The sequence below is a fragment of the Podarcis bocagei genome, assembly GCF_964188305.1.
Source record: "Podarcis bocagei genome assembly, chromosome: 8".
Lineage (NCBI taxonomy): Eukaryota > Metazoa > Chordata > Lepidosauria > Squamata > Lacertidae > Podarcis > Podarcis bocagei.
Window position 1 is genome coordinate 59,017,442 of NC_138133.1, and position 144,179 is coordinate 59,161,620.

The following is a 144,179-nucleotide window of genomic DNA, read 5'->3' on the forward strand; positions in this document are numbered from 1 at the left end:
ATCCTGGCATGAAATTAGGTAAAATGAATTCATGCAGTTCAGTGAAAAGTGATATGCTGCAGTAGTGTATAAAATTACTAGTGATAATCATTTTCATATTATCTGTACTTTAGCTTTGCTGTGATACATTTGCTGTCTGTTCTGGCACAGATACAACAATGTTCTGTGGGCAAGCACATGCCTGACATTCCAGCATTTGTAATTATGGTTACATGCACATTCCATAGCGGGTAAGTGCCTGGATACACGGGACAAGTGCTGGTGAATTTCTATCATCTGTGGGTCCTGAGTACTCAAAACACTTTGGATATTAATGAAACACTTGCAAGGCAGATAAAGAAAGGAAAACTCAGAACCAGCGTAAGAAAATGGTGTAGCAAACAGATATCACTATATGCACAGTTTCTCATTCATGTGGGTGGGTGTGCATTTTTTTTATTTTTTGCATTTCCTTCTTTACTCCATGCCCTATTTCTAAAAATATTTATAACAAACAATCCCCAAGTCAAATGTTATGCTTGTAAATCAATTCTAAACAATTTACATCAGGTAGGTGTCCTCTACTCTCTGTCTTAACAGATTGCTCCTCCCTAACAGGAGTTCTTATAAGCAACTCAGGTTCTTCAGCATACATCTGAAAAGCATTTAAATCAATGGAAATGAAGTGTAGGTGAACATGTTTCCATTAGTAAAACAATTTACACTTTCTGGGTCGGATTCAATGAAACAGTTGTGCTAGTGGAAGGTGGTGCGATAAGTCTTGCTAGTGCAATGGGACTTTCTCCCTCTCTTCCCCTGAACCCCGCAGTCAGCTTGGGGGTGTCAGGAGAACCCCCAGAACTGCCCCACTGGGTGCCGTGGGGGCAAGAGGGGAGATCTTGCCATCAGGCAAGTAAGAAATGCGTACGCTGATAGAGGACTCTCCTGAGCATCACTTTGGATTCCACTCTCTAATATCATGCTCCCATCTTTGCATGTTCTACATTCATAAACACACACTTAAATTTAGTACACCTACCATTGGTTGATGAATGGAGAACATGCAACAGAGACTGACATCACTCCATGCAGCTGGCTGAGGCTGTTCTAAATTACATGTTGCTCCTTTTGTCCATATGGGGTCTATCCTGGCAGAGGACAGCAGTAGCATTTTTGCTAGCTGTGGATCCTACACATAGAAATGGTGCATGAGTGTGTTCCTACACACAGCGGTCTTTGTGGTTTTTTCGCTGTTTGCGGCTTCAGCTTTTCATCCCTCCTGGCCATTTGACTGAAACAAAGCAGCTGCTTCATTTGCAAAACTTCACTTTCCTTCACCATTATACTGTTGTAAGAACTCCTACGGGAACCACCTGACATGCATAACTCCAGGAAGACCTTGCTCCTCTAGCTGTGGAATAATCAGGGGGCCATTCAGATTTCAATGTGTATGAGATGGACAGAGGGATTTTGGGGGGTAGGAGAGGACGAGATTTAACAAGATAATATATTAAATATTTTCATAGGAGCATAAGCTACTGCCTTATCATCAGTCACTTGGTATTGCCCACACTGTCTGGCAGTGGAGTCTTTCCTAGACCTATGTCAGGAGCAGGTGTCAGGAACAGGTCAACAATAACTCTCATGGCATCAGTGAAGTTAGAATCATAGAATCATAGAATCATAGAGTTGGAAGAGACCACAAGGGCCATCAAGTCCAACCCCCTGCCAAGCAGGAAACACCATCAGAGCACTCCTGACATATGGTTGTCAAGCCTCTGCTTAAAGACCTCCAAAGAAGGAGACTCCACCACACTCCTTGGCAGCAAATTCCACTGTTAACTCTTCCTTCAAAGGAACCAAAACAGTGTAGGCCTAGGGAGCACAGCACCTCTTCCTGGTAGATCTTGCCCCAGCAAGGCAGTTGTGAGGACTGATTGTCCCCACCTTCCCTAAGTCTCCTCTTTCCCTGGGTCCTTCCCAAGCAATCTGAGACTCTGTTGCCTTGTCTGTATTTTCTCCAACCACTTCATACCTCTTCTGGTTTTGGAGACATGCTGGGGGCTGGGGGTGGGGACACAACTGTTCTCAGCAGCCTGTCTCATCTTTGCCTCCTGCCCCCCACTCTTCAGCCTCCGCTTCTCTCTCTGATCTCTGCCCTAGACTCTTCCTGATCAAGAAACCCTGTTACCTCTTCTGCTTCTGTCACCTCCTTCTCTCAGTCTGCTCCCTCTTCTCCCTCTAACCATTCATCATCGTCCCACCACCAATCACCTGGCTCTGGGCCTTCTTTCCCTGGGGGTCCCCAGCTGGTGTGTCCCACCATTCCTCTAGTTGGAGACACCAGGGATTGATTCTGGGACCTTCTGCAAGCAAGGCAGATGTTCTACTAACACCCTCTCTCAAGCTTAAATTGTGAGGAGTGGATTTTGAGAAAGTTTGTTGTTGTTGTTGGTTGTTGTTGTTGCTTTAGCTTTGTATGCCTCATAATAACTAGCACAGGACAAGCAAGCAGTGGCAGGTTCCTCCACCCCTTTTTAAGAAAATGTATTTATATCCTGTATCACATACCATTCTGGCTCGGCTATGATTTATAGCAAATGCCATTACGCACGTAAAACCTGTGAGCTGCTAACTTAAGTAGGCTTTTCCTGTAACGACTATTATTTGATTTCTTACATTTATATCTTACCTTTCTTCTACCATGGAACACAAGGCAGCATTATGTGTAGACCTCAGAGGGTCTTCCATCCAGACACTGACAAGATCCAGACTCACTTGGTTTCAGCAAGTGCCATCAACCTATTCCTTGGGAATAAATTAATAAATCTCAAACAAGGAGGCTTACAACTACTCAGGTTAAATAGAATGCATTTTTAACAGCAACAGCAACTAAAAGTAAAAAAAAAATATCAAAGCACAGAAAACAAAACAAAACTACAGGAAAACAAAGTATGTCTGGTCAAATATGCCTTATCGTTTAAAGAGCTGGTCTTAACTTGGCGCCTAAAAGTCAAAGCATTGGATCCTAGCAAGCCTCCAAAGGGAGGATATTCCATAGAACTGGCACCACAACTGAATAGGCCCTGTTGTTTGTGGATACCCACCAAGCTTCATTAAATAGGAGCACATGGAGCAAAGTCTCAGATGTTGAACAGCGCACAGAAGTTTTGGAATAAGTTTTGGAAACTTCAGTTGTTCCAAAATGCAACAGCCAAATAACTAGCTAGGGTTCCATTTCCAACTCTCATAACCTCTGTTTTAAAACAGCTGCACTGGTTGCCATTTTGTTTCTGGGTTCAATTCAAGGCGCTCACATGAGTGTTTATAGTCCAAAATGGCATAGGTTCCAAGTATATGAAAGATGCCCTTCATTCCTATAGACCCTTGTGGGTGTTTTAATCTGGGTAGTTCCACCACCCTCAGAAGTTAATAGGATCACAGCCTCTAAGAGGTGTAATTCCCTCCCCATAGAGATCTGTTTGGCACCTTCATTGTATAGCTTTCATCATATACTGCAGACACACTTCTTTGACACTTGAAAGATATAATTTTAGGGCCCACTCTATGTTCCTGATTGCAAATTGTTTTCAAAGATTTTAATATTGAATTTTTATGTTGTTGTAGCCTGCCTGTATGGTGACCAGGGCCAGATTTAGGTTTGATGAGGCCCTAAGCTACTGAAGGTAATGTCAACATCAAATTGTCACTGTTTTTTGTGTTGAGTATATGCTATATGGTAATTTATGGACCTAATAGGTATCTAAAGCCATTTGCACATGCAGAATGTAGGCACCCTATATATAGAAATGAGCAAACCAGTGATATTTTAGGAAGCAGGTGGGGCCCATTACTTACATCATAGGAGCCTACACAACACAAAACACTGTTGCTGTATGTAGGTTTTATTTTATTTGTTTTTTATCTTATCTTTTGGAAATGCACATCCAGGTTTTTTTTCCTTTAAATTTTTTTGGGGCCCCCAAGAGAGTGGGGCCCTAAGCTATAGCTCGTTTAGCTTATACGTAAATCCACCACTGATGGTGACTGTGAGATTTTGACCAGCTTCGGCCCATCTGAAGCTGATACAGGCTCGTCTTATCTTGAGCCCAAGCAGAGTAGTCCACACAGCAGAAGGATAAGCAGTATGTGCCACATTCTTAACTTTATTTCCACTCTATGCTGAGAGAATACAAATATGCATCTTGCCTCTGTGAGAGCAGAGAAGCAACTGTCTCTCTAACAAAGAAACCGAGAGAACAGTGAAAAACAGGAAACCAGTGTACGTCACATCCAGTCTCCCATTCCCGTGGGAATCCAACAGTAACTTGGATTGTGGAATGCAAAACAATGTCTTGTGACTACAGTTGCTGCTCAGTGAGGGAAATAGAAACCAACAGTGACATATGGGCAAGAAATCAAAATAATGATGATGATGATGATGATGACGACATGTATGTGTCTCTCTCTGTGTGTTCCTGCAGGACAATTAATATGGTTGGAAATATTAGGGGAAGGAGAAAGCTTCCCTGCCTTTCCTAAATGGTATATATTCATATTTATGTGAAAGGTTGCAAGGCTCAGTATTAATACAATAATCTAAGATAGTATTTATTTAGCACTTTCTCAAAGTCCTTCACTTACATTATCTCTTAAGCTGGAATACTCATTCTAAGCCAGCTTGGTCCCATGAATGATGTGGGCACACAGATCCTCCACTTATCTCAACTTTGCATTTGGGCTTGCTTTGCTTTCCCTTTTTTTCCTTCAGTCATCTGTAATCATTAGACCACAGGCACATTCATGTAATGCACCTGTTCTGCTATCTATTTTTGACACAGTGCCGTCTCTTGTATGGGCTGAGCTGTGGATTAGCGGACAGTGAGGCAGTCATATGATTTTGAGGCTGAACTGAACAGCGATCAAGTGGGAGAAAGAACCAGGTGGCTCTTAGAGAGTGTCACGAGGTGACAACAGAGGCCTGGGAGCTGCTAATTCAGCGTTTGGGACTTTTTAGTTTGGAGGAAAGGCAAGTAAGAGTTGGCTTGATAGAAGTTTATAAAATGACTCATGTCACAGAGAAAGTGGCGAGAGAAAGGTCTTTCTTCCTCTCTTGAACTTGTGGACACCCAAGGAAGCTGAAGATAAAAGAAAGCACCAATTCACAAAGCACATGGAACTCATTCCCACACTCCCAAATTGGGTGGCTTTAAAAAGAGGGCAGGAATTTATCCTAGAGGATAAAGTTATCCGTGGCTACTAGCCATGAAGGCTATGCTCTGCCTCCGCAGTCAGAAGGAATATCCTTCTTAATACCAGTTGCTGGAAACCACAGAGATGGAGAGTGCTGTTGTGCTCAGGTTCTCCTCATGGGTTTCCCATGGGTTTATGGGTAGTGTGGGAATGTTAAGGATAGTAGGAGAGGATATATTGATTAAATATTATCCTTCCTCACTCACGCTAGTGGCGCGTGGGTGTCGCTGTGGGTTAAACCACAGAGCCTAGGACTTGCCGATCAGAAGGTTGGCGGTTCGAATCCCCGTGACGGAGTGAGCTCCCATTGCTCGGTCCCTGCTCCTGCCAACCTAGCAGTTCAAAAGCATGTCAGAATGCAAGTAGATAAATAGGTACCGCTCAGGCGGGAAGGTAAACGGCATTTCTGTGCACTGCTCTGGTTCGCCAGAAGCAGCTTAGTCATGTACGCTGGCTCCCTCGGCCAATAAAGCGAGATGAGCGCCGCAACCCGAGTCGGCCACGACTGGACCTAATGGTAAGGGGTCCCTTTACCTTTACCTATATATAGCAGAGCTAATTCCCCTTTACACAGCAAGAAGCTAGTTGCAGATTTGTTTGAATCTCTTTAGTTAAGTAATCCAATCTGGCATGCCCAGATTGGAGTATATTCCTAGTAAGACCCCTTCGATTCCCTCTTAAAATAATAAAGACACAAGAGTCTTTCTTATAAGTAATGAAAAGTTTACTCACAATCAGTTCATAGTATCATCCCTGAAGGCAGGCTTTAGCTTGTAGTTATAGATACAGTGTGGCTTACATCCTTGTAAGGATGGGTCCATGTGCCACTGGCAGAGCGCCAGCATTGCAGTCCAAGAGAAGAAAAGGCATCAGAAGAGGAAGGTGGCTGCATGACTGGACCTTTTGTGGGGTCTGCAGGGGTCACGCCCGCCTACCTGGTCACATGCAAGGGGAGGATGCTCCAGACCAGGTGCAACAGGAAGTTCAACTAGCTGGTTCAACATCCCCCTGTTTGTGTCCACTCTAGGCAAACAGGAAGTGTTGTACTTGACTGTGAGAGCAGGCCACTGTGAGAACAGGATGCTGGACTAGATGGACCATCGGCCTGATTCAGCAGGCTCTTTTTACGTTATGTTCTTACTGCCTTGGCACATGGCTGCTATATAACCAGCAGCACCCAGCACTAGGGGGCAACAGTTTGCGTATTTTTAAAAACTCAGTTTGGTTCACATTTGCTTGACTTATGACTACTGGTGCAGAGAAATACTCAATGGCTGGGAAGTGGGAACACACTTGAGCTTAGAAAGAAGGACTTGTTAGGGTTCAAATATTGCTCAATATTGGGTACGTCCTTTTCACAAAGGCATGATTGGTGGACTGAGGACTAAGGAGCCTTAAATCAATGCTGCCTGTCTGTGGGCACAGAGTTAGAGCAGTGCTGTGGAGAATCTGGTTTCAGATAACCTGATATGGTCAAACCAAACAGCTGCTTAACTTACCGTAGCGCATATTTTAGTGCACCAAAATTTGAAGGTTGGGACTTCCATATTAAACTGAAGGCCTGCAGCCAAAGACTGAGCTCAAATTAATATGTAAACTTCAGTCTTTTCCACCTCTGCTTTTTCTGCCCCTCATAAGAGCATAAGAAGATCCTCTGTTGAAACAGGCAAAAAACTCGTCTCCTGCAGCATTCTGGTCTCACAGTGGCCAACCAGAGTTCTTTTGGGAAGCCAGCAGGCAGAATCTGAGCAGAAGAGCACGCTCTCCACTTGCAATTCACATCACTGGGTATTCAGCCATTACGACTAGTAGCCACTGGTAGCCTTATCCTTCATGAATTTGTCTAATCCTCTTTTTAAGCCATCCATGTTGGTGACCATGACCGTCTCCTGTGGGAGAAAAATCCATAGTTTATTTATGCACTGTGCCTTTTCTCCATCCTGAGTTTTCTAACGTTCAGCATTCATTGGATGGCCTCGGATTCTAGTGTTATGATAAAAAGAGAACACTTCTCTCTATCCACTTTCTTCACACCATGCACACCTCTGTCATGTTCCCTCACATTTGCTCTAAGCAAAAAATCTTCAACTGTTGTGAACTTTCCTTCTAGAGGAGTTGCGCCAACCTCTTGGTCATGGCGATTGCGCTTTCCTACAAGCTCTTGCAGGAGAAACTTTCCCACAGACCACAGTGACTTACTGGGTGTATAAGGTACCCCAACTCTGGTATAAAGTGACCATAATGGCATTTTTCCACCACAAAAATATAGTCCTGTAAAGGATTTGGACTTCTCCGGTACTTGGAAAACAAGAAAGTCTGGGTTTTCTTTTGAAAAGACCAGTTTAGAAAAATATTCTCTCTCTAAAATCTCCCATAGTCTAAACAAATGATATTCACCAAAAAGTACCAACTCTGACAATGAGCGTATCTGATAGTATAAACAAAATGCAAACATCTGCCAGTCATTTGTAAAAATGGTTTTGATTTGACTATATCAAAATAAGAAGGCTTTATTTATGTTTTTATTTTCCAGCCCAACTCATGTGGTTTTTACATATGTAGCTTTAGAAATCAAGCACCATTAGTAAAATGCAAAAGGCATGTTGACAAGGTTGCTATAATGGAAGAATAGCAACAGAGCATGTGGATTTTTTAAAAAGAAAACCAAATGCATTGTGTTATCATGATTCACGGCTAGAGCAAAATCTGGGCTCTTTGAAAGCCAATGGGGATTCTGCTCAATAATATGGAATGAGGCATGGCACTAACTCTGTATGCATCTATTACTAGTCAACAATGCTTTTCCTATATGAGAAATAAATGTAATCCTAAAATGTTATGGCAACAATGAAACTCAATTTCATAGTGCGGTCATGCTTGGATTAGAGGAAACTCAGAGAGAAACTCACCACAGAGACACAATTCCCAGCACCCTTAACAAACTACACTTCCCAGGGTTCTTTGGGGGACGTCCTGTGCTTTAAATGTTTGTTGGATGCACTTTAAATGTATTGTGTTGATCTGCTGTGTAATCCGCTATGTTGCAATTTCCCCCCATTAGTTCAAGCAACAGAAAGCAAGTCTGCTTCATTCTCTGCCGGACAGCCCTTCATGTATATTGTGAATGAGTCTGAGGTAGTTCTAATATTTATGGGGCAACCTTTTTAATGAAATTGTCAACAAACGAAACCCACTCTTGCTTCAGGCACCTCAGGGACTAGTTAATCCACAGTTGTGTTTGCCTGTAGTAAATCTTCACCTGCTTCAACACCTCAAAGTGATTTGCTGTCTCTAGGTGTACTAACAACATTCTTTATGTGAGAACTTTATGGCTTAGGAACTGAAAAGGGGCAGCTGGCGCAGCAGAGTGATCAATCGGTACTCCAAACTCTTGGTCAGAATTTAAATATGCAGAAAAACCAACTGCACTTCTCTTTTTGTCATTTGATATAAAGTAGATGGTTCTCTCCATGTTCCCTGATTACTTAGGAGATTTGTCTTATACCATCAGTTGCTTTGGAAATCCCCTTTTAATAATACAACATGCTGAATTGGGACCATGTTGAGCACACTGGAATGTTGAGAATGTTTTGTTTTGTTTTGTTTTGATTTAATCCAGCTATAAATCTGAAGGATGTGACTCTGGCCTGCATCCTGCTTTTGAAAGTGCCAACACCAAAGAAAATTAAAACGTGCTGAGCCAGCTGAGATGTTAGCATTGGCAACTTGAGGTTCCAGGCCACCAGGCATGGCAAGATGCAAGTCCTGTGCAGATATTCAAATCATGTGCAGTGATCATCTACATATAGTTGTTTGGGCCACAAGCCTCCCACATTCAACGTCTGCTTTATCACAATCAATTCATGTACTGTATAACAAATCATCAGCTCAATTTCTCATGCCATGACTGTGAAAATGAATTAGAACCTGTTCGCAAATTGTATCTCAAAATGCAGTTACCCCAAGGTAGATTATTTTACAAGGTAGAATCATAGAATCATTAAGTTGGAAGGAACAATAAGGATCATTTAGTCCACCCCCTGGAATCTTTCACCCAACGTAGATTATGTTACTTCAGCTTGTTTTTGACACTTTCCTTTACATATCTGTCATTTATTCTTCCGTTCACCTTTCTTCTTCCCCATTCTTCTTCCTCTTATTGTTGAATATTCCAGGAGGTATAGTTCCACTAGTTACATTCCCACTACTTATCGCTAGACATAGTTAATTATTATTATTATTATTATTATTATTATTATTATTATTATTATTATTATTATTTATACCCCACACATCTGGCTGGGTTTCCCCAGCCACTCTGGGTGGCTCCCAACAGAACACCAATAACAACAACAACAATAATAAAAAGCATCAACATCAAACATTAAAAACTTCCCTAAACAGGGCTGCCTTCAGATGTCTTCTGAAAGTCAGATAGTTGTTTATTTCCTTGACATCTGACAATTCTCATCATACTGTGTGGATGAAGTGTTAGGCTGGCTTATTCAAACTTGAGGGAAAGCTGGGTTTACTCCATCCTTCTAGAAATGTTTGGTAGCATTTGCATAATATCATATATACTGTTGAATAAAACTGCTAAATAAGAAAACTGTCCATTAACTGCCCTACTAATATGTGTTAATTGCCCCACTTATGTGAGCAAATATGTGATACCTAATCCATTGTCAATGACAATGCTCCGTTAAATAACAAAATGTGTTTAAGGCATAAAAATGACAATCAGCATTGCAGAGTATCTGGGATATCGGTTGATGAAACACAAGTTTTGCTACTAGAAAATTTGACTAAAGGAGTCTATTAGTGGCGATGCAAAACACAGTCCCTTCTCCTGATACGTTGTTTGTTTTGAACAGCACCCATAAAATTGCTGTTCGCAGGGTGGTGTGATGCCTTCTCTGTGATTTACTGTTCTTGAAACCAAGAGACTACCTTGTGATTTACACAAAGAATGGGGCATCTGACATTAGAGGGACTAATTGCTTTCATTTATCATGATTCCCAGAACTCTTTCAGGAACATTGCCTCAAGTCGTGTACCTTCACAAACCAACAAAGCCCAGGCTAAAAGGATCAGTGTGTGTTTGTGTGTGTGCTCTCACAGCACAGTAAACTTATAGTCTAACCAGAAGCGGAAAAAGCTCAAATGCAGGCCTAGGAGGTACAAATGAGACCTGCAACAAATGTTGTTATCTAACATATTTGCCTATAACAGGAATGCTCCTGTTCACGGTTCCAGGCAGCCACTAACACCTATCATCTTCTAGTAAAAAGCCATTCAGTAAGCAAATCAGCTAGCTCTGGAAAGAGAAGACGAACATCATTTCATATCAGCAAGCAATCAGGTTATAAATTTCTTTTCTGGATACACAAATGTCCATTAAAATATTCTTGAAAGTAAGGAAAAGAGTGGAAGAGCTTGGAAAGAAGAAGAAGAAGAGTTTAGACTTGATATCCCACCTTTCATTCCCCTTAAGGAGTCTCAAAGTGGCCAACAATCTCCTTTCCCTTCCTCCCCAACAACAAACACTCTGTGAGGTGAGTGGGGCTGAGAGACTTCAGAGAAGTGTGACTGCCCAAGGTCACCCAACAGCTGCATGTGGAGGAGCGTGGAAGCGAACCCGGTTCCCCAGATTATGAACCCACCACTCTTAACCACTACACCACGTTGGCTCCCAGAAGAGGGGTGTGGCAATTTCAAAGTAAAAAAATAAATGGAAGGGCAGAGTGTGGACATGGAGGACTATCGATGGTTGGCAGCAGTGCTTCTGACCATGAGCTGCAGGAAACCACGTAAGGAGAGAGTGCTCTTGTTCTCAAATCCCACTTGGAAGTTTCCCATGGGCATCTGGTCAGCCACTGTGAGGACAGGGTATTGGACTAAATGGACCATCCATCAAGTGCTTCTTATGGTCTTATAACAGAAGTGGGGAGAATACCAAGGCTCTGGGAACAGGAAGCAAGTCTGAATAAAGATAAGCATCACTGTTCATTTGGGTACCTTTACCAAAGAGATGTGTACAGATGATGTGGATTTTTCTCCCAGAATTCCTGTCCATAGACCATGCTGGCTGAGATTTTAACATCTAGAGGGCCTTCTCAGTAGTGGTGCCCGCCCTGTGGAACGCCCTCCCATGAGATGTCAAAGCGATAAACAACTACCTGACATTCAGAAGACATCTTAAGGCAGCCCTGTTCAGGGAAGTTTTTAACGTGTGATATTTTAGTGTATTTTTGGTTTCTATGGAAGCCGCCCAGAGTGCCTGGGGAGGCCCAGCCAGATGGGCGGGGCATAAATAAATTATTATTATTATTATTATTATTATTATTATTATTATTATTATTATTATTATTATAGAATTGGCTACCACTGTGTGTGTGTGTGTGTGTGTGTGTGTGTGTGTGTGTGTGTAAAAGTGAGACAGGAACCGGGGATGGAAACATTTCAAGCAGTCTTCACATCTGTCATGGAACACGGCCTCTCCCAGTCTGTGTGAAATGGTGAATGGGACCAAATAGTATTCTGATCAGGCAGAATTTTAAAATGCTCATTCTCCTATGATCCTACTAGACATGATGTTAATTACAGCTTTGCATTTATTGAGCACCTTTAAAAAATGCAGCTAACAGTTGTAGGTGGGGCTGATAAGGACTTTCCTCTCATTGCAGATATCAACGTCAAAGGCGCGATTTTCATCAGAATTGAAGCAGAGGAGGAAAGGGTCTTTGCCTACTGTGGTGCTGATCATCCCCAGTGCTTCCCCCAAAGAATCAAGGGAATTGTAGTTTGTGCTGGAAATTGTAGCTCTGTGAGGCGGTAAACTTCAGTTCTTAGTATTCTTTGGGGAAAGCCACATGCTTTAAATGTATGGTGTGGATGCGAACTTTATCTACACGCCATGAAAAGCTTCACCAATGCAATTTCCACCAGTCATGCTGCTTTTTATTTTAGTTAATACTGTGGAGGGAGGAAAGCAGCAATCACACACTCCGCAGTGCCCGATTTCCAGAGCAAAAGAATTTAAGATTGTCTGGAAGTTATACAATCTGACCTGACAGGCTTTGCTGTAACCCCAGATGGGATTTAGTTACACATGTAGGAGGAAAGACGCCCTGGCGCATGCTCAGAGAGCCTCTCTGCTTTGCAGATTTCAGAGCTGAGCATTTGCGTGGAATGTGGGTGGACAGGAGTAAGCTCTGGTGGATCCTGGCTCCAATCAAGACCCACTATCCCATGCAGATGTGGGTGGTGACAAGAGGCCAAGCCTGTGCTGGGAAAAAACTGATTTAAATTATTAGGTTGCTTAATCCTTAAACAAATTTTGGCAATGAAGCAACAGAAGATTACCCCCTCCACCTCTGTACAAAGCCACTTAATCATGCTGGAAATTAAAAAGGAATAATGAGTCAGACTATTGGGCTGAGGTCAAGTTTCAAAAGAGCATTATGTGCTAGTAGCAATTAATGTGCCACCTCCATTCACAATAAACACAAAGCTCTGCTGGATCAGACCAAAGGCCCATCTAGCACTACCTCCTGTTCCCGCAGTGGCCTACCAGATGCCTGTGGAAACCCGCAAACTGGTTATATAATTCACTCACCCCATTTGTGACTCCTAGCAACAGCTATTCGGAGACAGCCCTATCCTCAGTAAATCTGTCTAATCCTAAAGCTGTCACCACTAGAATAACTAGGGCCATTTTGTTTGCCTATTTATGCGCATGGGGTTTGGAGATCTTCACAAAAGGGTAGAGATGAACAAGTCCCTTCACTGCATGGATGGGGAACCCAGAAGGTCAGAAGGTGTTGGACTCCACCTCCATTAGCCCTAGCCAGGACAGCCAACGCTCAGGGGTGACAGGAACTGTAGGCTGACAACATCTACAAGGCCCCAGGTTCCCCAACCCTGGTATGATCGCTTCCAGTCATAGTTACAAAAAAAACCAGCCAGAACTATGGAAGAGATTCATCTCAAATTACCAGCTTAGGCTGTACCACCTTCTTCCCATGCATGGTGTCACAACAAGTTAAATTCATTTCAGCTGGTGTGGTACTGTCTTCGTTCATTCGATTCTGTGGTTTTATGTCGATAATGTTTTATACACCAGCAGGTTACAATAGTGCAAGATACGCCCTGATCCTGTGTTCCCTGTCCAATATACAAGGAAAGACCTCCAAAGTGGTGGAGTCTCCTACTTTGGAGGTCTTTAAGCAGAGGCTTGACAACCATATGTCAGGAGTGCTCTGATGGTGTTTCCTGCTTGGCAGGGGGTTGGACTCGATGGCCCTTGTGGTCTCTTCCAACTCTAGGATTCTATGATTCTATGATTCTATGAAAGATGGAGCCCAAGTCCCTGAAATGTCATCTCCCCCCCCTTCTCTAGTTCTTTGTTTGCTCCATTTATAAACAACTCACTGTTATTTAACTTTTGGCACAGATCTGTGTCACATAGCTCCTCCTATGTGTGAGTTCTGTTGCTTCTGGCACAAAAGAAGATAGTTGCACACTTGCAGAAATACAGCCCCGCCTAAAAACTGCTTTTCAGCTTGTCTTTTGAAGGAAAACTGTTAGCCAAGGAAAGTGCAGGAGATATTTGCAGGTACTGAAGAAGGTACCAAGTCATGAGTTAATGATGTTCTCATTTGGGTTAAATAATAGAGGGACATAGCTGGGACAGGGTCAGAGCGTCAGGCCTAAAAGTGAATGTGCACAAAGTAATTTCAAGGGGTGGGTGGGTGAAAGAGATGTACAGCTATATAAACTGAAGTATTTATTTAATTAATAGGACAGGGCACAGGTTTCCAGCCTGTGCAGACAAGCCTTTTGTAGTACTGGCATACAAATGGATAAACTTCTGTTGTACCATGAACCCTTTGGGCTCAGAAGATTATGAAGAACGATTCTATGTTTAAATCTGTTTAAACTTTTATTGGATATATTAAAAATTCATCTCCTGGACACTTACTAAACCTGTTGCTTCGGGCATTCAGCTGAAACTCGGCTATTATAGTACAGGCCTGGGGAGCGTCTTGTAAAAGTTTTAATTATCACATTAAATAAAACATCAGCTGTCTCTTTATGGGATACATCAGTTCATGCAGCCTTTCTCTTGGGTTTTAATAGCTTCATAAAAGTAGCCATTAATAGAGCGCTAGATTCTTTGTATGATTGTTTAGAGTGGGTTGGAGATGCGCCGCTGCCTTTACTAAGTAGGGGAAAGATCTATGCTTGGTAGGGAATATCTGAGCATCACCAGTTGTTTCACTGCTCCTGCCTGAGTAGACAGAACTCACAGGGTGATGTTGCTGGTACAGGGTTTCAGTGGCAAATTCCACCCCAACCTACACCTGTTTGTATACACTTTGAATACATATGCGTTTGTCAGTGTGGTGGAGAATGCCATTTTCAGCTAATAGATTACACCAGGGGTGGGGAACCTGTGGCCCTCCAGTTGTTGCCGGACTACAATTCCCATCATCCCTGACCATAAGCATTGTTAGCTGGGACTGATGGGAATCATAGTCCACTCTTAAGCTCAAATTGGAATGGGCCTGAGTCTATGAAACTCTGGAACAAAGGTCATCCTGTTTTCCTCTTAGGCAGGACACAGTTTCCCTACCAAAGTTACCAAACACTGATATACAGATCACATTTATTTTACTTGAGATATGAAGACCCTAGAAAACTTGGTGCCCAATGCTGAGTGAGTTTATGGTTGCTGGGGAAGACATCTTTAAAGCAACAAAACATGCTACTATGTCACTACTTAGGTGTCATGTTATTCACTTCCTTAGCTTTTGCAGAATCCCACTCATCCCTTCCAAGTTCATGTGTATAACATAATGCATGTATATAGCACTCAAAAGAAAGCAGTGCTCTCTTTTTCTGACAGGTTTTTTCTTAATTAGGCTATAACAGATAACAATTGCAGTAAGAGGAAAAAAGACCCATTGAAGCTAATGGTATTCGTTCTGAGTAAACCTCCATAGGATTTTGCTCATTAGAATGTTAATTACAACTAGGATGGAGGGAAATTTGTGGTTTGTTTTGCATTTTACTGCGAACCTGCCTAATTTGTACTTTTAAAAAAAACCAAAACCAAAATGCACCTATCTTTGAATTTTTCACTTCTCTGAATTTTGTAATGCAGGTTTCCAACCAAAATGTGTGTACAAAATGATTATATTAGGGGAAAGTAGGATTTAAATGCACACAATAGTGAAAAATTACCAACAATATCATGGAAATTTGCTTGCAAATGTGTGTATTGGGAGAAATATGCAATGAAATACTGACAGATATTTGTGAATTTCTGCAAAATTGATGAAGAAACATGGGAAACTGAACTTTAGATTGGAAAAAATGAGGCAGCAGCTACATTTCATCATGCTTTCAGATTGGAACACCTGAAGCAGCATTAGGTACTGAACATTAATTGTATTATATTTTAATTGCTGTGAGCTTTGTTGTGTGGATGGATTCAGAGTTGAACAGAAAAGGGGGCACTCTCAGATCTCAGCTTGCCATTGAAGCTCCCTTGCATTTGGCAAATGCTCTGCTGGATCCAAGTCTCTTCCACTGTGCACCTTGGGATCCAATCCTCAGTAACTCAATAACAGAAATATATATAAACCAGCTTATATAACAATGCCGAACCAGATAACATATTTTCTGTATACCATCATGTAAAATTCAAAACATCAACTAACACCAACATTTTCTGCTGCCCATGTCATACAAGAGAGCTTTCCATTTATGCTCTCAATATGAGATTTCTCAACTTGCTGCAAAAAACAAGAAGGGTCAGTGCTGAAGGAAATAATTTGTTGAGGTGAGTGGGTGTACCTGCATTGCAAAAAGCTAGGGATGCTTTTTGCATCTTGGAGGGCCTCAAAAGAAAGTATATGTCAGTAATGTGGCACACGGACACATGGTATTTGAGTGCAACCCTCCGTAAATAAACAATAGGTCTAGATATCAACCAATCTATATGACAGTATCAAATTATACATGTGTGTGGTGTGTGGTTTACATATGTATATTCATACGCACCTTTTATTCTTGCCAACAAAGAGTAGAAACAAAGTGTGATCTGGTTGTTGTATCAGAGCATGGTTTTCCTGTGTTAAAACATATCTTTACCTCTGCTACTGGCTTAGAAATGCCTAAGAAATATACATGTTTTTAAAGGGCACTGTGCCCTAGGGAGTACCGCTAGTTTAGGTAACACATGAAAAGTATTTATGAGTCTTTTTTATGAGGTGGTCAAAGCAAAGACCATCTAGTATGTAACATAAGACTGGCTAAAGAAGAAAGGTTTTTCAAAACCACATTGGAGAGTTAAGCATGAATGGAATTTTATTTCAATCTCTATTTAAATTAATGATGTTTTCAGATGGGGACTTGAATGATAACACAGATCAAGGTAATCATTCCAAAGGCACAATGCACAGGTCTACTATTGAAACAGGAGTCCCTAAAACAGGAGAGAAATACATAATGTTTTTAAGTGAGGAAGGTAGTTTTTCCAACAGCGAGAAAGGTTTTTTAGCTACTCTATGTGTTCAAGCTTGACACAGAGACTCCAATCTTTCCGACAAAGCTATAATTTTTCCAAGTAATTTATATACAGAAAAATTAAAAGCTTTATTGTTTGCTGTCTCAGCACCCCTCTAAAGTAGGGTGCCATTATTCCCATTTTACAGATGGTGACTGAATGATCGCAGTGGGTTGTCTCCAACATTAGTCAGAGTAGACCAATTGAAATTAAGGGATATGACTAACATAGGACCATTAATTTTAATGGGCCTCCTTTATTAGTTTGGATGCAACCCAGAAAGTCACCCTGGGCTACAAAATAAGTCTGCTGAGAGATGAATTCATATAAATCAGTCTGCTCTCTTCCAAATTACTCTTGCTTGGAGGGAATCAAGTATATAGTTAATGCTACTAAAACCTGGTTCCTGTGAACATGAGGGTAGGGTGAAACAACAGCGGAGGGAAAGAAAGATGAAGGCAGTTATACACATCAGTGACAGCTCTCCTAGAGCCTTTGATGGAAGAGCACAGTTTTTATAGGCTCTTTTGGCAGGTGTGGCTACTTATCCTGTAGTTACTTCCTCTGGTCAGAGTCAGGTTGTGATGCCTAACCAAATGCTTCTCTGACACCCCTCATCAGTTCAACACCCACTACAGGCACATGTACCAGGATGATAGTTGTTCAATATCCTTAGTCATTTGAGGGTCTTTGTACACTTTGCCTCACTGAAGAACTGTGTATCATATCTACAGGAGTCCCGGAGAAAGCAGGCTGTCATATAATGAGCATGTTTAACATAAAGGTCCATGTTTAAGTCTGAGTTCAAATATTTTCATTAGATGCTACAACATGATTAGACTAAACCATCAAATCAATTGTTGCTTTATTCAGTTTCAGATGTTTTGCAAACTGTTTTACTGGAGAATTGTGTTTCATTTTGTCTTTTCTCCTGTGCAACAGCACAAGTGCTTACCTGAACAAGAGGAATCTTGACTGTAAAATGGCTTCACACTGTAAAATTCGCCTTTGGTGTTTCAAACACATACCCTCCTACATTTCCCCGATGAAAATAGGGACGTCCCATTCCATAATGATAATTTTACTATTTATACCCCACATATCTCACTGGGTTGCCCTGGCCACTCTGGGCAGCTTCCAACATATATAAAAACATAATAAAACATTAAACAAAACTTCCCTATACAGGGTTGCCTTAAGACAGCCTGGGGATCAGATAACTCCATACCCTCCAACATTTCTCTAATGAAAATAGGGACATGCTAAGGAAAAGCTGGACATTCTGGGATCAAATCAGAAACCGAGACGGCTTCTCTAAATCAGGGATGTCCCTGGAAAATAGGAACACTTGGAGGGTCTGCAAACATAGCCTCTCACTTTAAGCTCTTAATGAATTCAAATGTTCCAATGTCACAGCACTTGTATTTGATACAATAGGAATTTAATACTTCAATCACACAATAATATCTTTTGTTCCATTCTAGATGCAGTTGAATGAAGTACCTGAAATGTATAGGAAAATTTTTAACTCTGGATCTTTTCCAAAGCTGCTTAAACACCCTTTCATCTGTCTCAGTATGGAGTCTAAGCTTTAAAACTTGTGTATCTGGCATGATTTTGAGCTCTAAAATTGTCTCTGCTCAGGCTTTTCTTTAACTATACGAGTAATGCTCAAAACATGCTGGCAAAAAAGAGACCATTCAACATGACACACAGCCTTAATTCTTAGACTGTGGCTTTCCATTGCATGCTTGTGGTATTCTTTCTAAAGAGTACAAGGACATGGAATTTGTAAGCCTCCAGCTTCCTGGTGATAATCCTCCTGAGCACATGGTTTTTAAATCCAGATGACAAACTGATTAGTGAGACCTTTATAGAAATGTAAGTTTTATTTGAAATAATGCCTTAACATTGTGTTAACAAGACTTCTTTTTTAAAAGCTCATTGTGTAGCCTAGTAGTCTACTGTGAATGACTGTGCTAGGATGGGACCCAACTTACCAAAGCAGTGACACAAATGTGGCACCATGAGTTGACCCAAAGCACTCTAGCCGTCCAGTGCTGTGAGTTGGTGCTGCTTTGTAGCTATTGAAAACACACGTAAACGTAATAGGCCGTATATGTTGCCTTAGTCAGTGGTCCCCTCTTATATAATACTCAGACTTACTGGTTCACCACGACTGAGAATTCACTACAAATAAGCTTCATGTAGCTGTTACATATAGTACCGGCATGTACATTCTTGTTGTTACATTGTTACATACATCCTTGTATGTTACATTGGAATTTATATAGCTATCATACCACAAAGTGTCTATGTTTATATGATTTAGAACTATGCACAGCTGATGAAGCCCCTTCAGGCGAAACAGGGGAATATCCAGGAATCTTGGCTGCCTGTGCCAGCATCCATCAGTGCCAGTTTCTTTTGTCTGCCAACCCAATCATCTTTATTGGACACTTAGAAGATTATTTCATGCCACTCTTCTAAGGAATACCTCAGACAGAAAAATACAAGAGAGTTGAAGAAATTAGAAAAGAATGTACTACGGCACTGACTATATAGGACTTGTATTTTGTACATACTGGACTTGGTGGTCAACCGAAAAGTTACATTTTTATTATATTATGTCACAAGGTTGATTGTGACATTATGAGAAGTAGTATCTCATTTTTGAGAAGTAGTTCTAGTAAATAACTTTGCAGTTTATGTTCATGTGTGTTTTCAATTGGATTTGCGTAATATAGGCATTCTGGTGGGTTATGGCTTTGTAGCTATTGCCAACTGCAGCATAGCACCATGGTGCAATACTAAGTGAAAGGAAAACAGCTATTGGGGACCATAAGTGCTCCAGAGTGGAGGTGGCACATCTTGGCATTCATTGTAAAGGCATTTTGGTCAACATGGAAATAAAAACTATTATTATTAATATTATTATTTCTTAATCCCCCTTCATCTAACCTTTGTTGAGTTGCATTCACTATTGGGTTTGCGCCACATGTGCCTCTAACCTGTTTCATAGTTTGAACTCCTCAGTGTACCAAGAACTTGCACCAGATCAGAGACCGGGGGTAGATGAGCCCTCCTTATCTTGACATACCACAACAAGACTAAGGGATCAACAGGCGTGCCAACCAAATCATTTGAAGCTCACCAAGAGCAATTAGGAATACCTCCTGGGCTGGACCATATTAATAGGCCCCCCATCCCACTGGCAGGGGGGAGAGAGGGATCAGCCACAGCCAACCCAAGCCTTACCAGGGAATTGTCCATGGCAATGGCATAACCATCCTCCCCAAAACTGGATGCTTCCCAACCCAATACGTTGTGAAGACCAGTTCAATGACAGTGAAATTTGTCCGCAATTCCAGGAGGTTGGTACCAGTGCAGGTTGATCCACTGGGGTTAATGGGGCACAGGCCTCATGCTGAAAACTTCAAGCAATTTAGTAATAATAGTAATAATAATTTTATTATTTATGCCCCTCCCATCTGGCTGGGTTGTCAGATTTAAAAAATCCCCTCCTCATAAAATTCCCTCCTCAAAATCTAAAAGCCACACTCTCTTTCCTGTCCCCTACATATTTTATATTGGACCTCATGGAGGTATTTCTTCCATTTTCCTGTTCTCTACATCACTCAGCAACAAGGCCTCTCCCATGAGTTGCTATGGAGAAAAACCATATGACTTATTGGACTGGTTGAAATTCAGCCCTACTAGAAAGGCTTCCAGTCCATCTGTTGTTAGGAGGCCTATCCCATAGAGCCACTGTAGCATATATGGGAGGACTACTTCAAGAACAGGTTCATGTGGTAGCCTTGGACTATGAGAATCCTACATGGCAATTTATTACCCTTTACTATTTTGGTCACAACCATTACCTATTACACCTAAACCAGAAGAGATGGAGGATATAAGCATATCTGTCTCCTGTTCAATTTCCAAAAACTTTCATAAATGACCAATCCCTGGTTGTATGAATAAACAATTAATTTGATGTATGCATGCTTCTTATGAGAATGCTGCATTTGCTTCTTTGAATTTCATGGTGCTGTGTACTGAAAATATTTTATGGGCTAAAATAAAATATTTATCTCATTTTGAGACACCTGAGCCAAATCACATCACTTTTAATTTCCTGTTCTGTACACACATACTTCTATCTTGGTCAAACTGCCCTGACATGAGCAAAGTATTTGCTCTGAATCAGTGTGACATTTATACTTAATGCTTGCAGCTAACAAAAATATACAGATGGTTGGAATATGCAGATCATGCCTGGACTGGATGCTAAAAAGTTGGGACCAGAGCCATGCAGAGCTGGCAGGATTTGGAAGGTAACAAAGATGTAGTACTGTGTATACAAGGGAAGGGTCAAGAAAACAATGAGGTAATATTCAAGCTCAATGGTGAGGGGCATTAGAAAAATAGGTTAAAGATCATGCCTTTGGATCTTAAGGGAACTTCTTACACCTAGACACTTTGTGTAAGCACAGATACGTTTTGTGTGGGTATATCTCACTGTATAGGCATCAGCTAAAAAAAACCCCTGCAAGCGTCCTGTGAGGTCATCAGTCAATTTTTGCAAGGACAGGGAATGGAAAATTCTAGCATAAGGGGAGGAGGGTGGTAAAAGGGGGGGGTGAGAAGGTCAGCGAATGTGAACACCTGACACAATTTGGTCCAGTTGTGTCAACTGAAGGTACAGCTTCAAAGAAGAACTCTCTGGACAACAGAGAGCAGGATGATCTGCCTGTTCCACTGATGAAGTCTTGCCTTGGGCTGATGTCATGCTATCTCCTGTTGTGGTTGAAACTTTGTGGGCATTTGTTTTGAATTGGTGTATGTAGTCTTGTAGGCATTTGCATTGCTTTCTGATTTGTGGTCTGGGGTTCCGTTTCTGATTACTTGGTACGTATAACATCGGCTAAACTCTCAAACCAACCTGTCAGTCCTTACATTGTCATTTTGTTTCATATATTCCCAATACGGATCCAGCAATGATCTTTATTCTTTGTAAACAAACAGAAGTGAAGCTAGCTTTTTACAATGAGCAAAAAAATGTGTGTGTGTGGCCTTTCAAAATGAACTACTACCAGCCCTCCTCCCCACAATTTGGGTTATATACTCTGCTATCACTACAGAAAGTTACTACCTGCTTTGAGCATCTGCACTGACAGTTTTCAGGATCAATTCAAAATGCCGTCTTTTTCATTTAAAGTCCTAAATGACTTGGGTCCTGATTATCTCAGGGAACACCTTCTCTCATGAGTCCTGCCGCCCACCACTTAAGTTCTTTTGCTGAGGCCCTGATCAAATCTCGTACTCTAGCTTACCCCTCGACAGGCCCTTTTCTATATGGATATTGTGCAACTCTGCCAAGAGTTGTGCAACTCTGCCAAGAGACTCACAGCAAATGCTTGGGTTGGCCTTTGTAACTCCAAGGGAAGTTGAAATAAAATAATTTTGAAGCACACAATTCTTTTGGGGACTGAATGATGAGAACGTATTTTTTCTTTGTTAATATTGTAACCTAAATTTCAGCCAGGGAACTCAAGAGCAGCATATTTTTCCTTACAAGAACCCGTGAGGTAGGTTATGCCGATAGTGTGTAGCTTAACTTCAAAAATAAGTGGATGTTTGAACTTGAATTTTCTTTCCTACACCCAGGTGCAAATCTCTGGCAACTGTAAGCAGTAGTCTGAGCAAATATGTATTAAGGGATGGGAGAAATCAAATATATCCAAGATAAAACTCTTTAATATGTCACAAATCAATTTTATTAATTTAAACACAAAATGAAGGAAGGAAAATTTCTGTACACAGTTGTGGACACAACACACTTTTTGTACAATAAGGCCCAGACAAACTTTTTTTTAGTCAGCATGTTGACTACAAAAAATTGAAACAAAGGGGGGAAAGTTCATCTCTATTTTGCTTAAAGCAAAAAAAAAAAAGGGGGGGGGACTAATTACAGCCCCTGTCATTAAAAGATTTGTGTATATGTGCTAAACTTAACAGACTGTGAGTAGTCCCTGAATTGGATTGTTCTTGGTACATAAAGTTATTGAAGGCTGGGGGCGGGCATATTTAAAATCAAACAATTTGAAACAATCCATAACATAATTATAAAGTGTAGCAGCAGTATGCATCTTCCACAAAAATAGGGTGTTTACCTCACAGTTACTATGTTTGCTTGTAACTGGCTTAAAAGCTGGTTTATGTTGCAAAAAACAACAAGAACTTTAAGAAAGGACTAAAATAACTGCTGCTGAAGTATAACAAAGACACCAATGAAAAAAAAGTACCAAGGTTTAGGGGGGGAAAGGGGGGGAGCCATATAAACCACATGCAGCTGTATCAAAGGCCTTCCCTTAACCACATTTACAAGATTAGGGGCAGGTTGCAGGATCAGGTACCGGTACTCCCTTCTCCCAACCCTCTGATCTGCAAATCTCACATTTCCACCTTAATAGAATCCTGTGCATGTACTCAGAAATAAATCCCACTGGGTTCAATTGGGCTTACTCTCTGGTAAGAGTGTAGGATTGCAGCCCAGTAAACCCAACTGAGGAAACTGGTTACCCCTAACCATAATGACAGGTTGTTAACCATGGTTAAGAGAATCACATTGATAATATTTAAATAAACTGACTAGATTGTTCATGATCTTCATATGTTACAGAAGATGGGAACAGTTCAAATGTAATAGAAGCTAGTTACAAACAGTCTTAACAAAATTGGCAATGACTATTTTTACTATGCCCATTGCCGGCAATGGACCAATAGAAAAATCTGGTTCCTGGTTAAAATTAAGGATGCACCAGACATTTGCCAGTTTCTAATTTCATACTGTGGGGCTAAAGGTAAAAGAATTGTGTGCCAAAATTCTCACACTCAAAGTTTGAAGGTTTTACAAAATCAGTGTTTGTTTATTTTTGAGCTGCATAATAATTTCAATACTTACTGTAAGCCACATTTTTTTTTGAGGGGGGGGGTTACTCTCACAATAAAGGTAGGGGAGGCTGGAGGCATGAACTGTTTCAACAGCTAATGCAAACCAACACTCACAGCCATGCTTTGCCCCATCCACCTGATATTTTACTAGGTTATCACAGTGTTACATCAGTTTGCTTGACAGCTGCTCATTGTGAAACTAGAACTGTCGTTACATTCTGCCTGTTTTTCAACAGATCTGTGTGAGGTTTAAAGCATTTTAAATATTCAAGCAAAAAAATTATTACTTTTTTGAGAAGAAAGGGACCGAGACGGCAATAAGTTTCTGATGAGCCATAGTTAATTTAGTATGTACTCACTAGATCTCAGAAAGACCTCTCCCTTTGCACTTGAAAATAAAGTGGTTGCATTCAGTTTTAGTTTTTCAGTGCATGAACACTTTGTTCCGATTTTTCTATAAGTCAAGATATGACATACGTTTAAAAACCCCAGTCATCTACCTTTTTTGGGGGGGGGGGATCAACAGATGAAATATTTACTTCTCCCACATTCAGTGTTTAGCAGTAAAGCCAATTAGACGAAAGAGATCACTTCAAGACTATAGCATTTGTACTCAGGTATAATCTGAGCAAAAAATGACATCAGTTGAAAGTACACATGTGTATTTAAATTGCTGCTTCTTTTGGCAAAACACACTGAAACAGAGCCAGATCAAGCCTTCATCAAACATAGGTATTTTGTCAAGAAAACTGACAATTTAAACACGTAAACCATTCTAACCTGATGTGAGGCCCATATATTTTGCACTTATAGGCAAGTACAAAATGTAAACAAGAAGCCCATGGTGGGCATGGTGCAAGTATGGGAGGTATGTTTAGATATTATAGATTTGCCAATGAAAAAACCAGAAGAAAGAACAGAAAGAATAAAAAGTGATTCCTTATTGACACTTGACATCCATGCTTTTGGTCTTGACAAATTGATCTAAAAAATAATAATCAATTATCTACATATTTATACACAATACTTTCATAAGGGACAGCACAATAGTTTGTGCATACACTGCCTCATATTTCACCAAAAAGCCATTACTACCTTTCAATAGTATTTGCCTAAACAATATGTAAAACGTCATCCATTCATTACAAATTTACACCAAAACATTCTTCCTGTACACGATTGTCTCAGTGATGTACCTATTTGCTTAAATTAGACATACTTTAAACTACTTTGCAATGTGCTAAAATTCAAAATCAATTTGTTATCAGAAGGCAAATACTCATTACAGCCTTTCATTTATCATACATTTCCACATTTAGGTGATGGTGCCAAAACAGAGTCTGTTCATAAATAAGTAAAGATTTACAGAGTACCCTGGGTCTGAGAAACTAAAAGAGGGAGAGAGAAAGAGAGGGGTGGGGGAAAGTAAACCTTTTCAAGAAATGTATGCATGGGGTTCTTAAAAAGAAAAGAAAAAGCTCAGTCTTCGTTGTGCAATCAAGTTTGTTGTATTTAAGAAGGTGTATGTGCGCCACAATGAAGATTCTAGAAACCACAAAGCACTTCCCAGTCTCTTCACAGGTACGAACGTTTCAATGTGGTGAATGTGATAAGGACACACTGTTAAACATTCTCATCATGGCTTGTTTTCATTAGATTCACAGTACTAGAATCAACAGCTGTTTCTGAAGACGAGAGACATGCTCCTCCATTTACTGCTAGGGCAAAGGTTGAGACCAGTTGCAGCTGTACATCAACATGATGAAATCACAAATTTCTGTAGCCCAGCAATGACACAAGTTGCAGGCACACTGTCCATGGGCGCAAGGGAAGTTCTGGGGTTACAAAGTGCTACTATAAGTACTCCAGTTCCAAGGCATGATGAAGGGCCATAAGATCAGAGTGACTTGTGATCCTCCAGAATGGCATGGCATGCTGTGAAAAATAAAAACACAATGTAAGGATGCAAAGCTATATGTTATTTCGCGAGTACAGGTGTGCTTGGCCCATTTCGCATTGGAAAGCAGGCAGATGAAAATGCGAGAATGGCTGCAAAAATGTATCGATTCAACATTAAAAATACTTCATAAGATTCAGAAGCAAAACATTAGGATGTTTACAGAGGCAGGACATATTGAAACAGACCATATAAAGCGAATGCAAAAAACCACAGTGCTTAGCTGCCCTTTCTTTTTTGCTACACAGTGTTTACTACAAATGCAGATCCAAATTCTCTATTAAGAATTCTAGGTGTTGAGCTAGAAGTCTACAGCTGGAGCCAGGTGCCCCCTGTGGCCAGAAGGTAAAAGCTGTAGTACAAGACAAGTCATAGGTCCAAAGTCTGCAGCATCAGCACCTCCACACAGGTAGCCTCTTTCTGCCAATATCCAAGGAAAGAATGGGATGACTTAACAGTGTGGTGAGAAATGTACTTATGAGGTCATATTGGGAAGAAGTGTGATAAAATATTCCTCAGTTTCAAAGACACACTAAGCTGCATTATGTATTCCTGCTCCATACTAATGTTCTCTGAGACTAATTTGATAGCTGGCAGTGGCTTTGTGGTCAGACATCATAGTTTTTTCTCTGAAAGAATGCAACAAACATTGGGTAGATTAAATCAGGGCTGTTGATGGTTACTTGGCAAAGGAAACTAAGTTTACTGGGTTGTATCCAATGGTGTCCCTCCACGAATGGAAGATTCTTTAATTCAGTAGAATGAGGAGGAAGCTATTTTCGCTGATTCACCCTCTCACTGCAGTCATGTGCATCACCTGCCAAATTGTTCATAACATCCTCCAAGGGAACCGATGGTGACCATGATGGGGCTACATGGGAGGGGGGAATCAATATGCAAAAGTCACCTTCCTTCCCTCCCTGTTCCACTCAGAAATTCTACACTGGATTAAAGAGGTTTTTGTCAACAGAGACATACAACCTAGTTTGTTTTGGTGCACCTACATATGATATGGTGTTTAAAGACCTACAGAAGGGGAGCTTCACAAAACACAACATATTAATAGCCAACATAGTGTCGTCCAGATGTTTTCAGACTCCAACTCCCATCATCACTGACCATTGGCTTTGCTGGCTGGAGATGTTGGGATTTGGACCCCAGCAACTTCTGGTGGCCCCCATGTTGGCTACCCAACATAAAAAAGTAATAGCAGGAATCCAAACAGCACTGCAAAAGCATGAAGTGCTGTGACTCAAGGGTGTGGTGAATTAGTGGCACAATGCCAGTTTTCATATCAAATTGTACTCCTTTGCATCATGCTGGAATTCCATTTCAGAGGGTTCTCCTAACCACCAAGAACAGATTTTCAGAGGTTAAGATAGGTATGTAGTAGAAAGGTGGACTGGAAAGACCCCACTGTTCATATGGAAATCCATAAGCTGTCATTGAAACCCATTCCTGCATTCCTAACCATGTCTACTTAGAAGTAAGTCCTATGAAATTCAATAGTGCTTACTCCCTGTTAAGTGTAGTTATGACTTCAGAGGTTTCCTAAGTATGTAATTCTTCCTGTTTCATAATTAATATTTCTTTAGCACAGCAATCCTTTAAAATCTGTACTAAAATACATAGCTGAACAGCCTCATTAAAGAAGCAAATCTGAACTGCTTTTTCTTAGAAGGAAAGAAAGAAAGCTAGTTTCTTAAACTGGAAACCTACGGAGATAGAGAAAATATTTTCTTTGTCCACAAGACACATATCCCAAAATGATGCAGCATTTGGTGACAACACATTTAATAGTGTATTGTTTGCTGCCAAAACATGCTTGTTTAAAACTTTCTGGCAGGTGAATTAAACAGGTTATTAAAGCAAAGAATCAAAATGTATCACTGTGTTGCCCAAATCATTTCCTGGCTAACCTTCTCCCAGTGATTCGTATTATACTAGCATTGTTCATGTTGACATTGTAACAAATTTCCCAAATGAAATATCTTAAAGATGAATGTTTACGTTTCGTTCTACTAGCTAAATAAAAGGAAAATTTGAATCTGGACTTACAAGTGTGTTTGCAAGACACCTGAATAAACCAAAGATATGAACAACTGGGGTAGAGGAAGGGAAATACACAAATATCATTCACAAGGGGTGAAAATGTGATTGTAAAACCATACTACCCTAAAGCTATAAAAGCAGGACTTTTGAAGTCAGTGAAATATTTTATACAAATAATAAGAAAAGATAGCCATAACCTTTCAGAAAGAAAACATTCAAGCTATTCCATGGGAAAATATTTGACATTTAAAATGTAAAGGAAGTGAAGTATGTTTTGGATTCTATTATTTTAGATGTGCACAGTTCATTTTAGAGTATGCAACAAATAGCTGAATCCTTTTTTTAAATCTTAAGCTGCTATAATGTGAGAGCCTGGTTTGCATGCCACATTGCGGCAAACCATGACTTAAGTGCAAATGCGTGTGCTCCTGGAGAGAAAGCTGTGGCAACTTTGCTTCTCCATGGTCATTCTGCTGCTGTGTTGAACCAAGTAAAACCCTGGCTTGGCTTAGTGTGTCATCCACACCTAAGTTTATGGGTTAGCTTTCTCCAGACTAGCCACAATCTGTAAACCAAGAACGAATCTTTATTACAGCATGTAGTTAGAGCTAAATCACAAGCCTGTGTTTGGATGACACACTGAGCAAGGTTATGGCATGCCTCAGCAGGGTTTAGCAGCAAAGCAATTGGGGAGGGGTGAAGCAGGCTTAATCTCATTGCATGTTCATGCTAAGGCATGGTTTGGCTTGTGAGCAAGACCAGAGAAAGAGGCAATCTATATGGCACAAATGGGGCAAAGCTGTACCCTGATTTTATCTACTAGGCATTCCTGCAAGCTCTTGTATCAATAGTAGGAAGTCGGAGTCTGTCTAAGAGAGACATGGAGATTTCTGGCAAAGAAGGGAATGGACTGGTTAGGGCTGTGTTTTCCTCCTCCCAACGCCTTTTTGCTGTCCTTTGGCTCACCCAGGGCTTGGGCTCAAGCTACTCTACTTAGGAACCTAGGTTGTGGTCAGAAAGGGAAAGATGAAGCAGCCCAGCATAAGCCCTGAGTGACAGCAAGAGGGGGGAAATTGCCCAAGTTAATCCACTTCATTCTCCAGCCATATTTGTCAGTACTCCAAGGCTGGCTCCTGTTTAAGAGTCTAAGGACAAAACAAGGCTTTGCTGGGTACATCTAGTCAACAACTGCGGCTAGCCAGATGCCTCTGGGAAGTTTGCAATCAGGGCATGAAGGTAACAGCTGTTGCAGTATCTTCTATCCCACCTACCTGGTTATGAGAGACACAGCATTCTTGGACAGCATCCATTTAGCTATCATGGCTGATAGTGGATATGTAAATCCACAGCTATGAATTTTGTCTAGCTGATTTAGAAGCTGCCTTATGGTCTAGCTACACATTGCACAGAAACACATGTAACAAAACTGTGGTATCAAGAAGGGGGGATTTATCAGCAGAGAAGCAGCAGTGGGGTGCATTTGAGTTTGGGTGCTTTACCCCTGTCTCTTATCTGCCACTTTGTTAATGCAACCTCTCTTGTAGAAAGCACAGTCTGTGCTGATTTCAAACCAGTGCATGTCAGTACCTTGTGTAGCAACATTAGCTGAATTCACTACAGTGAACAAATGTAAAATCAACATATTCTAGTGTGGACAAAGCACAAAAGTGGCCCCAGCTGTGCCCCAACACATCTCTGTTTCAAGTCCTAAGCAAAAACTCAGAGCTAACCAACAGACAACAATGTAACAACAGCCACAGAACGTGGCATAAACTTACTGATTCACTGATTGTTAGTAGTTTACACAGTGATCCTATTTCCTTACAGTTCTACATAGAACAAAACTTAATACTTTTTGCACACTTTGCTATTTGAAAAGTAAACATGCTCCAAGTTGTCCCATACCCCCCCGTGACGATTACTAATTTTATATTACTGCAAACTCATAAAAAGAACCTGAGCCCAAATGTATTTGAATCTGTTTGCAAATGAAGAAGCTGAAGACTGCAATTTGGGAATAGTTAGGTTAATAACCAAATATTCCAGTAAACATCTACTGCTAGGTTCTATATGTAATTTTAATAGCATTTATGTATAGGGATTTCCTAGCACAACAATCTCTCTCCTAGGAGGCAAATAGAAAGACAGTGAACTCTATGCATCGTATCCCGAACTCCTCATAATTCCACCTGCATCAGCTGTTCTATGAACTAGTCCAGATACGTTTTCCCCATTTTATATTACTGCTTAGTCTGAATATTTTAATTGTCTTATAAAATGAGTCTGCAGGAAATAACAGCTTATGGAAAGGTGACAATGCCATGACTTATTCACTACAACTGAAATATAAGAGTGTGTTGCATCCTGAGTGAAACATATTTCTTTTAATCAATCAAAAGGGATACCTTTAAAATGGTGCATTTGAAAGGATGCGCATTCTCTTTTTCTGACAAGTTTGGTTTAAGACTGCAAAAAATTGGGCTCTCTGTTATGCACATCTAGTTTTTTCAACACACTACAAAATGTATAATAATTTTTGTTATACATGGTAATATATGAAAAAACATCAGTTCCTCAAGCAACTGATTTTATAGTTTTGTCCACCTAAAAGTTCTCTGGTCCAGCCCATATTTTACCAGCTTCCTTGCAAAAATACTTTGTCAAAAGCCTTACTGAAATCAAGAAACACTACGCCCACAGCATTCCCCCGATAGATGTACACATCCTTTACATATAATGCTCCTCCTCCACCCTTCCCATTTGTTCTATTCCTATGAACAGGTTACACCTCTCAATTTCTACATTCCAGTCATGAGCCTTATCTCACCCTGTTTCAGTAACACATATCAGTAATGCCTATTATTTAGGTAAAGGTAAAGGTACCCCTGCCCGTACGGGCCAGTCGTGTCCGACTCTAGGGTTGTACGCCCATCTCACTTAAAAGGCCGAGGGCCAGCGCTGTCCGGAGACACTTCCGGGTCACATGGCCAGCATGATGAAGCTGCTCTGGCGAGCCAGCACCAGCGCAGCACATGGAAACGCTGTTTACCTTCCCGCTATAAAGCGGTACCAATTTATCTACTTGCACTTAGGGGTGCTTTCGAACTGCTAGGTGGGCAGGAGCTGGGACCGAAAGATGGGAGCTCACCCTTCCGTGGGGATTCGAACCACCGACCATACGATCGGCAAGTCCTAGGCGCTGAGGTTTTACCCACAGCACCACCTGCGTCCCTGTCTATTATTTACCATCCCGTATTACCTCAAATTTGTATTGCTTGTTTCCCATGCTCTGTGCATTAGTACAGAGACAACTGAAACCACAAGTCATTCCCTCTAGCAGCTTCCTTCTGGTAGTTTTCTGCCCTTCAGGTTGTTTCTGTAGAACCACATCAGTTTCCAGTCCATCAGTGCTGCTATTATCCCTTGTGCAAGTTGTTCCCCTGTTGTCTGTAATAGCCGTAAGTTTTTAGATGGTTAACTGTTTTCTGACACCATCATAATAAACTGCACAGACAAGCCACTGTCATCAGAAACAAATCTGGAATAGAGTATTTGATTGGTTGGCCAGGCAGCAACTCACACAGGGAAAATGTGTTTTCTGGTGTTACACATTAAACTCTCTAAATAATTATTTTTTTAAAAATGTACAATGCCATTTGTCAGTCTTATATACTGACAATTTTGAATGCTTGAGAATAACTGTGTGTCATACCATCACCACTTTTGAATGCTTGAGAATAACTATGTGTCATACCATCACCACTTTTCCAGTTCACTTACTCCCTCACGAAGGAATATCTAAAGGCGCACTGAGTGTTTTCAGCATCAAATCTGAGCTGGCATTAGGCAATGGATGAGACATAGCCAGCGAAGGAACTAGACATAGCGAGTGGAGGAGGAGCTGGCTTTTGGGAGATAGCTGCTTCGTTTACTTGACTGACAGCTGGTGGTTGGGATGGGAAACTGGTTTGACCACTTGAACCAAGGAACAACTGGGACTGTGTGAAATTAGTTTGCATAGTATGGAAAAGCAGCTCACTTCAAAAGTCAATTTCTCTTTTTTATTTTAGTTTCGGCTATTTAACTATTCAGACTGAAAGCTCGGTCTACGTTAGAAAGAAAGCATGAAGTTCTTTGGTTATATAACTGCAGTGGTGTGCCATAGATGTGTTAAAAAGGGTGCAGCACTGGCTCCAGCTCGCCTCTCCCTGCAACTCTGTGCCAGCTTAGGTCAACAAAACAGAGAAAGTGCATTTGCTGTGGTGGGCAGAGAGCCAGCACAGTTTGTTCTCTCCCCAAAAGAACAGGAAAAATTGGAGGAAAATCTCCCTGCTGGCAGATATGGGAGCAACAGAACCACAGGGTGTCCTTTATTATTCTGGGCTTGGGGCAAAGCCACAATTGAGACCTTTAAGTTAAAGGCATATAAATATAGCCACGGGGAGCTTGAAAAGTAGTATTTTTGAGGTGAGATAAGAATCTGAATGGTTGTAGACACAGGAAGATGTTTTTCTTAGGCACAAATGCATATAGTTACAAAATTCCTTGTTAATATAATCCCATTGAATTCACTGTTGCTTTGCCAGGAGAAAATCTAGATGCTTCCTTCTATCCTAAACTGGAAATTCCTTCCGGCAACAAAGAACACATGAAAGGAATGCCTCCGGAGGATGTTTTGTACTATCTGTCCATTTCACAAATGTAAAAGTTTTGTGAAGGAAACTTCCAGAAACTGCTTATTTAGATTAGGCACTGATATAAGTGCACAATTCTTTTGGCAAAGGACTTTTTAATCACCAGCACATTCATTCAGCGCTATTCATAAAAAATAAGGGTGGGGGGCCTTTGGCCCTCTGGATGCTACTGAACTACAACTCCCACCATCCCTAACAATTGGCCGTGCTGGCTTGCACTGGTGTGAGTCAGAGTCTACCAACATTTGGAAAACCAAAGCTTCCCCACCCCTGATACAGGATATAAAAATGAATCAAAATGTAGATATTTCTCTTACTTTTAGATATTAGTTTAAAAATGTAATTCATTTAGGCAAGAAGGCTTAATAAATGTAAGTAATTTATATGGCCCAAATGCACATGGTGTTCAGATAACACTCCCCTCCTTTCCCTGACATGTTCTTATCTGTTAATCTTCAGGATTTATTTGATCTTTCACACAATGTAAAAGGCACTACTGGAAATCCAGAGGAATCTAAGTGCTCATTTCCATGTTAATTGCTTCCAGGAAAAAAACAGATTGCAATCCTGCTAACCCAGAAAATCATGAGAGTTTTGTACAGTAATTTCCCCATGATTTTCATGGATCACACCACCACTGCTCATGTGATGAAATTTAGGGCGGTATTCCAGAATACAGTTCTTACCCAGTTTTCATGGGTGAACTGAAGCTCACATGCTAAAAAAAGGGTGGCAAAATGTCTATAACATCAGCTGTTGTGTCACATCATGCCCATTGGTATGAATGAAATTTGGGGTGACATGGCGGTATATCAACCTAAAAACCACAGTTCCGTATAACACAGGAAAACTAATGCAATAATCCTTAGTCCAGCTCTAGGCTCAAGGCATGAAATCCAGAGCTACAGCCACCCCAACAGATGGCTGCCCAGTCTCTACATGATTACCTCCAGCAGCAAAGATCATGTATTAATGAGATGCTTAGAACCTGCAGTTCCAAGGAACATTGCTGTAGAAATGCAAACCTTGACTTATTACCTTCTTTGATCCTTGTTCTTCTTCCACACCATCTCCTATAACAACATATACTACTTTTCTTCCAAATCTTTGAATTATGCGCTCAAAGCAGCTTTCTTTTCCTAAAAACGAAAAAGCATAAACCACCAGAGGTGGTGTAACCGAAACCATGTTGCATTTTACTTTAAGAAACCAACTAGTGCAGCTAAAAACATTTTATATTATACCAATAACCCTATCCTGGCATTAGCTTATTTTTTTGCATGAATGGTCACTGAAAATACCACAAGGCTCTGATGTAGCCGACACTTCAACTTATCTCCCTTCCCCGGCTTCTTACTTTTCTGGTATTCTAAGCCAATGCTGGTCAAATCCACCAATTCACCATGGATATTCACTAAGGTCCCTATTTCTCACGTTGCCAATTTCTTCCAGGGAAGGGATTCAGTGGCATGGCAAGGCTACTATCTCTGCATACACTATCAAAGTTACTGGTGTGCCCCCATGTAAATATTCGGAATTATTGAATAAAAAAAACTAGAGCTCATGGTTTTGAGAAGAGAAGTTGTGTATGTATGTGAATATCAGATGGCTAGTATAGGTGCAAGAGGGGCAAAATGAAGTGAAATGAAAGAGTCAGGAGAGCATGAGAATCTTATTCTGAGGGTCATGGGTTCGAGCCCCACTTTGGGCAAAAAGATCCTTACATTGCAGGGCGTTGAACTAGATGACTCTCATGGTCCCTTCCAACTCTTCAATTCTATGACTCTATGAATGGAATAAGGAAGGGTAATTGCACACATAGCTTTGAAGATAATTAGTTGGAACCAGAGTGCTCCTTCATCAGACAGAAAGGCTCCTTCTATTCACAGAAAGGACTGAGATCTAGTGAAGGCTATCTCTGAAGGAAGGGATGTGAAGGCAGTTTTTGCCAATTCCCACTGGACCCTCTGTGCCACCTCTCATACTGATCTAGAGGAACTCCCAACCTTACAAAACAGTTTTTCAGGAGACACATGACACTACAGGGGAAGGAGAACTTGGTGATAAATCACCTCACCCCCTTCCTTCAGCAGGAGCATCCTGTGAGCAGAACTCATTCAGAGGAACTCTGGATCCAAGCTTATGTTTCTAGGTAGAAACTGAGCAGTGACTGGATATAAGTGCATCTCTGTCAACCTAACTTTCTTCACAGGATTGTTGTAGAGATAGTTCAGTGGCAGAGCATCTGTTTTGCACGCAGAAGGTTCCAGGTACAATCCCTGGCACCTCCAAGAAGGGCTCATAATATCCCCTGTCTGAAACCCCTGCCAGTGCCTGCCATCTCTGTCTATACACAATGATTAGTATCAAAAGAACTACATGATATTTCAGAATTATGTTCCTTTAATAGTAGCTCCCAAAGCCACAGGGGAAAGTTCCATTTTTTAAAAAGAGGATTCACAGGGCAGTTTCTGGTATGGCAAATCAGCTTTCAAAGGAAACAAAAAATCAACAATCTCAGTGGGTGTAAACAAATTATTGGGCACACCTAAGGTAGCTCTTTGGATCCTGGCCTATATATAAAAATAGCTCATGGGAAGCAGTTCCGGAGTCTACTTTTGACTTAGTATTTTAGTGGAGTAATGTACAGTTAAATAAACAAGTAGAATGTGGAATTGTTTATAAGGATCTCCTTAAGCATTGAACTATGAGCAGAGATAGATTAGAAGCACACATCACAAAATGAGTGGCAAATGGAATAATAGGACAGACTAAATGAGATTTTCAGAATTAACTTAATCAATGTTTCTTGTTATTAAGACTTAGTTTAATAATTACAGCCCCAGGAAATTCTGAAAGATGCACAAGTCTGTTGCATGTGTAAACAAAGCATGTGTTTCTGTATTAGTAAAGAGACACTTCTATCTCAATCACTGTGCCATCTCATTTGAAATTATAGCTTCAAGCAAATAGGCTTTGTTTGTTGTAAAAATAACTCACCTATTTTAGTTGCACTGTAAATATTTTCTATTGGAAATACTACACCTAAGCCATATAGCAAGACTTTTGCAAGAGCTGGAATAAGCTGAGTAGTCGTCACTAGAATATTCACACAATTTGTCCTAGAAGAAAGGGAAAGTATCTTTCATAAACCAAACAAAGACTGCCATTTTACAAGCATTTTACTATCCTCGCTTAAAACCGGGAAAGGGAAAGGTAGGAGAGACAGACTGAACCATAGTTAGAAAACGTCCACAGACAGAGGAACAGCATTTATATAGTACACCTGTTGTTGTTGAAGCTGTTGCTCTTCTGATGAAGCATGTCAGCGCTGGGACGCTGCACTGGCAGAGCAGCATAGACAGGTGCTGCTATATTAACAAGACTAAGGGCACAATCCTACACTGAAAATCTGCTGGCTAAAGGATTCAGTGGAAGCTGTGCTATGCCAGCAGAAATCCAGATCCTCCTCCGCCGTATGTACCACCTCCACCTGCAGGACATTTCCACTGGCAAAGATATGCCAAGGAATGGTTTGTGAAATCATACTTATATAGAGTCAGAGGTGCAATTTTGTTGTCTTCTTGCCTGGGGCAAGCAGTAATTGTTCCCAATTTAGCAGCCAAATAACAAACTGCTCTGCTCTCTCCCTTGCTGCAGACACTCCTGCTATGCCTCGAGTGGGGAATCTTTGGCCTAAATGTTGCTGAACTATGTCTTGCATCAGCTTCAACCTACACGGCCAATAGCAGGGGTCAGCAACCTTTTTCAGCTGTGGGCCAGTCCACCATCCCTCAGACCATGTGGTGGGCCGGACTATATTTTTTTGGGGGGGAAATGAACAAATTCCTATGCCCCACAAATAACCCAGAGATGCATTTTAAATAAAAGCACACATTCTACTCATGTAAAAACACCAGACAGGCCCCACAAATAACCCAGAAATGCATCTTAAATAAAAGGGCACATTCTACTCATGTAAAAATACGCCGATTCCCAGATCATCCAGGGGCTGGATTGAGAAGGCGACTGGGCCACATCCAACCCGCGGGCCTTAGGTTGCCTGCCCCTGGCCAATAGTCAAGAGTGATGGGAGCTGTATTCCAAACACTTCCAGAAAGCCAAAGGTTCCCCATCCCTCTGCTGCACTACAATCACCTCCCTATTGCACAACAAATACTATGTTGTTGGAAGGCAAAAGTGAAACTCTGAATATGCACTTTTAGGACAACATCACTATACAAAGATAGAAACCCACCAGATCATTCCAATTTAATTTCCATATTCCAGGGAGCTACAATTGGGATTAAAACAGCAGCTTCCTGCTAATTACAAGCACAAGCTTTATGGGGGGTGGGGAAGAATGTATATTAGTGGTAAAGATACATGGTGTCATTAGCGGAAATGCCCTAATTTATATTTCATGTTACTATGTGTTGCTGCCCCAGCTTGAACCCACTTACCTAGAGTGAATTAGTGTGAGTGCTTTTAGTGCAAGTGTTAACCAAGAATCTGTAAGAGCTTCAATTTCTGCTCTAAGTTGCAACCATGCTTCTCTCTTTGCTGGACCCAGAAGACCTGCAGGGAGGAAAGGAGCAAGCACTGTAGTGTTTGCATTTCAGCTAAGATCACTTACCACATCTTACAGATCTATAAAGTGTGCAGCTCTAAGTAGCTGAGTAAACACAGCCATGTTGAAAAAGGTTCAGAAAGCAATGAGACTATTAAGCAGCATGCAGTATGACGGGCACTTGCCTCCAACATTATTTTTGTAGGTGTTGTAGATTTCTTTTACTCGTCTGTATCGAAAGGCTAGTTTTCTCATCCAGTCCACTCCTCCACGCACACCCGTTGCTAAGCATAAATTAGCGCTGGTAGCTGCTGCAGGGAAGCCATCTGTTCCGAAGTTATAGGTGCTGATTTAGTTGCAAGAAATTAAAAAAAAAAATAATAATCAGACTATTCCAGACCAAGAACAACTGAACATTACATGGGCAATTTAGCTGAGTTGCAAAAAGATCCAAAGGAACAACTGTACTAAAATTATTATTATTTATTTCAGTATTTCCTTTTCAGTCGCCTTCTTATATAAATCAGTATGGATTTACCTTAAATCCTGGCCATTGTCATCTGATGAAACATCATCGATATGAACTTGGTCACATTCCTACAATGAAAGAAGGTTGCCACTATGTTTACTTTTATTTGACAATTACAATACAAAAAAATATTTGTGCCAGAGCATTTTTTAAAAAAACAAGCAAACCTGCAAAACCAACAAATTAATTTATTTTTTATGTTGCTGTAAAGTAACAAGCATGCTCTATTTTTAGATGTTATTCTTCAGTGGAATTGGTGGGAAATATTTGCATATTTAAAAAGGAGGGTAGTTGAAACAATTACCATGTTTAGTTCTGTACATGTTCTTATAGCCTTTCAGGTACCTTCAGACTTCAATCTACTCAAAGCTGTTTCAGGCAATGTATGTGCATAACTAAAACCAGACATTTTGGTAAATGTAACATATTAGAAAAATTAAACCTGATGCTAACCACCAATGAAATTATGACCTCTGATTGCTGTTGAGCCACACACCAACACAGCCTGAGGCCAATGTTTCAGAATACTGCAGACCAAAAAAAAATCTGTTACTTGTTTTCCATTCACTTGAGAATTGTGAGCTTCTTTCTCCTGGCTACCCAATCTCTTCTTAAAACACGGAATTAGCAAATCCAGAGTGCTGCAGGAACACTTTAAAAATCTACAAAGTAACTCTTTCCTTCCTTGAAACCTCTGCACAAATTAAGCCCCACACCTTTATATGTAGGTTTATCCGCCTGAAAATTGCCACATGAGTGCATTCCATTTGCTTCAACATTGGGCAGGAAAACATCAATTGCTACGTAACATTTGGCACTTGATGAGTAAATAAAACACCTTCCAAAATAGCACTTTCATCTGAATCTAAGCTCTGTTTCTCAGATATTTAAACAATTGTCTGTGACCTCTCTTAAAGAAGTGAAGGCCAATAGCAAAGTTGGTCCATTTTTAAAAAGAACGAATACATTGGAGCCACATATTTTTGTGTTGCTGGTTCCCTCTGAACAAATTTCTCTCTCTGTCTGGACTTGGGAGGGAGGGAGGGGAGATAGAAGTGGAAAGAAATTCAAAACAGCTGTTCCCTAACAGAATTAAAATCATGACCCTTAACCCCTGTTCTAAAACATCTATTTTCCAGCCAACCCTCTCCCAGCAAGCAGTGAGCTCCAAGGAGGAAAAGACTTTGACCTCATAACCTTCTTCTCCTCTCCTGAGGTCAACAACCTCAGATAAGAAAAAAAGGGGGGGGGAGTCTATGTGGCCTCACATGATGGCTATGAGTCTGAGTATTTGAACACAGATTGCCTTTTGAGAATATAGCACAGAACAGTGGAACACAGCACTGGCACCAATGTGTGTGTGTGTGTTAGGGGGAGCATGCAGAAAAGCTGGTGTGATAGGAATTTTATGGTTTTAGATATATAGTAATGTTCATAACTGCACATACATAGATCAGCACAGGAACCATTTTGATTCCTAAACTGACCAAATCCTTTCTCTGCAAGGTTAAAAATGGAAAAGCCTCCCCATTGTCTCTTCCTTTAATCTGTGTTTGAATAAGGTGTGAGCCTGTGACCTGGCCCAGGAAATAAGTATTTTAGCACTACAAAAGAATGGCCAGGCTCCCCAGAAAATCCAATCAAGTAACCTGCTAGACAGGAGATAAACAAGGACAAGAGAAAAACAACATTTAAATTTCTGTGATGTAGGTGGGATGTATCTGAGGGGTGGTCTTAGGTTACACCCCTTCTGTGATGTATGCATAATGTTTCTGGGGGTGGTCCTGATCTAGAGAAGGGAAATTTCAAAAGTCTTTATAAGGCCTTGCAGGCCATTGTTCTGGGTCCTCTTCCTCTCCTGCGTGTGAGGGGGGTACCCTGTTGCAACAGATCAATAAAGATCAAGCTTACTAGCTGCTTTGCTTCTCAATATTCTCTGGTTGGCCTCTGTTATTTTCTCCTACCAATAGGGAACCTATGTAAGGACTCTATATGGGCTCTTGGATACCCCATAAGGGAAAAGGGCATATTTTTATTTACAACAGATGGCGACCACCCACGAAGGGACTTTTGGTTACCCGAATTCTGGAAGCGAGGAAGGACTGGTTATCCAGCGCGCACCAGGCAGTTTGCCAGGAGGAATAACCAGTCTTCCATCGGTCCCAGGGTCTGGCAATAACTTGGAGTTCAGCGGGGCTAACCAGAGGAAGCAAATCTTGATCAGGCCGGCCTTAAACAATCAGTCAAGACATCGTGGGATCACCAGGAACAGAGCATGCGGAAGTGAGTATTAAGTAGGAAACACGGGTAGTGGGTTGGGGTCTCTAAACCACAGCAACCAAAATTCTTTAATTCTTCCTTTTCCCTTCAAATCTAAAATTTCTACTTTTTTCCTCATCTAAAAATTGCCTCCTTCTCTCTGTCCCCTCAATCTCAACACCAGCCCTAGCCCTTCGGAGTATGCCCAGGCAAAGGTTGTGTGTGATTTCTTCCACTTAATTCTGTATGCCAACCTATTCCTTCGGAGTTTTGCCCAGAAAGGTTGTGCAATTTCTTCTGCACTGAAAACTATAATTCCCAAAACTATAACTCCCAGGTGCAGCCGCACCTCTGCCATGGCGATCTTTGTTAGAGATGACCTGTGAGCAGAGAAAGCAAGGGCACCTGATTCCTTTCCTTCTTTGTCATTTCTGAGTCCCAATCTGGCACTGCGCTACGCAAGCGTCCAGTAGGGAACTCTCAGGTTAGATTGTAAGAGGCAGGAGGTTGCTGTGGGCTCCCTGGCTGAGTAATGACCAAAGGGGGGTTTTGAGATCGCTGACCGCACTGTTAGCTTAGTAGCCAGGAAAGGCCAACAGCTGTACCAGCCTAGTAAGTCAGGCCAGACGAACGGCGGTGTGTCACAGTACTAATTCTCGGAGTTGTCCAAATTGAGTGTACTGTGGGTTATTTATTGTGTTTCCTGAAAAGTGGGGATAAAACCCTGACTGCAGTATAAAAGTAAAAGCTAGCGCTATTAAAATTCTTAAAATGGGTGCACCTCAATCAAAAGAAATGAACCCACAGACTCCTGATGGGAAAGAAGCCCAGTTGGTGCTTACTTCCCGCCTGGACTCTGACAGTCCCCTTCAATTTGTGTTTAAGAAACGTTTTTCCAGTGTTTAAATTGTGCTTAGGCAACATCCAGCAGCTGCTTATTTTAAATGTGCCATCTAAAATAAAAATGCAAGCTTGCTCCAAATTCTAAATCTAAGGAAGCCATGTTGAACCTTATCAGTCTTAAAAACAAGACAAAATGGAGAATGAAGTGTGCAAATGTTTGTTATTTGAGAGAGGCTCTAAAAGAGAGTTTTTCTCCCAAGTGGTAAAATCCTGTATACGTGCTACTTGTGTTCTGAAAGGAGGATTACCCCACCTCCTTCCTCTAGTTTCAGTGGGGAGGGTAACCTAATGTTTCTGCTGCAAAAGCCTAGTTGAGCCAACTGCTCTCTCAAGCTAAAATGCAGTGTATGTATTTCATTAAGCATATGCCTATGAAAGTATGGTGTTCCTTCTAAGAAAAATATCTGAGTCCAGTTTTAACTTTGATCTGGTTGGACAGAAGAGTTATTGTAAGGCTCCTGGTATCAGTCTCTATAAGACGTCCTGGCCTCTTTTCTTAGAAAATGCCCCCCCTTGTTTCATTCTGTCTCTTTCAGGGTTTTTTCCCCTTCTCCTTCTTATTCTGTGCCAGGTAAATTTACTCCCGAGTAAGCTTCCTTTAAAGGAAACTGCAAAGGGGGGGGGCATAAATTAGGCTTACTATTCCTCTGCAAGTTCAGGAAAAATTGTTCACTCTTGTATTCCTTTTAAATCAAATCTATGGCTGTTTAAACTTTGCTTTATAAAAGATCCTCTCCCTATCTTAGGAAAAATGTTAACTTCAATCTTCTTTTAAAGATAATTTCTATAGGAATTTGCACTCTTTAGTCTAAGGAAGTAAACTCTCACTCAAACTAGCTTCAAGATCTGCTAAAAGGGTTGGGTACTTTTATTTTCCTTTTCCTTAGTACATGATAGGCGCATGGTTTGTGATAGGCGCATGGCTTGTGATCTCTTCCCCAGTTGTGTCTGTGTACATAAGTATGTGTGTGTCTCTGGTAGTACAAATCTTGCTATGAACCCTGTATTTTAGGGTTGGACTAGATGACCCCAGGTCCCTTTCAACTTTCCCAATTTGTGGCTGATGAGTTGAAATCCAGCCCAGATTGCTCTTTGTTTTTAAAGGTGAGAGGTGAATGTGTGTGTTTCTGGTAGTACAAATCTTGCTATGAACCCTGTATTTTAGGGTTGGACTAGATGACCCCAGGGTCCCTTTCAACTCTCCCAATTTGTGGCTGTGTGGAAGACCATGTGTCTGCAAGCATTGGAGGGTAATTCTTAAATTCTGGTGTGGTAATGGAGTTGAAATTCAGCCTAGCTTTGCTTTTTAGTTTTAAAGGTGAGAGGTAAAAGCCATGATGTTTTGAAGCACAACTGGTAATATCAAGCATTTGAGTGATTACAGTATTTATCATTTTGTCTACTATTTTTTTTTAATCAAACTTAAAAGTCAATTCAAAGTTTAAGCACATACAAATGAATAATCAAGTACAATTAGCCTTGGCCATTCCTGTAAATTAAGGCGCAGAAAATAATATTAATAATAATAATAATTGTTTGTCTGCAAATGGTAAGGCTGAAATGACTGAGAATGTTAAAAAAATCCTATGAATTCTAACGCTCTGGCCATTTTTACTCATAAATAAGAGAGCGGTTGATTGTTCCGTGAATGGCCAGAGGGATATTAGCCCTTTCCTGTACATAAAGGAAGCTTGGGCTGAATGGTGAATACTTGAATTGCTGAGTTTCTCTTTTTTGTTTTAAAATCTAACCCTATTTTAAAAAAAACCACTCCTTACCTGGCCATTTTTACTCATAAATAAGAGAGCGGTTGATTGTTCCGCGAATGGCCAGAGGGATATTAGCCCTTTCCTGTACATAAAGGAAGCTTGGGCTGAATGGTGAATACTTGAATTGCTGAGTTTCTCTTTTTTGTTTTAAAATCTAACCCTATTTTTAAAATCTACTCCTTACCTTTCCCTTCCTTATTCTAATTGAGCCAAAAGATGCAACATTTTCAGTGGTATAAAAGGTTTGCTGAGGCATGAACTCTGCACATGCACAGAGGCTAGATCAGCTTACAAAAGAGAGAGAGAGAGAAAGGAGGGGGGAGAGAGAAGGTTTGGAGAGCCTGAAACCTATACAAATTTCCTTATGTAAAACTTGGGAGCCATTGAGGGAAATCACCCTTAATGTCTTGCCCCAGGGGCTAACAAAAGGTTCGCCTCCCAATGGAATTTAAATTTTATAAGTTTTTGTTTTTGTTTTTGTTTTTGGTGTGTGTGTGTGTGTATATGCCTATGCATTTTAGGAACAGCACTTCCTGACAGACCTCTCACATGAAATAATTTTCCCTTTCAACAGGTGTGTGTATATTGTGTGTATATGCCTATGCATTTTAGGAACAGCATTTCCTGACAGACCTCTCACATGAAATAATTTTCCCTTTTAACAGAGTGTCCTTTTCTCCCACAGCACAAATGATAATGAGAAGATGCAAACAGTGATTTAAATACTCTATAAAAAGCAATTGCATTTGTTTCTCTTTTGTCTTTCTTCCCTAAAAGCCAAACAGTCACTTTCTTTCTGTTCAGCAAAACAAGTCTGAATCCCTGCTACATTAGTTCATTTCCTTCTATCTCTTTGTGGCTTTGACATTTTTTTGGTTACAAATAATCTGTTTTCGTTTATTAAGTTCGTTTTATCAGTTCTTCCATTATATATATGAAATTAATCGAAGCACAACCAAACATTGTTTGTGGAATGGTATTTGTTTACTACCTTTTTGCCTGAGCATTTCTTATTAATTCTGTCATTTTGGCTAGTGCAAGGTACCTGCACAACTTTAAATTGCCATTCATTTTTCTTGGTATTAACTCATTTCCCAGTATTAACATTACAGCTGATGATGTCACATCAAGAAACAGTTTTATTTTCATTTGGGATGTTAGAATGCCAAAACAGATTACTTCAGGTTACTTCAGGTTGCTTATTAATTGTGTGTCTTAGCATTTATTTATTTTTGGTTCCTCATAGCTCATTTTGTGTGTGTGTGTTTTACTTTGGGGACATGTTCATCACATGTTGAAAGTCAGTTTCATGAAGTTCTTTTATCAGATAGCATATGGTGAATTTTAAGTTTTTCCCCATTGTTTTCCCATTTTTTCAGTCCAGTAGTAATCTGTGCGGTTTTTGATAATATCTTTGTATTATTTAATAATAATTCTTTTCTAAATCTGATGTCTTTGTGTCAAGTCTGTTTTCATCTAACTGGTATTCTAATTTTTTGCTTTCTTTTGTATTTTTTAACCTTTGTATTTTTTTTTTTCAGTCTAGTAGTAATCTGCGTGGTTTTGATAATATATTTAATAATAGTTCTTTTCTGAATCTGATGTTTTTGTGTCAAGTTTGTTTTCATCTAACTGGTAATCTAATTTTTTGCTTTCCTTTTTATTTTTTAACCTTTGTATTTTTACAGTTCTCTTTCTATACATGTGGAGTAATTTTTTATTTTATAATATGAAAAGAACAACAACAACAAAAATTAAGTGAAGGAAAGCAAACAAACTTAGCAGATAATAACAGTAATAATATTGAAATAAATAAAATGCTTAATGTGCTAAGATTTTTTATTATTTGCAGCTTCCCATGGAAACTGGAGGACATCCTTCTTGTCTAACTGTGTTTTTAAGTCACCCCAAAACCCTGCCCCTTACAGGATATCACTTCTACAGATGTGCAATGATGAGCAGCAACAACCCCTCAACTCAGTCAACCCATCACAAGACCAGCAACAACAGAGTTTTCAAAGTGCCCACAGCTATCTCTTTCAAAGGATATAGACTGCCAAAGGGGGGAGTGGACCTGACAAAGGGGGGAGGAGTTGAATTGCAAGGACATTTTCCCACTTTTGAACCTTAAGACTGTGCTCCAGGATTCAAAAGATACATACGTAAAAGATCACAATTGTGTCAAGATATGCAACAGATATTTAATTATTTTGTTTTGTATTATGTGTTATTATGTAAGAATGTTGAAATGTGTCTGACAGTGTGATTTCCACAAAGGGGGGCAATTTATTGTGTGTAACTGTTTTTATGTTTAATGTCTTATTGCTTACACACCAATGGAGAATTCTCATGCATTTTATACTTTCTAATAGCTCACACTATTGTGTAGTCCAATGTTTAGATAACCACATTTCATTGTCCCACCTGGCACTATGCCAATCTTTCCCTATCCATTTTAATATGTGTTAAACCTCGTTTTGCCAAGGACAAACTTCTGGATCCATAAAACACCAGGTACATGAAGGTGGATATGCTTTGGTTTAGCAGGAATGATTTCTTATAGACTTAAATTGACTTATTTGGACAACTGCCCTTGTTAAGAATGGTTTTCTTTTAACAGATTGGTTTGAAGAGTTGAGAACCATGGTGCAAGATAAATTCAAATTGGACTCAGTTTGAATTGGGCAAGTGTATCCAGGCTGCAATTAGCTTTTGGTCCTTTAAGTGCAAGTGAGCAACTTCCCATTGTGCGAGTGCGAGACCACAGCCTATAATAAAATCCCATAGCTAAAGGCCAAGGCGAAGACCTCTCCCTCACGAGATGCCCAAAACCTGTGCCAGCTATGGTGAATGCCAGGCGACATGGTTAAATGAAAGCCCTGAGGGGATTCAACAGAAGGGATGTGTTGCTGTAGCACTATGTCAGTGTGAGACCACAGAAGAGCTACCTTGACACCTGAGAACACTAAAATGGCGGGGGGGGGAAGCAAACTGCACTTTTCAGTCATTAGTGGACCTTACCTTCCTGCTAGGTGTAAAGCATAGAACACTATTGAGTAAATGGTCTCTCCCAAAGTGTTAGAATGCCACAAGTAATTTAGTAGCAAAACGCAACATGTGTTATTTTTATATGATATATTTATACAAAGACATCCATTGACAACATACAATGTTATTATTTGTGGGGCAAAAATTTTTAAGAAAAATTCTAGCCCCAAAGGGGGGAATATTGTGATAGGAATTTTATGGTTTTAGATATATAGTAATGTTCATAACTGCACATACATAGATCAGCACAGGAACCATTTTGATTCCTAAACTGACCAAATCCTTTCTCTGCAAGGTTAAAAATGGAAAAGCCTCCCCATTGTCTCTTCCTTTAATCTGTGTTTGAATAAGGTGTGAGCCTGTGACCTGGCCCAGGAAATAAGTATTTTAGCACTACAAAAGAATGGCCAGGCTCCCCAGAAAATCCAATCAAGTAACCTGCTAGACAGGAGATAAACAAGGACAAGAGAAAAACAACATTTAAATTTCTGTGATGTAGGTGGGATGTATCTGAGGGGTGGTCTTAGGTTACACCCCTTCTGTGATGTATGCATAATGTTTCTGGGGGTGGTCCTGATCTAGAGAAGGGAAATTTCAAAAGTCTTTATAAGGCCTTGCAGGCCATTGTTCTGGGTCCTCTTCCTCTCCTGCGTGTGAGGGGGGTACCCTGTTGCAACAGATCAATAAAGATCAAGCTTACTAGCTGCTTTGCTTCTCAATATTCTCTGGTTGGCCTCTGTTATTTTCTCCTACCAATAGGGAACCTATGTAAGGACTCTATATGGGCTCTTGGATACCCCATAAGGGAAAAGGGCATATTTTTATTTACAACACTGGAAGCATTAAATATTACTGTTCAATGCAAGTTTGCTGGAAGTTTAAAATGCATACTGCCAGCAGCACAGAGTTAGGTTTACACTGCAGTAAAATAATGGTTGAAAAAAGATTAATTGAATGGCAAACATTTTTCATATATAAGTTGCTTTTACAAGTCTCTGAATTTATCATTATTAACATTAAAATTGTCTTAGCAAATTTATTCTAAATATGAAAATCAGGAGCAATGCATAAAGGGAAGCACAGAAAATCCATTGCTAATGGCAAATTATACAGATACATGCCATCAACACTGTGCTGAACCAAGATTTTATTTGAGGCAGGCATTTGCAGCAGCAATAAAATTAATGTGCACCAGTCTGAGGAGAACCAATTAACATATGTTGAATAACTTTACCTGTGTGCACACCTACATATATATGTGCATGCATGTACACACATACATGTATGGAGTTTGGTTACTCATTATTTTTACATACATGTTTGCAAGCAGAATAGTTCTTCATGGCATCAAAGCAAATAACGGCAGGGAAACAGAAAGAACAATGATGCAATATGATTTCTTTAAACTCTGGGAAAGCTGAAGGAAAGGCAAGAGTTAACAAGAGCAGAGTTGCTCCCATCTGTTTCATAGTTTTTAGCTGCCTGGTGAAAAGGAATAATAGTATACCTACAAAGGGGTTAAGAGAATCTGGAACATAAGCAAAATATTGGGTTAGAGCCAAAGTTGCTTCCCTTTACTTGGAACCCGCAGCTCTTCCAAGACCCAAAATTGGATGGAGCAGATTTTTGGGAGTGATGGGGTCTCCAGGGGGAGTCAGGATCTGAGTGTGACATGTTCTGTTAGTTGCCATTCTCTTCTCTACTCCACTAACCAACCGTCACAGCTAGCTAAGAGGATAAAAAAATATATGACTACCTAGGGATAATAGGATTATTATTATTACAATTTTACCTTGGAAGTCGAACGGAATGTGTTCTGGAAGTCTGTTACTTCCAAAATGTTCAGAAACCAAAGCACGACTTCTGATTGGCTGCAGGAAGCTCCTGCAGCCAATCGGAAGCTGCGGAAGCCCCGTCGGATGTTCGGGTTCCAAAGAACATTCGCAAACTGGAACACTGACTTCTGGGTTCGTGGTGTTTGGGAGCCAAAATGTCCAAGTACCAAGGCATTCAGAATCCAATTATTCACTATTACTATTACAATCTACACTATTACTAGTACAATCAGAATCCTTAAATTATATAAGCTTACAATCTGAAACAAGGTAGTCATAATGAATCCCTTTTCAATCACTGGAATGAATTACTATTGGCTTGCTTATGACAGTCTATGATTTATTTATTTTTGCTGGGACTGATCTTCTAGGTCCTCTTGCAGCACTATAGCCTCTGAACAATCGCATAAAGATGAAATGCATTTTCTAAAGTGTGGCAATAATCCACACAACTAGGCAGTAACATCTCCCAACATTTGCTACTTTTGGAAAGTGAGATTTTTAAAATTAATAAATATATATTTGATACTTTTTCAGGTGTTGAGTAGGAAAAAGACAAGTGGGACAGATTAGAAGTGGAATGTTCTTGATAGGAGAGCGGGAAGAATATCGATGGTGAAAAAGGAACTGTAGGAAAAGCAATTCAGAACAAAAACAGTCAGAAAAGATGGAGAGAGGTAACACCAAGAAAGGAATGAAAGAGAAGTGGAGAAAATGAAAAGAGGCACCATGACCAGCTCAGTGGATGAAGGGGGAGAAAGGTAAACAAAAGATAAAAGGCTGGCGGGTTCTATTTTAAATGGCACTGCAAAGATATAAAATCTATAGGTAAATCCCAGGTTTTTGAAAGAGAAAAATTCTTTAACGGCTGGGAGAGATGGGGAAAAAAATTAAACAGCAAATTCAGCTGAAAGAAGCCAATTACCCTCTAATTCTTAATGAATCTATTGTGTCTATTCTCTAAACATCCTGTGTTTGTTTTTGCCTTTTGGAGATTTTTGATCTAAGGAGGAAGCATTCAAAGCATTGTTCAGTGTAGGTTAGGTATAATTAAGTGTCAACAGGTTTACAAGACTTAACTTCTGAAAGCTTTAATTTGCTGAATTGGGACAATTGGGATTTGAGTCAAATGAACTTCAGTGGAATGACTGACAGCCTGTCAATCTCTTCATTGCTACACTTCTGAAAATTCTGATGTACTGACAACTTCAAAGGCTCACAGAAAATAAACAAGGAAGAACTGCAATGAGGTTTTAAGATATGCATCCTGCATAGATATATACAAATAATAAATGTGCTTTATTTATAATTGTAACAGGTCACAAGACTGTAATAATGTAAAAAAAGCATTTAGTTCTAAATACAAACATTTAAATCTCTATGAAATTTCCACAAGAACTACAATTGTCTCTGATTTTTATGTGCAACTTACATGTCTTCCAATCCATGCAATTTTTTTGAAGATTCTTTATCTATGAACTAATTAAGTAGAATAGTTGAACAATGCTTACAGTAGTTCTTAATTTCTTATTAACTATGCTGTTTTAAATGTACAGTTTATATTGAGTTTCCCTAGTAATGTTCTCTTTTGAAATGTTGAAGATTTTGTTGTTAACTTTGCTGCGTTAAATGTGCATTCTGTTGTTGACTTCCTTTGTAATGTTATATTTTGAAATTTTTAAGGTAATTAACAGGAAGCTAAAATACTATGTTGCTTTGAATGTATACTTTATATATTACTTCCTTCTGTGGTGTTTTATTCTGAATTGCTTTATTTGATGTTTTATTGTAGGTTGTAAATTACTTTGAGATTTTTTTCTTAAAAATATAAAGTGGTATCGAAATGAAATGAACAGTAACAACAACAACGAAAACAATATATGCCACAAATGATTTAGCTTTTTAACTAGAACAAGAAACAGAAGTTGTATCTATTTATGGATTGTATCTATTTATGGATGTTGCCTTGAACACGCTTTAGTTGAAATGGTAAATTATGTTTTACACAAATCTATCTATCTATCTATCTATCTATCTATCTATCTATGGACTCAGACCAGGACCTTAGGATGTAATAATGAAAAGAACAGTTGCCTCTGGTAATATGCAAAATATCATTCCTCCATCACAGACTAAGCACAAAGCCCTACCACATTAATAAACCACTTTTCCACATGCTCACATGATTCACACAACTCATTGAATAACATTTCATTGGACAGATCAGACAATTACATTTCCCAACTCTTGCTTTCAACCAATTAAAATAAACACTTTCAGGCAGGTGGCAAGTTGGTAGCTGGACATGAGTCTGTACGCAAACATTAAACTGAGGCCATTTTTGCCTATAATTACATTATTTTGGTTCTTTTTGTCATTTTTTTCAAGGTGCACAAGTGACATGATAACATAAAATACATTTTATCATTCAGTATACTGCAGTAAAATCAAAGGGAAAAAACCTGTAACAATGGCTCTTAACTTTGCCAAAAGCATGTCAGCTGCAATGATGTAATGGCTCCACTTTTATACTTCAAAAATTTAAAAAGTAAAATCAAGTCATTCATAGCCTCAACGAGCAGTTTGTGTAAAGGCTTTGGACAAGTTTGCACATAATGAAAAGGGACAATATGAATAACTTTATAAATATATCCTCTGAGAATGTGAAAGCATTACAGGCCAGAGTTCCAAACCTGCTGATTACAGCTAAAATACACTTCCATGTTTGCTTAATCTTCCTAATTTACCGTGAGAAAACTAACACCAGGCTGTCAACTAATTGTTTCAGTGATTTGCTTTACAAAGTAAAATGAGCTGAGAGAAAAAAACAAAACAAAACTCCTTCAGAGCTAGCTCTTTTCCTTTTGCCTTTACATCAGGGTGTCCTTTGAGACTGGCTGGATGTTGGCCAACTCACAGGAAATGATCAGTGGATTCTCTGTTCCCCTTGTATCTGTCATTATGCAATTATCCCCACTGCTTCACTTTTTCCCCTACTGAACGAACAGTAGAGAAAATTGGTCCAAATATGTGTGAGAACAAGCCGTTGAAGGTTCAAACCTATATTTGTATGTGCGTGCATTTATTTTGTTGAAAAGAAAAATACAGCATGTTTGTTCCAACAATATTCTTCCCTTTACTTGCCTCTTCATATGCTGCAATTTATTAGACCAAAGAAAGCTCAAACTTCAAGAAACTTGTTCACCTGGACATTCCTAACTGAAACAACACTTAAGCATGTGCTTAAACATTTATCCCTTCTCCTCCTCTTCCTCTCCGGCCCGCTCTGTTTTTTATTTCACTACTGTCAACCTTTAGATGGTGAACCCCTCAGGGCATTTATAGATATACAAATATGGCCCCATAAATAATCATAATCACAAAACGTAAACAACTTTATTTTGGAACTGTTTGAACTGTCTACATGTTTCAGTGTAGCATTTGTCTTTGATGAAGCACTTAATTTTAAAGCCCATTCATGGAATATCCAAATATCAAAGCCCTGCACCTGCAGGGAATTCCTACACAAAACTATGAAGGAAAGAATTCCATTTGCACATGGAGAATTTCAAAGCATGTGAAGAATTTCCCTGCTTGCCCAAGGAAAACAAGAGACTTATTGCACATGTTTCAGAGCCCTATCAGAGTTGTTGGAGTGGGGCTTTCACTATGATCCATGAATGAATGTGCACTAATTACCTGTGTAGTGGACCCAATCCTGATACCTTCACTGTGTTTGCGCTTCCAAGCATGAAGATGTGAGGGGGTTGCTCCTCCTCCATTTCTTGTATCTGGCAATATAATATCTTTTCCTTAGGGCACCCATTGCTATTTTGTTCAGTGCCTACTTATCATTGGCTCACAATCTCCTTCTCTTCTTCCTCCTCTCATGTAATGAGTGAAACCACCACCTCCATGCCCAAGGTAATTTGTTAATATATAGGTATTAATTTACATAAAGAAATGAATATCCTTGGAGGATGTGCCAATGAAGAGCCTTTAGGGTATTGCCTCCTTTTCCCATTCTGTCTGCCATAAAAAGTAACTGTTTGTAAAACCTGCTGGTTAATTTCCCTTCTGGTTCTGCACTCCCCTCCCCAGAGAAGCCAGTGCTGGAAGGTTCATGAGAACATTTTTAAATGCTGTAGACAGCAACATGCTTAGGACCTTGGAGCAACTCCTAATCAGTGCTCACTTGCCATCTGGCATGTGGGATAGGGCATTACATTTGATTCTAGACTATCATAGTACATATAAAATGAAGTTGTTTTATGAGAGGGAACTATATTGAACTACAGTGGTACCTCGGGTTACATACGCTTCAGGTTACAGAGTCTGCTAACCCAGAAATAGTACCTCAGGTTAAGTACTTTGCTTCAGGATGAGAACAGAAATCGTGCTCCGGCAGCACGGCAGCAGCAGGAGGCCCCATTAGCTAAAATGGTGCTTCAGGTTAAGAACAGTTTCAGGTTAAAAACAGACCTCCAGAATGAATTAAGCACTTAACCCGAGGTACCACTGTAATTACTAACCTGTCATGTGTCCATTAATTTCAGTTGGTCTACTTTGAGTATGAGTTAGTTGGAAAGTGTGGAGTACATTTAGTTGTGTTGGATGTAGTGCTGTAACGAAAGATGTATTTATTTGGAAGGATGGAAGAAGTGAACCAACTGAAGACTTATTTATCAGGCAGTCGCTGCATTTTGTAAATGGTTATTTGATGGTGTATGTGTGATCACACCTGTTTTGTTATTGATAGCTGGAATGTATGATTTTATTGAGTTTCACAGGTACTGTACTCCTCCTTGGGATTATTTTAATTTATAACCAGATAGCAAATTTCATTAATAAACAAACCTTTTTTGACATCTGTTTAGCAAACCCAATTAGAAAAAGGTAAAATAAGGTAGCTAAAATTTACTTATTTTGCATTTAAATCTCTAGTTCTTATTAGTGCTTATGCAGCACCTATTTGCAGAAATAGGCCTTTTTATGTGCAAAAGCCATTCCAAAATAACTGGGAAATTATTTTTAATTGTACCTCCTTCGTCTCTGTTCGGGACCACTGCTGACTTCCTGTTAGTTTCTGACAATAAAAGCTTAAGTGCTTCTGCCTAACCCATCATCACAAAATTCCTGTTAACATACAACATAAATCCATGTGAAAAAGGAGAGACTACAGTTCGCAGGTTCTCAATACTAGCCCTCAATTGGCAGAACCTGTCATCCCTGTCTGGTCTGCACTTTGTGACCTGGACATTTCCTCAACTTTCCCACAATAATTATTCTGTGCAAAGGGTAGGAAGAAAGGTGCAGATTACCTGTGGGACAGGCACAAGATATAGAGAACAAAGAGAGCTCTTGAAATCCATTTCATTCCGTCTGACAATTTGTGGATTAACAGTCAAGGAATTAAAACTGACCTTGAAGAGTTTCAAAATACTTCCAGTTAAATTCAGTGTAATGAACCTACACAATTTACATTCATACTACAATGACTGTTAATGAAAGGCTAAGACAAAAATTAAATTACATGAAAGGGCCTGACTTTTTATGTAGTAAAAGGCAGGATTTTCCTTTGCAAACTGAATACACACAGAATTCCATTTAAATTTAGGTGAGGATGGGAGAGAGTGAATGAATAAAATTTAATATAAGCAACAGTAGAAAGCAGCTATTCCCCCTGTTTTACTCTCATTTCTTCCACGAGAGGAAGCACTCCTCGCATAATAATGACCAAAAGATCTGCTACTTTTCATTGTCTGAACTAACAGTATTCTTCATTGGACAACAAATACCATATCAACGTTCCTTTTTCTGAACAAACTGGTATGGCCATGGGCATTTTCCTGACAGTTTTACAGATTACACTGTACAAAATATTTTCTTGTGTACTCTTTCGCAGCAGCAAGAACAATCAATAATTTCCCATTGGAAGAATTCAGCAAATTTATCAGTCAAAAAAAGAGAAGATTATAGAGAAATGTTTTTCTCCCTCTCTCACAATACTAGAATCTGGGGATATCCAATGAAGCTGTATGTTGGAAGAATCAGGACAGCACCTAGGTAAACTAAAAAATTATCTCCCACAAAATATAGTTAAGGCCACTAACTTGGATGGCTTTAATAGAGGATCAGACAAATTTGTGGAGGTTATCAGTGACACAGTGGCTATGTTATACTGCTGGAGGCAGATTGCCTTTGAATGCCAGTTTCTGGGAACAACATATGGGGAGAGCCTTGTTGTGCTCAGGTTATGCTTGTGGAGTCTTCTGGGCATCTGGTTACCCATAAACAACCAGTGACCAACTGGTTGTTCTTATCAAGGCTTGTTTTCAGGACAATTTATTAATGGACAAGCTCATCTACATACCCCTCTAGAAACTGTCACATAAAAGTTGTTAGGGGTCATGCAAAACTTGAAATATTATATTCAGTATGGAACCCATTTTATAGTATCATTTTGCTGAACTAGTAAGAGAAAGTAATTACAGCTTAAAGAATATATTTGAATATGCTTATATTGCATAATGTTATGTTATATATAGGGACGCGGGTGGCACTGTGGGTTAAACCACAGAGCCGAGGACTTGCCAATCAGAAGGTCGACAGTTTGAATCCCTGTGATGGGGTGAGCTCCCATTGCTCGGTCCCTGCTCCTGCCAACATAGCAGTTCGAAAGCACGCCAAAGTGCAAGTAGATAAATAGGTACCGCTCCGGCGGGAAGGTAAACGGCGTTTCCGTGCGCTGCTCTGGTTCGCTAGAAGCGGCTTAGTCATGCTGGCCACATGACCCAGAAGCTGTACGCCGGCTCCCTCGGCCAGTAAAGTGAGATGAGCGTCGCAACCCCAGAGTTGGTCACGACTGGACCTAATCAGGGGTCCCTTTACCTTTATGTTATATATGTTGAGAACTTCTGAGTTATACTGTGACTAATTAACCCAGAAGCCTGTCTCTGCTACTTTAATTTGGGCATAAGACAGTTGTGGATACCTTAGTAACAGCTGAAAAGGTAAATGATATTTCAAGGTAACAGTCTGAAAACAACTAGCGTGAGAAGCCACTAGTTCATATATGTACCACGTGGGTGATAAAAAGCAAGTGTATTGGCTGAAGGGGTCAATAACTTTGATTGGTGTAAAAAGGTCTATACAGAAGCAGTGATTGGTCACTAAAAGACCAATAGGTGAGAGCCCTGTCGGGGCAAGAATATGATTGCTCAGAGGAGGTTCTGATGGGATGGGAGGGGGACCAGGAGAACAAAAGGCAATACAGAATCAGTCAGTTGTTGACTGGGAGAGTATAGAACTTGGATTTGAGAAAAACCTAAGGCTGGCAATCTGAGACCAGAGCTGGTGGCTAGAGAGAGCAAGAACCTGTGGTGTGAAGTTGGGGTGAAGCTTCAGGTTGGCAGCAGAGTCCATCACCAGATGGCTTCAAGCAGAGGTCTGACCAAAGGGTGAATTTCAGCAAGCAGTGCATGAAACTTCTGGACTATCGTAGAAGTCAAAAGCAGCAGGAAGAACTTGAGGCAGAAGAGATCTATTGTATAGCATCTGTTCCTAGTTGTAAGCAATTGACTGGAGTGAAAGTCAGAGAAATCTGGCCAGAGGGATAGGCTACTGAGAGCTTATTTGGCTTGAGAAGACTTTTAAATACCAGGCACTGTAACTAAATGTATTGAACCCTGATTAATTCAGAACTGTACACTTAAGCGATCTTATTCTGCCATCTGAAAAGCAACACATTATTTCTTTATGTAAATAATTCCCTTAACATACCAGTGTGTGTGTGTGTGTGTGTGTGTGTGTGTGTGTGTGTGTAAAACTTGTCTTTGGGAACCAAACCACTGGGTTTCTCTTATAGAAGGAGGGGTTGTTTGGTGGCAAAAGTTAAAGGTTTTATAGACGATGCAAAAACAACAAAGAGTTGCGACATCTTAAGTACTAACAAATGTATTATGGCATAAACTTTTGTGGAAGCTTATGCCATTTTAAATGGCTTACTCTTTAAGGTGCTGCAAGACCGCTGTTGTTTTTTTTGCGGGGGGGGGGCACTGCTACTTCTCTGGAAATAGTTAATGCAGCATTCCTTAACAGTGACATCTATCTGAGAACTTCATTATACACTATGGTAGGAAGTTCCATAGAGTCAGGTCTCAAAGGCATTTCAAAGGGAAAATGGGAAATCTATGATTTTCATCACATTTTGTGATTGTGCACTCTACATAATCTAATTAAATTGGCTGTATTTGTTTGTTTTATTATTTTTTTCCAGACCATGTTTAGAAGTAGTCACTTTACTGAAAAATTCCATATAAGCATAAGGAAAGTATGATAAACCAAATATTTTAGGATTTCAGTGAGTTTCTAACTCATTTTACATCTCACCTACTGATTATATTAATTAAAAAAATCTTAACACCACTTTTACATTAAAAAAAATGCTCTAGGTAATTGACAATATAATAAAACAACTACAGTAGCAAGATTACCTGATTTTAAAAAGAGAAAGGAAAACAGAAGTGATTAGAGCAAGTCAAATGCCTGCCAAAAAGAGGGGGGAGGAACCAGTTTGCACAGAAGTGGAAGCTGATCAAAGAGTGGGTGATATGGGTATTCCTTGGTAGGAAATGCCAGAATTTAGGACAAGTCACAGAAAGGCCCTCTTCAACATTCCAACGAAACACAGTTCAGATGCTGGTTGGAGGTGAAAGAAAACCTCTGCAGAAGGTCTTAATGGCCAAGCAGTCTTGTATAGGGGCGGGTGATCCTTCAGTTATCTCAGTTCCAAAGCTGTTAAAAGGTTGAAAGGTCACACTCAGCCTTGTGGATTGAGCTTAAAAATGAATTAAAACCAAGCAAAGCTGTTATAAAAAGGAAGTCATATGTTCTTGATAACCAGTTCCAATCAGTAGGCTGGGTGCAGCACTGCATACCTAAAGAGGTTTTTAGACACCTTTCAAAGGCAGTTCCATGTACAACACTTTGTGGTAGTCTAATTGTGATGTGACGAAATCATCTGACACCATGCCAGATTTGTTTCCTCTAGTGTGCATACTAACCTAAGCTCAACAAAGGTCATCTAGGTTCAGAGTTGGATCCAGAGGCACTACCAGACAGCAAGCATGTGCACTGAGAAGAAGTGTACTCATATCACTAGATCAGCAGTTCAATTAACCACCTTTGTCTTGTCTGCATTAAGCTTTAATTTATTTGCTCCCATCCCATCTATTACCAGCATCCAACACCAGTTCAGCACCTCTACATCTTCCCTGAAGTGACAATAGAAAGGATAGTGTGGGATGCCACATTACAAATTCTTGGATTATTTCCTCCAGCAGTTTCATGTATATGTTAATCATCATAGAGAAACAAGATAAAACTCTCTGGGTGTCAATAGCATGCTTATCTCACCTCATGACCTTCTGAAATTATCCTTCCAGGAATTAACAGAACCAGCACTAAAATATGTATGCATTAGAACAACAGATTTTGGTTAGTAACCCTTTTCTTAATTAAAAAAAAACCCAAGCGGTAGTCAGTTAACACATTCTGTCAAGGCCATAGCATACATAGACTTGCTGTCTTAATTGGTTTTAAATTCTTTTAGCCCATACTTATAGACTACAGCAAGTAAGCCTGATTGATAAGACATGGGATGAATTCTCTTTCTTGTCATTCTCTTTCTAGGTTTTCTGACTGAACAAAATAATCACTGAACTAAATGAAACTCACATAGAGGTTTTATTGTAGTACTCCTGAAACAGAAGACGACTCTGGGGGCCCTGGATCTAAAGCTCATTCTGGAAGCCTGAATTATACCACTCCTCTTTATTGTTTTCAGACAACTTTGCAAATAACTCTCTCCCACTTAAATACCCAATAGCCCAACATTTCCCATTCTTTCATAATATATATAGAAATGGAAGGTTGCCCAGAGAGTCCAATATGGTCATATTAAATTTCAAAGAGTACACTTGTCAAAAATGAGAGGTAAAGTTAAAAAGGAAAGTGAGGGGAGACACATTTATTTAACAAACTTGGGGCATTATGTCAAACTGAATCTGAACTAAGAAGTGGTATAAACCTTTATTTTTTTCTTGAAGACTGAACCAGCTAGTTCCTGCAGGCCTGCCAGTTACTGAATCACAACTAAACCAGAATAGTGTTAGTTACAGATGAAACTAGAATTGAACAACAACAACACAAAGTAATGATCTGACTCCCTGTTTAAAATTCAGTTAGAATGTATACCACAGTTTAGAAAAGTGCAAATAAGTTTAAGATGATTTGTTTAATAAGCAAGGTTACAGGATAGAAACAGGCCCGATCCAGAACAGTTTTCAGTCTAAGCATGGAATGTTGCAGTAGATAGCCACACTCCAGGGCTTACTACTCTACTTCTCTAGTAGTAGGTCCTAACTACTCTGTAATGCAGAACACTTCAGCTTCCAGAACTTCTTCCTCTTACAGTCACTGCAAAACACATGCAATTACTGTCCCACCCCCTCACTTGCTTCCTTCCCACAAACACACACCTATCTCATGTTTGCTTTTAATCCTCTTGAATTCTTGCTGCTCCTCATTTAGCTTCCAATTCCAAGCATGAAGACTATAAAATTCAGCAGCTGTAGCTGCTGAACAGTTCATCTGCTTGAACTGTGCACTTTTCACTCTGTTTTTGTTTTAATAACAGCTCTTCTCTCTTGTTGGGTTCTAGACTTAAGTCAGGATATGTCTGTGGACACAGTTTTGTTTTCTCTCCACCCCCTGCTCAATGCACTTCAGGTAGTGATACTTGCAGTGCAATCCCAACCTCTTATCTGAGCTGCTACAAAGGACTAGGATTAAGGTAGGAGCAACCCTCTTTCAGGCTCCATTAGCCTCTGCCACTGCAGAAGTCCCCACTGCATCCATGGGATCAGGAAGCTACTGCCAATGGTTCTCCCACCAGTGACAGCCTGTGGAAAATCCACAAATCAGGACCTTTCAGAGCAGGATGATGGTACAGCAAAAGAGACAAAATTATCTCCTCCTTTCTTGGAATTCAGCGATTGCTCCACGGTTCTATGGCCAGGGTTTAGAATTTTTCTGTGGGCAAGAATGGGGAATAAAGTTTTCATGCTTCTTTCTGCAACCACAATGACTGAAAATACACTATCAAATGAACTCTGGTATTTTAGTCATTTAAGCTAATACAGTGGTACCTTGGGTTACATACGCTTCAGGTTACATACACTTCAGGTTACAGACTCCACTAACCCAGAAATAGAACCTCGGGTTAAGAACTTTGCTTCAGGATGAGAACAGAAATCGTGCTCTGGCGGCGCGGAGGCAGCAGGAGGCCCCATTAGCTAAAGTGGTGCTTCAGGTTAAGAACAGTTTCAGGTTAAGAACGGACCTCTGGAATGAATTAAGTACTTAACCCGAGGTATCACTGTAAAGCTCTTCATTGCTAGTACCATTTGGCAACTTGGGCTGCCTATTTGGTAGCAAAAAATAAAATAAAAACAAATCTCAAAAACAAGTCATGCCAGATGAATCTCTCTCTCTCTCTTTTTTGGATAGAGCTAGAAGCTTTGTGGATGAGGGGAATGCTGTGGACATAGTTATCTTCATTTCAGTAAGACCTTTGACAAAGTACTCTATGATATTCTTGCAGAGTAGCTGGTAAAATGTGGGCTGGATGAGGTAACTGTTAGATGGATTTGTTGCTGGTTGACTGGTCGAACCCAAAGAGTGCTCACAATTGGTTCATCCTAGAAAAAAGTGGCAAGTGGGGTGCCACAGGGTTCTGTTCTGGGCCTGCTGTTCTTCAATGTCTTTCTAAATGACTTGGATGAAAGAATTGATGTTTGTGCAGTTTGCAGATGCCACAGAAGACAGAATTGGGATTCAAAATGACCCGAATACCTGGCTTGGAGAAAGAAAGAAGCTAATGCTAGTCTAGGCTGCATCAACGGAAGTACAGTATACTGATCAAATGAAGTAAGAGTTCTGCTCTGTTCTGCCTTGGCCAGACTATAGCTGGAGATTCCAACTAACAATCAGTAAGAACTTTCTAATGGTAAGAGTTGTTTGACTGTGGAACAGACTTATTTCGAAGATGGTGGACTCTCTTTCCTTGGAGGTTTTTAAAACAGAGGTTGGATGGTCATTTGTCATGTATGCATTAGCAGGTATTTCTGCATTGCAGGTGGTTGGACTAGATGACCCTCGTTGTCCTTTCCGACTGTCCTTTCCTACAATTCTTTGATACATAGAACAACAACAAGCACAGTCTCCATTGATTCTAGAATAAAATGTCATGTGTAAAAAGCCTTGAAATCTGTACTTTTTTGGTTCCTTTCAGCGTCTGTTTTCACATTTTTTTAAAAAAGCAACTGAGGTACAGAGCTAAAAAAAATTATTTATTTTCAAATTAAATGATCAAAACATATCTGTAAATAAAAAGCCTAAATTTCTAGCATTCGTTATGTGGACATCATGTGGAGCTCCAAGCAACTATTTTACACAGACTGACAAACTACTTTGAAAATATTTTGTTAAAAAGCAGTATATCAGTCGCATGCATGCATGCATGCATAAATAAATATCTAGTATGTATCCTACAGACTAAGCCTAGCTGTTTCATGAGTTTTAATGATTTAAATAGGATTTACTTCCAATAAGGTTTGCTTGGAATAAGAAACTTATAGTGTCATGTTATGCATGCTTTTTTCTGAAGCAAGCTTGACTTTGTCTAATGAGGCTTACTTTCTAATAAGTGAATTTAGGATTGCAGCTTTTTTCTTTTGCTTTGTATATCTCTGCCACATCTAAATCAACTATCTCAATTACCCCATCAAAAATGTGCACAGTATAGGTATGTTAGCAGGTATGAGTAAGTATAAATTCAGTGTGGATGTATGTGTTTATGTGTGTAGAAATGAACTAAATACAGTTACATTGGTATGTCTATATCATTTATTTATTTATTTGATTAATTTCATAAAATTTGTACAATGAAATAGTAAATTTTATTCCTTTATATAAAAAAACAAACTCCTCAAACTTATCTACTGGTTATAGCATTACCAAAACAAAAATGTTTACAAAGTAGCAGTGTAAATCACTACTGAGCAATTAGATTTGCCAAATGGCTGGAGACTGCTGTTCTAAGAAAACTTAAAGGTTCATGTCATGTGGCCAGCATGACTAAGCAGCTTCTGGCAAACCAGAGCAGCACACGGAAATGCTGTTTAGCTTCCCGCTGGAGCGGTACCTATTTATCTACTTGCACTTTGACGTGCTTTCGAACGGCTAGGTTGGCAGGAGCAGGGAGCGAGCAACGGGAGCTCACCCCGTTGTGGGGATTCGAACCGCAACCTTCTGATCGGCAAGTCCTAGGCTCTGTGGTTTAACCCTCAGCACCACTTGGAAGCAAATCCCACTGAAAACAATGGGGCTTACTTTCAAGTACATTGGTGTTAAATGGTTTGTAAATGACACCTTATCTGGATAATTAGAAACTCAGCTAAACAGGAACGTGGAATAGCACTGGTGTTTACAACAGAATGCTCAGCGTGTTGGGAAATGAGTATCATGGAAAATGTATAATATGGGTATGGGTGGGTTAGTAAGTTGTTTTGAGAGGTAGAGTCATATTATGCAAAAGGAAAACTATACACATGAGAAAGTATTTGAATTTTGTGGACGTGATCTGTGCTTCTCAGCAGCTGCACTAGAAAATGCCTGGCTGCTGCCAAGAGATTGTACAGATTTGTCTGCTCCATCATACTCCAAAATGCAAAGCTCAGTACTCAGTGTTATTTTTTCTGATGGAGGAAAGTCTAAGATATAGCAAACACACCATATAGATGAAGAGAGTGAAAATTCTATTCCTGCTAATGCACCATGACCACACTGTTTAGGATATTATTTCAGAGGTGTAGACATCCCGAGAGAGAAAATTAAGAAATTAAGAAAACATCTATTCATATAAATTCATTGTCACTGACTGAGAGTGTTGGTGTTTATGCCCAAGAGGTTTGCTTTTATCCTAAATGCTATCTCTGCAAACCCCCAGGCCACATAACAAGCCATCTGTGAAGCTCCCTCAAGTTAAAAACAGAGTTTACAACATACCAGGTGAGAGGGAAGGCAGGCAGGAATGGTGGGTTGGGGGAAAACGAAAAACATTGCAGGGTGGGAAGAATTAGTTGCAAGGAAGCATTTCAGGTCATGCCAGACCAGTGAGAAATGACCAGTGCAGGCAACAAATTCTCCTAGCTGAAGCCAACTTGTATGTATATGGATGCTGCTCTTACACAATACAGTTGACAAACCAAAAGGTCAGATATATTGTATTGCAAGCCCATACATAATTCAGTGCTTTCAGGCAGCCTAATAAGCTGATGCTGAAAACACCCCAGCAGCCAGGGTGTTTATTCATTGTTGCTCAGTGTCTACTTTGATCTATAAAGAAAGAAACTTATATGACCTTACAACTGGTCTGTCTCCAGAGTAGAACAGTGGGTGGCAGGGGGCAGGGAGGACACACAGTTAAATCCATCACTAAACTGAACTAAAGGAAGGTTCATCCAGTGGTGATTAAATCAAAAGTGACGCAAAGCTTTCCCTAGAACTCAATGCAGAGTGGAAACAAACCTGTTTAAGGGGTTTGAAAGGCTCAGATAACTTCCCTGCCATTGTTTTTCATGCCTCTACACTTCCTGGTTCTGCCTGAGACCAGATGTGCCAAAATACTCTAATAAAGAGTGTTGTCATAACCCAGCAAGAAGCCGGAAACACAAGTAATCTTGTAAGCAGAAAAAATGTTTTCATGTTCAAAACATCTGCACATACTTTTCATAAGGACCAAATACTTCTCAAACACTGTCACATTGTCTATTCAACTATTTATAATGATCACAAGAGGTGTAACTATTAGTATTCCTTTTCTAGAAACTCCCCCCTCCTGAAACCTATTGTGAGGTTTTGCAGTGCAGTGCACATTAAAATCTTCCACATTTTCTGAAAGAATGTTGTTTTCTGTCCTTTAGAGCGTTAAAAGAAAATGTATAGTTCAGAGAATTACTGTGCAGTTGGTCTTTTTAAAGTTTCTATTCCAAAACTTTTATCTAGAATATAAATGTCCACTCTACCACAATACTGCAGGGCCACAACTAACATAAAAGGATTACAGTATTAGTGGAATAATTTACTAAAGGCACAGCCACATATTATGAAAACAAGGGGTTGCCACTGAAAACAGCAGCATCACCACCACTGCCATAATCATTCTTAATCGCCACCATTGACTCTTAATCAGCTTCTAAACTACTGTCTCAAGAAGATTTACACATAAGAAATTAAACACAGTTAAAAACACATAAAGAGCAAATGCATGTAAAACAAGACTAAAACCCTAACAAGTCGAAACTGGTGCTAAAGACCCATTTATGCAGCCAGAAAAGCCTGTTAGAACAAAAGTTCCCACTTGTTTCTGAAAAGTGCAGATAATGGAAACCTGTTGTATTTCAACAGGAATGCTATTCCACAGAACAAGGGAAGCCACACTAAAAGTCCTGCTCTGAACAGCATGGGTGATCCTTGGAACTTGCAGGAGAAACTTTCCTGCACTCCACATCAATATACTGGGTTCAACATCCTTTTTGAGGTGCGGCAATAGAACTGCACATAATATTTTTAGGAATGTACAATGTGATCACAAATTCACATGCTGAAATGGACTGACTGAAACTGCTTTTGAAATGTCACCATGTTTCAAAAGCAGCTTACAGTGTGAATTGAGAAGATGCTGCTCAGGAAACTCAGCTCATAAGCCCTGTGTGGCATACAAAGTAAATTCCAAAATTCTCCGTTAACGTTGCCAGCGTTTTGTCATAACCACTAAACTTATAGTTAATTTCTATTGACATCAATTGTAGTTGCAAGAAGTTACAAGGCCTTACATATGTATACATGTAGATTTATGGTTGGGTAAAACAAAAGAAAACACTATAAACTATTGGATGTAGGCTTAGGATATGATACTATTTTTTAATAGCTTGCATAAAATTGAATGCAACCAAAAATACATATACAGCCTTGGAAAGTAAGGACCCTTGTTATTTTCTTTTTTGGAAGAATAACAACCCAATACATGTCATTCAATACCAAAACAATAAATGTCTTTAACATTAAATTGCATTATTGAAAACACTTGCAAATGCATGAATTCTTGCATTTTAAATGTGAAGAAATAAATACTTCACTAAGGAATGAAAGAAAAAATAAAGCACATTTAAATAATTTTATTACATTCTTAAGTTGCCAATTCATCTGTGAGTAGTTTCTTTGCAGATGAAAAGAAATCAAAATATAGGACAGATGTTTGAGAAACCACATTTAAGGTTCCTCACACACTAGCATTTTTCAAATGATATTGGCTCATCTATTAAATAAGGTGTATTTTGCTTGATTTTTTAGAAAAGGAAACATCAGGAAATATTTAAAGGCCAATTGCTGCCAATTAACTTTGATCAGCAAAAGTTGTATTCGAATCTTTTGGATTCTTTTGCCTGTCTGGAATAACATACATTTATAAATTCTAACAAAACAACAACGTGATGATTAATGCCTGTTGGCAGCCCTGCCACAAGCTTTTTTAATGGTTGGATTTTAAATAAACAGCTGTCTTTATTATGATGGGAGCAAAACTTGACTGTTTTAATATATTCTTTTCTTTTTATGATAATAACAACAGAAATTGCCTTCCCCATTGTAAGATTAAACAGACAAGCACTTTACTGGAAGTCTATGCAGAAAGTTCCAAAAAGATGAATACAAAAGTAACAGCATCGACGACTGAAATGGCTTCCCATTTTTCTTTTTCTTTTTCCAGTTCATGTAATAGTTCTACTGCTGAGATCCTTCTGATCACAGAGGTCCCTGCTGCTGTATTCAGCTAGTTCTCTGGTCACATTTCATTACTCACATGGAAAGGTCTACTGACAAGCTGAAAACAACCACCACAATCAACTACAAATGTCTATGAATTGGTCTTCACACAAGACTTGCATGATTAATGAAAAGAAGTGGAACAAGCTCTATGTACTATTTGGCCTGGGCAATATATCAATATATCGCCCAGGACTGGTACATGGGGGCAGACCGCAATGACAGCTTCATTCAGCAGTATATCACTGGTGAAACCGTCACTGCTTTTGAGTTCCTCTGCCTCCAGTGCCCAGCAAGACAGAGGGAGAAACAAACTAGCTGGGAGATGGAGGCAGAGGGACACAAGCGGCGGCAGTTTCACCAGCAATATACGGCAATGTTAAAGACCCAACATCGCCCAGCCCTAGTCCTATGCAGAAACACCGTTTTAATAAGCAGCTGAGTCTACCAATCATTCAACATTAATGATTTTCCTTGGGTTAAAAGACAGACTTCCTCCCAGTGGGTTGCAATTGAGAAAGAGACATACACCTAGTGATCATTAAGAAGACAGCAAGGTTTAATATTCAATTGTCTGCATAAACAATTATGTTCTGATGTATGAACTTGCATACTTTGAACAAAATTATAACAACTGAATAAGATATAGCCATCAACACTCCAAACAACGTTTTCAGCTACTAAATGTGGAAGTGCAACACATTACAACTGATATTTTGTGTGAGCAAATATATTCATGCAGCTCTTGTGCAGCATAATTCCAGATTACCCAACATACTGTTTTCAAGATGTTGCAGGCCTACAGCTCCTATCATCCCTGACCACTGGCTACGCTGGTTCGAGTTGATGTGAAGTGTACCCCTGCCATATTCAAGCAAATAAGCATTTCTGATAGGTCAAAACAACCCTCACTCCAATGTTGATGGCTGGTGTGTGTAGGACTAGGATGGCACATAGGTGTTGCCAAGGGTAGGGCTTTGCTGCATTGGGGAGGCTCCAGCTGCATCCAGGTGAGTGGAAAGCTACTGCCAATAATTCTACTGCCATCACTAGCAAGTGGAAAGCCCAGAAATTGGACTTTTCATGGGTAGCAAACCACCAGGTCAGGAGCAGACCCCAAAACGTCCAGATCCCCTGTAGGGTCTGATCTTTGGGCCTGGCAGCTACACCTGCTTGGAGTGAAAAGTGAGGAGGAACCCTCCTCATTTTCTGCCAAGGCTGGTATGAACCAGAAGTGACATTGCGGATCCAATGTTATTTTCCTCCCTTGCGCCAGCTATGATTGCCCTCTACAAGCCTATAAAAAGAAACTAATAGTAAATTTTGTCTTGATAGAACTATAATTACTTACTTCTAAATCATTAAAGAATAGATGTGTGTCTGCCAAGTTGAAAATCATCTCCTCCATCCTCAGTCCCAAGGAAACAGAAGTAGGGGGGTCCTCAAAGAAAAAAATAACAATTATAGTCGGTAATGTATAGAAAGGAAGCCTAGAATTCTACAGTTCTCTGCCACCCAAACCAGTCTGTTATGAGCCCAAATTTTGCATTTATTTATTTAGGTTATTTATACATTGAAGCCAGATGTGTTCAGAGGGAGGGAAAGGCTTCTTTGATCCAGCTTCCTACTCCCATTCCCCTCCTCCTGTTCCTCCAGAGTCTGCCATCCTAGGTCTGAGCCCAAAGGTGCTCCAATGAAGTACTGTTGTTGTTGCTGCAGTAGTTAGGATGTGGGATATTGTGGACTAGAGCAGTTTGGGCTACATGGTGTGGAGGGGTATGAAGTGATTTGCTAAAAAGGTGGGCAAGGAAATATCCTATGCATTAGGGGTTTTTTGGGGGGGGTGGAGGTCACTGTAGTCTAATTGAATAGAAATACGAAGCTTCCTTATACTTTGGCAAACCTTTGTTTCATAGGTCCTCAGGAGAGTTTCCTCAGCTCTGCTACATGAGCTCAATTCTGGAAAAATACTAGGAACTGAACCAGAACCTTCCACATATATTCTGAAATAGATCTATGGACTCCTCCCGAAATACTACACAATAGATTTAAGGACTCTAATAAAATACTAATCATTCAGCTATAGCCCACCCATATGGAGAAGAAATCTATAGGGGGGGTTTTATTCATGTACAACACACTTTAATTGCTCTACAGACATTACCATAACAAGTTACTTCTTACTGATCTAATAAAATCAGAATGTGCTCAGCATTGTGGTTTACAAATACAATACAGATGTGTGTGTTTAATATACATTATTAATCTATGAATTGCAACAGGGCCCTAGTATATACATAGGGCATGCAATTTAACAAAATTATTTTTCAAGGTCATGAACATGAAAACATAATTTTGAAAGAATGGGTTATAAATTTTAAAAAGCTAATAAATAAACTAGATTGGGATAGATATCTCCCACATTAATCAATCATTCGTCTGGCAATAACTTCCCAGAGTGTTTCAACATAAATGCTTTAAATTCATTAAAACAACAAAATACAACTATTTTGTACTTAATGTTCTGATGTGTATAGGTAATTTTGCTACTCTGAATATATTCATAAAGAAAAATGAGGTTTGAAATCTCTAAACCTAACATGGCTGCCCATCCAAGTGGGGGCAAAGAACAATGCTAAGAACAGGACAAAATTTATAAACATAATTTATTTAAAATATATGTATATGTGTATCTATATCTACATCATCTATATCTCAAAGGGAAGGGTAATAGATCAGAGCTAGAGCATATGCTTTGAATGAAAAAGCTTCAGGGTCTGAAAAGACTTGAGTATGAATTCCTGGAGACCCACTGCTAGCCAGTGTAGACAATATGGAGGAAGATGTTTCTATATTATATAATATACATTCCAGTCTGGTTTCTCGTTCCAATTCTAACTACTATTTCCAGGACTACATTTCTTTGATTAGCTTATTCCCTTTTCTCCTGCATCACAGAGCAGAATCCTATTATTATGAATAACCTCACTTTCCTACCTAGAGTCTCTGGAACAGCAATATTGCAAAAAAATAAATAAAAAAAAATTTAAAAAATTGACACTATCAAGAATCTATAGCGATAAATTTCTCACTGCTCTCCTAGAATCTCTCTGTTCCCAAACCAAACTGCACTGACTCAAGCAATCTACAGGATAAAGATTTTTTTAAAAACAAAAAAAGGATTGTGCTTGAAATCCCTGTGTACACTTAACACAAGTACAATGGTGTATAGGGTTGGTGTAATCAAATACTACAACCCAAGTCCTCTTTTGCTATTCGGAACCATTAATTTCCAAATAATTACTGGGAACTGAAAGTTAAGGAAAACTACCATCCATTGTAAGTTTATTAGGATTTGTAGTTCAATGTGAATGTCTAATAAGGTATAAAGGTGCAAATCTCAGGTGAATGTTCAGTTTAAAGGGGAAATACCAGTGTGATAGACCACATATTCTTTTCTTGAACATGGAAGTCAGGGTACAAAAACTATCAGTATGTGATTTTAAAATGTTCATTCCCTTTGTTCTGTGGGTAAGAAGTAGTTGAAAAACAGGAAAGTTCACTTATTGTACGTGTCTTGGCTTATTTTCCAGTTAAGCTGGAAAGCCACAACTGAAGACTTCTGTGAAAGAGGGTTTTTGTTTTCCCTCCCCTCTTCACAGAACATTAAAGCACACATAAGGATCTCTTAGAATTAAATCAGGTAGGCTTCCCCGCCCCCTAGAGAAAATAACTTTTCTGATCAGGATTGCAAAAATTCAAATACCATTAAGGTGGTTCAGACATAATGTTAAACCATTATTTGGAGGTACATGAATGAGTTGTTAAGGAGCCTTGGGTTAGCACTCTTCCTCCTTTTCTACCCTTGCACATGGCAATTCCCTACCTCCTTTCATCTGAACTAGCTAACTATGGTTTTTCTTGTCCTGCAAATCAGGATTTAACACTAGGATCTGGCAGTGAAATGGGAAGCGTGGAGAGTGGACAAACCAAAATTGCTCATTCATATCGTACCAAACCATGGATTGATGTTACATCTGAACCATTTAATGCTGTAACTTTTCTTAGTGTCTTTCATGTTATGCAGCAATTGATTTTTAAAATAGTTTCAAATACCGTATTTTTCGCCCCATAGGACACATCGGCCCATAGGACGCATCAAGTTTTTTGGGGGAAATAAAGAAAAAAAATTTATTTCCCCCCCAGGCGCTTGTGGGGCAGGCAGCGGGGAGAAGCGCTCTTCTCCCCCCCCCGCCCGCCTTGTGATCAGGTCCGGGGACAGCAGGGAGACGCAGCGCGTCTCCCTGCTGTCCCCGGAGTGGTGGGGCAGGCAGCGGGGAGAAGCGCTCTTCTCCCCGCCGTCAGCCTCCAAACCACTTCGGGAGACAGCGGGATGGCGGCGTTCCGCCTCCCTCTGTCCCCCGACCTTGTGGGGCTGGTGCTGGGGCTCGCCTGAAGCCTGGAGAGCGAGAGGGGTCGGTGCGCACCAACCCCTCTCGCTCTCCAGGCTTCAGTGAAAGCCTGCATTCACCCCATAAGACGCACCCACATTTCCCCTTCATTTTTGGAGGGGAAAAAGTGCGTCTTATAGGGCGAAAAATACGGTAATCATTCATGAAGCACTTGGCATTGACCACTTTGTGGTGCATGCCAGCTGTTAACGCTGTAAGAGGTGATTTGATTAGAGACACAAATCTGCAGAAGGCATCTCTCTTTGTAAACATTTGAAGAATATATCCAGCACTTCCACACTTTATTTTTTAGCACAGCTGCTGGTCATTTTTTTGAATGAAATCTAAACATCTTTATTTAAGATAGTACTTATATTGCAGAGAAATTGCTTTTGCCCTGCGCTCAAATGACAGCATTTTGTTAATGAGAAAATGCACACACATCCCCTCCAGCCATATCTATTGCCATTATGATTGGTGTGAGAAATGTGAAATGTGAATCTCATGATCACCCCATGGCTAGCATCCACAACATCAGTAAGTTGTTGTTGTTTTGTTTTTTTGTTTGTCAGTTTGTCAGATATATTTGTTATAACGCTATCTTTTTTTCAAAAAGTGAGCTATTTAGATCCATCTTAAAAGGTCTAAAAATATAATGCATCAAACCTGGACTTCTTCACTTCCACCCACTACTATGGCAGAATTACTGAAGAAGATAAAATGGTAATTTTGATCAGTGCCAAAATTACCATATTTTTCGCTTTATAACACGCACCCGACCATAACACACACGTAGTTTTTAGAGGAGGAAAATCTGTAGGCATGCCACCCGTAGGCATTCCCTCCATAACACGCACAGACATTTCCCCTTACTTTCTAGGAGGAAAAAAGTGAGTGTTATGGTGCAAAAAATACGGTACTATCTCTCCCCCCTTGACTTGTCACTGTAACTTCGTTGCTTTGCTTCTTTTCTTCCTCTCATTGAAACAGAGCTCTAACAGCAATAAAGGGGCCGCTGACCATTAGGTCCAGTCGTGACCGACTCTGGGGTTGCGGTGCTCATCTCACTTTATTGGCCGAGGGAGCCGGTGTACAGCTTCTGGGTCATGTGGCCAGCATGACTAAACTGCTTCTGGCGAACCAGAGCAGCACACAGAAACGCCGTTTACCTTCCCGCCAGAGCGGTACCTATTTATCTACTTGCACTTTGACGTGTTTTCGAACTGCTAGGTTGGCAGGAGCAGGGACCGAGCAACGGGAGCTCACCCCGTAGCAGGGATCGCACCTGATTTAAATGTGATGCTGGGTATATAAATGCAAACCACTCATGCAAGGTTACATGTGGCCAGCCTCTTATTTAAATCAATTGCCACTTTGTACATGTGCAGTATTAATACACTTGCACAGTGTACACCTGGGGAGCCCTGTTCACTAATGCTGCATTCACTGGTGTCTGTAACCCTAGCATTACTTTTAAAATGAACACCAGATTTTGGGCAAACTGTACAATGCACATTCATGACACTTCTCAGCAAAAAGTTGTCCTGAATTGGCCAATTCCTTTTTGCTCTGAGCTGCATTCTAATGAGCACATGAGGTTTTGTTTGCTGTTGCTTCTTTCATTCAGGGATGAATCAAATTTCACTCTAACACACTAAAGTTGCTTAAAGTATGAGAAACTCATGCAGCACAGCAATCTTAACCCTGGCCAGGGAGCAACAAGGTGGAGTAGAGGACTGACTGCTAAAACCCAAAACTTGCTGCATCGAACCAGCCAGGAAATTGAAGTGCCCCCTGGCTCCTGCTCCCAGTTTTTCACTATATAACTGGAATGGCAGAGAAGATCTAGAATCAAGCCCTTTAGGGGATCCCAAGCTGTCAGCATCCCACCTTATTTTGGAGAGTTCCACTGATAGGAAAACCACCAAACATGGCAGCTACAGTAGAGCCTCTCCAACTGGTGGCAAATGGAGGCCACCAAAGAGAAGACTGCACAATATCCTAATCACCAGCACCCCAGACATCAACATCAAGGGAGATCAGGATTGCACTGTCGGCAATACAATATACAAAAAACATACACCACCCTTTTGATGAGAAATAAAAAAAAATCCTCCAGCAAACACTGAAAAGCTTGATTGTGCTCCTAAACATTTATCTAGCCTTTGTAAAAACAGCACTTCATACTAAGAGCAAGAGAAACAGAGATTACGTTGACTAATATTTTAAGGGTAGCGTGCAGTGCTTTATCACATCATCATTCTGAAGCATGTCAGAGATATACACACGAGCCCATTTATTTAATAGCAGGATAGCTTTGACATACACACATCAAAAGTTATTTATTCAGTTCTCTATAGATTAAAGTGCTTGATCTATCTTAAAGTATTGGAGTATATACTGTGAAAAGTCCTAGATTGTGTGGGAGGAAACCATGCTGCAGCTGTTCCCATACCAGTATCAATCCTTGGAGAACAGGGGAAGCACTATAGCTCAGTGATAGAGGCTTTGTTTGAATGCAGAAGGTCTCAGGTTCAGTCCATGGCATCTCCATGTAGGAATGAGACCTGCCTGAAACCCCAGAGAGCCACATCCAGTCAGTTTGGATGATACTGAGCTAGACAGACCACTGGTTTGACTCAGTATAAGGCAGCTTCATAGGTTGAAAACTGGACGAATGTAATGGGAAGAGCCACAGAACATGATCTTCCTGCATGGTATGAGACTTATTATGTCATAGGGCTCTTGCAGTCAGGTTGTTTATGTGGTTAATCCAAATAAATGTGGTTAATCCACACTTTCTAGTGCAAATAGCCCATCATTTTTCCAACTGCAGAAAGGCCAATTAAAAAGGTGATGGGAAATTAAACTGGAAATTGCAGGCTAGCAACCAAATGCTGATGATGTCTTATAACCTCTGTGTGAACGTAATAGAATGAATGCTCAGCTGGGAAGCTCCCAGAGACAGTAATAAGAATCTTAAGGGTAACTGCAAATTAAGGCCAAAAGCCTAACTAGTCCAGCATGGTGTTTCTGACAGTGACCAAACAGATACTTATGGGAAACAATCAAGAAGGATATGAGTGCAATAGCCATCTTCTGCTGTTGTTTCCCAGTGGCTGATATTCAAATCATGCAAATATTGGTTGGTTGGTTTGTTAATAGAATATAATTATCTAATTCCTCACTTCTAATTTACAAACAAGGTCAAATAACTCTGTAGGATAAGACCTTAACCACACTGACTGGGAAATAAGTAGTGGGACTTACTCCTGAGGAAACAAGCATGGGATTACACTGATAATTAGATCAAAGCAATTTATGATCTGACAATCTTGTATACTACTAATTTTGTTTTTGTGCCACCAGCATTGAAAACCTGGATGGGAACCATTAGACAGTTCTCCTGCTTTACTTTTTACTTCACTACCACACCATACTATAGATTCTTTATGCACAAACACATATAGACATTGACTGTCATGGTACTTACTCTCCCATATCTGTTAGCATAGGATCCTGTAAGCAAGGAATGGAAAATGATGATTGTCTCATCCAAATCCCAAATGAATACTCTCTGTAAAAAGATAACCAAATCAATGGGTCCCTCTGTAAAGTTGATAATTAAAATAGGAAAAAAAGCTTTGATCAATGGATGTACATGTGAACAAACTATTCTGAATGTTGTACCATAACACAGCTATCCTTACTATGTTAGAGAAACCCATACATTTCAGAACAACGTCAATAAGTAATGTAACATCTCCACATTAACAGCATACTTTTCTACTAAGAATTAACATTTGGAGGGTGACTGGTTTCCTATCCCTGCAGTAGATTTAGGGAGGTGCCCTTCCAGCAGGAAGCAGTAGAAGTGTTGCAGTGATGCCCTGGGTAGCTATTACCTCTCAGCATGCAGAGGACACAATCTAGGGGTGAGTAATTTTGAAGGGGAAGGAAACTCCCTTGTGAGAAAGGTCAAAATATAAGACTAAGTAGGAGTGGAATGGTTTTTAGCTGGAGTTTATAATTTTGCTTTGCTTTTGAGGATTTTCATGTGCTGGAATTTGGTTTTATGCATGTCTTAGCCTAGTATGCTGTAACTCGTCCCAATGCTTCTGAAGAGTATGAGAAATAAAGAAATAAAATAGCTACTTCATATACAATACCTCTAGGTCGGAGTCAGGTGGTGGTGACGGATTATTATTCCTTCTGCCTCGACCACGTGATTTGCCATCTGAGCTGCGACGCAACCTTTCTGCATCAGAATCTTTGATGGGTGTTGCTGGGCTGTGGATTGTACTGTACTCTGCTTCAGAAGAAAAAAATGCTTATATTTTAGTTTAGTTGTAGTTCTTTGATTTTGTTTCTCTTTAAGTATGATGCACTGAAATGGCCACACAAAGTTTTGGTGTACTTTGGTAATAGATTACCATATGTATTTATGTTACCAGTGGTACACTAATTCCTGGAAGTCAGAATTCTTCCTAACCCAAATATATACAACAATGAAGTCAACTGAAAATTCTCCTTTCTGATACTTGGAGGGGTTATTTCTTAAAAAACAAAACATCCTCCAGCTTCCAAGAATTCATAGAACATAAGCCGGCCAAAGTTAACCTTAAAGCTCACTGATTCCTGTAAACTTTGTTCTTTGCTCTCTCACATTCTTTGCTCTTGAAATCAGTTTAAAGCTAGTTTAGAATTAGTTTAAAAGTACGTCTTCTGTGGAGAACTTTCAGCTTAAATTTTGGAGTGTGGAGGAAGTAGGCCACCAACATCTCTGATAAATATTATGGGACAAAGAGGGTCAAATGGGGTGGCATAAAACTCACTGCTGCAGCTTCTCCCAGTGACTATCATCCAATGGCCACCATCCTCCCTAAGCCCTCTGGATTGATACTTAGTGATGACTGGAACATCTGGGGATTATTATAGCTAAATATGGACTTGCAACTTGCAGTCAAGCTTTTCAGTGCAATCCAACTCAGAAGTCCCACTGCGTTCAGTGGCGTCTACTCCAAGTAAATGTACGCAGGGTTGCAGCTGGACTAAGCAAGCCTAGTGAAGTCCTTACACATCCTTTTTTTGGCTGTGCCTGTTGCAGGCTGGTCCAATTAAGATGCCCTAAAACTGGAAGTTCTTTGGGGGATCTGCAGAGCTGTGGATACCCCTGAAACGTCCCATTTCAGGACTTCCCACCAGCTACCATGGATGGTAGTTTCAGACCCACCTGGGCAACACTTCGGATTCTTGCTGCAGTGGAGCCACAACTAGCAGCAGTGCCACCAGAGAAGCCATGGTGTGTCATGCTTACACCACCTACCAGTCATGAACACTGGGATAGTCATGATGGCAAATATTAACTAAAGTTTGAGTAATGAGCTCAACATCTGAAAAGACTATAACACATCTTGTAATCTGTGTTTTTACTTTTTAATGCTGGTGTTTATAAATTATTTGAGGTGGTAACTATAGGAAAACCTGTATTTAAAAACTCACTGCTGTCCACTTTCTCCTTGCTGAGCCAGTCCTTTCTTAATAAGTGCCACCATACATTCAGAATTCTTCTAAAAATACATTTCAAGTACCAAATTGTGGCCTATAGGTACAATCAAATCTATGCATTTACCTGCTGTAGGATCTGCAACTGCTTGACTTGTGATGCCAGATGGTGGTTCTTGAAGCTGGTATGTCGCATTGGAAGAAGGGGTCGTTGGACTGGTGTTGCTACTTGTCATATAATGTGAAGGATATGGAGAACTGTTATAATACTGTGCGTATTGACCTTGGCCAAAGCTGGGGTAAGAAGGATATTCCTACCAGAGTTGAGAAAAAAGCTGTATTAGAGACTTTCCCATCAACATGCTGCTTACTTTTTGGTGTGCGTTCCAAAGTGGAAGTGGAAACAGATGCCTCAATTTCTCTGCCATCTTGGATTTTGCAGAGTAGGAAATCACAAACATTATTTATTTTGCATAAATAGGAAATTGAATTTTAGAAAAACTATATCAGAATTGGGTCTAAATATCATCCTGATATTTTTTAAGGCAATAAAGAGGGGCTATTACAAGTAACACTAAGGTAATTCTCAAAATTCTAAAGAACTTCAAGGTTTTGTGTAGAATTACAGATATGAGTTGTATTATCCTTCTCAAAACACACTTTTGGCACCCTGTCATTTAATAATTTTCATATATTTACCTGTTGTGAACTGTTAAATCCCGTAGAATTTGTAAGTGAATTGTTTCCAGCATATATTCCAGATGATGTAGTGAAACTGCTTCCTGAAGCAGAACAAAAAAAGGAAGAAAGTTTAGCGTCAATACAATGTCTCTAAAAAGAACAACACAACAAATCAACAGTGATAAAACAGAATTTTTCATATGCTGGTACAATAAGTAATCTACAGTAAGACTATACTGTGAATGAAGTGATAAATTACTTCCAGGGCTCTAGATTATGTGAAAGCTAAAAAGTTATTCAAATGAAATGTATTAAGAGTAGAATCAGAAGTCAAAATCACTTTGCTTCATTTTATTATGTTAGGTACCCATAAGAGCAAAGCTTGATCAGTAGAGCCAATGGCACAGTTTTCACTGTGTGCCACTTTCAGTGAAGTGCCACTTCAAACTACAGGTGGAAGGTTCCTGTGTTAAGAATGCTTCTTCATATAAAAGACATCCTCCACTATTGAAAACAAACATGCTGATTTTCTATGTGAAGAGAAAAGGCAACAAGAGTGTCTGGTGGCACCTTGAAACTAACATTTATCATGGCATAAGCTTTCATAGACTAGAGTCTACTTCACAAGAAGGCTAAAGTGTTACAGATACACGTACACGTGTGTGTGTGTGTGTGTGTGTGTGTGTGTAATTAATTTCACATTGTGGTCTCTTTTTGAAGTTATTTTGTTCAATGGAGGTGACCATCTATTTTAACCGGCTTATCAATTGCCAGGCTGTCTGTTTTCATGTTTTGTGACTGGCCCTTATTAATAACATAATTATCACTACCTGTTTACTACACCCCTCCCAAACTATGTTTGATAACACATCAAGCGCTGATGAAGTCAACTCTAGTCCATGTCATAATAAATAGGTTAATCTTATCTGATTTTACTGCAACAGACGAACACAGCTACTGCTTGGAAATATGTGGAGGAAGCTTTTGATTTGGATAAGCATTCAAATATGAGATCTCCCCCTACTGTCTTAAATAGTAATCCAGAGCAATATCTGCATGCAGTTATTCTGCTTATGTAGCCTTGTAAGTTTCAAATCAGTGCAAAACTACATAGAGATTGTGGTCCTAAAACATTTACTTGGAAAAACCCCACTGATTTATTTGTTTATAAATAAATATTATGAAAATATTTCTCATTGTCACATTTTGTGTTTTTTTTTGGGGGGGGGAGGAAATGACACATATCCTGGATGATGCTGAGAACCCCAAACTTCCATTGCTGTTAACAAGACTTATACTTTGTAGTCCTTAAAAATGAAACCTTTTATTATTGCTATAATGTTTTCTTCCATGCTACAGAAACACAAAGGAAGTTTTCACCACCAACTATGAACCTTATGGGCTTCTCAATAATGGCACAGATAATTATAGTTCATTAAATGTTCTTGAGTATACAGCCTTGGGCAGCAGTTTTCTCTTTCCTTGAGAAGTTATGGTTGCCCCTGACACTACGAGAATTATTATATGACATTTCAAGTAGAAAGGCCATAGCCTAAATGTGCCTAGACACTGCAATACTCTCTCAACCTTAGCTGTCCAAAATGGACAGATGGGCACTCTTGTTTTAATGCCTTTATCTACAAAGCTGAATTTCTAAAAGGGCAGCAACCTCCTTTTAGGCCCAAAAGCAAATGTGAACATATGGACACTTAATAGTGAAAGTGTATGGAGGAGGGGAGAGGGAATGGGGAATACAAAAAGCTGCAATTTCCAGGAGGCACTGAAGTAGCAAAGCAACCTCATAATCTGCCTTTTTCATTTATCATGATTACAGAATAGCTAAGAACTAAGGTACCCAAAGGAGAACCAATGAGAGGAACAATGGTCCAAAGATATCTGAGAGAATGACATTAGGATATGCTTGGAACTGTGTGTAAGACACACACACACACAAGCTAGAGAGTGGTAGAGGGATCCTTCAGATCCCAGCCACTTCCTAGGATAGCAATCTCTTTGGTAGGGCTTTTTTGCACCCGGCACCTCTCAGGTGGGCAACATCGCCATTATAATAGAACAGGGGAGGCGTTCATGGTGAGTTTCAGCACCTCTTTTTCTAGAAAAATAGCACTGCCTTTTGGCCCTTCCATAGGATTGTAATTGTAAAAAGATCCTCACTCTGAAAAATCTAAAAAGGAAATCTAAACTACATAGTATATTAGAAATGTTCCTTCCTTAATTTTGTAAACACCATATAATGGGCTCCATATTGCTGGAGGTGCCTTAGATGAAGTATGAGATTTACCGCATAAACAACTCACATGGTAATCCTTTAGATAAACTAGTCTACATTAACTAGTGTTCTCTCTAAATGCCTTAGAGAGAAAAATAAAAAGTTATTTATACTCATGTTCATGAGCCATCCAGTTATGCAGACACTTACTATGGATACCTCAAGACATCAGGTTGGATCCTGACAACCATAAGCAGAAACAAGCTTGCAGAAGGGGGCTTTACAAACTTCCTCCCAGTGGCCCTCTCCACCCCGCCTGAAAAAGCTGGTCCTTGTGGTTGGGGACCCCACAGAACAGAACAGGATGAGCAAATGAAAATTAACAGAAAGAGAGAATTAATGAATAGTGGGCTCACAGAAGGTGTCAATTCACCCCTTCTACAGCAGTCCTCTCATGTTCAATCTCACCCTGTTCTGTATGATCCTGCAACCCTCAGGACAGATTGCTTTTGAGCGGGGAGTGCAGAAGACTGCAGTGGGGAAAATCCCCTTCTGTGAGCTTTCTTCTGCTTGCAGTTCTCAGGATCCAACCCACTGCCTTTGGAGAAATCAGGACTAGTTGTATATGAAAAAACAGACACACATTAACATTTTAGTAGAACAAAGAGATATTTCAGTAGCAGGAATAAGGGGTTTCAACTCCCAATTTTTCAAATACTTGCTTTTAGTAAAAGCATTCACCTTTATATTAATACGGAAAATAAAAATAAATATCAGTGCCTAAGCATTTAGGACATTATTTCGGGACAGTGATTAAAATAATTGTCGAATGTTGCTCAGCAAAGATTCTTGTTGGCTACTGTTTCTTCTGGAACTATGAAGAGGTCTAATAGATATCCATATCCCTACTCCGAAGTAAACATGAGTGGGATCATGCTGACCAAGTAACCACTTTATGCAAAATTTCTTAAGAATAACATTTTATTGTTTGTGATTAATTGAATATGTACATAGAAGTACTCCTATATAGAATCAATTAATGTATAAATTTCACAGAAATGCAAGAAAAATATCTAACATCTAAAATAACACTTAAGCGGCAATCCTGTGTCTACTTACTTGGGGGTAAGCCCAACTGAACTTATTGGGACTTATGGCTGAGTAAACATGCTTAGGATTGTAAACTTGCCTTTCTTGCATATTGGCAGAAAGTTCACAAGAGCCAATGAAAACTGTTATTGCACCTAGGCCAGCATATTACAACAAACATCTCTTTCATCTTGTGCCATTACTGACTCCTATGGAGAGCAAGTAGGGTCTCACAGACCATAACAAATGTGAAACAGGTTTCTGAAAACTGCTACGTAGACCACCCAAGGACATCAGCTTAGGAGTACTTAAAACATTCTTTAAAGTTTGCCACATTTTAATAAGGTATGTCATGCCACAAAAGCACAGTGCTATTGTATCAGATGATATGCAGATCAACAAAAAAGAGTGAGTGCCACCAACTAACCCAATGAACTATAAAATTATACAAAAATCATTTTTGCCCCTTTACAAATTAAAAGTACATTTTATAAATAGGTAATCATGCTGAAACAATTGGCTCATGAGTAATGCTAGGACCACAACACTGGGTATGTAAGAATTTCAGAACACTTTTGACAAAATACCCCACCAAAGACTCCTGAGTAAGTTTAGCAGTCATGGGATAAGAACAGAAGTCTTTTTGTTTGTTAAAAACAGCAACTGGTTAAAAACAGGAAGCAGAGAGTAAGAATAAATGGGAAGTTCTTTCAGTGTTTTTGTTGGCATCCGTCTGTCTTGAGATAAAATGGAGGGCACCTCTGGGGGTGAAGTCAAACTGCTGTGTTATAAGCACTAAAGTGACCTCCCCAGGATGCAAACCTGAGCAGTGTGTATGGACAAAACCTCTCTCTCAGCCTCGCTGATGAGGTCCAAAGGAAAGCAGAGCAATACATTTGGCACAAGCGTGGCTGCAGGAGCTGCCAGAAAGAGGTGTACAAGGCGCCATCCAACCGCCTCAGGGACTCCTGTTAGGGTTTACTCCTTGGCCTTTTCTTCTCCCGAAGGTATCCGGCAAGGCAGCGGAGGTTTTGGTACAGAGTTCTCCTTCTCCTAGATGGGCTACGTTCCCAGGTTGGTGAGCCCCATCTGCCCCTCACTTTCCTCTACAGCACATGCAGAAACCACCTTCATAACTTTTGGACTCACTATTGGTTTTTTCTGCTCAACCCATTGGAGTCACATGCAGGGGAAGTCCCTAACTTACTGAGGGTCTGACACCCATTATTTTTTTTAGGACAACAAAACTGTAACATTAAAAAACAAAAACAGAATATACATTACAGGGTCCAGAGCTAGCTTTCCAAACTTAAGGCCATGTTAATTATGCTTTATATCGGGGAGCAACCTTTATTCTGCTGAACTCCACATTCTTTCGGGGTAATCTGTTGAAGGATGCATGCCAGCAGCAGGCGGAGCTAAAACCAAGGATGGGCAAAGCCGGAGCAAAAGTGTTTTGCATTAACTTATCCACAATAAAGAAAGCTATTTCAGTTTTCACCATCACAACCTCAGATTATAATTATCAATCCTATGCAGAAGTGAGACCCACTGTACCATTTCAGATTGTACAAATCAGTATTCATGGATAAGAAAGAAGCAAATGCCATTTTCAAACTATTTTACTACAGCTACCAACATATGCAACTTCCCTATAGTCCTCAACTTATACTAATTAAGAGAAGATAAGGCACATTTTTGAACCCTTTGAACCTCTGTGAAAATCGCTCTTTGGTGATTTGTGAAAACTCAGCAGGATGCAAAAGTGCTTGTGCATTTAGAGTACGAAAAATGTAGGATGCAGGAATCACGGTCCTGACTCTGCTGATTTTGCTCTCAGCAATGTTGCTGCTAACCATATTTGAATTATTATATGATAAGGCCACTATTCAAAACAAAAAGAAAAAAGACGGCGAAATTAAACAATATTTAAAAATTAGGCTGAAGCAGCTGCCAGATCCTACAAAAGAAGATGTGACTCAGACATAATTCCAATTTTTTTAAAAAAAAAAATCAGTTGAAAGAAATCTTATTCTTTCTGTTGAAAACTTGGTGGTAATGTGTCTTAATCCGGACCTTATGTCAGATCATCACCTCTGCCATTCTAAGTTTGCTGTCAGTTCTAAAGGTAAATGTTTCCTTTGCTTACTGGCTAAGGACTAGATCAATACATCCTAAAAGCTATTCTGCATCAACGAAGTCTGATACAGTTAAGACATTAAGGCTTCTCTGCTTCATAACATCTGTTCTAAGGTTTCCAAGGGATTCAACATGCATAGCTCCCACTGACCCAGTCTAAAATTAGAGATCATGTTTCTGGTTAGTTTTGAATCCTTTTCTCTATTCCTAAGAAGAACTGGATTCCATAAGTACCAACACAAAGAAATATACAATACATTAGGCATTACGTATAATATCAAGTAAACATTTAAATTACTATGGGGAAGAAAGCACAACTGATAGCATCTAATACTTATAGAACTTCCAAATTATACTGCCAACATTACCTAAATAATTTTGACAAGTTAACTTGTAGGGAATGTCATCTTAAATTTACAGACAAAGAAAACACACCTAAGGGATGAAATTATGTCAGTTTATATTTGTATTCTTGACACAATTTTTCACACTGCTCTGTTTTCTATCACAGCAGAGAACTATGCTGCAAGAAATGGAATTTTACAATAAAGGTCATTGTAATGTTGGAATCACATAATAAAATAGCCATGTTTAAAATGCTTATGTTGATGAGACCTTTAAAACTTAGGTTTGAATTAAAAACGCTAATTTATCATCAACAATGCAAAATTGCATTTAAAATCTATCTAGTTTTGCACATAATATACACTGCTATCATCTTCATTTGGCTACCTGCATTTTCAATTATTATTATTATTTTAAAAAACCACAAAACCAAAACAACATGTGAAAAGCAAATGAATTCTAATTACTTTATACAGACCTTGCATCTGGTAACTGTATGGAGCCTGTCCTGGCTGGGGAGTGCTAAAACTTGCACCATAGCTCAGAAAGCCTGTCTGTCCAGGTGACTGTGTTTGTGATAATCCGCCTTCTGTCTTGATGCCTGCCCACAATGCACCTAAATCAGTTAGTGATAGCAAAGCTAGTTGTTCATATTTTAACAGAGGGCATTAAATAAAATCACACAAGTATTCATGTAAGTATGCAAAAGGACACCAACCCATAATCTAGTTAAGCTGCACTATCTGAACTGACGCAACCTTTCTACTTTAAATTCTTGTTTAATTTAAATCTTGCATGAACATACTGTAGATTCACCCATTTAGCAATCGTTACATTATCAGTATGAAGGAACAGTGACAGTTTTAGCTTAAAATTGTGAAATTATAGATGTTTAAAGCACATTTGATACTATTATACATTTTTTGTTTTCTGCTCATTCAGAAAGACATTAGACAACTCGTTTTATTAATATAAGTATTTCTTCTATAACTTTTCACATGCAAGAGCTTAATAATTAAAGAGGGTCAGAATATCAATAGGGAATTTCATATTTACAAAGTCCAGCATGTGAGTTAAAACTTTCTTAGCTACCGAAGTTGCCAGGTTTTACAGTGCAATCCTGTACATGAATTCAAGGGAACTGGGCAACTGCATATAGGATTTCCACTACCTGGGTCCCAATGCTTTAGTTGGTTTAGTTACCAGGGGCCAACATTAACACATACAGTAAGTACCTTTTACATCTCAATAGTTTTAAGATTTTTCCTAGACATTTTCAAACAGGGGTGAGAGTGGGAAAATTATCTCTTTTTAAATTATTGCTTGGGCCTATAGGCACATATCCATTATTAACTGCAAAAGGTATACAGCCTTTTTGCCATGTAAACAATACAGATCCCACACCTTTGAGATGTCTCTTCAGACTGGAGTAACATTATATAGTCTTTTTTTATTTCTTTTCTTATTGAATTTCATCAAAATTCAAATATCTACAACCCTAAAAATGATTTAATTAAATAAATGCAATCCAGAAAATTAAAATGTATTTAGCCTGATAAACAGATAGAGACAAAAATAACATTTTGCAGCCTGCCATATGCATTGGCACCTCACTGTCTGGTTTGCATCCACACCATAATAGGCCATTATTTTATGTTGTGTTGGAAAAGGGTATTGCCTGCAGCCCAGTTGTACAGGTAAGTTTTAACTGCTGCAGAGAATCAGTGACATTCGGCAATGCAACTGAAGCTCAGCCCCGGGATTCTGAAGTGAGGCAAGATGCATGCAGGTGGTGACAGGAAGACCAACAAATCCGTTGGAGCTAATCTGGTGATTTGGCATACAAAATAAAATCACCATGTGGATTATGCACTTGCGATTTTAGCTATGACAAAGCTGCATGTAGACCATGTATTGGTGTGTAAGCTGCTTCTCCTTTATAAATACCCTCAATTATTTTTCCACTGCAAATCATCCACTCTCAAGGGTGGACTGAAAAGGAGAAGCAAGTGTCATGATAACATTGCAAGCAGCTGGGGAGTAAAATTTCATTCCCCACGTGGCAGCTATATTGTGAAAAAGCAATCCTAACTCTTTTAAACCTCTTCTCTGCATTAAGAGGGAAAACTCATGAATGGTATGATGGTAGTGATGGGAATTATGCTGATGCATGAATATATGTATGTGAATATGTGTATTTAACCTAATTCAAATAAATAATAAACTTCCAACAGCATGTCTGATAAAGAAGCAGTAACTGAAAACCATCCTGCAATGGAGGAAATCTGCATTTTAAAGTCTTTTTAACAGTTTTGCTGAAGCATTAGAGCCAAGACAGTCTTAGCAACCAGCTGTCGGTGGCAATCATCTCCACCAACCAAGCTCACTCTGTTACAAACATTATTTCTCCATTCTCTCATTGTACAATATAATAAAAAGCCTTTGCCAGAGTGTTCCATAAAATGTTTAGTTACTACAGAGTAAATTAATCAGTGTTCAATTATAAATTCAGTTCTGATTTGTTATTACAGCTATCTTTGTGATATATCACACCGTATTGAATCGTTATCAAGTATATATAATTATATCAAAAGGAGTTTTTAAAATTTTGCTGTTCAGAAAAAGGGGGGAAAGAAACACAAAAACAGACCAACTGGCAATATTACAAAAAAAGGATATAAACCCTAAAACAAGAATGTAAACTGTATTAACATAACAAAGTAGCAACAAATAACCAAACTGCATTGTGATCAATTTTCCTATTCTAACAGTTTAAGAATAAATTTCAATTATTTTTTAAAAAATGTATTTTAAAAAAATCAGTTCTAACACTACAGGAATAAATCACAAGTGGCCAAAGTTTTAATTTTTACTTTCATTTAAAAATAAACTTGAAAGTATAATCCTGATAGTCACTCTACTAAGATGAAGTTTAAAACAGGTCACAAGATTATTTTTGCTAGATTTAAGCAAATACAAAAGAAACGGATTTGTAAATGCCAGTTAAAGAAAACATAACCCATTATTTCCCGAGTTTCAGTCAATTTAATTTGTTGGTTAAGATGGAAATCCTGGTCACACTTTATTAGAGAATAAACCCCAGTGGACTTATTTTCCATTGTATAGGGAGATAGTATAGTTCAGAAGTCCTCAATGGTGAGCTCAACAGTGGGGATCACCAAAATTTTTAGGGCAACGTCCTTCCAGTTGAGATGAGCCAGTGCCCTTCTCAGTCAACATCTAGGGAGAGAAAGTGTAAAGCCTTTTTATATGAGGCAGTACTTTTGGATATATTATTATGTAGTTCTTTGGCTCCTGTTTCAATTGTGGAGTACTTCTTGGTTTATTAACGGTTGTTTTAAATAAAATTGTGGGTTGCTTTTATTGGGTATGTTTAATAGCTGCCTTGGAAATCTAGTAGTAGTAGTAGTAGTAATAATAATAATAATAATAATAGTATACCGTCCTTCACCTGTAGACCCCAGGGCGGTTCATAACACAAAAATACAAGATAAAAAACACAAAATATATAATAAAACCGGAACAAAAACAAACCAATACCACCCCGCATCCCACAACACATTTAAAAGGGCACCTTATGTTAATGGGACTTAAGTTTGGTTGAATTATTCTTTCTATATTTCATAAGAAATACTTTAATAAGTAAAATGCAGCAAGGGCATCTACATGCACCATGCATGCTAGGAGCGTCTTTAACATTCTTAATGCTCCATAAAGAAAATGTGCACTGATCTTTCTGTTTATTACACAAACCATAGATATAGCTTGGTTCTTGTCATAGGACATTCAAGTACCTAATATAGCAACATATACCCACAGACTAGGAACCAAATGACCCTCCTTGCTCTGTTACTCCATTGGAAGCATCTGACAACAGAGGGGGAGGGGGAAATTTTCAGGAGCATTCTGAAAATCCGTTCTACTGGGTTTGCATATCCTCCAGAACAGATTTTTGTGGGACACTGGGGACTGCTGATGGGACAAGGAATTTTTAAAAAATAACCTCCCCTCTTCTACCAGCAGATACTTCCCTCTGGATCAAAAACTCTTGTGTTTCTGCAAGGACATTAGTTGGAAATAGCCCATAGCAAGAAAGTGGGAGACATGAAAGATGCTGCTAAATACTGAGGAGTGCGATTCCAAAATCATGGAACAATGCTCTACTTCTTTTCAGGCCTCAGTGGTTTTGCAACATATGCTTAAGCTACTAAAATGTGGTATTCTGTCACTAAGTAACGCTGCATTCATCAGCAAAGTGACTTCACAGCCCAATGTCACCATCTCCCCCAAAACTTTACTCACCATATGATGGGATTCCATAGGGCTGACCAGGCTGTGGGTACGTTGAATAACCTGTGGCTTGTTGCATCCCTGTGGTAAACTGTGTCTGCCCATATGCAGCCATCGTTTGTGAAGGAGTAGGAAGAATATGCGGGTATGGTCTGCTGTTCGTTGCAAAATGACAGAAAACAGGAAAGCCTTTGTATTAGATAGAAACATGCAAACGTTTTGGTTAAGCTGCATGACAGAATGTAAATTCTTTGGCCACTGTGCAAAACAAATTAATTAATTAAACAATTTTCTACGTCTAAAGATACATTTGTAGTTATTCTAAAGTACAACCTCTCTCAAGGGTAAACTGATTTCAATTATGATTTAGCAGATGGATTCAATTATAATTATAAATGAGGTTTAACTCCACTTTTTTTTTCTTTTTTTTAAACGTAACAGACATCTTACTTGGACGGGTATATCTGTGGTGGGGAAAACTGGTGAGTTTGTCTTGGGCTGAAGCCACTGCTTCCAATTGCTGTACGGAGGAGAAAAGAAAGCACATGGAAGTGTAAACACACACATCTAACCTAAATATTATTTCTGTTAAAGGAACTTTAGAAATTTAATGAAGTTTAATAAAATTAAAACAGCGCCAAGTAATACTTTACTAGATCCAGGCTAGCACAACAATCCTCAACATCTTTATTGCAAATTAGGCTTTTGCAATTGCTCTTAAGGGACCGTTTTAAAAATATGTCACACTTTAAGGCCTTTTTAACACACCCTGTCATATTTCTAGCCATTTAATTAACTCTCCACTTTTCTCACAATTTTGCACTTGAATTAAATGAATTACTCCATGCATGGTTCTTAAATTTAAATGCTGTAAAATGTCAGCATTTTTATACAAGGGTGACATTTTAGTGAGTCAGATATTCTTCAAACCCACAATCATACTTCCATTTTTCCTTCCCAAGAACTATAGCCACTACTGAAAACAGCTATTTAGCACATGGTAGTGAGGAATGAAACAAATGCCAATAAGGGAGCAATTCCTCTTCAGCGTTTTATTATTTATTCCTTCCAATGACTGTGTGTGACTTAGGAAGCTGCTTTACACAGAGTCAGACCACTAGTCCATCCAACTTAGTATTATCTGCACTGACTAGCTGTAGCTTTACAGACAAGGGACTTCCCCATTCAACCTAGATATGACACCGATTGGACTCAAAACCTTTTCATCGCAAAGCATGTTTTCAAGCACAGTGATGGCTGAAGACATTCACGCTGCTATGGAACCAAAAAGGAAGCATTCCTTATTGGATTTTCTCAGCTAGAATCTTAAAAAAAATGGCAGTGTACCAATACTGAGATTGTAAAACTGACATATCAAATTTGAAACCTTGCATAATATTTTGTGACATTTTGGTTGGCCTTTAAAAAGTATTGCAGGCAGGCATAGTGGGCAGCATCCAGCTAAGTGCTCCTCAGAAAAGACTCACTAAAATTAAAGGCCTAATTTACTCATGTCCATTAATTTAATAGATTTACTCTGAGTAGGACTAACACGGAACGCAACCCATTTTTTTCAGCAGTAAAACTGCTGAAGCATCTTCATTGTTCAAATATACATTTCTTTTTCTTTGTCAAGATTGGGGGCGGTGTTAAGTTTGCAGCAGTAGCTGGCTATGAACAGTGCAGATTGGCTGTTACCTCCCTGCTGCAATAACCGGGACAGCTTTGCACTTAAAAAAATAGGTTCTCACCACAGCTGATAAACTTTTGTCTTCACACAAACTTAGATTTTTTGAGGTAAAGCTATCTGCTTTATATATGCCAAATAAAATGTGGGCTTGGACTACTCTGAGACTAAAGGGTGCCCAGTAAATGTCACCAGTATTTCAGCTAGTAAATGTCTGTATTTCAGCTAAGAACAGAAGAGCGCACAGAAGAAAATATTGGTAGACCAAACTGAGGCTACTAGACTCACCTGGAACTGGAGCCCCATTGGACTCAGCAGAACTTACTTCTGAGTAGACATATATAGAATTTCACTATTAATTTCAAAATAGACTTGGCAGCTAATAAGTGGCAACCGCTGCCAATAAGGGGAATACACACATGAAAATCCACAGAATGTATGGTTGTCTTTACTCAGAAACAGTTTCCTAATTAAATATCTGAAACATATATGGGTATCATATTTATACATGGCAAATGCTTCCTTACCTGATCCTGAAAAACTGTCTAAAGACCCGTCTGCTGTTGTAGTAGCAATCTCACTGCTGCTCATTGGCTCTGTTTTAACTAAAATATAAATAAAGTGTGTTTTATGTTCACTATGACTGCAATCCAGACAAATTTCCCTGACAGTCAGTAAAACTGAACTCAGTGGGGCTTACTTCTGAGTAGACATGCACAGAATTTCATACTTGTGCACAAACACTCATGCATACGTGCAACACACTCGTACACTAATTGCTTATGTTCTTATATACTAATGCAGCACTAATTCTAAGAAACACAAAGCTTATTTTGTACATTTATTTTTCTATAAACATATTACACACAAAATTATGTACATCTGTCCGAAATGAGTAAAAACCATTACAACAGAATTGTTTATTGCCTTTCTAACAAGTCTCTCAGGTGATCTACATAACTGCCAAAAAGTTATAATCATAGAATCATAGAGTTGGAAGAGACCACAAGGGCCATCGAGTCCAACCCCCTGCCAAGCAGGAAACACCATCAGAGCACTCCTGACATATGGTTGTCAAGCCTCTGCTTAAAGACCTCCAAAAAAGGAGACTCCACCACACTCCTTGGCCACACTGTCAGGTCAGTACAATATTAGGCTGCAATCCTACAGCATTTACTTGGGAGCAAGTCCAATTGAACTTGGGTAGACGGAAACAGAATTCTGCTGTTACTAAACCAATTATATAAGTTAGTGTACAAGCGGCGACCATTTTGCACAGGGGTTCTGTTCCTGGTGTAGGAGGAGCATGCATAACCCCAATTCACCCCCATTCTGCCCCGCCCCGCATTCTGTCCTCTTCTGGTTCCAAAAGGACCTGCATGTAGGTAGTGCAAAATGGTCGCCGCCTGTACTTTATTCTAACTTTTTACACCTAATCTTTATAACTTTCAGGACATTTCATGATACAGTAACAAACACAGGGTCACTGCAGTACTCTTAGTTATTTTACATTCTGCTAAACTATACATTCACAGGTATCTTTAATATTCAAAGTTTTGTACATTTCAAAGGAAGCTGCCTTGCACTGAGCAAGACTATTGTACACATTAGCAGGAGCTCTTCTAGTTTCAGACAGGAGTTTTCCCCAGTCCTACCTGGAGATCACAGGTATTAAATCTGTATCATTTTACATGCAAAACATGTGATCTACCACAGTGCCCCTCGCAACTGTAGTCTACCTTATGTTTCTTAACTAGGATAGTGGTGGATGCATAGTTGGTCTTGCAACAGGAGTGGAAGATTGGGTTTAATTAGCTGTTGCAGGGATTCCCCAGAACTCTCTGGAGCAAATCTGGGAAGGGTGTGGGGCATGAGCAATGCCCTGTAACTAGAGAGGATTCCCAGAATTTGACTAGCATAAGCTAAGTGTGGGTTAGTACGGCTCATGAGTAAACTAAAGCCCTTATAATAAAGTAAAACATGAATTTATTTATGGAATCAGAAATTTACAGGCACTTGATAAATTAGAATGATCATTATTAATACTGATTCTAGATATAATAAAACCATTTATACTTGAGATAATTAAAAACACAAAAACAGCAAATGCATTTAAAACAAGACTAAAATACAACGAAACAGACACTTGTATTAAAATTTATCCAGCTGTGAAAGCCTATAGGAACAAACATGTCTTCAATTGTTTTGGAAAGTGCAGATAGTGGGTGGTGCCTGTCATATTTTGTAAGGAATGCTATTCCACAGAACAGGGGCAGTGACACTGAAAGCTTTGCTTTCACTTACTGTGGAACAGGCTTCTTTGGAACTTGCAGGAGGAAATCTCCCACAAACTGCAACGACATACAGGGTTCATAAGCAATAAGGAAGTTTCTCAAGTAACCTGGTCCTGAGCTGTATTGAGCCTTATGTTAGCAATCAACACCTTGAAGTTGGCCAAGTAGTAGATCGGCTGCCAGTGCAAATCCTGAAAGCAGCTCCAGACTAACCCCAAAGGTTGCACCAGCAGAGCACATTGCAGTAATCAAACTGTAAGGTTCCCAATGCATGCACAACCATGGTCAAGCCAATCTTGATCCAAGAATGTCCATAGCTGTCTTACCAATTAAAGTTGGTAAAAGGCATTCCTAGCCATTGAGGACACCTGCACCCCCAGTGACAGAGCTGGAGCCAGGAACATCCCCAAACTATATAGGCGCCTACTTCTTCAGTGAGAGCACAACCTCATCTAGGACAGGCAATGTACCGGTATCAACTTCTCTGACCTGGGAGTCACTCACCCACCAAGGCTCCATCTTCCCAGGATTCATGACAGTCCAGGAGGAACAGCAACAACATCACACTCCTCCTGTCCCTTTCCTGAGAGAGGTCATCCAGTAGGGTGACCAAGGAATGCCCAGTTCTGAACCTGGGTCTGAAGACAGATTGTAATGGGTCAACCCTCTCAAGTTTCTTGTCCAAACAGGGTATTAACAACTGGGTAGTAGTTGTAAAATACCACTGGGTACCGGGTGGTTCCCCCCCCCCATTAATGGCCACACAATCACTTCCACAGTGGCTAGCACCACCCTATCATGAAGTTGCATACATCACACACTGAACCCACCTAGCCATGTTTCCCTAGCTAGCTTCAATCAGGCTGCAAAAACTGAAACTGCTCCCATTAAACATGGCTTGATGGAGTATTGGCATCTCACATTCTATGGAGACAAATGGCATTGTCCTCAGGCAGGTCACAAAGGGTCTCTGAGGTACCCTGGACTCCATCCACCAATATGGGTGTCAATAGCCTATGAACCACATATTCACTAGTTCCGCTTGCTGACTTTTAGAGAACCCAGTGGAATCAATGATGTAGGTCTTCTTCGTTGTTTTCACCCCCATGCAGTAAGCACAATAGGGTGCTCTCACATGTTTGGTCATCTTTGCAGTGGGACTCCACTACCTGCACTCTAGCCATCGTCTGGTCTTTTTCATCACATGCAGCTCCCCAGTATACCAGGGAGCTGAATATGCTCCACAGTGTTGGAGAGAATGCTCAAGATCTATCATATCTACAACCTTCTGCATCTTGTCAATCCAGGTGTTCTGCAGGATTGCCAGTTCTATTCACCAGAAAATTTCACAGGAATCCTTTGTGGTCCACAAGTCTCCGGGGACAGACCATAATAATGGGTCCCACACCCCTACAGGGGAAGTTGGTACTATTAGCCCAAACTGCACCAGGTTGGAAGGACGAGCAGTTCAAAAAGCAACCATGGCAAAGTTCATACCTAGCCAGGTATTATAGCTGGCAGACTATTCTATTTCATTTGGTTACAAATAGTACAAAAATCCCAAAGCCAACTTGAAAACACTTTTAATTATCACTATACCACACTAGCACCTCTCCTCAACCAATATCCAAAGAGGTTTTCCTAATTTAAAGCTTCCCTTGTGGGTAAAAGTTTGTGTTTCTATTGGCTGAGTGAGAACTGAGAAAACCAGGCCAATGAGGATAATAATTTAAACCTTCAACTTTATGCCACACATTATATGATCCCAGTCCTTTAGTCCTGAAGCACCTGTGATACATTAACCCATTCACATCACCTGTTAACTGGATATTTCTGGCACAGTGGAGTGGGAAAGGTGTGAGACTTCAAATCATGCATTCTCAGTGTTTCCCAAACTTGGATCCCCAGCTGTTTTTGGACTTCAGTTCCCATCATCCTTGATCCCTGGTCCTGATAGTTCGGGATGATAGGCGTTGTAGTCCAAAAACAGCTGGAGACCCACATTTGGGAAATACTGCACGACTACTGGGAATGACACTAGAAGTTTGCACACTAGAGTCTGCAAAGATGAAACTGGGTTTTCATACAGTCAGTTCGTCCTAATTTTTTCGTAAGGCCTGATGCGCAAAAGACCACCAAGGCCATCAGGAAGAAAATAGCACTCAGCAGGGCATACACAGCAGCTATGCTGTAAGGGCTTCACCTTCTCAGATTGCTCCATACCCACACATTATATTAAAACATTGCCAAAGTGCAAATAAGCAATTCTGTATTGTAACCTATTGCAGGACAGGTGTAAGAGTTTTGGAGGATCCCCAAAATCTGGCAGTAAAATACACTCCCAAAGGAGCTCCAAGCTTAAAAACAAATAGATATTTTAAATGTGGAAAAGAAGAGTTTTGACATACACCCTCTTTTCTGAAACAAATGCCTCAGAATGCAGTGAATGTGCTTAAAACCACTTCTACCACATTTTAGAAACCACACTATCCAAGTAAGCTGAAACTCTACTCAAGCAATGCTGGAATTCGGTCCAGCCTTGAATACATTTTTCCTGTACTGCCAATTGTTTCTTCTTCCAAAACCATATTTATATTCTGATACTTCTCTGAAGAATTTCCCCCTGCTCTTGGCCCTATGAGTTCCATCCCATCCTTCCTACAGCAGTTAGTATATCACTCATATTTTGTGTGCTGTTGACACACTACTATAGGTCAAAGCTTTGGGAAGAAATAGGTCGTGGGCTTTTGGAAGAAAAGTACAAATTCAAACTTCAAAATGCATTAGCCATTTAGCCAATCTTTACAATAAACCCCAAAAATGATTACTGAAAAATTGACCTAATTTTAAATGATAGGTAAATAACATTTAACATGTTTCTTTTCTAGGTAACATACAGAAGAATTATTTCTCCTATTATATTCCTATAATCTTAATCACCCATTAGATTCACTCATAAAATGCAGAACTATTACAGCTTCTGATAACAAAGTGTGCCCTCTATTTTCCACTGGAATACATTTTGCAGAACCGCAGGAAAAGCATGGCCATGATGAGACTGAGATGTGCAGATGTCTTTAGCGTTCCAATGCTCAGGTAAATTACTATACTGAGCATCTCATTATTTATTTATTTATTTTTATTTAGCTATACTGCTTAATTACAGTTGTCACAAAGGTTGAAAATTCCCTACCCTGATCCATGGAAAATGCAGGTAGGAGAGATATCGGGTGGGATGAGGAGGTTCCTCCTCTAAATTTATGGAGCATGAAAAGAAGCTGGGCAGGTGGAGATCATCTATTTTACTTTCACTAATCAAGAAGTCCCTGGAGCACTTATGAGTGTAGGTGTACCCATTTAAAGCATATTCTGCCTGCCTGGCACTCAACTCCTAATTCCTGAAAGAAGGCAAAGCTGGGATGCGTTGTTAGGCTACAGCTACCGTCATCCTTGACCATTAACTTTGCTGGGTGGGCTTACGGAAGTGGAATTCATCTTGTGAAAGGTCAGAGATTCTACATCCCTGACATGAAGAATCACAGGATACTATTACTTAAGTAATACTGTTATCTAAGAGAATAATTCCCCATAATCTTTAAGTGAACATTACTTTCTTAATAATAATTAAATATTCATACTACAGAAGGCTGAAAAATATAAAGTTAAAGTCACATTACATTTGGTTCTTCAGTAGGGATGGCACTGAAATGCTCAATACAGTGGTACCTCGGGTTAAGTACTTAATTCGTTCCGGAGGTCCATTCTTAACCTGAAACTGTTCTTAACCTGAAGCACCACTTTAGCTAATGGGGCCTCTTGCTGCCGCCGCGCCGCTGGAGCTCGATTTCTGTTCTTATCCTGAAGCAAAGTTCTTAACCTGAAACACTATTTCTGGGTTAGCGAAGTGTGTAACCTGAAGCGTATGGAACCTGAAGCATATGAAACCCGAGGTACCACAGTACCTGGTTTCATAAACTGACTTGTCCAGATTGTAATGCTTGACTGTGTTACAAATTGTATATCACATCCCTGAAAAGTTAACTTAGAATGTTAAACTATATTGTGCATGATCAGTTAGCATTCAATAGACCAGGTACCCCAACCCAGCTGTGCTTTGTGGGTGAATTTGTATAGGTTATTTTTAGAGCTAACCTCTCTTGCTGTTCATTGCTGTGAAATTACATGACTGCGTACTCTGCTACTTGGTAACTGCATCTGCAGAAGTCCCCCCCCCCTTCAGTTAGCCATTGACATCTGATGAATCTCACAGGTTGCTGTGAAACACATGGTCAGATTAACCCTTTGATGCACATCTTCTCTACCAATTCAACCAATTATCCTGATTGTTTAATGGAAATATTTTATGCTTGTCCAGATTCAAAACGCTTTTTGGTCTCAAATGTGTTTGCTTACAGGAGGATGTCTCTGCCATAGATGGTGCTGTGGGGTTGAGTCACACCAGGTTTAACCAAACTATAGTTCTCAGGGGTTGATACAATATTGCACATGTATGAAGTCCTAGTGTTCACGCCCATCAGCAAGCAAAAGAAGTTGTCCAGCCACCGTATGCTCTGAAGTTAAGCATTTACGAGCACTGAAGACAACAAGGTGCTTCAGTTTCAAAAGATTGACATGCAAGTTCTGCTACATACAATGATTCTCCAAGGAAAACACATTGGAACACCCCAAATCATTTGCCCATATATATGCACAGAAAATAGTAGATTCAGCTGAAAGGCATAACATGGAGCACATCAGCATTGATTGTTGCAATGCTGAACAATGCATCTGAGCAAGCAGACTTGTTTTAAATGGAAAATAGCTTGCCAATTCTTTTTAGTGATCTAGCTGCAGTAAAAACCTTCAAAGCAGCTCAAGCTGTGCACATGCTTTCTCTCCATTCATGAGTATGGCCCATGTGCATACATCCATAATTAGGTTTTCAGAAATAACATCTGAACTTGGTTCTTAGCAGATATTAGGACCAAATTAGATGACTAATGGCTATACACATCATTAGCACACCCCCTTAAGGAAAGAAAAAAAAACTTAAACAGCAGGTGTATATATTATTTTCATCACAGCAGCTGTGCATGGGGAGATAAGGGTTAACCTTTTCTTCCTGCTGTGAAACCAATGAAAATTTCCCCTTGACAATGGGAACTTTCCTTCCTAAGAGCAGCTTAGATAGCATTTTTGGCCAAATTGCACTCCACCACACACTGTGGTCCCAATGAAAACTGGGCCCACATGTACCTATTAACTTAAACACACAAGCACACACATAATTGCTAATGACACATCTAGTACCATGTCTCATTTGGCCCTCGGTTATCCAAAAGCACTACCAATTAAAATAGATTCTCATGGTTCATGTTGACAAAGAAGCCTGATTATACTTCCTTTTGAAAGAAGGGTAGAGGCTAGTGAGTTGAGCTGGGGCAGTGGGGAAGAGAGAACTGGAAATATGGGAATATAGGAGGAGAAATACACACTTCCTTCTTCCTGCTGTGTACCACTGCATCTGAGGAAAGTGAGCAGAAAAGGAGACCAAGGCTATGGTGCCATGAGAAAGGGTTGCAAGTGTGTCAAATTCTAGATATCTCTTCCTATCCACCTTCCATGAGAAAAACAACCACCCAGGGCCCCTCCAGATGTCCTTTTTATCACACATCATGATAAGCCATGCTCATGATGCTATTGGGGCAGTTACACCCAACCCTGATTTCAGTACTAACTTCCGACTGGAATCCTTTAACTTTATGTACCACAAATGTTTTTCGTTATTTCTGTCCCACTTTTCTGTGCTATAGCCACTCCGAACAGCAATAATATGATAGCATTGTGAAAGCACCTCAGAAGAAACTAAAGTGGAATAAATTCACCACTATTATTGTGCCAAGAACACATTGAAGAATGCTGTACACCCACAATAAAATAGGAACACCCATGAGATAGCCATTTCAAATGATATTGAGACCAATACCTTCAGTTGACTTATACAGTATATAAGTTGCTGCTTTTTACAAAGTCAGGCCATTGACTTTGTATGGTCTGCAATGACTGGCATAACCTCTCTGGGGGCTTTGACAAGTCTTTTCCAGCCCTATCTGGAGATGGCAGTCCTACCACGGTTCTGCATACAAAGTCTGTGCTGTACCACATAATTATATTTCCATCCCCCCAAACCTCTAAAAAATAAACCTTCCCCACCAGCTCAGCAGATAGGTCCCCTTGTAAGAATAGTTTCATTGTTTCTATTCTATCAATTTTTCTATTTTGTATATCTACAAAGTGTAAATAAACATGATGCAAATGTTCATGGAGAAAGGAGGAAGAGAACATCTGAAAAGGAAAGCTATTTGGCAGAAATAATATTTCCCCCCATCATTTCAGAGAGCATTGTACAACAATAGTTATAACATGTACTTGTGAAATGTGTATTGCAGTATTGTTGTATTGCCCTTAACAGCCTACACTTTTTTTTTTGCTGTTCAATGATAAATTAAATTATATGCAATTTCTTTTCACCAGACAATCACCATGACTGATAAGTGGGGTTGAAGAGAGGGAGAGAATGAATTTGTGGGATCAGAGGATGGGAGGGAGAAAGAATCCATGAGAGAAAGGAGAGTTTCAGGGAGGGAGGCCGGCTTATTTCTGAAATCAGATTATATCAGACATAAGCTATTTCCTGATTTTTCACCTATTTTTGAGCCAACCTGACATGATCTGGTGGTGGTGGAAGAAGTCATTCATCTCTATTCAGACACAGCCTTCTAAATGCTGTAAGTCGCTTGCAGATATCCAGGTAACAAGCAACGAACAACAAAAATAATAACGTGTTCTTGCTCAGTATCCTTGTATTTTACTGCAAATGGAAGTGTCATGACTAGCGGTTTTAGATGTTCCTAGTAAAATGGGAGAAATGGGAGTGCCTGATCACCTCATCTGTCTCCTGAGAAATTGTCTATGTGGGACAGGAAGCTACAGATAGAACTGGATAAAAAACAACTGTTTGGTTCAAAATTGGGAAAGGAGTATGACAAGGCTGTATATCGTCTCCCTGCTTATTTAACTTATATGCAGAATTCATCATCCGAAAGGCAGGAATAGATGAATCCCAAACCAGAATTAAAACTGCAGGAAGAAATATCAACAACCTCAGACATGCAGATGGCACAACTTTGATGGCAGAAAGTGAGGAGGAATTAAAAAACATTTTAATGAGGGTGAAAGAGGAAAGCACAAAATATGGCCTGAAGCTCAACATCAAAAAAACTAAGATTATGGCTACTGGTCCCATCACCTCCTGGCAAATAGAAGGGGAAGAAATGGAGGCAGTGAGAGATTTTACTTTCTTCAGCTCCATGATCACTGCAGATGGTAACAGCAGTCACGAAATTAAAAGACGCCTGCTTCTTGGGAGAAAAGCAATGACAAACCTAGACAGCATCTTAAAAAGCAGAGACATCACCTTGCCGACAAAGGTCCATAAAGTTAAAGCTATGGTTTTCCCAGTAGTGATGTATGGAAGTGAGAGCTGGACTATAAAGAAGGCTGGATCGCTGAAGAATTGATGCTTTTGAATTATGGTATTGGAGGAGGCTCTTGACAGTCCCATGGACTGCAAGAAAATCAAATTATTATTATTTGTTTGATGCTATATTGTTTTTAATATTCGGTTGGAAGCCGCCCAGAGTGGCTGGGGAAACCCAGCCAGATGGGTGGTGTATAAATAATAAATTATTATTATTATTATTTTATCCATTCTTAAGGAAATCAGCCCTGAGTGCTCACTGGAAGGACAGATCACGAAGCTGAGGCTCCAATACTTTGGCCACCTCATGAGAAGAGAAGACTCCCTGGAAAAGACCCTGATGTTGGGAAAGACTGAGGGCACAAGGAGAAGGGGACTACAGAGGACGAGATGGTTGGACAGTGTTCTCGAAGCTACCAACATGAGTTTGACCAAACTGCGGGAGGCTGTGGAAGACAGGTGTGCCTGGCATACTCTGGTCCATGGGGTCACGAAGAGTCGGACATGACTAAACGACTAAAAAAAAAAAAAAACAACAACAACAACAGTAGTAATATGAAACACACAGTAACCCATAGGCTGCAAGCAGCTCTTGGCTGTTTTCTGTACAGCCTGCCAAGTTCCTGGGGAGCCCCATTAACTCCCTCCAGCTCATCGAGCAGCAACTGGATGGCAAAGAAAAACAATCACTCTCCATACTGCTAATAAGCATTAGGATGGTGATTTAAGCTGCTTGATTGTAATAAAACCTCGAAGCAGTTTACAAAACAAAACATTTAAAATATCAACAAAAAGACAGTTAAAAACAGGTATTAAAAAATTCAAACACTGATTATAATCAACAATCAGCTAAAAACAGATTAAAACGTAAGTACCTTCTGCGTGTCTAGATTAGCTTGCCCAAACAAAAAGGTTTTAAGCAGGCACCTGCCATGTCTACAGGCGGGGAGTTCCTCTATACAGGCAGGAAACCACACTAAAAAATGATTTCTTACACTTGAAGAACAAGCATTATATGGCACCTGTAACAGTGCTAGTCCCACAGACTGGAGTGGGTGAGTGGGAATATATAAAGGAGATCCCAGTGATCAAAAGATTACTGTCCCCATGCTACTAATGCAAAATTGCAGGGTAGTATACCTCCTTCCAGAAATCCCAGAACTATCCATGCCACTGTTTTCATTTTGCTTTTGCCATTGCAGACAGTGATCTTGGCTGCATCAGGATCATTAGAAGGCTTTAAAGCCTCTACTCCCCAGTGATCCAACTAAATATGCCAACTAAATATGTTTTGTTTCATCAGCCATTTACTATAAGTTCTTGTTCAGAAAATATATGAGTAACTTACTGAACAACTTGATTTAAGCAAATTGTTAAATAATTCATTTTGTTTATTTAAAGATGTCATTCTATACCTGCTTACCCGGGAGTAATCCATATTGGATTCAATAGGACTTACTTCTGAGTGGCATGTATAGGATTTCATAGTAATCCCTCTTTTTTTAAATCAGTGCAACTTGAAGGCTAGTGAGTACTGATGAGATGTTCCTAATGCTAGCTCTCAGTTGGAAATAATTTAAGATAAAGCAAGACCCCTGCCTTCACTATACATAACAGCTCCACATGGATTGCTGGTGAAAATGCTTAGGTGTCTGATGGAGGCTGCATGCATCATCCATTAGTATGACATGACAAGGTTACTCAAAATAAATGAGTTAAGATTTCTAAATGCATATCAACCCAAACACTTATTATGTAGTACTATGTCTAACCACAACGGGACCACTCAGCATGAAAGGCTTGTGGATTACAAACATAGCCTATGATGATCCCATTCTTCCTACAGCTTTATACAGGCACAAGTGGGGTTTTTTGCTGCTTCAGAATACATTGCTGCATTACTCCCTTATTATTCTCATTACAGTAATGCTGAACTAACAGTAGCTGACGCAGCAGTAAATTGGCCCGCAGACCACTGAAGTACTACAATATCTGACAGCACAAATGCATTGTAGTCCTATGCACAATGAACAGTTTATGCAGATAGATCTTTGCATTCATGGAGATTACTACTAAAAGAAATACAATTGCAGACCTAAATCTCATATTTATTGTCTTTATTCAATTTTCCAAATAGATTTACTATTGATGATATTCACTGAAAATAAACTTCATGAACAGCTACGTTAGTTGGCTGTATCAAAAATAGCAAGAAATTTTGTGGTACTATTAAGCCTAATGAATTCAGATACAATGAAAAGGATTCTGACCCGCAAACATTTAGCCACAATAAAATTGTTGGGCTGGTATCCAACATTAGTCATACTCAGTGGGCCAGTTATTGATTTACTGAGTCTACTCTGAGTATGACTAACACTGGACATCACCCTTAGTCTTTTGCTGTTGTTTTACTAAAAATAAATACATTAATTGTTAAATTTGTTTGACTTATTGAAGTTTAAGCAAAAATATATTGAAAAACTGGAAGACGTTTTTGTCACCCATCACAATTAAGCATCTTCCTTTTGCAATGCCCTGTTGCATTCTCCCTGTTGCATGCAGTGACAGTACGTCAGAGCAGGCTCAGCCTCCGAACAGCACAAAGTATCCCTAAATTTCATCTGAAATTTCTTCCTGTCCATGAATACTCCATAATTTTCCATTCCTTCTTATACTGTGAGGTTTGATAATGGACAACTTTGCACTAGCATGTATTAAAATAATAATAATACTGAGCCAGAATGTGTGTGTATGTGATATTCAGTGAACATATTATTTTTCTTGGACATTCATAGCACTCTTAATTTATTTATTAGAATTTTCAATTACCTCATTCAAATGCCCCATGTTAGATAACACTTTAAAGGTCCACATAAAACCATTGCAATAAGCATCTATTAAAGTATGTGGGTGAAATTCAACAGAGCAATGAAGAAATTGTTCTGTCATTTCTGCTTGCTTGATGAAATGACTTCCCCTCTGTCCCTTGTACCTTAGTTGAGGTGGGGAAGTCTTCTGACCTCTCAGAGTGGATTTTTTGGGGGGATGAGAGTCATAGGGGGAAGGACAGAAAGCCCCTTTACACTAGCAGGGGTCCTCAAGCTGGCTTCTACTAGTGGAACAGGGTAGCTGAATCCAGCCTTATATTTTATTATTATTCTATTTTCAATATTTATAGCCCATTCAGATGTGAGAATGGACCAAGTTATAGGGACAGATAGGACCTTTAGTAGGCGCTGCCTTTCTTCCTCTCTAGGACCTGGCAAGGACCCTTATTGATCAACACTGGATTTGTGAGGTGACAGCACCTTCCTCACCATCCCACTGTGATTTGAAAATGAGGGTTCTGATATTTGAACATACAGCATCTCCTGTTAAATTGCTGCACACGTTACTAGGAGTGGAGCAAGAGATACAAAATCTTGTTCTAGCCTTTCCATAATGACAGTGCTGTGATTGCATGCAGAGGTGTCTGTATGCTCATCTGCATAAAATATTATTTATGTAGACTGTGGGCTCCAAAAGAAGAGTAAGTTTTGAAGTCAGAGCTCAAGCTGAAAATGCTTGAGTAACTTTGCCATAAAGGTTTGTATGCTCGTTGTTTATATCTGCACACACTCTGAGAATGCAGAAATTAATTCTGCAAATTAAGAATTTAAGGGTTTTTAAACTATTTGTCTAACTAATTTTCAAGGGGTGCGGTATCAAGAATTTTGGTATCAATGAACAGTGGCAACACATATAACTTTTCCTTGATCCATTCTGAGAAAAAAATGTATCTCTTCCTAAAATGCCTTAGGTTTTAAAGGAGGTAACAATTCTGATCCCCCCATTTATATCTCTGTATCTTTTCCAGATATTATATAGCAACAGGTATTCTTTTTTATGAATTCCTGTATAAAATGTCATGACAGTGTAAAAATACAATAAAATAGATGCACCTTCACAAGTAATGCTTTCAAAGAACAAGATATTGCTATATGATTTAACTGTGGACAGTTTGTGCAAACACTGCACTGGATTGCTCTTTCAATTAGAAAAAGGGGGAAATAAAGATGTATCATACACATGTTTAATAAGCTGTTTTATTGTTTTTAAAACAATATTACAAAAAGCCTAATTCCTGCAATAAAAACAAATGCTATCCTTCTTCTTTCCTTAAGATACACAGTAGAATCTAACACCTTGCACCTTCAGTCCAATAAATGAAACATAAAACTTGAGATATGTCTTGCCTATAAAATGACTCATTCAGAAAATGCAAACCATATTCCTTTCAGATCTAAAGAACAACTTTCCCACATGTATTGCCAGAGTTTGCTGCAAAAATGGCTTTTAGGTCAGCTGTCTCAATGTGGGATGTGAAAAGATATAAAGATCAAATGTACTTGTTCCAAGCACATATTGCATCAGAGGCCACCCCAAAAAGTCCCTGACTTCCATAAAAAGTGTTTTGGGTATCAAACTGATTCAATAGGCAGGTAAACTCAGAAGCTGCAGCTTAGAATGCATAGAAACTGCCCCCATAGCTCTTGGATTTCACCCACTGCATTTATTGCCAAGGTGTTAGTATTCTACCACCTAAAATACATTAATTCTTATAAAGCACCCACCTACACACAGCCACTCCCCAAAAGATCTGCTGGCATCAGAATAATATATTGTGTGTGTTACGTTCTAAAGTTTAATGGGTTATCAAGTCCAAACTGCCTGCCCTACAGCAGGATCCCTTTCACAAAATGGATTCATCTTGCGAGCTGTACCTATTGCTCAAGGGGATATTGGGCTAAGGAGTACAGTGTACCTTTCCTGTAAAAGGTATCTATTTCCAATACAACATTGCACAATATTTCTCACAATAACACTACATAAGCGGGCATACAATAAAAGAAGTAATTGCAATGAAGCAGTACACACATAAATCTAAATCACATACGTAACACATTCTATAACAGCACATACAACAGCCACATACAGTTATCCATTTTCTATTAAAACAAGCCAAACAGAACTTTTAATATCAGCTAGTCTACCACAGTATGAAAACCAACTGACAACTTTAGCACAGTATATACATGCAGATAAAGAGATATATATTCTGTAGCAGGTGTAGCAGGTATAGCAGACTAGGTGCACTGCATACATTATGGACTACAAGACCCATCATTCAGTGAGGTTGTTCTTCCTAATTGTGTTTCATAGAATTATAGAATCACAGAGTTGGAAGGGACCACGAAGGTCATCTAGCGCAACCCCCTGCAATGACGGAATCTCAACTAAAGCATCCATAACAGATGGCCATCCAACCTCTGCTTAAACATCACATTTGCTTAAGTCACATTTCAAATTTCAAGTCAACCAATGTGCATTACCCGTTTTGTTTCCATGCATCTGCACCCTCCTAACTCCTATTCATGAAACTCTCGTCTATGCATATGCAACTCCTTTTTTTTTTTTTTTTTATTTTTTAAAAAATTTTTTATTGCGTTTCTTTTCATAGATTTACAAAATTGTTTACATGGCAAGATACAAGAAACATTTTTTGTATATATGTATAAGAAAGAATAAAAACAAGAAAAAATGTTATGAAACTTTCCTTAACATCCTTCAGCATTTCACTTTTGGACCTCCTCACATCCTCTCAGCATTGCGTTCATTATTCTAACCAGTTCAGCAATTTGTTATCTTGTTTCCCATCTTATTGTACCTTTAAATATATTATGTTACCAATTTCAAAAATTTGTAATTTAATTTTAAGACTCTTAATAAACATAATATTTTGTTTCAAATATGTCTCGTTTTTTCCATCAATGCTTACTTTATCATTTGCTTAAAATAAAATGCAGAAGCATAGTATTTCTTAATCGTGCGCTATCTTAACATTCAAACAACTTATAATGTTTTTGCAAATAGTCCTTAAATTTTTTCCAGTCCTCCTCCATTGTTTCTTCGCTCAGATCTCGGATTCTGCCAGTCATTTCTGCCAACTCCATGTAGTCCATCAACTGCGTCTGCCAGTCCTCCAGTGTGGGTAAATCTGGTGTTTTCCAGAACTTAGCGATGAGAATCCTAGCTGCTGTGGTTGCATACATAAACAAGGTTCTGTCCTTCTTTGGCACCTTCCGATCCACCATGCCCAGGAGAAAGGCCTCTGGTTTCTTAGAAAAGGTATATTTAAATACCTTTTTCAGCTCATTATGTATCATTTCCCAAAAGGCCTTTACTTTCGGGCAGGTCCACCAGAGGTGAAAGAATGTCCCTTCTGCCTCCTTGCATTTCCAACACTTATTATCAGAAAGATGATATATTTTAGCCAACTTGACTGGGGTCATGTACCACCGGTATACCATTTTCATAATGTTCTCTTTCAAGGCACTACATGCCGTGAATTTCATACCGGTGTTCCATAACCTTTCCCAGTCTTCAGACATAATGTTGTGTCCCACATCCTGTGCCCATTTTATCATAGCAGATTTAACTGTCTCATCCTGTGTGTTCCATTTAAGCAGCAAGTCATACATTCTCGAAAGTACCTTAATCTTTGGTTCTAGCAACTCCGTCTCCAGTTTCGATTTTTCCAACTGGAAACCCACTTTTCTGTCCATTTTGAATACCTCTTGAATTTGAGCATAATGTAGCCAGTCTCGCACCTTACCTTTTAATTTGTCCTGGCTTTGGAGCTTCCAATTATCTCCAACTCTTTCAATCAGTTCCCAATACTTTGGCCAGTAGGCCTCCATATTGGGTTTTTTTTTTGAAATCTTGGCTTCCACAGGTGATAGCCACCTCGGGGTCTTGCTTTCTAATAAATCCTTGTACTTCGTCCAGACGGCAAAAATTGATTTTCTGACAATATGGTTTTTGAACAATTTATGCACCTTCGCCTTGTCATACCACAAGTATGCATGCCAACCATACACGTTGTCAAACCCTTCCAGATCTAGGACATCGGTGTTTTCCAACAGGAACCAATCCTTCAACCAGCAGAAGGCTGCAGCTTCATAGTACAACCTTAGGTCCGGCAGGGCAAACCCCCCTCTTTCTTTTGAGTCGGTTAGTATTTTGAATTTTATTCGGGGCTTTTTGCCCTGCCAGACAAACTTAGAAATATCCTTCTGCCATTTTCCAAAACATTCCATTCTGTCCACGACCTGAAGGGTTTGAAATAAGAACAGCATTTTTGGCAAAACACACATCTTTATAGCTGCGATTCGGCCTGACAAGGTAAGTTTCAATCTTGACCAAATATCCAGATCCTTTTTAATTTCCAACCAACATTTTTCATAATTATCTTTAAAAAGATTTAAATTTTTGGTGGACAAATATACCCCCAGGTATTTCACTTTCTTAACCACACTTAGCTCTGTCTCTTTCTGATACCCCTCTATCTCTGTAGATGTCAAATTTTTGACCAAAACCTTAGTTTTTTGTTTATTTAACTTGAATCCCGCCACCCGACCAAACTCCAGGATAAGTTCCAAAACTCTTTTTGTGCTAGATACTGGCTCCTGTACTGTCAAAACTAGGTCATCTGCAAAGGCTTTCAGTTTGTATTGTTTCGCTCCGACCTATGCATATGCAACTCCTGTCTCAAATGTACACACCTCAGCTTAACTGTGAAGTAAGTGTAGCATACATTTTTTTGATCAGATAGAAGCTGGTAAGGGCTGATGGGCATTGTATTGAGTGTACTATGTATTGTACATGTACATGTATTGAGTGTACTATGTTTGCTAGCCGTGGTCTAGAAAGCAATTGAGGAAATGGTTCTCCTTCCTTATTCTGAGAATCATGGCTACTTACATCCTAAAATGACACTTCATGCCATTAGCAGTTTGATTTAAACTCAAATTTGCTTATTCCCTTCACTATTCACATCTTGCACTAGGTAGTCCTATATTGATAGACTGTTGCCAGAATGCCCACTATCCGGTTGAACAATCAAGGCTTTTTGTGCCAATCATGACATCCATCTTGTGTTGGTAAATTCTGTTCACATTCATTATCCACAAAAGTTATTTCTTGGGAAGCACTTATGCAGTTCCACCAACTACCAATTATTATTTCCCCCCCGTATCAGGTATAAGCTACTGTTTTCCAACTTGGCTCAGAGCAAGGCTTGAGAGAGATGAAAACTAAAATTTCATATATTCCTAACATGAATTTATGGCCCATTAGCTGTGGCATACAACTATTTCTATAACTGATTTATTGCAAGAATGGCTAAGTCTCTGTTAAACAACTAAATGAATAAACTTCAGTTGCAACTATACTTAATGCTTAATGCTGAAGTAAATACTTTTACATCCTGATATTTCTGCAGAAATATGTTGAGGATCATGTTAAGAAAGTAACATTTTCCACATACTGCAACAAGGAGTTTCTATAATTCTTGAACTAATGCTGCAGGAATCAGCACTAAACTTTGATTATACCAGACCACTGGCACCCATCTACATCCCAATTTCTTGCCGTAAAAGGTTAACCACTAAGTGTGAAGTGAAAAATATTAGCTACTAACAGATAGATATCTATCAACCACATCCTCCTGCAGCACATTTGAAAGGAATTAAAGAATATGGGGTTTGGACAGAGCTGTTTTATTTAGTACATTTTAAAAAAAAAATCAGTGAAAACAGCTTGACCTGTCTATAATGACATAAAACTTAACTTTACTTCAGAATTAATTTAAAACACATACTGTAACAGGATTAAGATTGCCATAGGAGTGACATCAGAGTTCACATTAGAATCTGATCCATTCTACCATCAGATGTTGACCACCTAACTATTCAGTGACATCTTTCTATCTCACATGCAGCAAACAAGCAGATTACACATTATGTACACTGCAATTTCAAGGGAAGCACGTGGAACCCAAACACTAACAGCATCTCCATCAATCCTATGATTTTTCAAAATACTTTTATTTAAAGTAAGATTTCCTTTTAATAGTTTATACTCTCTTGCCTGCCTCCAAGTTACTATTACTATCCAACTGTCTATCCAAGACCATCATTATCCTCTACCCCCAACAGATAAACAAAAGGAAAACAAGTAGGGACAAGGGTAAGTAATACATCCCAACACACAAAACATCAAATTCATTTTAAGGAGATAAAACAGCTCTCGGTGTATTCCTTAGTTACTATATAAGTAATTGTGAAGCAAAGTCCTATCCCGCCTCACAGCAACCAATTTAAAAATTGGCTTTTGTGCTAACATTTTGCTTGAAAACTATATTTATACCCTAACCCTATGCATGCCAAATTGGAAGCTGTAGTGTTCAAGGGAGTTTACCTATGGATATCATATAAAGGGTTATGACTTTGCTTATTTATCAATGAGGGCAAACCACAGCATTTCCAGTTTTGATTAGATACAATCAGTCAGAACCTTTTAATATTTTGCAAACCTTAAAACGCATGCTAATAACTGTGCATTCACCATTACTACACAAACCTGCAGTGGTCTGTGTATTAGTATTTAACAACCAGTCTGCAGTGCTGAGCAGAGTCATGTCACCTAAAGGAAAATTGCAAAGAAAATGAAAAAGCTAGTACCTTTTCCACACATGTCCCAAAAGAATACGTACAAAAATGTACAGAAGTTTTCTATTTCTTTTTAAAATTGCTAACTAATTAATTAAAGGGCAGTGCTTCAGGCAGTGTTCCTGCAGTCTACAATCTCTAAAATATAACCTTGATTCAACATCCAGACTAATTTTTGTACTCCTTTTTATTTTTCTTCATTTCCTCATGCACCCACTATCTCCTGCTTTGGGGGATCCCTTGCCTGATAAAGACTTCTGGGGAAATCACAATTTCATAACATATTGGTTGGTCCTATTAAAGGAGTTCTTTTTCTCCTTACCAGTACACCACTTTTCTCTTTACTTGGAGCCATCACATTAAAACTTAACTTCGATGTAAGTGTGTTTATCAACAGGAAAAGTTTTCTGGATTTTGTTAAGATAAAACAGTATGCTTACATTCCAATTTTAAAATCAGAAGTCAGTGGTGTATGCGCACACAAAAAAAGATAAACAGCACAGTCCTCTGCATGTCTGGAATCAAGTCTCTGTGTTTAAAGATCTTTATTCACAGGTAAGTATGCTATGACTACATCCTCAATCAGATGTCTTTATCCAAAAGGCAGTGGTCAGTCATTAATATTGACTAAGGTTGCCATCCTAAAGATACAAATTTGAATTATTTTAATTTAGAGAAAGGGGACAAAAATGGTCTATCTGACAAAATACAATGCAGCTCCATTAGATTTAGAGGGAATGGAGGCTAAAAGTATAATCTGATAACCCAAATAGTCTTCATTTAGAACTCAGACCAAAAAAAATGTTTTGGGTAAAGGGCATGGGAATGGTGGGTAAATGGATAACTCATTTGATAGATGTTTCTCATCACTGTCATTGCTATAGTCAAACTTCAGTAAGTGCCCATGAATAACCATTGGAATGTTATCTAGTTATACAGTATTTCATATCTAATAGAAAGGTAAGGCCTGGCAATCTGAGGTGGTAAACTAGTGTGTAAAGGCTCTACCATTTCAGTTTCAAGATGGGAGCTCCTCCATCCAAAATAATAGTAAAACCCACCAGATAGAAAGCTAGCTGACAGGAAGCTGAAGGATACTTTCCCTGACATGCTGCTTTGTCTATGTGCAGAAGACTGTTGTTGTATGAAGGAGTGTTCTGTCATGAAAGCCCCCACCTTTAGTCCGAAGTGGCATAGTCCAGACACACATTTACCATCTCAGTGAAAACTGAGGTCTAAAGTAAACCCATCATATCACAAAAAAACCCCACCAACAACTCACCTTCTGTGCCATTGGGTGTCATGGAATTATTATTTATGTGAGAATTATCAAGTTTTGGACCATTGGGAGATTCACTACTACCACTTAGTCGACTATGAGGGCTGGCTAGATCCTGCATTTCCATAGACCTAAAAAAAAAAGTGAGTAGAAAAATTGACTACTGCTTTCAGATCTGACTGTAGAAGTACAACCCATGCCCTACCATTGATTTTACTATTTCATATACATTATTACTTCCTTAGTTTGCCTTACATTTTTGAGTCATTTCATACACTCATTTCATAATGGCTCTGTATAATACACAATCCTTAACAGATTTAAAATACATTTATACCTGCCTGTCTACACATTTTATAAAGCGCAAAATTAGAGACAAAAATTAAAATGCATTGAAAAGTACATCCCAAGTGCAATACAGTCACACTGTTCGCTTGCATATAATTTACCACCCAATTACGATTTAATGGGCCTCCAAACCAAATAAAACACTTGAAGCAATAGTTGAACCTACGCTCAACTGACAAGGAATGAGATATTCCTGATGTATGTGTTTACTCTGGCAAACTACTTAATTGTTCTTCTGTTTCCGTTGAAACAAATGCAGCATTAAAACATTATTATGTCTGCTCTCTTGTTTGCTTTGTGGATTACATAAAGCGTGCTCAATTGAAAAGGGATAAGGCCAATATACAGTGAATCCATACAGGCATTAGTATGCCTTAGCACTTTGCAGTACTTGAACTGTCACTTAAAGTGAAACAAGAACAGAATCAGTGCAAATTGTCAATATTTTATAGAATATATTGCCTCTCTTGTATCTTAACTGTGCTTACGATTCCTGATCATAATAGCTTTTATAATACTCAACTTCCATTAGATTTATACTGAATAGAAGATCTGCATACTATAGTTAAGGGGCAATGTTCAAATCATGTACTCTAGAATAAGGGCCCTTCGGCATGAGGAAAGTTTTGGAACACTTGATTCATTTCTATGTAATGAAGTATCAGTTTGCATTAAGCCCAAAGTTTACAATATGCTAACAAATTTTGCTTTCATAATATTTTTGGATTAAATATTATCAGCAAAAGTTTGCACAGTATACTTGAAGTCCACCAAATCAGTTTAACTTTGGTTGCAAAGCTGTGCACCTCCTTAAGAGTAAACCCCACTCAACTCAGTGGAATTTACTACCAAGGAAGCGTGCACAGAATTCCATTGCACATTTTCTAACATAAATATGTATTTTACTTTCCACATTTATATTGCTTTCACACTACAAATTTTCTCACTAATAATGCTCCATTTAAAAACTACCAGTTGGAGTCCTTTTAAATGCTAGACTGCTGGTGTTACTTTCATGACCAAATCCAAACAATTTTAAAATACACAGAAGTGTATACATGAATTATAAAACATTTTAGTGCTGAGCAGAACCTTTATTTAAAAGTGCATATTTAAATTACTTCTCAAAGCAGTGAAGCAATATTCTCCAGTTTAAAATTAACAACAATCAAATATCATTCATATGTCTTTCACATGGAGTAAAATAACTTCATTCTAAGTAGTTTTTCCCCATACAGAAAGGCCACTTTGATCTTATCCTTACCTGCAAATGGATGAAACAGCAACATCTGAACTGGTTTGGGATTTTTGCACCTGCAAACCAGGGACACAAATAGAAGCCTCTGTTATTCTACGTTCATGTCAGGTCTTAATCTAACTAAACAAAGAAATCTTCCTGAGGATGGTAATGCTGTCTTTTAACCAAAAGAGAAGGAGGGGGTTACTGCTGCAGTGAAAGACATATTGTCTTTAAATTGAAGCCTCAACTGTTGTTTCCTCCAGCAGGTCTATCCCCCCCTCCCTTGCCCATGTCATGGGGAAGGCAGCCAAATGACGGGATAGTGATTCATCACTGGCCTATGACAGCTGCACACTGGATTTCCCCTCCCCCAATCAACATGCAAAGCAGTCTTGCTAAGGTAGTTTAGGAAGAGGTGCCTGGGTAAGGTAGCTATTAACAGAGAAAATATATCTAGCAAAGGGAAGAAGCTCCCATATGCTTTCCCCCAGCATCCTCTGAAGATCTTTCAGTTTTTGTTATCACTGGCTGAAACACATCACCCTCCCACTTCTTTAACTCTTGACAGTCTCTTATCCTTATCATGTTAGTTTTCATCCCTCCCTCTTCCTTCCACTCTGTCAGTTAAGTTTGCAAGTCCAGTTTCCAGCCAACTTTGAAGACTGCAAACCGACGCTGAAGGATTTAAAGTCAAATGAAATGCTATGCTCCTATAATTTGACTGAAAGTTCCCGAATGTTTATGTTTATCTAGGCCAGAAATTCCCCTTCCCCTTATCTGCACCTCTCCCTACAATCAAGTTAAACTAAAAAAGAAGAGCATACACTTCAGAATGAATGAATACGAGCAGTACGCAAAAATATATTTCTAAAATGAACTCCGTGGTCATGAATTGCTCTTTTGCATTCTCTGTGAATGTACACTCTTTGGACTAGGGTGGGCGAGAGATTCAATAATGTTTGAAATCTAGACCCTCACTGGTTTAGTGCAGTGCTGTTGCATGTTATTAAAAATGTGTAAGGTTGTGTTTAAATGAATAGCCTTTGATACCAGTTTCCACACACATACACACACACACACACACACACACACACACACCAAAAAAGCCACTAACAACTGCCAGCAGGTGATAAAGCCCAGGTGAAGACTGGCTGCTGGCTTGAAAGCACAAACAAAACTTCCCCAGCAAGGATATACATTGTCTAAATGTCTGAATTCAGAATTCCACCCAACCTGAACTGACATCTCTTACATGATCACAGAACAAAGACAAGCAAGATGAGGCATTTTAAGTGCCATAAAAGTCATCCAGGAAAATCTCACTTGTGTGCCTCTAGTTTTTGTTATTTTTAATCACAGACAGAATTACTACTTTAGCAGGAGTACACCACTCGTATAAGCAGCCAGACAACATATAATGTTACACACAATAGCAAAAAGCATGTACTAACACAGATAGGAAAACTGTAACTCTCCCCCCACCAAAGGTATTTAAAATGCTGCATAGTGTGCTTTTTAATAGACCATAGCAAACCAAATCAAACTGGAGTATGAAATGTGTATTTGCAACAGCTAAGACATTTTTTAAAAAGGAAAATACAAAGGACCCAAGTGTAAGATGGAAACTTTTTACTCTTAACCCTAGACATTGCGGTGGAATGGCTTCAGGATATGGTCTCTCCTTGTACTTCTGTACACCTTTAATAAATTATAGGAGGGAACGATGCATACTTTACAGTTATCTCTTATTAACAATATGGAGGGCCATTTAAATACAATAATTTTAATTGAACTTCTAGTAATATGTATTAATGTTTTGTATATTATTTTGCTGATGTTGTAGAATATAATTTGTCAATTACAGACAACAAAAATTGTTCTGAAAATATTCTATTACCTCTGTCTTTAAATAACTACTAGTGTGTGTGTATATATATATATATATATATATATATATATATATCATATGCTGCAGATATTAGCATATCTTTTTAAGATTCTATAAGCTGTGAGAGTTCATATCCAAGACCTTCATTTTCATTCGTCATACTTCAGTTACAGTCCTTTTCCTATTAAGGATTATTTAAACCATGTGTTGTGTGTTATGGTATTTAAAAATGATTCTTTAATCAAAATAACTTTAAAACTACTAATCCTTACTTAGATTGGTCAAGTGAATCCACATAGTGGTACAGGAAAAATAAATCTACTCTCAAGAATGCAAATGCAGACAACAATTAGACACAGATGTTGGTGAAATTAGTTACAATTTACAAAATGCTACACTTTACATGCTTTCAGTTTTTTATGTGAAATTACAGTGCAGTGAGTAACTGCACTTAGGATGCCCAGTTTTTGGAAAGCAACATACAGTATGTATGAATAGCATTTCACCGTTACTGCTACTTTAATATGTCTGCATCTACTGTCATCTAATACAGCCTTACCAACAAAGTATATGGTCTTCTATGGCTCATTAATTATTACACAAGTAGGAAGATTACAGCAATAATTAAAATCTACTCAAGAAAGAATACTTTAAAAATGGGAGGGAGAATTGCTACAATGAGCAAATGCCATGCACAGGGAAATCAGGCCAACAATATTTTAAATAAAACTTTCTGCTCCTTACGAAAAATCACATGATTACTACTTAGGAAGTGCTTTAAAAGGCTAAAAAATGTTTGACTAACATTGCCTCTTAGTATTTCTAAAATGAAAAAGAAAGGATTGTGATGGCAAAGCTACTAGCATCTTAAATAACACCAAAATGACACTTAAGTATCTTAAAGCAGTAACGTCTAATTCTGATTAGTTAATGAGATCTTTTAATTTTGGGTTTTTTCTAATTAAATTTATAATTCTTCACAGATGTAGGTTTTGTTGATGTTCAATTTGTCGCTCTCATTTTGTTAAACCTCACATAGTACTCCACCAATCCACTGAATAGCCACATTAAATCTGTTAATACCATGCTCTTCAACCCCAGAAATTATTTCCAGAAGGCAAACTTGCTTTGAGAGATCATCAAACAAGACTTAAGGTACACATTTTATCACATTTTCCCTACCACAGAGCTCAAGATGCAGGAGAAAATTCATGACTTTTGCACTGTTTATTATACTTTGGTAAATTACAAATCAAAAGCATCTGACAGAAAATCATGTATGAAGCCAAAAAGTTAATAATGTTCTGTGAAAAGTAAACTGTAAATGGGAAGGGATTCTAAATCTGAGCACCATAGAACAAATAAAATGTAGGTACTTGTCTAAATTATTGGTTTTCCAGACTTTTTTTCACTTGCTAGAAGCAATTCTTATAAAATGACTATAATTTAGAACATTTCTTCCAGCTGAAAGAAAAAAATCAAAGTAAAAAATGCTATGCTTATTCAAACAAATATAGCTCACATGTGAGTTAGTAACTTACTTTCAACCACAGTTGTGATCTAAACCAGAAATCGTAAAGACAATGGGAACTTTCTAATCATATTTTTTTATATCTGAAACTGCATTTCCCCCCGCAAAGTTAACATCTTCAACATAAAACATTGACAGAAATGGAAATAAAAAAATGAAGAAAACCACAATTCTTAACTTCAGTATTTTACAAAACCCTGCCAATCTTCAATAGGGCTACCTCCAAATGCTATAGTATTTAAATGCACTTTTTAAAACCATGTGCTTTAAAAATGTAACCATATTATTAAAACTAGATTAAATTAGTGCATCAATCCCCCAAACAGATTAAAATGATAATCTCCCTAAATACATCTGAAATTTTGACATATCACTGAAATTTAAAAACAGAAGACATATGTCACTGTGACAATGCTTCTGAAACAACATAAATGTAACTTTGAAGTTGCAATCTTAAAGTCTCTTATTTTGTACACAGTGGTACTTACTTCCAAGTAAACATGCCCAGCATTGCATTGTATGTTGCACTTTGTGTAACAACTTTTTAGTTACTATTAAACATTCAACAAAACCCCACTCATTTGGATCTGTGTTAACCCCTGCTGCGACCACCACAATTGAAACAATGGCTTGCTTTTTTTAAAAAAAATCTGTCACTGTGCTGGGTTTTCAGCTTCCTAAAGCTAAAGATAGGTCATTAAGCAACAAAGCTGAACCTCAGGTAATGCCAAAATTCCATTAATATGTATTTCATACACACGCAGCGTCATGCATTTATGAAATCCATAATTCTCTTGAGGCTAGTAGAAAGAAACCTCCAAGAAACCTTAAAATGCAGATTCCAGAAAGTATGCATGAAGGGGAGGGGGAAGAGAGACAAAACAAAACAAAACAAAACAGTCACCCCCCCCCCACCATTCTGATGATCTAAAAAAAATTATCCTAAAGCTGACCATCTGGACTTTCTTTTCATTAAAAGATAAACTTACATTTATTATCGGCTTTAAAAGTGACTTCTGCACTCACCCTCCCCATTAAAGTGCACCTAAAATTTGGGCTTGAGGGTAATTTTATATAATTTGATGTCTGGTTGTTGTTTTGGGGTTTTTTTAAAAGAATATTTTGACGTTCATAAAACAGCTTCAAGAAAAACATTCTTATAAATTTCGTGAGTAAGGAGATTCATAAACATGATGTAAAGTATGCTTGGGCTTTAAAGAGGTCGTTTCCTAATTCGAAGTGTTGAGTTTCCAGCAGTACCTAACGTCATATATAATATTGTCAGGGAGCTGTTTATTTTGCCATTTTGATAAAGCCTTCCTTTAAGGTTCAGCAGAGCTTTGCCAGCATTTAAACATATTAAGCAGGATTTCCTGCTTCGGCAAGAGCTGTCAGTCTCTGCCATATGTCCCCCTTTCTCTGTTCTTCTGAATTCTTGTGCCTTTTAGCCAGGTCTATAAAAATTCATGGAATATATATATGATCACTCAGCATTGTGTTCTTTATTTTCAGTGACCCTCGAACACTTTAGAAAACCCAAATACAAGGCACAAAACGCAAGTTGAACACAAATAAAGAGCTGAGAGCCACGTAGCATCTGATTTGTGGGGAGGCTACGAAGCGAACCGGGAAACACAATTAACTGCAAAAAGTGACGTATATTAGATATTAATTGGAGTTGGGAGTTGGGGGGGGGAGATAGAGAGAGAGAGAGAGAGAGAGAGAGAGAAGAAAGAAAGAAAGAAAGAAAGAAAGAAAGAAAGAAAGAAAGAAAGAAAGAAAGAAAGAAAGAAAGAAACGTGCAGGAGATCCAGGCGTGGAAGATTACTGAGATTCTTGGAAAAGTACAAACTTGTTTTGCAAACAGGCCACGGACGAAGGTGCTTTTCGTCTGAAAGCAAAAACAAAAAAAGTGTCCTCTCTCCCTGTTTTGCAAGATGGGGCAGCTGTTGTCAAATCCATGCAGTTTTTGAAACAGCCGGGTTCGTACTTACAGTGAACGGCTTTGCTGCATCCACCAAGTATTATGGGCTGCCTTCACGCTGGCGCTTAACTTAAAGCCCAACCAACCGTTGCTCACATAGTTTTGTTTTGGTTGGGTTTTTTAAATTCCTGAGTGAAAAGCTCTCTCTCTCTCTCTATAACCTGCCCTGGTTTGGGCTTTAAAAAAAAAAAAGTTTTTACTTTTTATTTTATTTTTTAAGTTCCCCCTCGACCAGAAGCGCAGCTCAGTCTGGAGGGAAAAAAGCCGTGTTGAGAGCAGAGGGTGGCTGAGGAGCGAGCGAGAGACTGACTGGACTGACTGACTTCTGTTGCTGCTGCTGCTGCTGCCGCCGCCGCGGGCTGTGCCTGCCAAGCGAGTGTGTATGTGTGTGTGTGGGAGAGAGAGAGAGAGAGAGAGAGAGGTGGGGTGGCTGTGGGGAGCGGAGCTGAGGGAGGGCGCTGTGTCTTCGGCGAAGAAATTGAAAACAGCCACCGAGGGCTTTCCCAGGAAGGCTTAAAGTCGGAAGTGGCACCGAGGGGCCCGTCTCCGGCAGCGGCAGCACCCAGCTCTGAGGAGGACGCCGCCGCCGCCGCTCCGAAATTCCCGCTCAAACGCCGCTTCGGGAAGAAGCCGCGGCGCGCGCGCTCTCTCTCTCCCGCTCGGCTCCTCAGCGAAGGCGGCCGGAGATATTATCTGTGGGGAGGCTGAGCAGACAAAGGAGCGGCAGCCCAATCTTCATCTCTTCCCCCTCTCCATATAGGTGGTTTTATATTTTATTTTTTTGCCCAGTCTTGTAGGTCTGCCTCGAGGCTTCTCTCTCACTCTCTCGCTCTCTCTCCCCTTCTCCCCCTTTTGTTTATTTGTAATGCAAACCACAGCTATTCTCTTGTCCTTAAAAAATAAATAAATGCTAACACAATCGAACCGAGAGAGCCCTGGGCTGGCTTGCCTCAGAGGCAAACCTTTGCTGGCGAGCAGTTTGGGTATGCAAATGAAGGATCCCGCGGTATGTGAATAAACAGCTGTGGGGGAAGAATGCGGCCCGAGCGCGCCCTGTCAAGAAGCGCGCGGGTCTCTCTCTCTCTCTCTCTCTCTCTCTCTCTCTCTCTCTCTCTCTCTCTCTCTCTCTCTCTCTCTCTCTCTCTCTCTCGCTGCTGCTGCTGCTGCTGCTGCTGCTGCTGCTGCTGCTGCTGAGGCACCATCACCACCAAACCATTTATAGCTTCGGAGAGGAGGCACGGGAAAAGCCAGATCTGCACCTTCCGAGCGAGAGAGAGCATAATTAGCTTTCCTCAGCCGAGAGCCTTGGGGGATATTGGAGGGGGGCGGCGGATTTAAGCCCCTCTGAACGGGGCAGTTTCTTTTAAGTGAGGTTTCTTACGAGAAGCCCGAAACGGACGACAAAACGCGGGATCCAGCCGGGAGAAGCTTCATAAGGAAGGGGACGATCCAGTCCACTCTTTACAAAAATAATAATAATAATATCACGCAACATTCACGTCTGAACTCGACTTGGGCGCGCGTAGCAGATTCGTCCTCTGCTGCGTAAGGAAAGGGGCAAAAATATCCACATAAAAAGTCAGTTCAGAAATATTTAACCTACACTAAACCCTGCCCTGTGCCAACATCAAGCAATCTGACACGATAACCACAAACCTTTCAACAGTTCATAATGTGCAGATACAAATGATGGTGGGCAAAATGAATCATTTAAACACACTTCGACTTGGATTTCATTTTTAGAGCAATTGCACCTCATCCTTATTCATACTTGGTGGTGCACAGTGTCTTTTTACATTAATTGTGTTTTTATCTGTCCTTTGTGTACATAAAAACTCAGGCTAGGAAAGAATCTAGTGGGAATATTTTTGGTAACTGATGTCTTTTTAAAAGAATGATATTTTAATACAATTACCGTTCTTCGAAAAATCGAACTACACATCACCAGAGAAGCAGTGCCTCCCACCCACAATAACAGAGTTATTCTGAGCTATTTAAACCAATCTCACCATAAGATATACATTTATAAATAAGCACAGCCTCCTCCACAATACAGTACAAATAATTTTCTCACAAGGAGATAAACACTGAATTGTATACATAGCTTACTTATACAAGTTCAAATGCCCTAACTAAAACTGGTTTCCGACTCACATTCATAATTTTGTCTCAGAGTCTGTTATCATATATTGAGTATAGCCTTACCTTCCATTAACAAACTTTGTGATTGAAAACAACTCTCATAAATAGAAAATACCTTCTGGCTGCAATGTCCAGCTGATACACATTCTGAAGAAAATCTATCAATAAAACTTTCCACCAAGCAAAAAAGTTGTGCCTAACAGTCTTAAGCTGATACACCAAGGGTCTCTATTTGCTTAGTGCTGGCAAAAAAACAAAAAAATCATGGGATAGACACCTACCATATATGGAAGGTTAAGGTCAAAATCCACATATTTCTATTGGATCTGTTCATGGAGCCAGTATAAACAGAGATGCTTGCCTTCTTTATATCGCTTAAACGTCATGCTCAAAGTGTTCTTTATAATGGTTCATTAAACTGCACTAGAAATAAATTTATTTGCAATATTTTAATTTTATTAGGCAAGATTTTACTAAAATGAAATCCTTATATTTACTATGACACAAGGAATAGCCATTGCTCTGGGCTTTATTTTCATTCTAAGCAATCTGTTAAAAGAATATGTTATTGAGGTTTATCAGCATAAATTTGTTTCTCCAGCACACTGTTAAAATGAGAACATTAGAAAAGTTGGTACACATTGTATGTAGATAACTATTAAACCTTGCTTTCTTCCCCAGAAACACACAACTGCTGGAAATAATTTTGCAAATATGCAAAGAATAAAAAAGTGAGGTAATGTACCAAGCCTGATATATTTCTACTATACAAATACAATACTAACCCAGTCTCCCCCCCCCCAAAAAAATACAGTTTTATTAACTACATTAAGGCTGCAAGCCTACATACACTTACATGGGAGTAAGTTTTACTGAACTCAGTGGGGCTTACTTCCGAGTAGTCATGTATCAAATTGCTCTTTCAGAAGTTTTACAATAGATACTAAAGCAATTGCTTTCCATGGTTAAAAATTTGTACTGTAATCATTCGAAGGTTACACGATGAATTCAGTCTGAATGTATCCAATGTCAAAATCATTTATACTCAAATATGTATTTACAATGGTTGACAGACAAGTAGCTAATTTTATGTACAAGATAGATATATTCAAGTCTGGAAAGACTAATCTACCTTGGATTTGCAAGAGATTCATTGGTGAACATTTTAATAATCCTTTAGTAAAGCATTCATTCATACTTCATACAGTGAGTGGAGATATAAAGGATCATAGCTTTGTAGGTCTGTGTTAAACTCCTGATCTGACTATTTGTATATAATTATTTGACAAAATGCCAGTAGAATCTGAAAAAATACCTGTTTCAGCATAAGCATTCCTTTTTAAATGTAATTTACAAACCACAGATTTGCTATTGGAGGCCAATTTTTCAGCAAGGGTAAAATAAGCTCTGTTTGATTTCACTATGAGCCTTATTTATATTATCTGAAGCGCCCTTCTTGACATTATATGAGCAGATTCCTGGGTTCTGCATAGGGAAATGTGTTAATTTTCATACATTGTTTCTGCTCTTAATTTCACCAAGGTCCAATCAACCCTCTCCAATTCACAGTTCTTGCACGCAACTTATCTGGCACTAAATTATATTACTATCAGTAGGACTTAATCCAACACATGCATTTAAGATCAAGGTGTTGGACAATGATCCTGAAACTTTATAGCCTGTGATCCCAAGCAAGGACATGCTCTTCTACTAAAATCAATGGAAATTATTTCTTTATATGCCTTTTTAAGCTTGAGAAGTCTGAAAAAAGCATTCTAAAATCCCACTGACATGCTACATATTATTTATTTGTCTAATAATTTTTCAGACATGTTACTGGAGAAGACTCCTCCTGAGGAGACATAGCTGGGGTTTTGTTTTGCTTTGTTAAAAAAATACAAAATACAATAAAGCAATAAAAAAGTCAAATGGTGTCAATTTTTTTTAACCACCCTTCAATTCAGAAATTTCCAAGCAGTTCACAATAACTCATAAGACATAGTAAAATAACATTAATCAATAAATATAGCAGAGAAAATGTTTTTTTTAAAATTCAAATCACATGCCAACTGCTGGTTTGAACTAGAAGTTTTCACCTGACTCTTAAAAATCTACAGGGAAGAACTCTAGCAGACTCCTCTAGGAAAGGAAAGCATAGAACAGGCCCCACAACCAAGAAGGCCCTGTTGTATGTCCTTCCCAACAGACACAGAAGTTGGTCCTCTCCTGCAAATCTCAGCAAATGAATTTCGAAAGCCAAAGAGTTTGATATTTAGCAGCATTTTGCATCACTTGCAAAAGGTGAAACAAAGGCAATACATTTGCTTAAGGCATCTTCAAATTATATCCTGCCATCTCCATTTACTCTATTTACCCCATAAATAGTCCTTGTTTAACAGAATCTGGTAACTATGTACTGGAATGCAAATCTTGCAGTATGCAAATGTTACAAATTACTTCCCTCCCACTCATCTTAAGGAGCTGATTTAGATACCTTCAAAAGATTGTTCATTCCCAGTGTGATATTCTATTTATTTATTTTTTATCTTTGAACAGAAGCCCTCAAAGCTGTATCAAAAAACTGCTTTTGAAACTCCACTGTGCATAATGGATCTTGACTCTCCTAGTAAGAAATACATGTCAGAATATGTGTGTGTCTCATACTCAGAGTAGACCCACTTACATTAATAGGCATGAGTAATCTCATTCTGAATATGAATAACGTTGGCTACAACTATGATTCTATGGACCCATAGTTTTGATGTTTGAATCTTTACTCTCTGTTCTTAAATTACTTATCTTGATCCACCAAGGCAGATCATGTGTATGGAACCATAATTGCACATATGCCAATGCAATTAACAAAGGGAAGCAAAAGCAATAGCTCTGCATCAGATTTTGGATGCACCTTGATTGGTCAAGAAAGTGGTTCTCATCTTCATTTGCAACTTCTCACCCTATCCTAATCAATGTAATACAGGAGACTGTGTGCTTCACCAAAAAACATTGGTTTTTGGTGTTAGAAGTCAAGGAAGAAATTCTTTATATCATGGTTAGGGAACCTGTGGACTGTAACTCCTATCAGCTTCAGCCAGCATAGCAAATGGTCAAGGATGATGGCAGCTTTAATCCAACAACACCTAGAGAGCCACAGATGCCCAGTCCTAGCTTTATATTAAGTAATTAATTTAGAATTCTTGACAACCTACTTTTTAGTCAAAAGACTTTCAGAGTGGGTTGCATCCATTAAAACCTCTAAAAATGAGGCTTTGCGTCAGATGAATCTTCTTGGGAAACAATTCTATAACCTGGGCATCACAAAATACAAGTTTCACCACCCATATTTCCTCTAATGATAGTGAGACCTGAAGAAGAGCCTCCAAGGAAAATTAGAATAGGAAAGTTCATGTGGGGAAAGATGGCCTTTCATGTAGTTTAGGCAGAAGTTTGTGGCTTTCCTTGGGTCTTTCTCTGGGAATCTTAAAATACACCAACACTCCATGTAGTAGATCTATTGTTTCCTTCTTTTTAGATCCGTCTACCTGGCTCTATGCTTATAATAACAGCAAGATCTCTGGCAACTGACAGCTCTTTACTTACACTTGAGGAAAAGGGGGACAAGGAACTCTAGTTATTGGAAAAGGCTCACTGGGATTTAGTGATAAAATGTGCAAGCCACTGTCTGCAGTAGAGTTTTGAGGTTGAGAAGGCACGGCTATGTCATTGTATGTTCACTATACTGTGACCTGATATCAAAACAATGCTCTTGGAGTCTGTAGGTATTGTCTGTGTCACGCCATTGTAATTCCATCAAGTAAAACATCTTTAGCTTTAAAAGCACTAGTTCTCTCAAACACAATGTTTGTGTCACCGTAGAAATCACTTAATAATGAACAATAAAATCCAGTTCAGAGCACACAGATTCAGTTAAGTAACTTTATTCTTTTGCATAGTTCCACTAGGGTCTAAAGCTCCTGAACCAAGCATTGTATACTACTTAAATGACTGTAAGACCAAGATGAAAACAGATCAGGAACATTATAGGCTCCATACAAAACACTGTTGATAATGATTTATATTAACATTTTAATGCATTCTCAATATGAGAGGGGGGAAACATAATATAATAATCATTTGCTACATGAGTTGACGGTAATTTGGTTATTCATTTTAATAAAGCACTCAACACAGATAATAAGCACGCTTTGTGACTAGATCATAATTATTATGGGTATATGCTTCCAAATACATTTAATTGTGTGAAAAACAACAGATTGAATTATACTTCCTAGAATAATCAGATCTATTCCAATACTTTATTGGCTCCTTGGCCTTCACAAAAACTATAAAAACAGAAGTTTTGCATGCATGTGCTTATGAAATGTTAGCTAGCCTTTTAAAAATTACTTTGAAATCAACAATAAAACAGATTATTTTTCTTTGTAAAATTGAATAAAAATTAGCAATGTGTGTAGTGCAGCCAAGGCTAAGTACTTTTAAGGCTGCAATCCTATATACACTTACCTGGAAGTAAGTCCCATTTAACTTAATGAGGCTTACTTCTGAGTAAACATGCACAAAATTATACTGTAATACAGGGTTTTCTAGAATTCGGTCATTAATTTTGGAAGGCTCCTCCGAAGCCGGGCGGCGGGGCGGGAACACCTCCCGCCGCCGCCCCGCTTCGGAACGGTGCTCCGAAGCCGGGCGGTGGGGCGGGAACACCTCCACCCACCGCCGGGCTTCGGAAGGCTCCTCTGAAGCCGGGCGGCGGGGCGGGAACACCTCCCGCCGCCGCCCCGCTTCGGAACGGTGCTCCGAAGCCGGGCGGCGGGGCGGGAACACCTTCTGAAGGCGGGCGGGGGGCGAAAGTCTTTGCTCCCCCCTGCCTGCCTGTCCCGGAGGGCTTTTGAAGGCAGGCGGGGGGGGGGAGCAAAGACTTTCGCCCCCCGCCCGCCTTTAGAAGAGGTCCAGGACCTCTTCTGAAGGCTGGCGGGGGGCAAAAGTCTTTGTCCCCCCTGCCTGCCTTCCCAGGGGCTTTTAAATCACCCCAGACAGCGGAGAAGTCCTCCGCTGTCCCGGGGCGATTTTAAAATGCCGCCCGCCAGCATTTTAAGATCGCCCGGACAGCGGAGAAGTCCTCCGCTGTCCCGGGGTTTTTTAAAATGCTGGGGGTGGGAAGAAAAGCCCTTGTCCCCCCCCCCAGCCTTCAGAAGAGGTCCGGGGACAGACTGTCCCCGGACCTGGTCTGAAGGCGGTTTCCCTAGGAACGCATTAATTGATTTTCAATGCATTCCTATGGGAAACCGTGCATCGCAAGACGAAAAACTCGCAAGACGAAGAGACTTGCGGAACGAATTAATTTCGTCTTGCGAGGCACCACTGTATAAGAAGAATGCTGGGTGGGGAGAGGAAGGAAAGCTGGACAGCTCTAGCTTCCAATCCAGGGCTAGAATCTCACCAAATACTCTCCAATCACAGTGCCTGGACAGAGGGATGGTGGTGTCAAAATGCAGCAAGCTCACCTCTCTTTTAATAAGTTCTGTCTCTTAGGTGTCAATCAGCCAAAGGCCTGGTTAAAGAGGGACATTTTCTCCTGGCGCCTAAAAGGTGTATAATGAAGGCGCCAGCCAAACCTCCCTGGGGAAAGCATTCCACAAATGGGGAGCCACTGCAGAAAAGGCCCATTCTCTTGTTTCCGCCCTCCCGTTTATTAGTACTTTTGTGTGTGTAAGTCTTGTAAGTACATTGCACACCAGGGGTCAGCAAACTTTTTCAGCAGGGGGCCAGTCCACTGTCCCTCAGACCTTGTGGGGGGGCCGGACTATATTTTGGAAGAAAAAAAATGAACGAATTCCTATGCCCCACAAATAACCCAGAGATGCATTTTAAATAAAAGGACACATTCTACTCATGTAAAAACACACTGATTCCTGGGCCGTCTGCGGGGCGAATTTAGAAGGCGATTGGGCCTGATCCAGTCCCCGGGGTTTAGTTTGCCTCCCTATGTTGTACACAGTCAGTGCACAAGCAGCACACATGCAATGCAATAATACATGCATAAGTGTATTTTTATTTTTATTTTTGAGTACACACACACACACACACACACACACCTGGAACTACCCATTTTGAAATTTGACAGGATTAATCCCTTCTTGAGGGCAACCGTATATCCCAAGTCCATGCACCAATGTTAAAAACAAAGAAAGTTATGGCTGTTTTGGTTTCCCATTCCAAGTCAATGGCATTTCAAATTATTTGTTTTTTCCTACACTGTGGTTTGGATCTGTGCGTCAGGTCAGGCTGGATCCTGATTGCCCCGAGTCAGGGCTGGTATAAATAGCTGAATCAGGCTCTGGATCAAATTGTGGGGCTTGGGGGGGGGGAGATGCACAACCACACAACCCAGATCCAATGCAGCAATGTCATTGATCTTTCAGTGTAGTCTGTATTGCAGCACATGGTGGAGAAAAGCACATGCTTAATTTGCTGCTATTGCAACCAATCATTTCAGTTTGGATAGTTCATGCCTGGTTACTGTTTGTTTTGGGGTAGATGAACAACACCATCTTGTAGAAGTGGCAACTGTAAATGACAAAGGAGAATGTCTGAATTAAAAGTATAGTTAGATGGATCACTTGCTATATACTTCCCCCACCTATTAATTGGTTAATTCCAATTAACCATAGTGACTCACTTGAATACTTCATATCATATACGTAATATTATTTTAATTGTATTTACCAGAGATCCATTAGTTTGCCATTGAATACAATGTCAAAATTCCAACCAAAGTCAATGCAAGCAGGATTTGATCTCAGAGTTAAAGTGTACTGATTACACAGTGGCTGAAATTTGTCCTTTAATTTTTTTAATAATAATGAAAAAAATCTAACGAGTTATAATTGGAGAACAATGGTAGGGGTGGAGGAATCCAGCAGCTTCAAAGTTTTACCCCTCCTCCTTCGTTCCAGCAGCATTAGCTCTTTTTCTTCAGTCTCACAAATCGGAAAAAGAGTAACCTCTAAAGCTGTTTTAGACTGAAGGTCAGAATTCAAAGGGCTGGTAACTTAATCCACAGAACACTACAATCACATTGCTATTGGAAACACACTGAGGAGTATTTGCATTCTTGAGGCTTATATTAAGCAATGTCAGTAAGTATACAACCTGTACACAGTACATTTATACATATACATACATATTACACACACACAAACATTTATATTAAAAAAATAGAGAGACGGGGGGACGGACCTTTCCTTAACTTATGGTTGCAAGAGATCAAGTAGCCTAATGCCACTGAATTTTACTTTAGTGCTCTGGGAGGTGAGGAAACTGGACTGTGTGTTATTTGGTAATAAAAGCAACAGCTTTGGTTTGTTTTAGCAAATACTTAACAGAGGTACCTTTTCCAGTTCAAATGTAAACAAAGGTTAAGATCTTATTTAGTACCATACTTTCATGGTACTAAAAATTAGACAAAATAATAAATAAGCACTCGAGAGACAGTTCTATTAATATAGCCGCCTATTAACCCCAGCCATTTCAGTTTATATTGAATTAAATAAAGATTTAACCCTATTATGAGAAACTGCTTTTTTCAGGCACAACAAACAACAAAATTTACCTGGAAATTTATTTTGCAGTTGAAACCAAGGTGACATAAATTTCAGGGGGGGGGGATTATTTGTATATTTATATTGACCTTCATTTATATTCCCACTTCTTTTGCTTCAGTCATATCCCCATCCATTTTGCCAACACAATAATTTTATATGACAGAATAATAAATAAATTATATGGAAATTATTATTATTATTTTGCCAAATATGAGTGTCTTCATTTTGTTTGCAAATGGGCCCATTTAAGAATTCTAAATGGCATGCCCTTTCTTATAATCAATGTGAATTGTTTTTATGTTTCTATAAAACCAGTTTTAGGAAGTATTATAAAAATCAGGGATTTTGCCTTGAAGAATGGAGTTTTATTCTCTTGCAGGGTATTAGTTTAGATGAACAAGACTAAATAAAACAACAAACTACAACTGGAAATGACATTTCCTCCAGCATTTGTAAAATAAAAGCTGTTAACCGTGCTGATAGAGACTGTCTAGGATTCAAGTTACCTCAGGAAAACAAATCACTGAGAAGCAAGGAGAAGGATAATAGTAGTGCAGCTATCATGTCATCCCCTGCTGGCTGATCTATAGAGCTCCAATTAGCTGAGGCCTAATCGGAAGGCTGTTCACTTTCTTTTCTTGGCCGGTGAGATATGAATTCATTCCCAAACAGAAACTCCTAGGCAGGGGGAAACTAAACAGAACTTAAAATTACAGATTAAAATGTGAAACTTTCGATAACTTTGCTTTATACAGCACAGTACTCATTCAGCAATATTAAGGGGGTAATTTAGCTCAGTTTCTAATACAGTATTTACTCACTTTGTTTAAAGCCCATATTTTTCTAGTTTACAGTAGCATGGGGCCCTATGCCAAAATGCATGCTAGTACTAGTGAAAATGTCTGAAGAACCACAGTTTCGTGTAGTGTGCTAAATCCAGGAAGACCTGCATAATCTCCATTTGATTATGCAACGCAGTGGCTGATCTTAGACTAGCCAGCATATCTCAATGTGGACTACAAAGGAGAGAAGCTGTGTGTCAGTGGTAGAGCACATGTTCTGTATGCAAAATGTTGCAGGTTCAATCCCTGTCATCTCCAGGTAGGATTGGACATGTCTCCACCTGAAATCCTGGAGACCCACAGCAAGTCAGTTTAGGCCAGGCACTCCCAAACTTGGCCCTCCAGCTGTTTTTGGACTACAGTTCCCATCAGCCCAAACCACTGGTTCTGTTGGCTAGGGATGATGGGAGTTGTAGTCACAAAACAGCAGGAGGGCCAAGTTTGGGGGTGCCTGGTTTAGGCAATACTGAATTAGAGGGACCAATGATCTGATTTGCTATCCAGTGTTCTTATGTAAAGGTAAAGGGACCCCTGACCATTAGGTCCAGTCTGGCCGACTCTGGGGTTGCGGCGCTCATCTTGCTTTATTGGCCGAGGGAGCCAGCGTACAGCTTCCGGGTCATGTGGCCAGCATGACTAAGCTGCTTCTGGCGAACCCGAGCAGTGCACGGAAACGCCATTTACCTTCCTGCCGGAGCGGTACCTATTTATCTACTTGCACTTTGACGTGCTTTTGAACTGCTAGGTTGGCAGGAGCAGGGACAGAGCAATGGGAGCTCACCCCGTCGCAGGGATTTGAACCGCCGACCTTCTGATCGGCAAGCCCTAGGCTCTGTAGTTTAACCCACAGCACCACGCACGTCCCTGTTCTTGTGTACTCTGCAGTAATAATTGTTCTACTCACGCCTACCCCACTTAGCACTGCATTGAATTCCGCCCACACGTTTAATGAGGCAACTATATGTGTGTGTGTACACACACACTTCTTTGGATGGAGAGGATTAGGTAAATCTAACTAGGACTACATTAACGTGCACACACAAGAAGCAAACAAATACACAGGGTGTACACAAGGCATAGGAGAAAGATGGCTGAGTAACAAGTGGTCTGTGTAAGGCAATGGGGTTGTTGTTTTTTTTAAAAGAATGGGCTGCTCAGAGAGCAGTCACCAATGCTGATGTGTGGAGTGCTGGTGATGTCTTGACCTAGGACATTGCTCTTTGTCAGGCTGATGGCGAGCCTGAACTCCATGCAGGCTTGGGCACAAGTCTTTGTAGAGCTTCCTTGGAGTGCGCTGTCAAGGCTGTGTCATCTGCAAACACCATCTCTCAGATAAGAACCCACCACAGTTTTGTCTCTGAGTGGGGATGTGCCAGGTTGAACAGACCCCTGTTGCTCTTTGAATGGAAGCATACACCATATTCAGTCAAGCTGAAGGCATAGGACAGCAACAGGGAGAAGGGAGAAGAATAAGCCAAAGAGAGTCTTTATAAGGAAGGTGTAGGACGTCAACATTCTACATATCTGGATAGACTTGGCAAAACAAAATGGTTTTTAGTAGATGCGAAAAGGAAGTACAGTGATGCCTGATAACAAGGAAGAAAGATTTCTGCTTCAGCAAACCAGGATCCAGAGATGCAGGAACTAAAAGGGAGCCCTTAAAAGGACTCTTGACCACCAACAAGGATCTCCACTACAGCAAGTAGGGATCCAGGCAGGCAGAAAACTAGGGGTGGTTGAGGAAAAGCTGCGGAAGAGAATGGAATCAGTCCCCTAGTTCCATGCTGAAATAAAGTGATTTCAGTGCGAGTGGTTTCAAGCAGCAAACTGAAGAATTTTGCTGTGAAGCCTGGTGTTTATATAACTGCCCTAAACAAAATTTCTGAAGCAAATTCCAAAATTGATTTGCTATAGGGAGGTGTAATTCCTGGGCAGCCTTTCTTGCAGCACGGTGTAACTATGCACTTATTGGCAGGATGGGGTCCCCACCCTGCAGACTTTTCTTTTGTGGAGGCCAATAGTGTTATGCACTCTTTAGTTAGCATGATTAAATTAAATTTAGACCGGCCTCCTCTCTGGAGCAATGCGCTATTGTAATACTGGCTTGACAGGGCTTCATTGCCTGAGGTCCTGTGCATGTGAATAGCAACATCATCTCAGTCGAGGTGACCAATTTCCACCAGGCAGTCATCCAGCAGCCTCCTTGCTTTTATTGCAAAATAAACCATAGTCAATACTGCAGCGAAGTGCTTCCCAGGCTCTTGCAGCTAGCAGCCTGCCAACACTTCCCTTTTACCTTTAAAGAAAGACAAAAACACGTTCTGCAATGATTTCCTTAACGGTGAAAAGACTCCACACACAACAACAGCACTAACAGAGGGCCATCTGAAACACAGGTAGACAGGCTCCTTGGCTTCCCATGCTTACAAGAAAGCCCAGCAGTGGACGTTGTGAGGCTTTCAGGAAGCATAGGCTACTGGGAGGGCTGCAGAATGAAAACCTCACCTCTTTGCTATTTTCACATACAGTATCTTTGAAGATAGTTTAAAAAAATATGCACGCTATCAATTCAACATGGTTAACTTTTGTATTTGATTTTATGCATGTGTGTGTGTGTGTAAAAGAACAAAACAATAAGAGTTTTTGAATTATTGGGGGAAATGTCACTGGGCTCTTAATGAAATCCACGAGTCTGACCATCTGATATCCCCAGCTTTAGCCAAATCACCTCCCACTTTGTCCCTGTTAAAAGCAGCTGCTAGGACAGGTATCACAAAATAAAATTGGGGCCTGCCTTCCTTCATTCCCCTTCCCATAATTCAACAGCAGCAGCTACATCCCACTTACTTAAATATTAGTGCCAGTGCAGGACTTTCTCCCAGTGCAAATAGCAGCAGCAGTGAAGAAGCACTTTTGGTCAGGACTGCGGTACCTGCTATAATGCTGATAATTATCACCCCACAGCAATTTATATTTGCGTTTTTTAAATAAAAATGTGCACATTAAATCATAGAACTGTAGAGTTGGATCATCTAGTCCAACCCTCTGTGCAAAGACATATTTAACACCAACCTAGTTTGGTCCTCGGGATGCAGGTGGTGCTGTGGGTTAAACCACAGAGCCTAGGACTTGCTGATCAGAAGGTCGGCGGTTTGAATCCCCGCGACGGGGTGAGCTCCTGTTGTTTGGTCCCTGCTCCTGCCAACCTAGCAGTTCGAAAGCATGTTGAAGTGCAAGTAGATAAATAGGTAGCACTCCGGCGGGAAGGTAAACGGCGTTTCCGCGCGCTGTTCTGGTTCGCCAGAAGTGGCTTAGTCATGCTGGCCACATGACCCGGAAGCTGTATGCCGGCTGTATGCCGGTTGTGAGCGCCACAACCCCAGGGTCGGTCATGACTGGACTTAATGGTCAGGGGTCCCTTTACCTTTACCTAGTTTGGTCCTCAGTAACAGAGCATGCAGAAGGTCACATGCTGAATAACCACCGGCATCTGCAGGAAGGGATGGGTAAGACTGCTGTCTGAAACCCTGGAGATTGTGTGTCAGTCAGGGTAAACAATACTGAGCAAGATGGACCACTGTTCCAACACTATTTGGCAGCTTCCAACATACATTCCTGTTCGGCTGCACTGGTTTTTCTCTTTGCCATTAAATGACGTGAGCAAGCAAACCTTGAATGTCTTCTGCCATGCGAGCACTTGAGGTGCTGACCATCTGCTCGGCAAGACCTTTTTAGGATCAAGCAAAAAGCAAGATTTCTTCCATGATTCTACTGCCGCTTTGAAACTGTCCCTCCCAGGAGGCTTGCTAGACCAGCTCACTTATAGCTTTTGGCACGCAATGAACATTTTTATTCCACCACCCTTTTCATATTTTGACTGTGACAGGTATGGGTTTATTGGCAGGTGCTGTGTTATTGTTTTGGTCATTTGAGAGTGATGCTTTATATTGTGGTCATATGTCTTGATTTTTATTGTTATTGATTTCACGTTATTGTAAACTGCCTTGCATAATTTCGGTCAGAATGGTGGTCTAGACATCTTGAAAATAAAGAAATTAAGTAAATAATCCTGAATGTTTGGGATCATTGAGTCATCTGCTACACGCCTCTATGCATTAACAGTCAGCATTTTCTGAAAATTATTTCTCCCCATGGACCAATGGGCTCTGATGCAGAGCAAGTGGCAATCAGTAGATAAAATCCAATGGTTTTAGATCAGCTGAGTCATCAATTGTTTCATTTTTGGAGCTGAGTTCTAATTTAGTCACACTGAAGACAAACAAAACTCAGCTGGTTTGATATCAGCATTTCACTTTAACAGAGATTCTCTCGGAAAAACAGTTAAAAGTGATTAAAAGTGGGAACTGGTTAATTATCCAACAAAAACTATCTTTTAATAATTGTAGCTAACACAAACATTTTCCTTTTCAACTAGCATATACTCTAAACTTAGAAAGTGTCCAGTGCTACTCTGAGAAAAAAGTTGCAAGAGGTATACCCTAAATACAAACTGTACACTGGTACTCAGTCAGAAGCACGAATGCTTAAATTATCCTGAATTACATCTTCAGTCCGTAAAACAAGCAAAATTAAGATTATATTTCCACTTATATTGGGCAATTGAGTAATTATTATAATATGCTACTGAAAGAAACCAAGCATAAACAACAGATACTTATGCTTCTACTGTATTATTTAGAGATATTTTGAGCAGATCATAAAGTAACAGGATTCATATTTGCGAGCAATACAGAGGTGCTTACATTGATTGTAACTAATGAGGTATTGTTATAAAGCCTCGGGCATCTTGCCACTTGTTTTGCATAAATAATGTAAGGAATAAACTTGCATCCTGTTAACGTGGTGCTTTTTTTAACTCATCTGCTCAAAACAGAGTGAAGGTGTGGGTGTGTGACAATAGACCCATCATGCATGCACAGAATGCTATGCAGATGCCTGTAAAAAGTAATCGGTGAAGTGTTCATGTGTAGCTGCTCACCATAATGGCTTGGCCATCATCGTCCATTTTGAGTCAAGCAGACAAGCTAAGGGTTGGATCCTGAATTGCCTTTCCATCCACAGCAGGGAATGCAATCCAGCACAGACTCCAGCTGGATGAACACAGGAAGGAGCCTATTTCTGCTAATTCCCCTACAGCTAGGGATGGGAGATCCCATTTTCAGCAGACACAGCAACCCTAACTGATTTGAAATGTTTCTTTTTCACAGCAACAAGACAATATTTCCTCCCTGTCTTCTTAACTTGTCTATCTATTTTTTTAACTGACCAGGCAGAGAGCCTGTGAGACACTGGTGTGATTCAGCACCAGGCATCAAGAAACAGACTGGAAGTTAGATTAAGGCTTCCATACATCCTCCACCCCAAATCTTGGAAACCAATTTGTTAAGGATGCTGGGAGTTGTAGCTCTGTGACGGATGAACTACAGTTGCCAGGATTCTTGGGTGTATGTGTGCTTTAAATATTATAATAATAATATTATAATTTATTATTTATACCCCGCCCATCTGGCTGAGTTTCCCCAGTCACTCTAGGCGGCTCCCAATCAAGTGTTAAAAACAATACAGCATTAAATATTAAAAACTTCCCTAAAAATGCATTTTAAATGTATGGTGTGCATAAGATAGTAGCATAGACGGAACTCTCTAGGACCTAGGAGAGCTCCCAGGCTAAAAGGGATGCTGCTGCCACTGGGGATTATGGCTCAATACTGGAGAAGTCCTGCGGACAGCTCAGACCTCTCACCTTAACTGTGACTTAGCAAAACTTTATAAAGGGGATTCCATCCTGACTTGGAGCATCATACTTCAGCATCTCCAGATAGCCTCCAGATGCACCTTCATTGTTCTTTGCAAGACTTTTGCTCATTCCCTTCCCTCTGGTGCTCCAAATGCTGCAAAATCAACATTTTTCAGGGACTCTGGGAAATGTCCTGAGCATCAGAGTCCTTAACATCAAAAACCTGGAGAACAACACATCCCAGGGCTCCTTGTGTCTGGGATCTAACATTTGCTGTATTTACCCATTTGTTCTACTTGTCATTCATTTAAGAATGACTAGAAATGGGTCCTATTCGGTTCAGTTTTCCACTAGTCCTGAAATGTTTGCACATCTCAAATGCCCAAACTTCATAGGATCGGTGTTATTTTCAAAAAGAGAGAGGGGACAGAGAAGCAGGCTATGAATCTTGTTCTTTCAGGCCGGTCTTCCTGAAAAAATCCTTAAATAAGAGACACGGGGGAATGATTAATGGACTTCAATGTCTGTACACTAATGCGCAAAGCATGGGAAATAAACAAGATGAGCTTGAGCTCTTGGTACAGCAAACTAAATATGACATAATAGGCATCACTGAAACCTGGTGGGATAAGTCCCACGATTGGAATGTAATAATGGGGGGATACAATCTATTTCAGAGAAACAGACCAGACAAGAAAGGAGGAGGAGTGGCGTTATATGTCAGGGATGTGTATACCTGTGAAGAGATCCAAGATTTAGAACCTCAAAGCCAAAGTGAGAGCATTTGGGTCAAAATTAAGGGAGAGAAGAATAACAGAGACCTCATTGTGGGAGTTTACTATAGATCCCCAAGCCAAACGGAGGACATAGATGATGCCTTCCTGGAACAGATGGCCAAGCATGCAAAAGGAAGGGAGATAGTAGTAATGTGGGACTTCAATTACCCGGATATTTGTTGGACGTCAAACTCAGCCAAGAGCATAAGGTCAAACAGATTCCTCACTGGCCTTGCAGACAACTTCATTGTCCAGAAAGTGGGGGAAGCAACAAGAGGAACAGCCATTTTAGATCTGGTCCTAACCAATGTTGATGACCTAGTTAGTGGGGTAGAAGTGGAAGGATCATTAGGCACGAGTGATCATGCTCTTCTGAAGTTTACTATACAGAGGAAGGGAGCAGCCAAGCATACTAGGATTCAATTTCTTGACTTTAAGAAAGCCGACTTCATAAAACTTAGGGAAGTGCTGGGTGAGATCCCATGGACAGTAATACTAAAAGAAAAGGGAGTTCATGATGGCTGGGAGTTTGTTAAGAGGGAGATAGTAAAAGCACAACGTCAGGCAATACCAATGAGACGGAAACATGGAAGGTGCCTAAAGAAGCCAGGGTGGCTATCAAAAGAACTTTTAACTGAATTAAGATTAAAAAAGGATGTGTACAAAAAATGGAAAAGGGGGGAAACCACCAAAGAGGAATTCAAACAAATAGCCAGCACGTGTAGACACAAAGTCAGAAAAGCTAAAGCACAGAATGAACTCAGGCTTGCTAGAGAGGTTAAAAGCAACAAAAAAGGCTTTTATGGGTATGTTCGTAGCAAAAGGAAGAACAAAGAAACAGTTGGGTCACTCAGAGGAGAAGATGGTGAAATGCAAACAGGGGACACAGAAAGGGCTGAACTCCTCAATTCCTTCTTTGCCTCAGTCTTCTCCGATAAAGAAAACAATGCCCGACCTGAAGAATTTGGAGCAAATGATTCAGCAAACACAGCCCAGAATAACTAAGGAGATAGTACAAGAATACTTGGCTAGTTTAGATGTATTCAAGTCTCCAGGGCCAGATGAACTGCATCCAAGAGTATTAAAAGAACTGGCAGATGTGATCTCAGAACCACTGGCAGTCATCTTTGAGAATTCCTGGAGAACAGGCGAAGTCCCGGCAGACTGGAGGAGGGCAAATGTTGTCCCTATTTTCAAAAAGGGGAAAAGAGAGGACCCAAATAATTACCGCCCAGTCAGTCTGACATCAATAGCAGGGAAGATTCTGGAACAGATCATTAAGCAAACAGTCTGTGAGCACCTAGAAAGGAATGCTGTGATCACCAATAGTCAGCATGGATTTCTGAAAAATAAGTCATGTCAGACTAACCTGATCTCGTTTTTTGACAGAATTACAAGCCTGGTAGATGAAGGGAACGCAGTGGATGTAGCCTACCTTGATTTCAGCAAGGCATTTGACAAGGTGCCCCATGATATTCTTGTAAAGAAGCTGGTAAAATGCGGTCTTGACTATGCTACCACTGAGTGGATTTGTAACTGGCTGACTGACCGAACCCAAAGGGTGCTCATCAATGGTTCCTCTTCATCCTGGAGAAGAGTGACTAGTGGGGTGCCACAGGGTTCTGTCTTGGGCCCGGTCTTATTCAACATCTTTATCAATGACTTGGATGATGGACTCAAGGGCATCCTGATCAAATTTGCAGATGACACCAAACTGGGAGGGGTGGCTAACACCCCAGAGGACAGGATCACACTTCAAAACGACCTTGACAGATTAGAGAACTGGGCAAAAACAAACAAGATGAATTTTAACAGGGAGAAATGTAAAGTATTGCACTTGGGCAAAAAAAATGAGAGGCACAAATACAAGATGGGTGACACTTGGCTTGAGAGCAGTACATGTGAAAAGGATCTAGGAGTCTTGGTTGACCACAAACTTGACATGAGCCAACAGTGTGACGCGGCAGCTAAAAAAGCCAATGCAATTCTGGGCTGCATCAATAGGAGTATAGCATCTAGATCAAGGGAAGTAATAGTGCCACTGTATTCTGCTCTGGTCAGACCACACCTGGAGTACTGTGTCCAGTTCTGGGCACCACAATTCAAGAAGGACACTGACAAACTGGAACGTGTCCAGAGGAGGGCAACCAAAATGGTCAAAGGCCTGGAAACGATGCCTTATGAGGAACGGCTAAGGGAGCTGGGCATGTTTAGCCTGGAGAAGAGGAGGTTAAGGGGTGATATGATAGCCATGTTCAAATATATAAAAGGATGTCACATAGAGGAGGGAGAAAGGTTGTTTTCTGCTGCTCCAGAGAAGCGGACACGGAGCAATGGATCCAAACTACAAGAAAGAAGATTCCACCTAAACATTAGGAAGAACTTCCTGACAGTAAGAGCTGTTCGACAGTGGAATTTGCTGCCAAGGAGTGTGGTGGAGTCTCCTACTTTGGAGGTCTTTAAGCAGAGGCTTGACAACCATATGTCAGGAGTGCTCTGATGGTGTTTCCTGCTTGGCAGGGGGTTGGACTCGATGGCCCTTGTGGTCTCTTCCAACTCTATGATTCTATGATTCTATGATGCTGAAGAACACATACAGTGTGCTGGCATTGAGTCAAATCCCAGAGAAGATATGGCTGATGCAATCTTGCACTTTGTAAAATGGCTTCAACAAGGGCATTGTAACTGGGTATGTGCAGCTAGACCCTTCATATTAGCACGGGGTGGGGTGGGGGAGAGGAATTAGATCCATGTTATTTATTTTTGTGTGTTGAATCCCAACCAATATGATCTCCTAGTAATAAGTATATTTGGAACAAATGTAATAATATCCACATGGATATAACCCTCAACACCTATCTATGCTTAAATATACTAGTGCATATTATTGATAAATTGATATTTTACATGGTATATATAAATCCGAGGCACCCTCAAATTTCCCAATCATTTTTAGAACACCTATTTGGGATCATAGACCTGATAGCTACCTTTTTCTGTGACCAGGAAGCAGTGAGTGGAGAAAAGCCAAAGAGGGTAATAAAGTTCCCTCACTGGAAATTATGCACAGAAAAGCTGTTTTCTTTTTAAAGTAAACAATTTAATTTTAAAAAGCAAAGGGAGTAGATACACACAGCATCCAGATGAATAAATGCAAAATGTAAGGCAAAGAATTGCGTTTTGCAGAGACATATCACCTTACTGGTAAGTAGCTCTCTGAATAGGTTTCTAAATGATTGATGCTGTTTTAGCTAATTCTGACACTGTCTTGCTTTTTTTGACCTTGGAATGAAAATTCGGTCAAAATTCTCAAGAGTAACTTTGAACCTTTGGCTCCACACCACTCTATCCTGCCATATGAGTCCGTGCCCATTATAGATGTGTGCATACATCTGTGCATATTGCTTCTTAATATGCACATTTGAAAGGCTACAGGAAGATACCCTTTGGCCAATGTCAGGGTCAAGCTGCACATTAAGCACACTTCTTTCTTTTTTTAAAGGATGCTTAACATTACCACTTTTCACTTGGAGGAAAAGCAGCTGATCAGCAGCTGTTGCTAGTGAGAAGAGGCAATCAGACAGAAAACAGTAAATTGCCATCCTTTCTTCATTCCCTTGCCTTACAATGGGGATAGTAAAAAGGGGCTCTCGAACTTTCTACCCACATGGCTCACTTAGCTGAAAATTACATAGGCCCACCAGTCACAAAATGGTGGCAGATGGAGGCACAGTTTCCAGGCACCAACAGTAATCTATTTCTTTTGAAAATGCTACATTATTTTCCACAGCATTTCCTTGTGACAAGCAGTTCCTATATTCTCTTCCTCTCATAATCTTCCCTTTCTATTTCTGTTATTAATAAATAAAAATTAAATGCTAATCTTTGGATTTGATTTCCCCCCAACATTGCCTCTTTTTACTTCAGAAAGGGGCAGCCTTCCTTCCCCTACCCTGCCCAACTCCTATGTTTCTCAGACACTTTTACTCAGCATGCAAAGAGTTGCTGGTGCTGGCATTGTCCCAACCAAATGACTATGGCAAAGCTAGTGGGTAAGGCAGCCAAAGGAGGAGACACTGTGCAGGCTGTGGCACTTGAGACTCACCTGAAAGTGGCCCATTGGCGGGTCCCAGCTGATAGTTTGAGGCTGCATGCACACCATACATTTAATACACATGCCCTCCCCCCCCAAAAAAGAATACTGGGAACTGTAGTTTGTTGAGGGTGCTAGGAATTATAGCTCTGTGAAGAGTAAAGTACAGTTCTCAGGAGGATGTTCCTTAAATGTCTGTGGTGTGTACACAGCCTGAAAAACACAGTTGTAAAGGATCGGGGGGGGGCACAGTGGGCGAGGGCACTGACAAACAGAAATTCTCCTGGAAGTTCCCCTGTAATTCCTGCTGCAAGTCTTGCCGTTTCTGGTAGTTGATGAGAGATGTGAGGAAGCAAGAGAAGGTAGCAACAGCTCCTACTTCACCCACTCTGGGTATCGCACAGTGCCACCTTCAGAAAAAATGGGCACAGGAGCCTCTGTCCAATTGCTTGCCCTATCTTTCTCTGGGTGCTACAGCTTAGAGGACTGGACATGGACAAATTAGCTCTAGTAGCAACACTGGATGGGGCTGCACATTTTACCTTTATATAAGAGAGGCATCCAGCCACTTCAGTGGGACTCAGGATGAGCACTGGAATGCAGGTGCAAAGGCACATTCAGACACCAAACACGACAACATGAACTCTGCATACATAAGTCTGCTTCCACATGTTCTCTGAAGAAAGCAAGATATCCTTACTGACAAACCAAGACATTTTCAGAGTTGGAAAAACTGTGCATTGTTTAGCATATTCAAATTCTTTTCTCTAAGACTTCTGTTTGCTATGCCTTTGACTGAGTTTATTTGCAGCATGTATTTTGTTCATTAATTTTGTTTGCATATGTTGATTTAGAGCGGGTTAAACATAGTGTGGACTTGATGCAACTAACCCTCTCACCCAAGTATTTAAGTAACAAGCTTTTTTTACTTATGTTTTGTAGCAACATGCATATTGCAACTTTCATTTATACTGTAACTTTCCCGTGTCACGCGCTACTGTTCTCCTGTGCAGAAACCACTGGCAGAAGTGAAAAAGCAGGTCACCTAATGATGACAATGTATTTTAAGCATTACAAGCTCTCTTGAAATCCTACCTTCAGCAACACAGAACGGCAGCTAAATAATTCATTGGGTATTGACAAGGTCCGATAAAAGGGAAGGTCTGGATTGCACTGGGACCAATGACTTCTTTTCCGTGTCCACAAGGAAGATGCATTTCTGCTTCCTTCCCCTTTTGGAAGATTTACATACTTCTCTCTTCACATTATGTTGGGCTCTTAGTGCTACAGTTCTAGCTGGACAGTGTGAGAACTAACTATATCTGCTTTGTCCTGCACATTCATTGAGTGTGACGTCATATGCAGCTGATTCCATAGTCATGTAAGACATATTCTCAAATCATAAGGCTTTTCCAACACACTGAATAAATGCTTCTTCATTGCAGTTTCTTTTGCAATGTCTAGATTTCCCTTCCCCCTACCATAGACATCTAAACTTAGACTGCAGCCTGTTACAAAGGAGCTTCGATTGTAATCAACATGGCTGCAATGTACAAAAGTGTGGCCCAAATGGAGTTTTAATTTGCTTGTTGGCCCACTGACGTTGCAGTATATGAAAGGCTAAAGTTTATTATACAACCCTTTTTTTAAAAAAAGAGCTCTGCTGCTCTATGATATCATTCATACATGCGTCAGAAAACATTGTAAATATGAGAGAAAATTAATTCCTCCCCCCCCCTCCTATGTAATTTGCTCTAAATTGTACTGCAATGACCTGCATCCTTTTGCTGTATATCTATTGTCACGGTACTTCAAATGCACTTAATAAATTGCACCTTCTATGAAAAGAAAAGGTGATGGATTGAAAAATGTTTAGCACAACCATGCATAATTGATAGGCTCCCTAGTGCAAATAAGTGTCTAATAAATAATTAAATTTAATCTCATTATAAGAGTTTTCATAATGGGATAATTTAATTAAATGAAAGCCAAAGGGTTTCTAGGGGTTGAAAGATGCTGGTGTTGCTATATTTGGCTAATGGTCTAGGGATGCTAGAGTGAAGAAGGGTAATTCACAGGGGTGCATGCATTATTTAATGAATCCCTCCGAGATAGAAGAAAGGACAGATCAATGATAAAATGACAAGTTATCATTGCTTACAAAGCACATTTAAACAAACTGAGTAATGTTCAAAGGGGGGGGGGAGAGACTTTTCAGCTCTCTTGTAAGATAGCCGTATTCTTACTGTCACATGTTCATCCTTCCTTTTTTCAGAGGCATACTTTTGCTACATTATCACATTATTAAATTTTGTCTCCATGTCAGAGTGAAAATAAAAGCAAAACCTTGCAAGCTACTGGACAGTTAGGTCTAACTGAAAGTTATAATGGATACAGCATGTATATACGATACTAAAAAATTGATAGCTCTGTCATGTGGGACCCATTAACAAGCTTTTTCGGCGGGCAGAGTTTGGGGCTTCGTCTCCAGGAGCACTTAGCTACCCTAGGATGCTCAAGCCATGCAGACTAAGTAGTTATCTTATTTACAGGTGATCAGTTATGAATTAATATGAATGGCAAATTGTGCGTCTGAAGTTGGGGCTAAATGTTCTTCTACGAACAACAGTGATCAAGATACAAGACGTTAATAAAAGGAAAAGGAAGTTATCTGGGATAAATTAATTTCTAAGTAGCATGACAGCAGATGCAACCATAAAGTTTCTAATGAAAACAGTGGTTTATATCTGAAGAATATATAACAAAAATATTATGCTACAGTTAGGGTGTGTTTCAAATAAAGGTTCAAGAGAAGAGACCACAGGCTAAAGGAACAAATAAAAATAAGTTAATGGCTTTTGCACGAAAACAGCAGTTATAAATAGAGTTTTTGGAAATGTATCTCTTTAATACCCGACAATGAACTATAACTGCTGTTCCTTAGCTTTCCTGGAAGATGTTTAGAATTTATGCATCTCTATATATTCTCCTTTATAATACTGAAGGAGCTATCACACATTGGCCTGGCCATTGTGACCATGTGAGCACGATGCAGGCTCCTGGAGAGGATCTTACAGCTGGTTTGGGACTTGTAGTATAAACCTTGGTTCCAGCTCATGGTCAATGAGGAGCTCGCTCGCTAGGAGCCCTAGTTCAGATGACATGCCAAGACAAAGCTTGGCTTACCTTCGCATGGTACAGCAGCAAAAAGGACCAGTGAAGAGCAAGGGGCCTGTGCACTTGTCTGGAAGACCTCATGCTCTCAAGGTCAAGCTTTGGCTTAGCCTATTGAACCAGGCTGGTATGTCATTCTTTTTGCACTCTATTTAGACAAATTATGCCAGTTTACTATGAAACTGTTTTAGCAATGTGATCCAAATCTCTGACTGGCTTCATATTTGTCCATTTTCATGCATCTAATTTGCCAAAGGACACATTTTCTTTGATCCAATGGCAGCTTCAAAATGGACAAAGATCTCATTCATACTCAGAGATATTCTGTCCACTTTAATGCATAGATGGGGTGGCTTCATAGATAACAAAATATACACATGCAGAACTCTCTATAAAAATTCCAATTTCCTAATCTGGGAATAATCCCAGTCTCCTCCTTTTGCCCCATGTAAAATCTGGACCACTCCCTTGCTCTGAAGTATTTTAAAGCAGGATCATTTAGAAAGCCTCCTTCTGCATGATAAAATTTGGGATGAAGCTTTATTTCATTCACAAGACTCTTCAAGAAGGTATACCATACTCCATTCTGGCTCCTGGTCTCAGGGGTCCTCAGAACCCCACGTGATCCCCTGTACTCAGAGCATCCCCTGGTGGAGAATTTACTCGAAGGGTTTCATTGCCCCCTCTCATTACGGGACTCCACTCATTTCATTTTATATAAACTGTGATCTTTCCTGTTTTCTCTTACATAGTTCTTCTGACTCTACTTGTACAGTGACCTCTCCTGCTAGCTTTTCCAGCTCCCTCTCCTGCTCCCTCTTTCTGTCTCACCACTATAGATGATAACCCTAGACCCCTTATGTTCTATTACTCTTCCTCATATGCTCAGGAAGAAATGTGGAAATCTAAGATGTGTGTGTGTGTGTGTGTGTGTGTGTGTGTGTGTACACACATATATGAGAGAGAGAGAGAGAGAGAGAGAGAGAGAGAGAGAGAGAGATTTTACTGAAAAGGTGGCAATGCTCAGAATCCTTCCAAAAAGAGGCAAAACACTTACACACTCCCACAGACAAATTAAATGCAGACCATAAAAGAAGCCACTCAGCAGAAACAAACAACCCCCAAACCTCTATTTCTTAAGGGAGCTCAGGAAGCCTGACTGGGGCACTGTGGGGTCCATGGGTGCCATATTGGGGACTTCCGGTTCGCTCAACATTGGGGTCTGCCAATCAGAAAAGTGTTTAAATATTTCTAGGTGCACCATATCCTCTGCAGGTGATTTGAGAGCTGATAAAGATGTAATGAAATCCCTAATCTTAGTAATGGTAACTAAGCAAGCATGCAACATGTGTGGGCCAGGCGCTGGTAGAGATCCATGCATTATAATTAGGGATCTAACTATTTAAAGCAGATGAAACAAGATCCCAAAACTTCTATATAAAATTGTTTGAAATGGCCAATATAATCTTTGGCTTTTACATTCTCCATTCAACTTTAATGCCCCCGGCTCTTTAGGAACGTTGCTGGACCTGATGTAATATCAAACTACCTCTGAAAAAGTATTCCCTATGATAACTGTCAGTTTTGCAAGCCATTGTATGTACAGTTGTACCTCGGGTTACATAAGCTTCAGGTTACAGACTCCGCTAACCCAGAAATAGTACCTCAGGTTAAGAACTTTGCTTCAGGATAAGAACAGAAATTGTGCTCTGGCGGCGCGGCGGCAGCGGGAGGCCCCATTAGCTAAAGTGGTACTTCAGGTTAAGAACAGTTTCAGGTTAAGAACGGACCTCCGGAACGAATTAAGTACTTAACCCGAGGTACTACTGTATGTATAATCAGAAGTAAATCACATGAGATCAGTGGGGCCTATTCCCATGTAAACAGGCATAGGATTTTAATCTAAATTCCAGGACTAACAGTACAATCCTAACCACATCTAATCAGAAGTAGGTCCCATAGAAATAAATGGTGCTTGTTCCCAGGTAAGTGGTGATTTAGGATTCTGGCCTTAATCAGTGCTAAAGGAAAAGGATGTAGTCACATAATTTGGCATTTGTTTTTAAATGAGCACCTTTCATTTCACTCCACTACTTTCATCTCCAGAGGTTTCTTGATTGTGGGGAATCCCTCTCCTAAACTACCGTGTGATAGAACAAACGGCATTGTGGACAAGCATATCTGGAACAAGGTATGGCCAATAAAATGGATCATAATTACAACTGGTAACTTTTGTTTTATAACCCACAGTTGCACACATGAAGAGCTAAAAGAAGGAGAATAAAAGATGTATGAGATAAAAGGAATTGTGGTGTGGGAGGTAAGCACGGAACAAAGAACCTTTCCTGGCAAAATTACCTCTCCTCATGTTTGTATTCACTTTCCTTTGCATTAATTCCTGCCAGGTCCTTTAAACATTCAGGTTTGGCAGCCAATTAGGCATTTGATCACCTTGATATTTATGCTGCCAGATGGCTGAATGGTGGTTTGCACATATCTATATAAAAATTACCCCTTTTACCACATCAAATACACATGGCAACTCCTACATCTAACTTTGATTGGTTTCTTTTTATTTCAAAATTATAGATTCTCTCCCCCCCCACCAGCTTTATTTTATTATTTTGGTATCTGACTCTTTTGTAAGTGTCATGTAACTAGAATTAATATAGGAATGAAGACAAAGTAAACCTGGAAGAGTTTGTTGTTGTTGTTTTTACTGCAACAGTTTTTAGGAACCACATATAAAGTCAGTGAATGGGGGGCAATTGGTGTTGTTTTTGTTTCATTTGCCTGACAAGAGCCAGTTTTTAAAATCACTATTGAGATGAAAATATTAAGATAAGTTACTTAAATAATTTAATTTTAAACCTTAGCATATATCATGCTGATATAAATGATTTTAATCCTGAATGTATGGTTTTTATTCTATTTTTTAAGCTGCAATTTTTATAGATTTTAACATTTTGGTTGTATTCTCATTATTTTATCTGATCATATATCTGCTTTATTTATCACACACACACACACACACACACACACACACACACAGTGGTACCTTGGGTTACATACGCTTCAGGTTATATACGCTTCAGGTTACAGACTCCGCTAACCCAGAAATAGTACCTCTGGTTAAGAACTTTGCTTCAGGATGAGAACAGAAATCGTGCTCTGGAGGCATGACAGCAGCAGGAGGCCCCATTAGCTAAAGTGGTGCTTCAGGTTAAGAACAGTTTCAGGTTAAGAACGGACCTCCGCAACGAATTAAGTACTTAACCCGAGGTACCACTGTGTGTGTGTGTGTGTGTAATTTGCATTTTAGCTTTTTACCTTGTAAATTGCTTAATGCTGTGTTTTTTTTAATATAAAGTGTATTAAATAAATAAAGGGCAGTAACCCACTAAACAGTTATGTTAGAGCAACTACTTTTTGCTGCACAATGTAACTTCTATACTCTATCTTCTCACCTCAGGCCTCTCCATGTCCCTCCTAAATTTGCTCAGAAAGGTTGAGGGGAGCCTCCAGAGCAGATTTATGGGGCATGTGGGGAGAGAGGAGGGTATGGAAGTTACACTGCACACAAAATTTGTTGCTTTAGTGTAACAATTTAGTTGAAGACTGCCATAATAATAATAATAATAATAATAATAATAATAATAATAATAATAATAGCTATCCATCTCTCTTGCCACTCCATGTATCAACTGTCCTGAAATCCCAAGACTGGCTTCTTTTCCATTTCTGGATCATGCACAAATATCAGATATTCCCCCAAACCTCTCATTGCCTTACCCTATCCCTTTGCTCTTATCAACACACCCATATCTGACTTTCTCCCATCCAGCTCCATCATCCTCAGGCCTCCTGCTCTCTGAAATGACTCCACTGCTCTCTCTCTCTTCCTGCTCCTAATGCCTAGAACAGACTTCCATCATGCTTCTGTGTGACCAAATCCCCTATTTTCTTCCAGCCCATCCAGTGTTGACACTCTCCTTGTCACCAAACTTTACTGTAATATAAGTACACATAATTAAAATGACCCCATACTATTGTTCTTTCCCCACTTTCTCCTTCCTCTGTTGTTTCTTTTGGGTCTGCTTTTGGATCGTATGCTCCTTGGGGATAGGAGCCTAACCAGTCTGCATAGTAGTACCATGTGCAAAGATGACAAAATATTAATTTTTAGTAGCAAAATTAGTGCCAATTGTATTTTACTTGAAAATGCGAATGCTACAAAAATAAGTAAAGCTGCAGTGTTTCGTTTAATGGCGTTTTCAGATCCAATGGAATAGAAGTGCAATCAGTCAACCTTTTTCTCCAATGAGCTCAAGGTAGAAGACATGATTCTTCTTCCCCTCATTTAATCCCCACAACAGCCCTGTGAGGAGAAGAAGAGGAAGAGGAAGAGGAAGAGGAAGAGGAAGAAGAAGAAGAAGAAGAAGAAGAAGAAGAAGAAGAAGAAGAAGAAGAATTTGATATCCCGCTTTATCACTACCCGGAGGAGTCTCAAAGCGGCTAACAATCTCCTTTCCCTTCCTCCCCCACAACAAACACTCTGTGAGGTGAGTGGGGCTGAGAGACTTCAGAGAAGTGTGACTGGCCCAAGGTCACCCAGCAGCTGCATGTGGAGGAGCGGGGAATCGAACCCGCTTCACCAGATTACGAGTCTACCACTTTTAACCACCATACCACACTGGCTACACGTGTGTTAGGCTGAGAAGCAGTGACTGCCCCAAGGTCACCCAGTGTGTTTCATGACTGAAGAGAGATTTGAACCCTGGTGTCCCAAGACATGTTTCCCCACTCTAACCACTACACTACATGGATCATGGGCAATCAATACCTGACATTTCTGGTTCTGAGCAAACACAGGGTGTGTCAGAAGGAAAATGAACTGGTATTTATTCATATACAGTATATTAGTAAATTTGTATTACTGTAACATTTCTATATGTATTTTTGTAGTATGTTTAAGTTGTCTGTTGTTGCTTCAGTTTTCTGTACACTGCTTAGAGATATTTTAACTATATTAAGCAGTATAGAAATTAAATAATCCACCATCCATCCACATCAAATACAAACACAGCTTTCTTACATGCCAAAACCTTGGCCTATTATCGAGGATGAAGACATGGTGTGATGAAGTTATTTGTTTACATGGCTGCAAACTGGAAAGATCCCATTTAAAAACAATCCAAAATAGAAGCTTTCTTGTGCACAAGTTCCTCTTGCACAACCACCTATATTGCTCTTATTCTGTATCCTAATAAAAATTACCTTAATCTGAGGGAAAGACTAGCCATTAAACTTAACAAAGACCATATGCTTTCCATTTTAGATGCATTCAAC

The 144,179-nt window shown here is 39.7% G+C and overlaps 1 protein-coding gene and 1 long non-coding RNA gene across 12 annotated transcripts; one reads left to right on the forward strand and one right to left on the reverse strand.

Moving 5' to 3' along the window:
• Positions 1–23,798: 23,798 nt before the first annotated feature.
• EYA1 (EYA transcriptional coactivator and phosphatase 1) lies at positions 23,799–116,644 on the reverse strand. 11 transcript variants are annotated; one of them, XM_081204631.1, is made up of 20 exons: positions 114,431–115,486; positions 114,289–114,327; positions 109,042–109,091; positions 107,433–107,560; positions 106,062–106,124; positions 87,293–87,370; positions 85,529–85,598; positions 85,091–85,233; positions 81,246–81,383; positions 74,983–75,065; positions 74,411–74,597; positions 72,948–73,090; positions 72,272–72,355; positions 65,679–65,768; positions 37,576–37,634; positions 37,223–37,383; positions 36,931–37,045; positions 35,468–35,589; positions 33,506–33,606; positions 23,799–25,699 (listed from the first exon to the last, which is right to left on the reverse strand). In XM_081204631.1, the coding sequence occupies exons 4-20, from the start codon at positions 107,554–107,556 to the stop codon at positions 25,619–25,621; spliced, it is 1,842 nt and encodes a 613-aa protein (XP_081060757.1). In that variant the 5' UTR covers positions 107,557–107,560; positions 109,042–109,091; positions 114,289–114,327; positions 114,431–115,486; the 3' UTR covers positions 23,799–25,618. The 11 variants fall into 11 exon arrangements, with proteins under 11 accessions (XP_081060757.1, XP_081060759.1, XP_081060752.1 ...); XM_081204633.1 differs by lacking the exons at positions 114,289–114,327; positions 114,431–115,486 and adding an exon at positions 116,626–116,644; XM_081204626.1 differs by lacking the exons at positions 114,289–114,327; positions 114,431–115,486 and adding an exon at positions 115,802–116,559 and having other exon boundaries at positions 72,948–73,087.
• Positions 115,045–118,461, forward strand: LOC308593178. Its single transcript, XR_014010818.1, has 3 exons — positions 115,045–115,180; positions 117,244–117,298; positions 118,391–118,461. It is a non-coding gene; the product is annotated as an uncharacterized lncRNA (long non-coding RNA).
• The last annotated feature ends 25,718 nt before the right edge of the window (positions 118,462–144,179 follow it).

Coding starts and splice junctions, on each gene's coding strand:
- EYA1 (XM_081204623.1), bottom strand. CDS start 115,915: ATGTTGCGTGATATTATTATTATTATTTTTGTAAAGAGTGGACTGGAT. Junction 106,125..107,432: donor GACACCCAATGGCACAGAAG/GTGAGTTGTTGG, acceptor ATTTTCCTTTAG/GTGACATGACTCTGCTCAGC. Junction 85,599..87,292: donor AGACAGTTTTTCAGGATCAG/GTAAGGAAGCAT, acceptor TCCTCCGTACAG/CAATTGGAAGCAGTGGCTTC.